The 134690-nt window shown below is 54.0% G+C and overlaps 17 protein-coding genes, 8 non-coding genes and 1 pseudogene across 26 annotated transcripts; 15 read left to right on the top strand and 11 right to left on the bottom strand.

Annotated features, from left to right (window-relative positions):
* The first annotated feature begins 21536 nt into the window (after positions 1-21536).
* On the top strand, positions 21537-25415 carry LOC115641701 (metalloproteinase inhibitor 1-like). The gene is made up of 5 exons (XM_030545031.1): positions 21537-21663; positions 22678-22778; positions 23887-23996; positions 24508-24640; positions 25194-25415. The coding sequence occupies exons 1-5, from the start codon at positions 21537-21539 to the stop codon at positions 25413-25415; spliced, it is 693 nt and encodes a 230-aa protein (XP_030400891.1).
* A 1229-nt stretch (positions 25416-26644) lies between these two features.
* On the top strand, positions 26645-29378 carry LOC115641700 (lysozyme C-like). The gene is made up of 4 exons (XM_030545030.1): positions 26645-26783; positions 27761-27919; positions 28783-28861; positions 29312-29378. The coding sequence occupies exons 1-4, from the start codon at positions 26645-26647 to the stop codon at positions 29376-29378; spliced, it is 444 nt and encodes a 147-aa protein (XP_030400890.1).
* Positions 29379-34072: 4694 nt separating this feature from the next.
* On the top strand, positions 34073-35958 carry LOC115641779 (lysozyme C, milk isozyme-like). Its single transcript, XM_030545161.1, has 4 exons — positions 34073-34214; positions 34702-34860; positions 35356-35434; positions 35892-35958. Exons 1-4 carry the CDS (start codon positions 34076-34078, stop codon positions 35956-35958), a joined length of 444 nt encoding a protein of 147 aa, XP_030401021.1. The 5' UTR covers positions 34073-34075.
* A 7459-nt stretch (positions 35959-43417) lies between these two features.
* Positions 43418-45928, bottom strand: LOC115641778. Its single transcript, XM_030545159.1, has 2 exons — positions 45326-45928; positions 43418-43755 (listed from the first exon to the last, which is right to left on the bottom strand). The coding sequence occupies exons 1-2, from the start codon at positions 45725-45727 to the stop codon at positions 43516-43518; spliced, it is 642 nt and encodes a 213-aa protein (XP_030401019.1). The 5' UTR covers positions 45728-45928; the 3' UTR covers positions 43418-43515.
* A 5521-nt stretch (positions 45929-51449) lies between these two features.
* LOC115641777 (zinc finger protein 850-like) lies at positions 51450-71759 on the top strand. The gene is made up of 2 exons (XM_030545158.1): positions 51450-53143; positions 70279-71759. The coding sequence occupies exons 1-2, from the start codon at positions 52272-52274 to the stop codon at positions 71627-71629; spliced, it is 2223 nt and encodes a 740-aa protein (XP_030401018.1). The 5' UTR covers positions 51450-52271; the 3' UTR covers positions 71630-71759.
* Positions 71760-84672: 12913 nt separating this feature from the next.
* Positions 84673-84745, bottom strand: TRNAK-UUU. Its single transcript has one exon. It is a non-coding gene; the product is annotated as a tRNA-Lys (tRNA).
* Positions 84746-86369: 1624 nt separating this feature from the next.
* On the bottom strand, positions 86370-88672 carry LOC115641790 (histone H2B 8). The gene has a single exon (XM_030545182.1). The coding sequence runs from the start codon at positions 88610-88612 to the stop codon at positions 88232-88234; it is 381 nt and encodes a 126-aa protein (XP_030401042.1). The 5' UTR covers positions 88613-88672; the 3' UTR covers positions 86370-88231.
* Positions 88673-88871: 199 nt separating this feature from the next.
* Positions 88872-91420, top strand: LOC115641793 (histone H2A.J-like). The gene has a single exon (XM_030545184.1). It carries the CDS (start codon positions 89026-89028, stop codon positions 89413-89415), a length of 390 nt encoding a protein of 129 aa, XP_030401044.1. The 5' UTR covers positions 88872-89025; the 3' UTR covers positions 89416-91420.
* Positions 91421-93717: 2297 nt separating this feature from the next.
* Positions 93718-94843, bottom strand: LOC115641734 (histone H2B 8). The gene has a single exon (XM_030545088.1). The coding sequence runs from the start codon at positions 94799-94801 to the stop codon at positions 94421-94423; it is 381 nt and encodes a 126-aa protein (XP_030400948.1). The 5' UTR covers positions 94802-94843; the 3' UTR covers positions 93718-94420.
* A 344-nt stretch (positions 94844-95187) lies between these two features.
* LOC115641732 (histone H2A.J-like) lies at positions 95188-95890 on the top strand. The gene has a single exon (XM_030545085.1). The coding sequence runs from the start codon at positions 95204-95206 to the stop codon at positions 95591-95593; it is 390 nt and encodes a 129-aa protein (XP_030400945.1). The 5' UTR covers positions 95188-95203; the 3' UTR covers positions 95594-95890.
* A 1259-nt stretch (positions 95891-97149) lies between these two features.
* LOC115641739 (histone H3-like) lies at positions 97150-104297 on the top strand. 2 transcript variants are annotated; one of them, XR_003998107.1, is made up of 3 exons: positions 102960-103310; positions 103801-103879; positions 104080-104297. XR_003998107.1 is itself a non-coding variant. In XM_030545093.1 (2 exons), exons 1-2 carry the CDS (start codon positions 97285-97287, stop codon positions 103327-103329), a joined length of 663 nt encoding a protein of 220 aa, XP_030400953.1. In that variant the 5' UTR covers positions 97150-97284; the 3' UTR covers positions 103330-103733. The 2 variants fall into 2 exon arrangements, 1 of the variants encoding a protein (XP_030400953.1); XM_030545093.1 differs by lacking the exons at positions 103801-103879; positions 104080-104297 and adding an exon at positions 97150-97635 and having other exon boundaries at positions 103018-103733.
* On the bottom strand, positions 98659-98732 carry TRNAN-GUU. The gene has a single exon. It is a non-coding gene; the product is annotated as a tRNA-Asn (tRNA).
* TRNAS-GCU lies at positions 99353-99434 on the bottom strand. Its single transcript has one exon. It is a non-coding gene; the product is annotated as a tRNA-Ser (tRNA).
* Positions 99546-99617, top strand: TRNAA-CGC. Its single transcript has one exon. It is a non-coding gene; the product is annotated as a tRNA-Ala (tRNA).
* TRNAG-UCC lies at positions 100316-100387 on the top strand. The gene has a single exon. It is a non-coding gene; the product is annotated as a tRNA-Gly (tRNA).
* TRNAM-CAU lies at positions 100781-100852 on the top strand. The gene has a single exon. It is a non-coding gene; the product is annotated as a tRNA-Met (tRNA).
* A 1322-nt stretch (positions 104298-105619) lies between the features above and the next one.
* Positions 105620-106410, bottom strand: LOC115641738 (histone H4). The gene has a single exon (XM_030545092.1). It carries the CDS (start codon positions 106277-106279, stop codon positions 105968-105970), a length of 312 nt encoding a protein of 103 aa, XP_030400952.1. The 5' UTR covers positions 106280-106410; the 3' UTR covers positions 105620-105967.
* A 660-nt stretch (positions 106411-107070) lies between these two features.
* On the bottom strand, positions 107071-115211 carry LOC115641740 (annotated as a pseudogene).
* TRNAT-AGU lies at positions 112951-113024 on the top strand. The gene has a single exon. It is a non-coding gene; the product is annotated as a tRNA-Thr (tRNA).
* On the bottom strand, positions 113400-113471 carry TRNAE-CUC. Its single transcript has one exon. It is a non-coding gene; the product is annotated as a tRNA-Glu (tRNA).
* A 2099-nt stretch (positions 115212-117310) lies between the features above and the next one.
* LOC115641731 (histone H2A type 2-C-like) lies at positions 117311-118160 on the bottom strand. The gene has a single exon (XM_030545084.1). It carries the CDS (start codon positions 118071-118073, stop codon positions 117684-117686), a length of 390 nt encoding a protein of 129 aa, XP_030400944.1. The 5' UTR covers positions 118074-118160; the 3' UTR covers positions 117311-117683.
* A 239-nt stretch (positions 118161-118399) lies between these two features.
* On the top strand, positions 118400-119414 carry LOC115641735 (histone H2B 8-like). Its single transcript, XM_030545089.1, has one exon. It carries the CDS (start codon positions 118480-118482, stop codon positions 118858-118860), a length of 381 nt encoding a protein of 126 aa, XP_030400949.1. The 5' UTR covers positions 118400-118479; the 3' UTR covers positions 118861-119414.
* Positions 119415-126246: 6832 nt separating this feature from the next.
* Positions 126247-126911, bottom strand: LOC115641733 (histone H2A.J-like). The gene has a single exon (XM_030545087.1). It carries the CDS (start codon positions 126877-126879, stop codon positions 126490-126492), a length of 390 nt encoding a protein of 129 aa, XP_030400947.1. The 5' UTR covers positions 126880-126911; the 3' UTR covers positions 126247-126489.
* Positions 126912-127232: 321 nt separating this feature from the next.
* On the top strand, positions 127233-127658 carry LOC115641736 (histone H2B 8). Its single transcript, XM_030545090.1, has one exon. The coding sequence runs from the start codon at positions 127261-127263 to the stop codon at positions 127639-127641; it is 381 nt and encodes a 126-aa protein (XP_030400950.1). The 5' UTR covers positions 127233-127260; the 3' UTR covers positions 127642-127658.
* Positions 127659-129884: 2226 nt separating this feature from the next.
* LOC115641737 (histone H4) lies at positions 129885-132393 on the top strand. Its single transcript, XM_030545091.1, has one exon. The coding sequence runs from the start codon at positions 129899-129901 to the stop codon at positions 130208-130210; it is 312 nt and encodes a 103-aa protein (XP_030400951.1). The 5' UTR covers positions 129885-129898; the 3' UTR covers positions 130211-132393.
* A 1177-nt stretch (positions 132394-133570) lies between these two features.
* Positions 133571-134358, top strand: LOC115641699 (cilia- and flagella-associated protein 251-like; the record flags this gene model as incomplete). Its single annotated transcript, XM_030545029.1, has 4 exons — positions 133571-133637; positions 133756-133948; positions 134019-134058; positions 134299-134358. Coding segments are annotated over 4 exons (360 nt in total), but the record flags the coding sequence as incomplete, so codon positions are not given.
* Positions 134359-134690: the final 332 nt, after the last annotated feature.

The following is a 134690-nucleotide window of genomic DNA, read 5'->3' as shown; positions in this document are numbered from 1 at the left end:
CACCTCCCATCGGATCCAGGAGTCAGCAGGGCCGCTTGGGGAGCTGCCCAGGACAGTGGAGAGTGGTGAGATGCGCCCACCAAGCTGGGCAAGCCGGAAAAGGCATTTCAACATTAAAGGAGGGGGGAGGCTGAGCATCATGGGAAGCGGGCCAGTCCTCGGAGGCGGAGAGGTCCCGGCTCCTCCCCTAGTGGATGAGCAGGACCTGCGTGGAGTCCTGACTTAGGTGCTGAAAGCCGCAAGAGGGGCAGGGTCACATTCTGGGGCGCCTGTCACTCCCTGCTCTCTGTAGCAGAGTCCAGGCTCCTAACTCGGGCTCTGTGGATCGCAGCGATTTTTTAAGGGGCCTAGAAGGGCAGCATCGGGTCGTTGGGGTGTGTGTCTTTCGGGGCCAGGTTGTTGTGTGGGGGGGGTCTCATAGACTCCTAGACTTTAAGGTCAGAAGGGACCATCGTGAGCATCTAGTCTGACCTCCTGCACAACGCAGGCCACAGAATCTCATCTACCCGCTCCCGCAACAAACCCCTGACCTATGTCTGAGCCACTGAAGTCCTCAAATCGTTGTTTGAAGACCTCAAGGTGCAGAGAATCCTCCAGCAAGTGACCCGTGTGTGTCCCACACTGCAGAGGAAGACGAACCCCCCCCCCCCCAGGGCCTCTGCTCATCTGCCCTGGAGGAAAATTCCTTCCCGACCCCAAATCTGGGGATCAGCTAAACCCTGAGCATATGGGCAAGACTCACCAGCCAGCACTCAGGAAAGAATCCTCTGTTGGAACTCAGATCCCATCCCATCCAACATCCCATCACAGACCACTGGGCATACTTACCTGCTGATAATCAAAGATCAATTAATTGCCAAAATTAGGCTCTCCCATCATACCATCCCCTCCATAAACTTTTCAAGCTTAGTCTTGAAGCCAGATATGTCTTTTGCCCCCACTACTCCCCTTGGGAGGCTGGCCCAGAACTTCACTCCTCTGATGGTTAGAAACCTTCGTCTAATTTCAAGACTAAACTTCCTAGTGTCCAGTTTATACCCATTTGTTCTTGTATCTACATTGGTACTAAGCTTAAATAATTCCTCTCCCTCCCTAATACTTATCCCTATGATATATTTATAGAGAGCAATCATACCCCCCTCAGCCTTTTGGATAGGCTAAACAAGCCAAGCTCTTTGAGTCTCCTTTCGTAAGACAGGTTTTCCATTCCTCGGATCATCCTAGTCGCCCTTCTCTGTACCTGTTCCAGTTTGAATTCATCCTTCTTAAACATGGGAGACCAGAACTGCACACAGGATTCCAGGTGAGGTCTCACCAGTGCCTTATATAACGGTACTAACACCTCCTTATCTTTGCTGTAAATACCTCGCCTGATTCATCCTAAAACCGCATTAGCTTTTTTAATGGCCATATCACATTGACGGCTCATTGTCATCCTGTGATCAACCAATACTCCGAGGTCCTTCTCCTCCTCTGTTACTTCCAACTGATGTGTCCCCAATTTATAACAAAAATTCTTGGTATTAATCCCTAAATGCACGGCCTTGCACTTTTCACTATTAAATTTCATCCTATTACTATTACTCCAGTTTACAAGGTCATCCAGATCTTCCTGTAGGATATCCTGGTCCTTCTCGGTGTTGGCAATACCTCCCAGCTTCGTGTCAGCTGCAAACTTTGTTAGCACATTCCTGCTTTTTGTGCCAAGGTCAGTAATAAAAAGATTAAAGTAAGTCCCTTTGGGGGTCCAGGCCTAATGTCCTGGAAAGTGCTCCATCACCCGCATTTGATACGAGTATCTCATCCTGCTTCTAGCCAAATACACTTCTAATTTATATCAGTTACTAATTTATATCAATTACTAGCTGGTATTTTTTTCCCATTTTTTAGATGTGGCTTTTTAAATGTCAAACGGATGCCTTCATTTCCCCCCCCTGAAAGAACATGGACTTTTAGTCAAGTGTCCCCACTTTCTTGATTTCTGGAATTGTGGCTTTTTGATCATCTGAGAACCTTTTCTTAGAAAACTCCCCATTTGCACTTGTATTTTACGATCTAATTTTTTCCTCCGAGGCAATTTCACTCATAATTTTTCTTTCCATTAGGAAATAAGCCTGTTCAAAGCACATAGAAAAAAATATGTTACAGGTTGGGACGTCCTGTTTGCTCATATTGAATTATTTCATAATAATAATGGGAGGTGGCACATCTCAGCGCCAGGTGAGCTATGCCCATGCGGTGTTATATGCAGTTGTTCCCCAGTTGCGCTGCCCTAGAAATGGCTGCATCTCAGTGTCGGGCGAATCATCCCCAGGCGGCGTTATGTGTGGCTGTTCCCCAGCTGTCCTGCCCCAGAGATGGCTGCATCTCAGTGCTGGGAGAGCCATCCTCCTGTGTTGGAATGAAGGAGATGGAGTCAGAGATCTTTCAACACCTTTATGACCGTTCCATGCTGCATCCAGCGCCCCATGGGCCTCAGTTCCAGTGGGCGGCTGGGTCCAGGCTGAGGGAGATGACAGGGGGTGGGGGGGCAGGGGGGGAGGTCATAGCACGCAGGGAGCTGTACCAGTCCTCGGGGGCACGAGGGGGTGGTGGAGGGTGGGGGCACGGGAACTGGCTAGGGGGAGGCGGAAGCCCTGGGGGGTAGGAGGCAGGGAAGCGGGGGAGGTGGTGGTGGTGGTGGGGGGCCAGGGTTGGGGTGTACTGGTACTGCCGGGGTGGGGGAGCAGGTACCGGCCTGACCGAGAGGCCCCGCGGGGGGCTGGGCTTCAGCAGGGCCCGTTCCTGTTTCCGCTGCTTGGCTCGGCGGTTCTGGAACCACACCTGGAAAGAGAGAAAGACGCCGTCCAGATCCAGCTGCATTACCTCACGGAGCCCCCCACCCAGGAGTGCGCCTGGCCGGGACCTCAGTGATGCCTTGCCCGGCGCTGAGTGCAGCCACCTCTGGGGCGGGGCGGCTGGGGAACAGCCACACAGAACGCCCTGCAGTGCCCAGCACTGACTGCCGGGGAGCACCCCCCGCCCCGCTGCCCTCCACCGGGTACCTGGATTCTGGCCTCGTTGAGCTGCGTGGCCTGAGCCAGCTCCTCGCGCACGTAGATGTCCGGATAGTGGTTCTTGGCGAAGGCGGCCTCCAGCTGCTCCAGCTGCTCCTGGGTGAAGCTGGTGCGATGGCGCCGGCGCGTGGGGGTAGTGAAGTTCAGGGAAGGGGAATCAGCCGGGGGTCCCCCTGCCAGGCCGGGCATCTCTAGGGCCTTCCTGAAGGCGGGGCTGATAGTGTCTGGAGATGACGGGGGGCGGTGTCAGGATCTCAGCTGATGCCCCTCACTCCCGACCTGCAGCCACCTCCTAGCCCAGCCGTGACCCCCCCAGCTCTGCCGGTGCCTCTCACTCCCAACCTGCAGCCACCTCCTAGCCCAGCTCTGACCCCCCCAGCTCTGCCGGTGCCCCTCACTCCCAACCCGCAGCCACCTCCTAGCCCAGCCGTGACCCCCCCAGCTCTGCCGGTGCCTCTCACTCCCAACTCGCAGCCACCTCCTAGCCCAGCTCTGACCCCCCCAGCTCTGCCGGTGCCTCTCACTCCCAACCCACAGCCACCTCCTAGCCCAGCTCTGACCCCCCCAGCTCTGCCGATGCCCCTCACTCCTGACCCGCAGCCCCTGCTAGCCCAGCCCTGACCCCCCCAGCTCTGCCAGTGCCCCTCACTCTTGACTCGCAGCCCCCTCCTAGCCCAGCCCTGACCCCCCCAGCTCTGCTAGTGCCCCTCACTCCTGACTCGCAGCCCTCTCCTAGCCCAGTCCTGACCCCCCCAGCTCTGCCGGGGCCCCTCACTCCCGACCCGCATCCTGTGCTAGCCCAGCCTTGACACCCGCCGGCCCTGCTAGTGCCCCTCACTCCTGACTCGCAGCCCCCTGCTAGCCCAGCCCTGTCCCCCCGTAGCCCTGCTGATGCCCCTCACTCCCGACCCGCAGCCCCTCCTAGCGTAGCCCTGGGCTCCCTGCCCCCCACCCCCTCTACTTTAAATGGGGGGATATTTCTAACCTCTGTCCCCGCGTTCGCCTGCACTGCGCAGTGCCCCTGGCGGGGTCCTGTGGCCCAGCAATGGTAAAAGCCCTAATACCTCTCCTGCGGGGAGTGCTCCCCCTGCAGCTCTGCATGGAGGTCTGCACCACTGGGGTGGCACGTCGCAGGCTGTGGGGGGAACGTCTCTACGCCCCAACAAAGTCCCTTCTCGGCAGGTCGGTGGCAGCCTCTGAGAGTCGTTCCCCCCCCCCCCCCCGCCGGGGACAGAGGCTGTTGTCATTCCCGGCTGTGATCCCCGGGATTAAGTGGGGGGAACCCGATCACCCCTCCCCACCCGGCCCACCAAACCTGAGAGCGTGAGAACGCAGCGCCCCGGGGACACAATGCTCCCGGGAGGCTAATTAGTCTGGGACTGGGGGGTGGGGGGGCAGGGAGGGAATTTGAGCCCCCGAGAGTCTGTGCCAAGCAGTTTTCTCATTAACGTCTACATGACCTGGGGCCTTGGATCTGGCTTCCAGCCCCCCCGCGCCCGCTGTAACCACTAGACCCCACTCCACCCCTCCAATCAGGGAGAGAACCCAGGAGTCCTGGCTCCCAGCCCTCACCCTGCTTCTGCATGGGGGAGGAGTAGTGGCAGGTCCCCCCTTGGACCGCACTCACGGTTCGAGCCGCCAGTCCCTGCCATGGCTCCAGAGGATGTGGGGTCAGTGCTGGGTGGTCGGGCTCAGCACCTGGGGACAGGGCGGCGTCGGAAGGAATCGCTGACGAACAGCCTTGGGGGATAAGGTAGGACCCAGGAGTCCTGGCCACCAGCTGTGCTCCCCTGCTCTAACCACTAGACCCTGCTCCCCTCCCAGAGCCAGGGAGAGAAACCAGGAGTCCTGTCTCCCAGCCCCTCTGGCTGTAGAGAGGTTCCCCCATCTCTCTTCCTGAACCCCGACCTCTCTTTCCCCTCCTCTCTCTGCCCCCTCCCTAGAAGGGACTCATCCCTGAAGGCGGGGGGGGTCCCCACTCACCGGCCATGGCGCTGACAGTTTGGGGGTACCCGTCACCTAACCCCACACCATTCCTCTTCCCTCCCTGCGCTCCCTCCTCCTCGCCCTGCGCCCCCACCCCAAACTTTTAAGTCGGCTCTGACTCCGCCCCTCCCCTCTTGAGGGGTGTCTGCATTGACCAATCAGTTCCCCCCCTCAGTGGGGACCATCCCTCCCTTCAAGGCAGGTCCTGGCAGGCGTGGGGGTCAGGGCCAGAGAGGGGCCCCAGGTGCTGCGAGCCCTAGACAACAGGGGGGCAACTGTTGGGGGTAGTTAGGGGTGTGTGTGTGTGCCCCTGTGCTCCCGCACCCCCTGCTGGAGGGGATGGGCCCCGTTCTGTGTGGGGCAGATTGTGTTGTACCTGGGAAGGGAAGGGAAGGAAGGGGTCTGCACTGAGGGGGGAGGTCACAATGGGGGGAGAGGCTGGAGTGACCCAATGGGGGTGGTCATTGTGGGGAGCTCCATGGTGGGGGTGTGGCATTTGAGAAGCTCAGGGGAGGGGGGCTCTGTGTGTGGCAGCCCCCCGCCCGCCCGCCGGGCCCAGGTCTGGGATAAGGTTCCAGTAATCAGGGCTGCCCATTGTCAGTGTAAATCCACCGAGATTGGGAACAGCAGCAGAGACAAAACCAGCCCCCTCCTCCCCTCCCCGAGCCCTGCCGGTGTCCCTCACTCCCGACCCGCAGCCCCTGCTAGTCCAGCCCTGCCCCCCACTGCTCTACTGGTGCCCCCCACTCCCAACCAGCAGCCCCTGCTAGCGCAGCCCTGAGCAGTGCCTGGCACTAGGGGGCTGGATTTGTTTTGATGACCTTTCCCTGGGGGGCCTGTAATGGGTGGGTTCGAGGTTGAGCAGCCTGCCCCCTTTCTGGCTGCCCCCAGCGTTGTAAGGCATTGAGCAACTGCCGGACAAATGGGTTTCCTGTTATCTCTGGAGCAAGCTCTGCCATGGAACCCAGGAGTCCTGGCTCCCCCCGCTCTAACCACCAGCCCCCACACCCCCCCCAGAGCCAGGGAGAGAACCCAGGAGTCCTGGCTCCCAGCCACCCCCCCGCTCTAACCACTAGACCCCATTCCCCTCCCAGAGATGGGGAGAGAACCCGTGTGTGTGTGTGTGTGTGTGTGTGTGTGTGTGTGTGTGTGTGTGTGTGTGTGCGTCCCCCTGCTGGCCCCTGCTCTGTGTGTGTTACTGCTGTGAGCTTGAAACACATACACTTGTGTTCCCTACACAGCCAAGAGCTAATAGTGATTCTTCCGTCAGCTCCAGATCTCTGCTTCTGGGACAGGAGCTGAGTTTTAGATGTGCAGCTACTGAGATGCAGCCACCTATGGGGCAGGGCAACTGGGGAACGGCTGCTCATAACACCACATGAGAATGGGTCGCCCGGCGCTGAGATGCAGCCGCCTCTGGGGCGAGGCAGCAGGGTGAGAGCTGCACAGCAGAGCCCCAAAACGGGGAATGAACTTCAGGAGTCTCTGTGTTTGGTTGACCGAGGTTCCCAAAATAGGGATTTGGCCAAGCCAGCGGAGGGCAGAGTCTGCAGTCAGTACCATTGTGAGCCTCTCGTCTGACCTCCTGGATCGCACAGGCCAGAGACCTGCCCCGAATTAATTCCTGTTTGATCTAGGGCAGGACTCAGCAAAACCGCCCGGCTGGATTTAAACCTGGTCCGTGCTGGAGACTCCACTGCACCCCGGGGAAGGGTCCCGAGGGTTCGCTGCTCTCTCGGGACAAAGGCTTCTGTCCAGCTTCAACTTCCAGCCATGGGACGGGGTTCGACCTGCCGGCGCCGGACTGACCAGCAGTGAGTTCCTTCCCCATAAGGGACTTAAAGTCGGTGATCGAAGCACTCGGTCCTGTCAGGACCCTTGGGCTAAAGAGCCGGAGATCAGAGCCAGCGCCCCCCAAAGGGGACAGGCCCCCAGCCCATTCCCCACCCCCTGAACCGGTCAGTTTCTGCTCTGAGGCTGATGAGAGCCGGGGCCCCCAGAGGGGACAGACCCTGGCCCCATTCTCCACCCCTTGAGCCAGCCAGTCCCTGCCATGTGGCCGATGGGAGCCGGCGCCCCCAGAGGGGACAGACCTCAGGCCCCATTCCCCACCCCGTGAGCCAGCCAGTCCCCACTCTGAGGCTGGATCTGGGCAGCGCCCCCTAGAGGGGACAGACCTGATGTCTCATTTTCTGCTCTCTCTCCTTGGCTCCCTGCTTTCCAATGGTCTAATGATTCTCTCTCATTTCCTTTCCAAGACCCCCAGGTTTGTTACAGCCCCTGGCCCTGGGCTCATGCACTTACAGCAGGACACAGAAAACAGCAGCCCCCTGCCAGCCCAGCCCTGGGCTGACACCCACATCTCCGACCCACAACCCCCTGCTCACCCACTCCTGTTTCCACCCCCTCCCCCAGCTCTCGGAGTGACCCCGCTTCACAGTATCAGGTATGCAGTGGGACTGTAAGCGGGGCAGTCCCCGGGTCCTAGAGACACGAGGCGAAGGAGGTAAGATCTGTTATTGGTGAGAGCGGCCGGCTTCCGAGCACCTTCTGTAGGGCTCCTAGAGGGACCTCGACAAATTGAAGAGTAGGGCCAAAAGAAACCTCGTCTGATGAGGTTCAACAGGGACCAGTGCAGAGTCCTGCACTTAGGGTGGACGAATCCCTGGCACGGTACAGGCTGGGGACCGACGGGCTAAGCAGCAGTTCTGCAGAAAAGGACCTGGGGTTACAGTGGATGAGAAGCTGGATATGAGTCAGCAGGTTGCCCTCATTGCCAAGAAGGCTAATGGCATTTGGGGCAGCATTAGTAGGAGCATTGCCAGCAGATTGAGGGACGTGATCATTCCCCTCTATTCGGCATTGGTGAGGCCACACCTGGAGTATTGCGTCCAGTTTTGGGCCCCCCACCACAGAAGGGATGTGGACAAAGTGGAGAGTCCAGTGGAGGGCAAGGAAATGATCAGGGGGCTGGAGCACATGACTGAGAAGACGCTGAGGGAACTGGGCTTGTTTAGTCTGCAGAAGAGAAGAGTGAGGGGGGATTTGATGGCTGCTTTCAGCCCCCTGAAAGGGGGTTCCAGAGAGGCTGGAGCTCGGCTGTTCTCAGTGGGGGCAGATGACAGAACAAGGAGCAATGGTTTCAGGTTGCAGTGGGGGAGGTCTAGGTTGGATATCAGGAAACACTATTTCACGAGGAGGGTGGTGAAGCACTGGAATGGGTTCCCTAGGGAGGTGGTGGAATCTCCTTCCTTAGAGGTTTTTAAGGCCCGGCTTGACAAAGCCCCGGCTGGGAGGATTTAGTTGGGGTTGGTCCTGCTTTGAGCAGGGGGTGGGAGTAGATACCTCCTGAGGTTCCTTCCAACCAGGGTGACCAGATATCACAATTTTATAGGGACAGTCCTGATTTTTTGGGGCTTTGTCTTAGGTGCCTATTACCCCCCCATCCCCTGTACGATTTTTCATACTTGCCGTCTGGTCACCCTGCTTCCAACCCGAATCTGTACGAGTTTGTGTTTCTACCATGGGCCTCTGCTCCCCTCTAGTGGCGTTTTGATTTCCCACGCTCAGAAGGCCAAGAGTAAACGTGACTTCTGCCCCCGCTCTAACCTAGCCCAGTGCTTCTCAAGCTGTCTGATGTGGGGGACCGGCAATTCCCCCCCGCCCCCATGTGCCAGGGACCGGTGCCATATTATTATCCTATTGGATGCTCTTATGAGGAAACTTGCCGCGGACCGGCAGCCGATGGCTCGTGGACCGGCACCAGTCCGTGGACCACCACTTCGAGAAGCACTGACCTAGAGGGTCTCAAACTGGGGGTGGGGGGACACGGAATGTATTAGGGGGGGACAAGCCCTGCACTCTGTATGTCCCCCCCTGCGTCCCCCGCTGGAGGGGACAATCTCTGTGCCGTGTGTGTGTGTCCTTGTGCCCCCTGCTGCAGGGGATGGGCCCTGCGCCGTGTGTGTGTGTGTGTGTGTGTGTGTGTGTGTGTGTCCCTGCGCCCCCTGCTGGAGGGGACAAGCCCTGCACTGTGTGTGTATGTGTGTGTCCCTGCACCCCCTGCTGCAGGGAATGGGCCCTGCACCGTGTGTGTGTCCCTGCGCCCCCTGCTGGAGGGGACAAGCCCTGCGCTGTGTGTGTATGTGTGTGTCCCCCTGCGCCCCCTGCTGGAGGGGACTAGTCCTGTGTGTGTCCCTGTGCCCCCTGCTGGAGGGGACAAGCCCTGCGCTGTGTGTGTATGTGTGTGTCCCCCTGCGCCCCCTGCTGGAGGGGACTAGTCCTGCACTCGTGTGTGTGTGTGTGTGTGTGTCCCTGTGCCCCCTGCTGGAGGGGACAAGCCCTGCGCTGTGTGTGTATGTGTGTGTCCCTCTGCGCCCCCTGCTGGAGGGGACTAGTCCTGCACTCGTGTGTGTGTGTGTGTGTGTGTCCCTGTGCCCCCTGCTGGAGGGGACAAGCCCTGCGCTGTGTGTGTATGTGTGTGTCCCCCTGCGCCCCCTGCGCCCCCTGCTGGAGGGGACTAGTCCTGCACTCGTGTGTGTGTGTGTGTCCCTGTGCCCCCTGCTGGAGGGGACAAGCCCTGCGCTGTGTGTGTATGTGTGTGTCCCCCTGCACCCCCTGCTGGAGGGGACTAGTCCTGCACTCGTGTGTGTGTGTGTGTGTGTGTGTGTCCGTCCCTGCGCCCCCTGCTGGAGGACGTGTGATCAAGTGGAAATTTTCATCATATTTTGAATACTATGCATGCCTCAGTTTCCCCTATGTGGCACCTGGCTAATAAGGTGGTGGGAAATGGTTGTTTGGTATGCGCAAGGACCCAGAGATCCTGGTGTGACTGACACCTGCCTGGGCCCAGACAACTGCCCAGCCATGGGTATCTAGAACTAACCCCCACGGACAGTCAACCCCTCTGCAGGAGAACGAAGAGCTAAGGAGTTGGGCCAGGTCACTGGGAAAAATTCACCCAGCTTCCCTCCAACCACTGACCCACCCATCCATACCTCCCCAAACACCCACCCATTCAAGCACCTATCCATCCCCCATCCATCCCTGTCCACCCACTCATCCGTCCCACCCACCCACACATCCCTTTCCAACCACCTATTTATGCACCCACCCACCCAACCCTGTCCACTCATCCATCCATCCCTTCGCCCAACCATCCCTACCCCCTCACCTATTTATAGATCTGTTCTGACAAAGGCCACGGAACAATGAACAAAAACTGAATTCCCAGCAGCCTTGTAAATATGTAATTAGTAGATAAGGGAACAGCAGGAAGATGGTGAACGTGTGAACAGCCGGTCACCTGTACGGGGACTGGTTCCCAGGAAGTAAGGAACTGACCACAGAGTATGCAAAGTGATGTAGAACACCATGGGCGGTGTCTGTGTGAGGATGTGTTTACTAGCTGGTGAATGAATTGTACTTTGGGTGTGTGGTTGTGACAAGTCTTTCATTTCGTTTACATCCGTTATTCAGACCAATATCTTACTTAACATTCCTAAATTTAACTCTCTGTGTTTCAGTGGTAATCGGAAAACTTTGCAAAACACTATCTTCAAATTTTTACTCTTTCTCTTTCTTCCTTCTCGTTCTCTTTTCCTCTGCTTCCTCCCTGGCTGCCTCTTTCTCTTTTTCTCTGATCTCCAGTTCTTTCAGTTGCAGTAATCTCTGGTGCCCTCTCTCCTTTTCTGCAGACCGAAGCCCCAACAGCTCCAACTTCGCCGTCGCTTCTCCACTTTCACTCATTTTCCTGCTTTCCTGTTCTTACTCCCCTTTCAGAAAATAACAAAACAGTGACCTCCTCCTGACTGTCCTTAGCCACCGCACTTCAGATTCACTTAAAATTGCAAATATCAGGGCTTAAGGGTGAACTTCACTTGGAGTAACAAGCCGTACAGACCCCCTGCTCACTGCGCCATTGTGACGTTCCCCTCTGGTGTTATCTGGACTGGTCATTTTCTAGGCCTCTCCAATCCTTGACTCTGGGAGCCAACCTTACCCTGCTGTGCTGTGAGAACCCCACTCCTGGGCTGTTCACGTGCAGCCTCTGGTGTGTCAGCTGCTCCCAGCTACTTGCAAGCAAATGACACTAGCCAATATCTCCGGTCCCAGACACAATCCTGGGAGCCTCTGTCTTGCAGTGTCCAGTTATGCCCGCTAGATGCTGCAAGCTTATATAAATTGGTCAATTTAACAAAGAAATTGATATGTACCTAAGGGGAGCCCCTCAAACACTTCAAATCAAACGCACTGCTCCAGGTAGAATAAACCAACAGATTTATTAACTATACAGATAGATTTTAAGTGATTATAAGTCAAAGCACCACAAGTCGGATTTGGTCAAATGAATGAAAAGCAAAACGCATTCTAAGCTGATTTTAACACTTTCAGTGTCCTTTCAAACTTAGGTGCTTCTCGCCGTGGCCTAGGTACTTTTCAGCCAGGCTCTCCCCTTTGATCGGCGCTTCTGTCACTTGGAGGTGGTGTCTGTAGATGGAGGTGGAAGGGAGAGGAAGACCATGGCAAACATCTCTCCCTCTTATCATGTCCTTTCTTCCCCCATGGCTCCCCCCCGCACCTTCAGAGTCAGGTGAGCATTTGTGAGTCTGTCCCGGCAGGGTTGAGCAATTCACCTGCTGTGGCCTCGTCCAGGTGAGTCATTGCATTGTACTCCTTGCGGGACAATAGCTGTTGCTGGCTTGTTTCACACCCCGCCCAGATGCTGGCTACTTTCCTTGCTGTTGCCTCTGGGAAGCAAATATCTGTCTGATTCCCACAACTTACAGCATGTTTTAGTAACAGCCACACAACACAATTCTCATAACTTCATATATATTAATGATACACATATATGGATAGAGAAATGACTTTCCTCAGATCATAGCTTTTCCCCTGATGCCTTACAAGGCCTGATTTATACGTAAGATCACGATTATATGAAAATGAGGAACATGGGGGTTACTGCACATTCCCCCACAGGTAGAGAATGTCACAGTGGTTCACCCTGGACCCACCCCCTGCATCTAAGCCTCAGCATCAGGGCCTGGATGCCAGGAGAGAAACCTCTGTGATGAGCTTGGCGTCCAGCTGAATTCTTGGGAACTGAGTGGATAAGGTCCCAACATCATCCTCCCAGCCATCCCTGTCCACTCATCCTCCCATCTATGTATCCATCCATCTGTCCATGCAACCACCCAATCATCCATCCCTGCCCCCCATACCCCGACTACCAGGGCTGGTGCAACCATTTAGGCAAACTAGGTGGCTGCCCTAGGGCGCCTAGTGGTTGGGAGTACCTAAAAGCCCCCTCAGGCGAGGAGGTGGAGGTGAGCTGGGTGGGGGGGCGCGCGGGGAGGGTTGCCTGCAATAACGGGGGGGGGGTCACAGGGGAACCGCTCCCTGCCCCAGCTCATCTCCAGTCTGCCTCCTCCGCTGAGCACAGAGCCCAGTTTTAAGTCTCCTCCAATCGGCGCCTCACGCCTGGGCGGGGAGGAGAATTAGAGCAGCGCCGGCGTGCTCAATGGGGGAGGCAGAGCCGAGGTGAGCTGGGGCAGGCTACCCTGGCAGGGTTAGCTTCCGCAGAAGGTCTCCCCAGGCAGAGGGGAGGGGAAGGGGGAAATCTCCCCAGGCAGGGTTAGCTGCCCGGGGGGGGAAGGGGGGAAGTCTCCCCAGGCAGGGTTAGCTGCCCGGGGGGGGAAGTCTCCCCAGGCAGGGTTAGCTGCCCGGGGGGGGAAGGGGGGAAGTCTCCCCAGGCAGGGTTAGCTGCCCGGGGGGGGGGAAGGGGGAAATCTCCCCAGGCAGGGTTAGCTGCCCGGCGGGGGGAAGGGGGGAAGTCTCCCCAGGCAGGGTTAGCTGCCCGGGGGGGGAAGGGGGGAAGTCTCCCCAGGCAGGGTTAGCTGCCAGGGGTAGGGGAGAAGTCTCCCCAGGCAGGGTTAGCTGCCCGGGGGGGGAAGGGGGAAATCTCCCCAGGCAGGGTTAGCTGCCCGGGGGGGGGGAAGTCTCCCCAGGCAGGGTTAGCTGCCCGGGGGGGGAAGGGGGAAATCTCCCCAGGCAGGGTTAGCTGCCAGGGGAAGGAGGGAAGTCTCCCCAGGCAGGGTTAGCTGCCCGGGGGGGGAAGGGGGAAATCTCCCCAGGCAGGGTTAGCTGCCCGGGGGGGGAAGGGGGAAATCTCCCCAGGCAGGGTTAGCTGCCCGGGGGGGGGGAAGTCTCCCCAGGCAGGGTTAGCTGCCCGGCGGGGGGAAGGGGGGAAGTCTCCCCAGGCAGGGTTAGCTGCCCGGGGGGGAAAGGGGGGAAGTCTCCCCAGGCAGGGTTAGCTGCCCGGGGGGAAAGGGGGGAAGTCTCCCCACGCAGGGTTAGCTGCTGGGGGAAGTCTCTCCAGGCAGGGTTAGCTGCAAAGGAAAGGGGGTAAATCTCCCCAGACAGGGTTAGCTGCTGGGGGAAGGGGGGAAGTCTCCCCAGGCAGGGTTAGCTGCCTGGGGACGGGGGGAAGGGGGGAAGTCTCCCCAGGCAGGGTTAGCTGCCCGGGGGGGGGAAGTCTCCCCAGGCAGGGTTAGCTGCCAGGGGAAGGGGGGAAGTCTCCCCAGGCAGGGTTAGCTGCCTGGGGGGGGAAGGGGGGAAGTCTCCCCAGGCAGGGTTAGCTGCCCGGGGGGGGGAAGGGGGGAAGTCTCCCCAGGCAGGGTTAGCTGCTGGGGTAAGGGGGGGAAGTCTCCCCAGGCAGGGTTAGTTGCCATGGGGGGACGTGGGGGAGAGGGGTTAGCTGTTGCCGGGGGGGGGGTAGCTGCTGCGGGGGGGGGCTCCCCTGGTGGGGGGCTGAGTTAGCTGCTGTGGGTGGGGCAGGGTTAGCTGGTGGGGGTGCAAGGTGGAAGTTTCGCCTAGGGCGTGAAACTTCCTTGCACCGGCCCTGCCAACTACCCATCCACCCGCCATCCATCCATTCCTGTCTCCCACCCAGCCAGATACTCCGTGGTGAACGCAATATAAAAACATCGATAGACTGGAATAGGATCATAGACGTGTCGGGCTGGAAGGGACCTCAAGAGGTCACCACATCCAGCCCCCTGTGCAAAGGCAGGACCAAGTCAACCTAGACCAGCCCTGACAGGTGTTTGTCCAACCTCTTCCTAAAGCCCTCCAATGACGGGGTCCCACAGCCCCCTTGGGAGCCAATTCCAGAACTGAATGACTCTGAGTTAAAAAGTTTCTCCCAATATCTAACCTCCATCCCCCTGGCTGCAGATTCAGCCCTTCTTGTCCTGCCTCAGCGGACACGGAGAACAATTGACCAGTGTCCTCCTTAGAACAGCCCGTGATGTAGCTAAAGACTGTTCTCAGGTCCTCACTCAATCTCCTTCTCTCCAGACCAAACGTGCCCATGTTCTTTTACCCGTCCCTCCTAGGTCAGGTTTTCTAACCCTTCAGTCCTTTTGGTTGCTCTGCTCTGGACTCTCTCCAATATGTTCTCAACTTTCCTAAGGAGTGAGGCACCCAGAGCCGGGCACAGTCGTCCCGCGGGGCCCCACCAGTGCTGATCCGGGTGGGACCAAGACTTCCCGCGACTTGCAAAAGACCCTCCTATTGACACACTCAGAATGAGATTAGCCTTTCCCACAGCTGCGTCCTGTTGTTGACTCCTATTCCATTCGGGATCCGCTCAAACCCCTAGATCCTTTTCAGCCGTGCGACCACCTAGCCAGTTACTCCCCACTTTGTAGCAGTCATCGGATTTTTTTCTTCCTCCCCCCTGCCCCTCCAGCCACATGGAGCCTCCCACACACAATCTCTTCCTCACTGCTCCAGCCCCAGCCTCTCCCAGCTGGGGGCGCTGTGGGGAGCAGGACACTGGCTGTGGGGGGCTACCCATTCTGGCACACACGGGCAGAGATGCCCTTCACTCCTGACCTGCAGCCCCTGCTAGCTCAGCCCTGGGTTCGTGCTCAAGGCAAGTAACAGTGTCCCGGCCAAAGGGGCAGGTATCACCAGAACCGGCAGATCTTGCTGCAGAACCTCATCCGCCTTGTAGCCCTGCACCCAGGTTGTACCATGAGAAAAGAACCCAGGAGTCCTGGTTCCCAGCCCTCCCCACCCCCCCATCTTTGACCCACTCAACATCCCCCCAGCTCACCGTCCTTCTCCTCCAGGGCCTGCCCATTGATGGGCTGACGTTCACCGGCCTAGTGGCCCCCACTCATTGGGTCACCATCCTGCGGGGAAGGGGAGAGATCAGCACCTGGCCCAGCCCCTTCCCACGGGCCTCTGGATCAGACCCAGTGGCCCCTCCAGCCCAATACCCCCCCAGATCAGACCCATGGGCCCCTCCAGCCCGGTATGCCACCTGCCCCACCTCGGACACTCACGTTTGCACTGATACATGTTGTAGCAGCTGCGGATATGGATATAAGTGCCCTTGCAGCGCTTCCCATCAGGGCTGCTCCCCTTGCACTCCCGCATCCGCCTCTGCTGCCCCACGATCTCCCGGCAGCTGATGCTCCCAGTGCAACCCAGCCGGGTGCAAGTGGACCACTCCCCCCACTCTGACCATTGCCCGTCCACTGTGGGGGAGAGACGGGGAGACACCCAGAGACAGCAGAGTATGACTGTGAGTCCCCCCACCCACCCACCCATCCACCCATCCACCCATCCACCCACGCAAAAACCTGCCCACCCATCATCCATCCATCCACCCATCTACCCACCATTGATACATTATCCATCAACCCACCCATTGACTCATCCATCCATTGACCCATCTAGCCCGCCGTCCATCTACCCATTGACCTATCCACCGTCTACGTGCTCACAAACCTGATCACCCATCATCCATCCATCCACTGACCCACTCATCCATCTATCCACCCACCCATTGACCCATCCATCCATCTACCCACCACCGACCCACCCAAACCTCCATCCACCCTCTGACCCCACCCATTGACTCACCCAACCATCTATCCATCCACCCACCCATTGACCCATCCATCCATCAACCCATCCATTGATCCATCCACCCATTCACTGACCAGTCCATCCATTTACCCACACTCCCATCCATCCTCCCAACTCCCACGCATCCACACTCCCTCCTCAGAACTCATTTATGTACCTACCCAGCCATTCCACCACCTGTAGATAAATCTCTGATAATTTTCATATGACTTTACATTGTGCCTCTTCATATAACCTTGTAGTGGGGTCTACCCATGTGTGACTCTGTTTTCATGAGACTTTGTATCAAAGCCTCATACAGAAACCTTGTATTGATGAGCCTTGTGTGACGGCGCTGCCCGTGAGAGCCAGCTGAGGTCACTCAATTAGGGTGAGCTGCAACAAAATGAGGCAGACAAACCCCAGAAGCTGGTGGTTATTCCAATACTTAGATTTACCAACCAGCACAGAACAGCTTCTGTAGCACCTCACTGGTTACTCAGAAGTCCAAACAACAGAGTTCCCTTAAAGTGCCCAGCCTCAGACCTCTGTCCAGTCACACCTGTCAGATATGATGATGATTCCTGAAAATCTGATCTCATCACATAAAAGAAAAGGTTCTTCCAATCCCAAAGGATCAGCCACACACCCAGGTTCAATTACAACTTAGATCTTACCCAACATACATGCTACAGCCAATTCGTATTAACTAAGGCCATGTCTACATCTACAATTTTGCAGCGCTGGTTGTTACAGCTGTATTAGTACAGCTGTATAGGGCCAGCGCTGCAGAGTGGCCACACTTACAGCAACCAGCGCTGCAAGTGGTGTTAGATGTGGCCACGCTGCAGCGCTGTTGCACACCGTGGGGCTGGAGACCTGCTTGGAGGGGGGGTCGGGGAATGCCAGAGCACACCGCGGGGCTGGATACCTGCTTGGAGGGGGGGTCGGGGAACGCCAGAGCACACCGCGGGGAAGGAGACCTGCTTGGAGGGGGGGTCGGAGAACGCCAGAGCAAACCGCGGGGAAGGAGACCTGCTTGGAGGGGGAGTCGGGGAACACCAGAGCACACCGCAGGGCTGGATACCTGCTTGGAGGGGGGGTCGGGGAACACCAGAGCACACTGCAGGGCTAGATACCTGCTTGGAGGGGGGGTCAGGGAATGCCAGAGCACACCGCGGGGAAGGAGACCTGCTTGGAGGGGGGGGGTCAGGGAATGCCAGAGCACACCGCGGGGCTGGATACCTGCTTCGAGGGGGGGTCGGGGAACGCCAGAGCACACCGCGGGGAAGGAGACCTGCTTGGAGGGGGGGTCGGGGAACGCCAGAGCACACCGCGGGGAAGGAGACCTGCTTGGAGGGGGGGTCAGGGAACGCCAGAGCACACCGCGGGGAAGGAGACCTGCTTGGAGGGGGGGTCGGGGAATGCCAGAGCACACCGCGGGGAAGGAGACCTGCTTGGAGGGGGGGTCGGGGAATGCCAGAGCACACCGCGGGGAAGGAGACCTGCTTGGAGGGGGGGTCGGGGAATGCCAGAGCACACCGCGGGGAAGGAGACCTGCTTGGAGGGCAGTGGAGTTTGCTTAATTACCGGAGAGGCTTCCTCAGGTATGCTGGGATACCTGCTTATTCCACGGAGGTCAACAAAAACGCTGGTGAGTGTCTACACCTGATGACCAGTGCTGGTGATCCAGCGCTGGATCCTCTACACCCGAGGCACGACCGGGTGTACGGCCAGCGCTGCACACAGGGAGTTGCTCACTGGTAATGCCCTGCAGGTGTGTACACCGCCTAAGTTGCAGCGCAGTAACCCCCTCACCAGCGCTGCAACTTTGTAGTGTAGACAAGGCCTAAGCTAAAATTTATTAAAAAAGAAAAGAGAAAGAGTGTTGGTTAAAAGATCAATATACAGACAGACTTGAATTCAATTCTTGCGGTTCAGACACATAGTAGTGGTGAGCTTGTAGCTGTCAAAAGACCTTTTAGAAATAGTTACAATCCAAGGTCCATATTCAGGATGGCTCCAGTCAGTGACTGGGGATCTCAATCCTTGTGGCTTAAGGTTTCCCCCTCTTGAAACCCAAAGCAGATCTGAGATGAAGAAGGATCGTGTCCCAGGCTTCTTATACATTTCCAGCAGCCTTATGGCCTGAGAAAACAATAGGCTTAACTCCTTCTCCCAAACATCCTGGCAATTAGCACAGAGTAATTTATCCATTAAACAGTTCAGATACAGGTTACCACACCCCTCAAAGAGACACATAGACAATAACACTATTTCACTTAAGTATCATTATAAATGTTAATATTCCCTTTTGTATCTTTGAATTAAAACTATAGCAATGGGCAAGACTTGTTTGCTTATATCACAAGACCTGAGCAAACATCTCCCCTGGAGATCTCTAACAATGCAGACTTACATTTCAAAGCTCTCTTCATTTACAGATCTTCCTAACCAGTCCTTAAGATTCACCCATGAGTCAGGTGAGTCTGGAAGGTAATTAACTCTTTCTGGCCCTGTCACCTTCTAACGAGATATTATATCACAATCATAACATCACACCTTGGTATATGGACACTTTGTATCACTGCCCTTGGTATAATGTTCTAGCCCCTAAGGACAGAATAAGATAGAAGAAAAATGTCTTTTTGCTCAGAGTAGAACAAGATCTCGCCCCCCTCCCCAAGTCTTTTAATCAATTGCCCTGTGGAATGACCGAGGTGTGAAGGGGGAAGGCGGGAAGGCAGCACCTCCAGACAGCTGCACCCCTTGGAGAGGGGCTGGGAGCCAGACCCAAGGACAATAAAACCTGTCAAGTGGGCTCAGGAAAGGCGAGCAGACACACTGACGGGGGTCAGAAGCCAGCACCTTCTTTTGGAAACACCCTCTGTGCAGCATTGAAACAGCCCCCCCCCCCGAAGGAAGCAGCACAAAGGCCCAGCGGCCACAGACACAGATTTTGAAGCTGGTGCAGATCTGCAGGAGAGAAGAGCTGCTATAAATGAGAGGTGTCTTGACCCCGTCTCATCTTGTCCACATGGAGCATTGATCCGGATTTGCAGAAGCCTGGCTCCACCCCACCCCCATCTAACTCACTTGGCCACTGCAGTTAGGGGGAGCAACTAGTTGGTAACAACAACAAGGTGGTGAGTGCTTGTGTGTGTGAGTGTGAGTGCATGAGTGTAATAATATCATATGTATATGATACCGTGTTAATTGATACATGAAGGCAACCTATGGCGCGGATGCCGAAGGCGGCACGCGAGCTGATTTTCAGTGGCACTCACACTGCCCGGGTCCTGGCCACCGGGCCGGGGGGCTCTGCATTTTAATTTAATTTTAAATGAAGTTTCTTAAACATTTAAAAAACCTGGTTTGCTTTACATACAACAATAGTTTAGTTCTATATCGTAGACTTACAGAAAGACCTTCTAAAAACGTTAACATGTATGACTAGCACGCGAAACCGTAAATCAGAGAGACTGGCACAGCACTGCTGAAAGGCTGCCGACCCCTGCACTAATCCATCCATCCATCCCTGCCCACCCCACACATCCCCCCTCCATCCATTTATCCATCCACTCTCTCATGACTCCATCCATCCCCCCAACCACCCTGTGCAGCACGCTGCCCCCCACCTGTCCCCTAGAGTACGGTGCCCCACTCAGCCCCCCTACCCCCAGCAGAGGCCCCCCACCCCCTGCATCATAGATCCCTGCTCTGCCCCATGCTGTCCCCCTCCCCTGGGTTTCCACCCCTCTCCTCCCCGACTTGCTGCTGGAGCTGAGTGACCAGAAATTTCCCGCACCCCCAGGGAGGGGTGCTGGGGGGTGGTGCCCCCCCTGCACAGAGCAAGAGACGTCAGAGAATAATTAACACCCCCCCCCCTCCGGCTGACATCACCTCCCTTCCTCCTGTCCAGTCTGGCAGGTGTGGGGGGGGGAGGGGAGAAGTGTGGTGTTGCTTATATAGGAGCCAGTGGGGCTGAACCTCACACCGAGATTCCAGCCTTCGCCTGCTCCATGGTCTCAGGTAGGGGAGAGGAGCCCCCCTCCCGCCCCCCTCCACTGGGCCCCTCAGACACCTCCACTGGGGCCCCCCAGCACCCCTTCCACCAGCCCCCCTGCTGCCCCCCTCCACTGGTCCCCCCAGCTCCCCTTCCACCAGCCACCCTGCTGCCCCCCTCCACTGGGCCCTCCCTGCCCCCTCCACTGGGCCCCCCCAGCTCCCCTTCCACCAGCCCCCCTGCTGCCCCCCTCCACTGGGCCCTCCCTGCCCCCTCCACTGGGCCCCCCCAGCTCCCCTTCCACCAGCCACCCTGCTGCCTCCCTCCACTGGGCCCTCCCAGCTCCCCTTCCACCAGCCCCCCTGCCGCCCCCCTCCACTGGGCCCCTCAGACACCTCCACTGGGCCCTCCCTCCCCCCTCCACTGGGCCCCCCAGCTCCCCTTCCACCAGCCCCCCTGCCGCCCCCCTCCACTGGGCCCCTCAGACACCTCCACTGGGGCCCCCCAGCACCCCTTCCACCAGCCACCCTGCTGCCTCCCTCCACTGGGCCCTCCCAGCTCCCCTTCCACCAGCCACCCTGCTGCCCCCCTCCACTGGGCCCTCCCTCCCCCCTCCACTGGGCCCCCCCAGCTCCCCTTCCACCAGCCCCCCTGCCGCCCCCCTCCACTGGGCCCCTCAGACACCTCCACTGGGGCCCCCCAGCACCCCTTCCACCAGCCCCCCTGCTGCCCCCCTCCACTGGGCCCTCCCAGCTCCCCTTCCACCAGCCCCCCTGCTGCCCCCCTCCACTGGGCCCTCCCAGCTCCCCTTCCACCAGCCCCCCTGCTGCCCCCCTCCACTGGGCCCCCCCAGCTCCCCTTCCACCAGCCCCCCTGCCGCCCCCCTCCACTGGGCCCCTCTGACACCTCCACTGGGGCCCCCCAGCACCCCTTCCACCCGCCCCCCTGCTGCCCCCCTCCACTGGGCCCTCCCAGCTCCCCTTCCACCAGCCCCCCTGCTGCCCCCCTCCACTGGGCCCTCCCTCCCCCCTCCACTGGGCCCCCCCAGCTCCCCTTCCACCAGCCACCCTGCTGCCCCCCTCCACTGGGCCCCCCCAGCTCCCCTTCCACCAGCCCCCCTGCTGCCCCCCTCCACTGGTCCCTCCAGCTCCCATGCTGCCCCCCCATCTTCTAACTTGCCCTTATTTTCTGGCAGAGAAATACCCCCCCCCACCGCTGTACTGTTGCCCCTCACTCCTGACCCACAGCTCCTGCTAGCCCTGCCCTGGGCTCCCTCTAGCCCTGACGGTGCCCCTCACTCCTGACCCGCAGCCCCTGCTATCCCAGCCCTGGGCTCCCCACCAGCTTTGCAGGTGCCCCCCACTCCCGAACTTTAGCCCCTGCTAGCCCAGGCCTGGGTTTTCCCCATCTCCAGGCCCAGTTCAGGCCGGAGAGGCAACTGCTGGGAGAGTCGGGGAGCCCCCCCATAGCACCCCCTGTTGAGAGAGGCCAGGCTAGGGTGATTCTGGGGTGTCTCCATCTCTTGGCTCCGTCCCACCCTCAGGTCCCTCGAACCCAGCGTCACCATGAGCCCTGTTACTTCGAGCTGGCTGCTGGCGGGTGCGATCCTGGTCCTGGTGCTGGGGGACCCCACAGACACCTGCAGCTGCGCCCCCCAGCACCCCCAGATGGCGTTCTGCCAGGCCGACGTCAGTGAGTGACCCCTGACCCCCTAGCACCCCTCTGAGCCCCCCCACTCTGCCCCTCAGCACCTCCAGACGGCGTTCTGCCAGGCTGACATCAGTGAGTGACCCCTGACCCCCCTCTGAGTCCCCCACCCTGCCCCTCAGCACCCCCAGATGGCGTTCTGCCAGGCCGATGTCAGTGAGTGACCCCTGACCCCCCAAGCACCCCTCTGAGCCCCCCACCCTGCCTCCCAGCACCCCAGATGGCGTTCTGCCAGGCCGATGTCGGTGAGTGACCCCTGACCCCCCAGCACCCCTCTGAGCCCCCCACCCTGCCTCCCAGCACCCCAGATGGTGTTCTACCAGGCTGATGTCAGTGAGTGACCCTTGACCTTCCCCCAGCACCCCTCTGAGCCCCCCACCCTGTCCCCCAGCACCTCCAGACGGTGTTCTGCCAGGCTGACATCGGTGAGTGACTCCTGACCCCCTCCTGCCCCACAGCACCCCTCTGAGCCCCCCACCCTGCCCCCAGCACCCCCAGATGCCGTTCTGCCAGGCTGACATAGGTGAGTGACCCTCAATGCCCCATCCCCCAGCAGAGCACCCCCTGTAATTTTTGCAACTCCCCCGAACACCCATAAATTCTTGTGTCCCTCCCCCAGAGCTATAAACCCCACCCCCCAGGTGAGACGTCCTGCCGCCCTCTCGCACCGTCAACCAGGGAGCGCTCCCCCTGTGCCCCAGCGTCAGTATAGCTATTACCCGCTGGAGAGGCCCTGAACTGACTCTGGGGTCCTGGCTCCAGCCCCGATGCCCCACAGAGTGTGTGTGTGGGGAGGAATCTTCCTCTTTCCAAGGCATGGAAGAACCCAGGAGTCCTGAATCCCAGACCCAAGGCACAGGGGGACCCCGGAGTCCGGGAGGGAAGGATTCCCGCCATTGTCTGGGTCGTATTAGAGGACTCTGGTGGTTCTAGATGCTGGGGGGCTGGTGGGGGCAGGGGGCCGCTCAGGGTGCCCTGACCCCTGTCTCTGCCGTGCAGTGATTCGGGGCAAGTTCATGGGGGTCACTCCGCTGAGCCCCACCAGCAGCAGCACCCAGGAGTTCGAGTCATGGATTCGCTACGAGATCAACATCACCAAGGTACCTGCCCCCCAAAGACCCCGCTGCTCCCCACAACCAGCCCCCACCAAGTCCCCCGCCCTGCTCCCCACGGCTGCCCCACAGCCAGCCCCCACCAACCCACCTGCCCCGCTCCCCACGGCTCCCCCCACAGCCAGCCCCCACCAACCCCCCTGCCCTGCTCCCCACGGCTCCCCCCACAGCCAGCCCCCACCAACCCCCCTGCCCTGCTCCCCACGGCTCCCCCCACAGCCAGCCCCCACCAACACCCCAGCCCCGCTCCCCACAGCCAGCCCCCACCAACCCCCCGCCCCGCTCCTGATGGCTCCCCCCACAGCCAGCCCCCACCAACCCCCCGCTCTGCTCCCCACGGCTCCCCCCACAGCCAGCCCCCACCAACCCCCCGCCCTGCTCCCCACGGCTCCCCCCACAGCCAGCCCCCACCAACACCCCCGCCCCGCTCCCAACAGCTCCCCCCACAGCCAGCCCCCACCAACCCCCCGCCCCGCTCCCGATGACTCCCCCCACAGCCAGCCCCCACCAACCCCCTGTCCCGCTCCCCACGGTGCCCCCCAGAGCCAGCCCCCACCAACCTCCCCCTGCCCTGCTCTCCATGGCTCCCCCCACAACCAGCCCCCACCAATTCCCCCCCCCCGCTCCCCACCGCGCCCCCCACAGCCAGCCCTCACCAACCCCCCTGCCCCGCTCCTGACAGCTCCCCCCACAGTCAGTCCCCACCCACCCCCCTGCCCTGCTCCCCATGGCTCCCCCCACAGCCAGCCCCCACCAACCCCCCCGCCCTGCTCCCCATGGCTCCCCCCCAGCCAGCCCCCACCAACCCCCCTGCCCTGTTCCCCACGGCTCCCCCCACAGACAGCCCCCACCAACTCCCCCACCCTGCTCCCCACGGCTTCCCCCACAGCCAGCCCCCACCAACCCCCCTGCCCTGCTCCCCATGGCTCCCCCCACAGCCAGCCCCCACCAACTCCACACCCCCCTGCCGTGCTCCCCATGGCGCCCCCTGCTGGTCCAGGATGGGACTGGCGTAGCCAGGAGCTCCCCCCACAGCCAGTCCCTCACCATGCTCCCCACAGCGCCCCCTGCTGCTCTGACGTGCGTCTCCCCGCAGACCTACAAGGGGCTCGAGTCACGGGGGGACGTGCTCTTCATAGACTCCTGGGACCAGGAGCACTTCTGTGGGTACCAGCACCCGGCGCCCCTGAATGGGGAGGAGGAGTAAGGTACCCCCAGCACCCTGACACCGGCCTGGGGCAGCCCCTCCCAGGGACTTCCCAATACCCCTCAGGGCCCCTCGACACCAGCCCCCTTCTGGGGTAATTCCCCCTGGTCCCAGATCCACAGGTCGGGTGCTCCCTGGGCCGAGCCACTCGAGTTCCCCACGTCCTGGGTCCGGCCCTCGATTGGATCCATGGGGGGGAGACGCACCCCCCCAAAGGCAGTGAAGTCCTCCCGCCAGCCGTGTGAATGCAGAGGTTCATCTGCCTGCCCTTCCTCCAAGCCTCCGCATCTACCTCTTCTGCTGAGTGCCCCCCACTCACCCTAGAGACAGCCCCCTCCCCATTCAGCCTTCCCGGGTATTGCCCCCCAAGACACAGCATTCCCTGCCCAGTGGTCCCGGGAGGGAGGGTGGTGCAGTGCTATGGGGCGCTACAGGATCTGGGGGCTCTGTGGGTCACTGTGGGGGGCTGTTGGTCACTATGGGGTGCAGTGCCAGCCACTCCCTCTGCCCTCTCCCCCCAGCCGAGCGGCAGGACAAGCGCCTGATTATCTCGTTTTGTTCCTTTGTGCGCCCCTGGGGGCACCTCCCCCCAAGCCAGCGCCGTGGGGTCAGTCAGGCCTACGGAGGGGGCTGTGCCTGTGACGTGAGTTCTTGTGGGCTGGGGCATGGGAGGCCTGGGGGGCTGGGGCTGGGAGATGGGGGGCGGGAGGCCTGGGGGGGCTGGGGCTGGGAGAAGGGGGCCTTGGAGGGCTGGAAGATGGGGGGCGGGGGCCTTGGAGAGCTGGGAGTGTCCCTAACCCCACCTCCTCCCCACCCCAGGTGATGCCCCCAGGCCTGGTGGGGGGCAGATGTGGGGCTTGGGGGCACCGGGTCTGTGGGGGAGGGATGTGCCCCAGGGTGCCCCTCTGCGGATGGGTGGGGAAATCTATGCGGGGTGGGTGTGTCTCTCTAACTCCACCCACTCCCCCCCCCCAGCCATTCCCAGCACACAAGTGGGGGGATGGGGTTCAGGGGGCAAGGCTGATGAGATGAGGGTGGGGTCTGTGGGTGGGCGTGGCTCTCTATAACTCCACCCACTCCCCCCCAGCCATTCCCAGCACACAAGTGGGGGGATGGGGTTCAGGGGGCAAGGCCGATGAGATGAGGGTGGGGTCTGTGGGTGGGTGTGGCTCTCTCTAACCCCGCCCCTTCCCCAGGTGGTGCCGTGTCACTCCCCGCCGTGCGAGCTGTCGGGCGATGCCCAGTGCCTCTGGACCGATGGGCTGCAGGACTGGCGCTGGCAGGGGCCCCAGGACCAGACCCAGGCCTGCCTGCCCTGCCCCAGCCAGGGGGGCCCCCCCAGCGCCGGCCCTTTCTGCGCCTGGGAGCCCCTTGAGGACAGCTTTGACGAGGCCACAGCCAACTCCCCCGGGCAGTGACCTCCGAAACACCCCTGACCCCCCACCCTAACCCCCAGAACTGTCACCCCCTCTCCCTTTGACCCCCCCGATCTTTGCTCCCCCACCCCAGGTCGGGCTCGGTTAAAATGGTTTTGCCGAGTTTGATTCTTGAATAAATAAATTGCTGGAAGCCAGATCTGCACCGTCGTCTGCTGGCCCAGGGCTGGGGAGGCGTGAGAACCCCTTGTACCGAACCCCAGCCCCAGCTGCCCCCTGGCACACCCCAGAGCACTCCCAGGTGCCAATCCCTGGCTGCTCCCCCATCCACTGCACCCCCCAGGAGCGGAGTTCTCTATGTACAGCTCCTGAGCTGCAGCCACCTCTGGGGCAGAGAAGCTGGCAAACAGACACACACAACGTTACATGGGGACAGCTCGCCTGGGTCCGAGATGCAGCCACCTCTGGGGCAGGGCAGCTGGCAAACAGACACACAAAACGTTACATGGGGACAGCTCGCCTGGGACCGAGATGCAGCCACCTCTGGGGTGGGGTCGCTGAAGAATGGCTGCACATCACACAAAACACCAGCCCCCTGCCAGCCCTGGCCTGGGCTCCCCACCCCAAGTGCTGCCGGTGCCCCTGAGATCCACTGCCCCTGCCAGAGAGCTGGGAGGGAACCCAGGAGTCCTGGCTCCCAGCCCCACCCCTGCTGTAGCCACTGGACCCCACTCCCCTCCCAGAGCCGGGGAGAGAACCCAGGCATCCGGCCTGTGTGCAGATGCGGGGGTTGTTGACCGACTCCAGGCTAGGGCCCGGTGTGTTGTCATAGTAGGTCTCCACGGGGATGTTCCAGAACCCGGGGCGGCTGGGAGACATCAGAGCAAGGGGCGGGTGTGCGGCTTTGGGGGCCACTGGGGGTCCGTGGTGCTGCAGGGCCTGGTAAGTGCCCCAGAGCTACTGCCCCGGGGGACCTGCTCAGCATCGCCTTCCCGCTGGGGAAACAGAGGCATGGAATGGCTTGGGCACAAGTGCCTTAGACTGGAGGTTGGGGCTGGGAGCCAGGACTCCTGGCTTCTCTGGGATGGGAGTGGGGTCTAGTGGTTAGAGCAGGGGGGGCTGGGAGCCGGGACTCCTGGGTTCTTTGCCTGCTCTATGCGGGAGGCTAGCGTCACGCTTCTTACCGCCACTCCCTCACCTCTCTCTCCCCCCGCAGGTAGCACGGAGGGTGTGGGGCCTCGAACCCGGTGCCCTCGCCCCGCTGTGTGGGCATGAGGGCTCTGACGCTGCTTCCCATCCTGGCCTGCCTGAGCGCCGGGGCCCGGGGCAAGGTACTCAGTCGCTGTGAGCTGGCCCGGCTGCTGAAGAGAGGGGGGCTGGACGGGTTCATGGGGTACCGCCTGGACAACTGTGAGTGCCCATCCCCCATGCTCCTCCTTCCTCCCCCCTCCCAGCCCTTTGCTCCCGCATCTCCGGCTCTTGCCCTTGAAATCTCCCAGCAATTCATCCGCCCCCCCCCAACTAAGGTGAATGGGGTCGAGTGGGTTAGAGCAGGGGCGGTTGGGAGCCCGACTCCTGGGTTCTCTCCCTGGCTCTGGGAGGGGAGGGGTCTAGTGATTAGAGCCGGGGGGCTGGGAGCCAGGACTCCTGGGTTCTCTTCCTGGCTCTGAGAGAGTAGTGGTGTCTAGTGGTCAGAGCAGGGGGGGGCTGGAGCCTGGACTCCTGGGTTCTCTCCCTGGCTCTAGGAGGGGAGTGGGGTCGAGTGGGTTAGCGCAGGCAGGGCTGGGAGCCGGGACTCCTGGGTTTTCTGCCCAGCTCTGGGAGAGGAGGGGTCTAGTGGTTAAAGCGGGGGGGGGGGGGGGCTGGGAGTCAGGACTCCTGGGTTCTCTCCCTGGCTGTAGGAGAGGAGTGGGGTCTAGTGGTTAGAGCAGGGGGGGCTGGGAAACAGGCTTCAGTTTGCCACTATCTGTTTCACCAGTGGCCAGCTAGAGGCAAAACCGTCTCCTGGCTCCCAGGCACCTCTCTCCTGTCTGCCCGCCCCAGGATTTCCAGAGCCCTGTTTCCCCGCTGTGGCCTGGGTTCGCTCCTGGTTGGGCTCCTTGTCCACCGGGGACCCCAAGATCCTTTCCAGGGTCCCTGCTTTGCACAACACAGTCCCCAGTTGGTCCGGCCTTCCTCCTTCCTGGGGGTAGCGCCTGGCCCTGGGCGATATGGGTTGAACAGGCCCTGCTGGCTCGGGTCAGCCCAGCCTCAGTTCTCTCTGCCTCCAGCCACCCTCCAGGCTCTCAGTTGTTGGGGGCCACGCCTGCCAGCCGGGAGGGAGGGAGACCCCCTTCTCTTGGCACTGGAGGCCAAGGGGCTGCCTGATATGTCTCCCCCTCCCCCAGGGCTCTGCCTGGCTTTCTACGCCAGCCGCTTTGACACAGGGACCGTGACGGAGAACTCGGACGGCAGCTCCGACTACGGCATCTTCCAGATCAACAGCCGACGGTGGTGCAGCGACCAGCGCAGCCGCACGCTGGACCTGTGCCAGACACGCTGCCGCGGTGCGGCCCCCCCACCCCCGGAGGAGAGGGGGTAGGGACCCCAGCCCCACATGGCCACCCAGCTGGGCAGGGGAGAGACTGGGAGAGTATGGGATAGCTAGAGGGGCTGTGGGGATAGATAGATAGATAGATAGATAGATAGAGGGGGTGGCTGGGGATAGATAGATAGATAGATAGATAGAGGGGGTGGCTGGGGATAGATAGATAGATAGATAGATGGCTGGGGACAGATAGATAGATAGATAGATAGATAGAGGGGGTGGCTGGGGATAGATAGATAGATAGAGGGGGTGGCTGGGGATAGATAGATAGATAGATAGATAGAGGGGGTGACTGGGGATAGATCGATATGGGGTGTATAAGGATAGATAGATAGATAGATGGGGTGGATAAGGGTACATAGATATGTGGTGTATGGGGATAGATAGATAGAGGGGGTGGCTGGGGATAGATAGATAGATAGAGGGGGTGGCTGGGGATGGATAGATAGATAGAGGGAGTGGCTGTGAATAGATAGATATGGGGTGTATGGGGATAGATAGATAGATAGATGGGGTAGATGGGGTAGATAGATATGGGGTGTATGGGGATAGCTAGATAGAGGGGATAGATAGGTAGGACTCAGCTTTCCCCAGCCATGTGGCCTTTTCCAGCATGACATACAACCTGCAGTCTAGTAACCCAGCTGCCCCGCCCCAGAGGTGGCTGCATCTCAGCGCTGGGTGAAGCAGCCCTGTGCAGTGTAGATTTGTCTGGGCCAGGATAGCTGGCCCCAGGGCCTGCCCGAGGGGTCTGCCCAGCTCGGGGATCGGAGTCCGCGCAGCCTGACCCCCTTCACATCTCATCTCATTCTTTCCCCACAGATTTACTGACTGCCGACCTAGTGGACGACATCAACTGTGTCAAGAAAGTCGTGATGGACTGGCAGGGGATGGGAGTCTGGTATGGGAAACAATCTATCTATCTATCCCCAGCCACCCCCTCTATCTATCTATCCCCAGCCACCCCCTCTATCTATCTATCTATCCCCAGCCACCCCCTCTATCTATCTATCCCCAGCCACCCCCTCTATCTATCTATCTATCCCCAGCCACCCCCTCTATCTATCTATCTATCTCCACTCTTAGCTCTGTCTTTTTGCAACCCTAAGAATCACTACACAAAACAACAAATGGATGGATTATGTAGCACAAGAGAACACAACACAGTGCAGTGCAACCCAAGGTGTTATATAATGTATCACCACACAAGGTAACATGAAACTGACCTTCATTGCTGGATGCCCCATCGCTGTTATGTGCAGCTGTTCCCCTGCTGCCCTGCCCTAGAGGTGGCTGCATTTCAGCATCTTCATTGCTCCTATACCCTGACCTTTCTTCTCTGCCCGGTCAGGATGCCCTGGCGCGACCATTGCAAGGGCCGGGACCTGAGTCACTGGGTGGCTTCCTGCAACCTGTGATCTGGCCAGAGGACCTCGGCGCCCATCTCCAAGGACCCAGCCGGCTTCTGCATCCGGCTCCATTGGCAGGGCTGGGCGGGGGCCCCCCACACGCAAGGGAGAGTTAGACACAATGGATGGGGAAGGGGAAAGTCAATAAACCATCCCTTCGAGGGCCAAGTTCGCTGGGCTTGTGGGGTGGCTGGGATCGGGGCTGGGGGCTGGCACTGGGCCCCGGGGTGTCTGGAACCACAAGGGGCACTGTCACTGCAGCCAGAGGGACCCGGGGGGAGTTCCAGAGGCTGGGGTGGGGGGAGAGGGGTCTGATCAGTGAGATACGTGTCCCGATGGCGAAAGCAGCCCCAAAGTGTAGACAATGTTATCCCTCTGTGTGTCCCTGCTGCCTCCTGTTGGAGGGACTGTCCCTGCAGGGTGTGTGTGTCCCTGTCACCCCCTGCTGGAGGGACTGTCCTTGCAGGGTGTGTGTGTCCCTGCTGCCCCCTGCTGGAGGGACTGTCCCTGCAGGGTGTGTGTGTCCCTGCTGCCCCCTGCTGGAGGGACTGTCCCTGCAGGGTGTGTGCATACCTGTCGCCCCCTGCTGGAGGGACTGTCACTGCAGGGTGTGTGTGTCCCTGCTGCCCCCTGCTGGAGGGACTGTCCCTGCAGGGTGTGTGTGTCCCTGATGCCCCCTGCTGGAGGGACTGTCCCTGCAGTGTGTGTGTGTCCCTGCTGCCCCCTGCTGGAGGGACTGTCCCTGCAGGGTGTGTGTGTCCCTGTCCCCCCCTGCTGGAGGGACTGTCCCTGCAGGGTGTGTGTGTCCCTGTCGCCCCCCAGCTGGAGGGACTGTCCCTGCAGGGTGTGTGTGTCCCTGCTGCCCCCTGCTGGAGGGACTGTCCCTGCAGGGTGTGTGTGTCCCTGTCCCCCCCTGCTGGAGGGACTGTCCCTGCAGGGTGTGTGTGTCCCTGTCGCCCCCTGCTGGAGGGACTGTCCCTGCAGGGTGTGTGTGTCCCTGCTGCCCCCTGCTGGAGGGACTGTCCCTGCAGGGTGTGTGTGTCCCTGCTGCCCCCTGCTGAAGGGACTGTCCCTGCAGGGTGTGTGTGTGTCCCTGCTGCCCCCTGCTGGAGGGACTGTTCCTGCAGGGTGTGTGTGTCCCTGTCCCCCCCTGCTGGAGGGACTGTCCCTGCAGGGTGTGTGTGTCCCTGTCCCCCCCCTGCTGGAGGGACTGGCCCTGCAGGGTGTGTGTGTCCCTGTCGCCCCCTGCTGGAGGGACTGTCCCTGCAGGGTGTGTGTGTCCCTGCTGCCCCCTGCTGGAGGGGACGGGCCCTGCGCTCTCCTTGTTCCTGGCTTTTCTGAGTTCAGGCCAGAAGAGCCCCGCTCACCCAGTCTGAGTTTCTGGATCTCACAGGCCACCCCCAGTGCCGACTCACCAACCCCCATGGCTGAGCGAGACCCACGTATCACAGCCCATGGGAGATGAGACTGCGCTGTGCAAGGAAAAGTGGAACCGGGGTGTACCAACGTTCGAGGCCCCCCAATGGCAGGGCAGGGATTAAGGGAGAGACACCCATATAATCCCAGCGAATCACCCACATCCCTTGCTGCAGAGGAAGGGGAACCCTCCCCTCAGTCCCTGCCAAACTGTCCTGGGGTATATCCCTTCCTGACCCCTGCCGGCGGCCAACGGGAGCCCTGAAGCATGAACATTAACGACATACGACATAACCCAGAAGGGAGCCCCAGGGCAGCTGAGCCCTGTCCCTGCTCTCACAAGCAATGCCGGCCTCTGACCACCCTCATCTGCTCGCTTTTCAAAGTAATTACGTTGTTTGCCCCCCGCCTCTCCTAGTGGGGGGCTGGTCCCGAGCCTCATCCTGCTGATGGTTAGAAACCATCTCCTAATTTCCAACCGGAATTTGTTGGTGGCACGTTTCTGCCCATCGTCCCTTAGCTTCCGTCACTCTTCTTCGGTCCTGGGGCGTAGCCCCCCAATGTAGCTATTGAGAGAAACTAGAGCGCCCTCATTTTGTTCCCCTAAACCAGCCAGCCCCCCGCAGTCTCCTCCATCCCCCTGGTCAGCCCAGCCACTCAGTCTCTGCACCTGGCCCGATTTGGCTTCCTCTGGCCAATTTCCTTCCACAACGCCCTGAGGTGTGAGCTGGAGACAGGCGGGCTCAGCAGACCTGCCATTAAGTGGCTCTGTACATGATTAAACAACCGCAAATAAAGAGTCGTTATTAATGGAAGGACGAGGTCTGGAGGGAGGTCTTGAGTGGGAACCTCCCTCAAGGAACAGCCAGACTGGGTCAGAGCAAAGGCCCATCCAGCCCAGTGTCCTGTCTTCCGACAGTGGCCAGTGCCGGGTGCCCCAGAGGGAATGAACAGACAAGGAATCGTCAAGTGTCCATCCCCTGTTGCCCATTCCCAGCTCCTGGAAAACAGAGACTAGTGACACCATCCCTGTCCAGCCTGGCTAGTAGCCATTGATGGATGTATCCTCCAGGAACTGACCTAGTTCTTTTCTGAACTCTGCTATAGTCTCGGCCTTCACACCGTCCTCCGGCGAGGAGTTCCACAGGTTGACTGTGTGTTGGGTGAAGAAATATTTCCTTGTGTTTGTGTTAAACCTGATGCCTGTTCACTTCATTGGGGAACCCCTAGTTCTTGTGTTCTGAGAGGGAGTAAATAACACATCCTGATTTACTTTCTCCACACTAGTCATGATTTTATAGACTCTATCATATCCCTCCTGAGTTGTTTCTTTTCCAAGCTGAACAGTCCCAGTCTGATTAATCTCTCCTCATACGGAAGCCGTTCCAGACCCCTAATCATTTTTTGCTGCCCTTTTCTGAACCTTTTCCAATTCCAATATATGTCTTTGCAGATGGGGTGACCACACCTGCATCAGTATTCCAGATTTGGGTGTACCGTGGATTCAGGGATGACGAGGTGGGGGGGGGCCCGGTGGTCTGGAAGGAGGTGTTGTGCCAGGGGGTCCCGGCCCCACCCCATCTCCGCACCCGGCCCCAGGGGGCACTGTGCCAGGGGGTCCCCACACTGCCCCATCACCCCACCCGGCCCCAGGGGGTGCTGTGCCAGGGGGTCCCCACACTGCCCCATCTCCCCACCTGGCCCCAGGGGGTGCTGTGCCATGGGGTCCCCACACTGCCCTATCTCCCCACCTGGCCTCAGGAGGCACTGTGCCAGGGGTCCCCACACTGCCCCATCTCCCCACCCGGCCCCAGGGGGTGCTGTGCCGGGGGGTCCTGGTCCGGAAGGGGGCCCGGCTTCCCCACCCTGTTTAGCTGGTCCACACTTGCTGGGGGGGGGGCCTAAACCTGCTCTCGGCGGCCCTGCATGGATTTATATGGAGGCAACATGATATTTTCTGCCTTATTATCTCTCCCTTTCTCAACGACTCCACCGTTCCGTTCGCTTTTTTCACTGCCGCTGTTTTCGGAGAACTTCCCACACTGACTCCAAGCTCTTTTCCTTCAGGGGCAGCAGCTAATTTAGCCCCCAGAATTTTATACGTCTCCACAGGGAAGTGTCCCGGGTCCGGTGTCATTGCTCAGCGGTAGGAGTAGAGAGCAGACGGATCCAGTCTGCAGATGATACAGAGCGAGGGGGGTTTGCGATCGAGGAGGGGGGAGTGTGTCTGTCCTTGGGGGAGGACAGAGCTAACGTTGAAAGGGATCTTGATAAATTGGAGGACTGGGCTGTAGCCAGCAAGGTGCCCCACTTAGGGGACAAATATTTAATAACGGGCTCTTCGATCTGGCAGACAAAGGTGTCAGTAGAAGCTGGTCAAATTCAGCCTGGGAAGAAGGTGGGATTTTTTTTAACACTGGGAGCAATTACCCATGGGGACATTTCCCCAAAGTGGGCGTTGAATCCTCCATCCCTGGCTGCTTTTAAATCCAGCTGGGCCGTGTTTCTGCTCTGGGAATTATTGTGGGGAAGGTCCCCTGCCTGGCAGACAGGAGGTCTGACTCAAATCCCAAAGGCCCCAGAATTTGTAGACCTGCCCGCAGAGGGCGACTGGCTCTGGGGAGCGACCTCCCCGCCCCCCCTTAGTGAGGGCTCGGGCACAGATCGGAGCTTGGGGATTCCCGTGAAATGTCCAGCTAGGGTGACCAGACGGCACGTGTGAAAAATCGGGACGAGGGTAATAGGCACCTCTATAAGACAAAGCCCCATATATCGGGACTGTCCCTATAAAATCAGGACGTCTGGTCACCCTAGGCCCAGTGCCCCCTGCCCGTCGGCACCGAGAGATCCTTGGGGCGCACTGCAGCCTGGCTCCAGCTGAAGTCACCCCGTGACTGCAGTGCGGATGGAGTTGGGAATCTGACCTCACCCCTGTCCCTGGGTCAATCCAGAGTCACTCCCTTTCACGGAACCCCGAGGGGCGGTTCTAGAACACGGGGCCTTCATGACACCACAGGGTGTTCTAGAAGGGAGGCCACGACCCCCGGCCACGAAGAGCAGGGGGGCCCCCATACAGCTCCCAGCTGCTGCCCAGCACCCCTCTGGCCAGCCCCAAACACCCCCAGCCGCTTCCCAGCCCCCCTCTGGCCAGCCCCAAACACCCCCCATCTCTCTCTCCATCGCTTTGTCTGCCCAGCGCGGCCCCGACGGTGCCGTTGGCTCGTTCCCGGCGCGCCCCATCTCAGCTCCCCTCGATCCGCAGTCCAGCTGCCCCCCCCGGCCCTGTGGGGATGGGGGTCCTGGGGCTGGTGACCCTGCTGGCCTGTCTGAGCGTGGGGGGCCGGGGGAAGATCTTCACCCGCTGTGAGCTGGCGGAGACGCTGCAGGACAGCGGGATGGACGGATACGAGGGATACAGCCTGGCCAACTGTGAGTGAGCCCTCAGGCCTGCCCCACGGACTCGTCTATGGGGCTGTAAAAGGAGCAAAGAGTCCTGTGGCACCTTATAGACTAACAGACGGGGCTGTGTGTCCCTACCACATCACTCTTCATGGGGCCTTCCTATGGGATTGTGTGCCCCTCCTGCACTGCACCCCGTGGGACCTCCCTATGGGGCTCTGTCCCTCCCGCATCACCCCCCCCGTGGGACCTCCATATGGGGCTGTGTCCCTCCTGCACCGCTCCCCCCGTGGGACCTCCTTATGGGGCTGTGTCCCTCCTGCACCGCTCCACCCGTGGGACCTCTTTATGGGGCTGTGTGCCCCTCCTGCACTGTTCCCCGTGGGACCTCCCTATGGGCTGTGTGCCCCCCCTCCCCATGGGAACTCCCTATGGGGCTGTGCCCCTCCCATACTGCTCCCCGTCTCTATGGGGCTGTGTGCCCCCCTCCCCATCTCTATGGGGCTGTGCCCCCCAGGGGTCTGCCTGGCGTTCTACACGAGCGGCTTCGACACGGCAGCCGTGGGGGCCAATGCGGATGGCAGCTCCGACTACGGGATCTTCCAGATCAACAGTGGCTGGTGGTGCCAGGATGCCCAGATCCCGTCGGAGAACCTGTGCCATGTGCGCTGCCAGGGTGAGGTGCCAGGGGGCACTGAGCTGTGGGGGGGGGGTCAGTGGGGGGCTCTGTGCTGCAGGGGGTGGGTGGGGGTCAGTGGGGGGTGCTGTGCTGCAGGGGGTGGGTGGGGGCTCAGTGAGGGGCACTGGGCTGCACGGGTCAGGCAGGGGGTCAGTGGGGGGGCTCAGCAGTGGGGCGCTGTGCTCTGGTACATTCCTGTGCGACACCCAGTCATGCTTCTAACCACTCCTGCGTCCTGCAGCCCCCCAGGATCTGGAGTATTTTCCCTGCCTGCTGAGCCACGCCGGGGGCTGTGTTATGGGGTGCGGTGAGAACACACGCCCTTCCCGTCAGCAGACACCGGGGGGCAGCAGGGATTCGGGGTGGTGGTGGATTTGGCTGGTGTGGTTGGAGCCGATCTGACCCCCTCCCCATTCATCCCAGCCGCCCCGCAACTCTGCAGCCTCCCTGAGGGGGCCCATCCCTGCCTTACCCTCCCTCCCTTGCTCCCAGATTTGCTGAACCCCGACATCAAGGATGACATCAACTGTGTGAAGAGAGTGGTGCAGGATCCTCAGGGCATGGAGGCTTGGTAAGGGGGCTCCCTGGGCAGAGGGGTATTCCCAACAGAGGAGCTCTGCATCTCGGCACTGGACGAGACCTTCGCATGCGGTGCTATGTGTGGGTGTTCGCCAGCTGCCCCGCCTCAGAGGTGGCTGCACCTCAGCAGCAGGCGAGCCATCCCATGTGGCGTTATGTGCGGCTGTTCTCCATCTGCCCCACCCCAGAAGTAGCTACATCTCAGCACTGGGCAAGCCATCCCCGTGTGGTGTTATGTGCGGCTGTTCTCCAACTGCCCCACCCCAGAAGTGGTTGCATCTCAGCACCGGGTGAGCCATCCCAGTGTAGTGTTATGTGCAGCTGTTCTCCATCTGCCCCTCCCCAGAAGTGGCTGCATCTCAGCACTGGGCAAGCCATCCCCACAGCTTCTCTCTCAGTGTTACTGTCCTGGTGACGCCTCATCTCATCTGTCACTTCCCCTCCCTCAGGGACGACTGGAAGGAACATTGCGAGAAGCAAGACCTGACTGAGTGGGTTGAGAGTTGTAATCTGTGAGGCCCGAGCGTGTTTCCCCCACGGGGGACGTCTGTCCTTCTCCCTGTGTCTGTCTGTCCGTTCACACGAATGCTCCCTGCACTGAGCAATCTCGAAGGAATTTATAAACCCCGTTGGTTGAAATCTTCTTGCTGTGTTTCTCTGGTCAGACGCCCGTGCAGGCTGCCAGGGGCCCTGAGACCCCTGTGAAGTGAAACCAGTGAAGTGAAGTCAATGAAAACCCTCCAGTGAAAACAGATCAGGCCCCAGGGCCCACCCCAGCCTGGTACCCAGAGCCAGGGCTAACAAGGTCACCTTGTCTCCTCCCGACGCACTCTTTGTTCTCCAGCCAGCGCCCCTCCATGCAGAGGGCCAGACCATTGTTGGGGGGCGGGGGGAGGGTACAGGATCTCTGGATTCTTCTGCAAAGAAAAGCCCTTTCCCTCTCCCCTGGTAAATCATGTGGTACACAGGGGAAACTGAGGCACACACCTCAGTGTGGTGGGGGTGTGGCCTGGGCAGAGACTTGGGGAGCTCCCCCTGGCAGATAAACACCTGGCACCTATGTTCTGGCCCCCGCTAGGGACGGCCTTGCCCCCTGCAAAGCAGTTGCCCTGACTGCTTGCTGTCATGGCGTCTGATCCCAGCAGCAGGGAACCTATCAGAGCAGACCCCATATTACCACCCTCCAAAGGTGGCAGGCTAAATCTGCCTCGCAGCAAAGACCCAGACACAGCTCAGGCCTGCCTCCCCGCAATGGGTCTCTTGCAGAGCGATCTCCTCGTTAGGCCCCTGACTTCAGGAGCAGCTCTAGACATTTCGCCACCCCAAGCACGCTGGCTTGCCGCGGGGGGCACTCTGCTGGTTGCCGGTCTCCGGTGGACCTCCCGCAGGCATGCCTGTGGAGGGTCCGCTGGTCCCGTGGCTCCACCGAAGCCACGGGACCAGTGGACCCTCTGCAGGCATGCCTACAGGAGGTCCACCGGAGCCGCGGGACCAGTGGACCCTCCGCAGGCATGCCTGCAGGAGGTCCACCGGAGCCGCGGGACCAGTGGACCCTCTGCAGGCATGCCGCCGAAGGCAGCCTGCCTGCCGCCCTCCTGGTGACCGGCAGAGCGCCCCCCTCCCCCCGTGGCATGCCGCCCCAAGCACGCGCTTGGCATGCTGGGGCCTGGAGCCACCACTGCTTGGGTTGCACAAACAGCAGGTGAGACAATGGCACCTCCATCCCTCCTGCTAGCACGTCCCGGTCCCATGGGGATTTGCACTTAGAGGAGTCAGCGTGGGACCCTTAGCACCATGGGACCGGCTACGGGGCAGCTCTCGGGCCACCTCCGATGACCTGCACTGAATTGGAGGATTATCTGCCGCGGGCAGATCTCTCTCTCTTTGCCTCCACTTGCTCAGGAAACGAGCTTGAGCTGAGGCAGCCGCTCTATTTCCTGTGCCCAACCCATTTCCTGTTGACTCTCGGGGAGACAGACCCACAGAGGACTTGCTAACCTGCTTTGTTTCCAACAGAGGTGGAGACTCAGGGCCCCTTGTCCTAACAGGCCCAGCTTACATGGCGGAAGCAAGACGTGCGATGGATGTTCCCTCTCTCCCCCACCGCTGTAGCCCCTGAGCTCTGGCTGGAAAGGAGGGGGGCGGGTCTCTCCTCTGCTGCAGCAGCCCCCACGCTGGGACTGGAAAGGGGGGGGGTCTCTCCCCAGCAGCCACAGCCCTGAGACGCTTTCTGTGGCCGCCGTAGCCCTGCGGTCCCAAATTCCCCCCACTCCCTCTTCTCACCCCACTGCCCCTCCCACCTACTCCCTATTCCCCCCAAGGCCACCACCCCACCTTACATGTGCATCTTCTCCAGGGTCCAGGCACCTAATTAGTGGAACCCCGCCTGTGCAGCTCCACTAATTAGATGGATGGCCCTTCATTCTCTCGTGGGCGGCCGCCCAGGGGTGCTCCTTAGAGGGAACTATCCGCGGACCACCTGAATGGAGCTCGCGGGCCACTGGTGGTCCATGGACCACAGTCTGAGAACCTCTGAGTGCTCGTTTAAAGTTGCCCAACGCTCCTTTATAGTGTTGTTTGGCAGCCGCCTGCTTTGTCCATGTGGAAATAAAGGAAGAGGGAGGCAGGCGTCAGGACCCTAATTGGGCCCTGGGTGATCACGACTTCCCACCACCCAACACAGATGTAATGAGGTTGAGTGGCGCCTGTATAAGAAAAACTAAAACTACTGATTATTTCTCAAAAAAAGTTTTGAATGACTTTCGACTTTGGCGGCACTTCAGCGGCGGGTCCTTCAGTGCTGTGGAAGACCTGGAATGAGTGAACCACCCCCCCCCCGCTGAAGTGCAGCCAAAGACCCGGACCACTGCCAGGTATTCAAATCGGGCCCCGCAGTTCCTAAAGCCGGCCCTGACGTTACCTTTCAGTTGGCCGTTTTCTGCACTGGCCAGGTATAGAGGGTCGCGAAGAGCACGTCCCTTCGGTTCAGGGGGTGTGGGTCAGGTTTCCCTTATGACCAAAACACACACACAGTCCCGTGCCTTCGTACTTTTTATCTGATCTGTCAGCCGTGTCTTAAAACAGACCGACCAATTAGGGTCAGCCAAATCTTTAATGTGGTTAACGTTGTCGTCTTGGCTGCAGAATTTATGCTTACTTATCTCCTTGTGTTTCTTTGACCGTATAATTTATACTTAGTTATTTTCTTGTAGCCAGTTGTTTTAATAGTGGGTTAGACAAGCTGTGCCTGGGGGCACAACTTATCTCATTTTATAGGAGTTAGAATGTGTTATCTGGTTGCAGCTCGTTTTGACCATAAGTCTTAGCTTACTTCTGCAAAGCTCGCCCTTTTCACCCTGCAAAGCTCGCCCTTTTCACCCTGCAAAGCTCACCCTTTTCACTTCTGCGAAGCTCGCCCTTATCACCCTGCAAAGGTCACCCTTATCACCCTGCAAAGCTCGCCCTTATCACCCTGCAAAGGTCACCCTTATCACCCTGCGAAGCTCGCCCTTTTCACCCTGCAAAGCTCGCCCTTATCACCCTGCAAAGTGGAAGTTTGAGGCCTAACCTTGACAATACCTTTGTTCATTTTAAGCTTGGCAATACTTTTGCTCAGAGATTAATCACAGTCCACTGCTTGCAGGAAGAGCAGCCCACTGGAGTGAGCTGGTGGGGGCTTGGAACCAGGGCAGGACAACAGCCCCCCATCAGCTCCCCTAAGTTCCCTGTGCCGCCCAGCAGGCTATCAATTGCTGGGCAGTTCAGCTGTTCCTGCCCCCACTGCCATGTGCTGCTCCTGCCCTCTGCCTTGGAGCTGCCTCCGGGAGCCTCCTGCTTGCTGTGCAGGTAGGGTGACCAGATGTCCCGATTTTATAGGGACAGTCCTGATTTTTGGGTCTTTTTCATATAGAGGCTCCTATTACCTCCCACCCCTGTCCTGATTTTTCACTCTTGCTGTCTGGTCACCCTATGTGCAGTGGGGTGAGGGGGAGGGAAAGGGATGCTGGTGTGACGGTGTCCCTCTGCCCCTTTCTTGCCCCCCATCTCCACAGAGCAGCATGTGTGTGTGTGGGTGGGTGGGGACGACAGGGCTCAGAATGGAGGGAGCTTGCTGGCAGCAGCTGCTGTCTCTGTGTCTCTCTCTCACACACAGGGTGTGTGTGTCTCTGTGTCTCTCTCCCATGCGGCCTCCCGCCGTCCTCCATTTGTGCTGCCCTGCAGAGCATTGTTATGTGTTAACCCTCGAGGGCTCAGCCGAGTGCTAGTTCATCGTTTAGCAGTAAGGCTCCCTGGGGACTATCCCACCCTCTGACTCCACCACCTCAACCAAGCCTCACAATCATCATAGCTGTGTACAGAATTTAATTGTTTGTTTAAAACGTATACTGTGTATATATGAGTCTTGTGTCTGGCAAAAAAAAATTCCCTGGAACCTAACCCCCCCATTTACACTAATTCTTATGGGGCAACTGGATTCACTTAACATCATTTCGCCTAACGTACCTGTCATAAAGGGATAGTTAAGAGTTAATGGAACAGAAGAACTTCATGTCTCTTTTGTCTGTAAAGGGTTAACAAGGCCAGTGAGCCTGGCTGTCACCTGACCAGAGGAGCAATCAGGGGACAGGATACTTTCAAAACTTGGGGGAGGGAAGTTTGTGTGTGTGCTGTTAGTGTTTGGTTGTTGTTCACTCTGGGGGCTCAGAGGGACCAGACGTGCAACCAGGTTTCTCTCCAATCTCTCCGATACAGGCTCTTATATGTCCAGAATAGTGAGTACTAGGTAGATAAGGCGAGTGAGGCTTATGGTTGTTTTATTTGCAAATGTGTATTTGGCTGGAAGGATTTTAATTTGTACTTGTATCCTTAGGCTGGGAGGATATTCCCAGCGTCTATAGCTGAAAGACCCTGTACCTATTCCATTTTTTAAATTTACAAAGATAATTTTCACTGTTTTTTCTCTCTTTAATTAAAAGCTTTTCTTGTTTAAGAACCCGATTGTTTTTTTATTCTGGTGTGAGACCCCAGGGGACTGGGTCTGGATCCACCAGGGAATTGGTGGGGAGAAAGGAGGGAAGGGGGAGAGAAAGCTTAATTTCTCTCTGTGTTAGGATTACTTTCTCTCTCAGGGAGAGTCTGGGAGGGGAAGAGAGAAGGAGAGAGGAAGATGCATTTTCCTCTCTGTTTCAAGATTCAAGGAGTTTGAATCACAGTGATCTTCCAGGGTAACCCAGGGAGGGGAAGCCTGGGAGAGGCAACAGTGAAGGAAAGGGTTTACTTTCCTTGTGTTAAGATACAGAGGGTCTGGGTCTTGGGGGTCCCCGGGCAAGGTTTTGTGGGGACCAGAGTGTACCAGGCACTGGAATTCCTGGTTGGTGGCAGCGCTACAGGTTCTAAGCTGGGATTGAGCTTAGAGGAATTCATGCTGGTACCCCATCTAAGGTTCAGAGTGGGGAATTATACCATGACAGTACCATTTTTCAGGAACATAACTGCAACATTAAGTGAGGAGTTACTGTATATTTTTTAAAATACTATAAAAATGTGAGGGCTCTGGGGTGGGGCTGGGGATGAGGGGTTTGGGGTGTGGGAGGGGCTCAGGGCTGGGGCAGAGGGTTGGAGTGCAGGGGATGAAGGCTCTGGGGTGGGGCTGGGGATGAGGGATTTGTGATGTGGGAGGGGCTCAGGGCTGGGGCAGAGGGTTGGGGTGCAGGGGGTGAAGGCTCTGGGGTGGGGCTGGGGATGAGGGGTTTGCAATGTGGGAGGGGCTCAGGGCTGGGGCAGAGGGTTGGAGTGCAGGGGATGAGGGCTCTGGCTGGAGGCTCTGGGGTGGGACGGGGCTGGGGATGAGGAGTTTGGGGTGCAGACAGGCTGCCCCAGGGCAAGGGCCAGGGAGGAGGACTCCCCCCAGCCCTCTCCTCCAGGCAGCAGCCAGCTCCAGGGGAGCCCCCCCGCCACTTCCTGCCCTGCATCTCACTCACCTGACACCACAGTCACTGTGTGTGCTCCCAGGGCCCCCCTCAGGTACAGGAAGCCCCCTCGCCTCCCCTGCAGCCCTGTGCTAGGCGGGGGGGCTGCCATCACATGTGCACTTCCTCCCCTGCTGCTGCCCCTCCCTGCAGCCTCACTGCCCCTTGTCTAGCGTGGGGCAGGAGTGGTGACTGCAGGCGGGGAGGGGGCCCCCTGTGCTGGTGGAGGGTCCCATTGAAAAATGAAAAGGTCTGAGGGGGAAGGGCAGGCTCAGGGTCAGTAGTGGTGGGGTGGGGGGCACTAGGACCCTGCGGTGGCAGTTGATGCAGGAGGCAGCATGGAGCTGCTCTGGGGCCCCGGGGAGATGCGGGGGGGCAGCAAGTGGGGGCAGGGGGACACTCGGGGGAGGCGCATGGGGAAAGCAGGTGGGGCTGGGGGAGAGACCCGGCCTCGAACATTGGCAGCACTGGGCCCCCGGGCCCTGAATATTGCTGGAGCCTGGGCACCATGGGCCCATACAACTCGCCGCCTATGAACACACCCGTGTCCGCGGCAATCGGACCCGCTCAGTCAGTGCACCAGGACGCTGCCCCCTCGGCTGGGGTGCCCCTCCTCTGACTTCTCCTTTAGACACTGGCACAACCAAGTTACGTATCACGCTCCGGACGCCGTCTGCTAGTTACCACTCCTCTCCTTGTGCCTGCCCGTCCTTATCTTATCCACGGGGTCGGGGTGTTGCTGGAGCACTTCTTAGCAACTAGTTTCCACAGTTACTTGAGAGATCTGTGGGGTTTCGTACCCTCCTCTGCGGTCAGGAATGTGCTTACTTGGTGTCAGATAATACCGAGTGGGTTGGTATTTGCCCATGGCCAGGCGTACTCCGGTTCCCACTGTTAGTTATGCCAAACTGAGGATTCCCTCTTCTGTTCATTCCCTCTGGGGCACCTGGCATCGGGCACTGGCAGTTGACAGGACACTGGGCTGGCTGGACCCTTGGTCTGACTGAGTCTGGCTGCTCTTATGTTCCTATGTCAAGGGCTCCCGCAAGGCCTACAATCCGGTTCATAGGCGCCAACTGCGTGGGTGCTCCAGGGCTGGATCACCCACAGAAAAAAAAGTGGGTGCCGAGCAGGGTCGTCCCTAGCCACCCCAGCCCCCACTCCCCTGAGAACTGCAGCAGGGCCAGGCCTGCACTCACCAGCGGTGGGAAGTACAGACCAGACTCTCTTCAGGATACTAAAATCAATAAGGGGCGGTCAGGGGACAGGGTAGCGGGTGGGGACCCAGGGGGCGGTTAGGGGCAGGGGTGTGGATAGGGGTGGGGCAGTAAGGAAGCAGGGAGCAGGGGGGTTTGGATAGGGGGTGGGGACCCAGGGGACAGTTAGGGGTGGGGGTGTGGATAGGGGTTGGGGCAGTAAGGAAGCAGGGAGCAGGGGGGGTTGGATAGGGGGTGGGGACCCAGGGGGCAGTTATGGGCAGGGGTGTGGATAGAGGTTGGGGCAGTTAGGAGGCAAGGGGCAGGAGGGGGTGGAGACCCAGGGGGCGGTTAGGGGCAGGGATGTGGGTAGGGGTCGGGGGGACAGTTGGGACAGGGAGAAGGGGGGTTAGATAAGGGGTGGGGTCCCGGGGGGCAGTTAGGGGACAAGGAGCAGGGGCCGGTTGGATGGGGCTGAGGTTCGGGGGGGCAGTCAAGGGACAGGGAAGAGGGTGGGTTGGATAGGTGTGGGAGTCCTGAGGGGCCTGTTAGGGGGCAGGGGTGTGGATAGGGGTCAGGGCAGTCAGGAGACAGGGAGAAGGGGGGGTTGGATAGGGAGTGGGGTCCTGGGGGGGGGTTAATGGCAGGGGTCCCAGGAGGGGGCGCTCAGGGGACAAGGAGCAAGGGGGGTTGGATGCGTCAGGAGTTCTGAGGGGGGCAACCGGGGGGCAGCCAGGGGGTGGGAAGTGGGAGGGGGCGAATAGGTGGTGGGGGCCAGGCTATTTGGGGAGGCACAGCCGTCCCTACCCGGCCCTCCATACAGTTTTGCAACCCCGAAGTGACCCTCAGTCCAAAAGGTTTGCCCACCCCTGTGCTAGCCGGTCACTCTACTCAGGGACAGTTTGACGTCAATCACATGAACGCTCTTCCTCAATAACCGCCAGAACTTTGTCCAAACAAACTGAGACATGAGGTTCCACGATGTCCTTCACTAATTTCTCCATACATTTTTGTTTTCTGGTCGAAGTATCCCTCATTTCAAATTGATCTTGCGTCTCATCGCTTTCACCGCAGTTGGAGCACCAAAGTGACCGCTTGTATATGACAAAAAGGACAGTCACCCCGAAAATGACGCCTAGACCCGCAATCTGGAGAGGAAAAAGAAAAATCAGCACATTCAGATTTGTTATTTATATTGGACTTTTTCTTCACAAATGTTTTGCGTCCCACCACCGGGGGTAGGGACAGGGTGACGTATAGTTTAAGGTCCCTGTGCACAGGTAGGCGTGAATCAAGCCTTGGAGGCTTTACTGACACAATCTAGTTATCACGAGTGTAATTTAGTAATCTGGGTCCCTTCCCTGCTCCATGCCCCGTAACACATCACATTTCAAAACAATCTGGGTTGAGGGGAGAATGTGACACTGACAGACCCTTATCCTGCCCCACTTTCCCTGCCAGAGGTGCCATCTTTCTGCTTGACCCCTGCTCTGCCCCAGACTCCTCCCTCACTCCTCCCCTTCTCCTAGACCCCCACCCCCTCTTCCTGCCCTGTTCCGCCCCCTCCGTCAAGTGCATCCAGCCCTCCAACGAACAGTGGGTGGGAGCTGCTGGGGGGGATGGGGAGGATCGGATTGGTGGGGCCCGCCAGTGGGTGCTGAGTGGGCGCCCGGGGCCGTGACTTGGTCTCTGAGGTGTTACCACGATACCATTGAATCTCAGAGTTACGAACAGACCAGTCAACCGCACATCTCCTTTGGAAGCTGGAAGTGCACAATCAGACAGCAGTAGAGACAGAAAAAAAAAATACAAGAAAGCAAATACAGAACAGTTTTGTGTTAACTGTAAACTACTAACAAATAAAGGGAAATCAGCATTTTTCTTCTGCATAGTAAAGTTTCAAAGTTGGTTTAAGTCAATGGTCAGCGTTTTGTTCACATTTACGTACATTTCAGAGTCACGAACAGCCTCCATTCCCGAGAGGTTCGTAACTCTGAGGTTCAACTGTACAAAGAAACCCAATGAATAGGGTGACCAGATAGCAAATGTGAAAAATCAGGACATGGGGTGTGTGTGTGTGGGGTAATAGGAGCCTATATAAGAAAAAGACCCCAAAATTGGGACTGTCCCTATAAAATAGGGACATCTGGTCACCTTACCTACGAATGATACCTCTTTTCCTAAGCTAGACAAAGCCAAAAAGTGAAGAAGGAAGCACACAAAACTGTGGCTGTGATCCCATATGTTTCAGTGCTGCTGAGACTCTCTTTTGACAACAGGGGTTGCTTGGAAAAATAGTGTGTAATTGTGTAATTAAAGACTGCATCATAACAAAGACAGAATTAAGGCCACACAGACAACCATAAAGCTGCATTTCCTAACTTCAGAGCATTTGACTTCCAACCTTAATATTCTTTTAAGATGATCTGTTTTACGTATGCTTTGAATTAACTCTCTATTTTGGATCTGTTTTGTGTGTTTTTATTTATTGCCTGAATGCCCCCAAGCAATACATCTCACATAGCATTTACCAGTCATTCTTATACAGCGTTAATGTCTCATGGCTGACCCAGGCTTTGGATCAAGGTACTTTTTTCAACCCTGCATTTGTAACTGTCTCATCTCTTCCAGACTGGACCAAGAATCCAAGACAGCTGAGAGCAAAATGCCAGAGAGGGTTGAGTTTCTCATGAAAGATCTGTAATGGGAGAACCTTACCTGTGATGTTACATAACAGTCACTGGGCTGTTCTGTATTGTCTGCTGTGAAGTCTTCAGATGTTTTACACAGACAATCCACATATTTTCCATCCAGGAGAAGAATGACAATCCATATAATAGAAGGCAAGACAATCCTAAAGGAAGACTCAAACCAGTGATCAAAGCTAAGGCAGCATCTCTTGAGATATTTTTGCTGAAAAGCCATGCTCATGAAAAGGAAAAGCACAGCTGGCACAACAAAATAGAGGACACTGTACCAGTTTCTTAAGGTCTTCTTTGGAGGACATTTAAATTCAACTTCCATTACATTTTCGATCCCTATCAAAATTAATAAGACAATTGAAGTAGATGCAATCCCATATTCTTTTTGCCAAGTCTCAAAAAATTTCTTAAATTTCATTTTGCCTTGCAAACCAGACTGCTGCTAACTCAGGGCCGGGGAGAGAAACGCTGAGACGTTTGGGTTATGTGGCTCCTCTCCACTTCGAGAGATAATTAAGTAGGAGTGAAAATGAAAGTGAAAATATTGCCACTGCAGGGGGAGAGTAGTCAGATTGGGTCAGCAGAGAACCCCGGACAGCCCACACTGCTCCTCGAAGGAGTCTAGGGAGCCAGCGGACGCTGCCCAGTGGCGTTCTGCCTGGATACGTGGCAACAACTGTCGCTTGGTAGCCACTAGTGAGGTGCCATCTGTGGCCGGGCAAGCAGATGAGTTCGGCAGCTCCTCGGGAGTAAGCAACTGCGGAAAGTGGGAGGTGCAAAGCTGTGCAGATCGAGGCTCGCTGACGGAGGGTCGTCCTCTCCCTGGGTAATTGGGGTCAGACCCAGGGCCTCAATCTCCTCAAAAATGGAGGAGAAGTCTCCACCCACTACCCCGGAGGGCTCTCCAGCGGCATCCGGGGCAACACTCACCCTGGTGCCGACGGGGGGCACGGATGGAAAGGGGGTGGGAGAGGCTCCAGCAGAGGGCCCCATGAGGAGGGACTCCAGAAGAGGGGCAGCAATTGCCCTTCTTTGCTGCCACGACACCCGCAGCCGGCTCCGGTGGTCGGAGCGTATCTGGGAGCAAGACAGAAGGCTCACTCCCAGCAGCCCCCTTCCCGGTCTTACAGGGGGCCTCCGCCCCCTCCACTTGCCCCGCTTCCCCCGAATGAGGACCCAGCACTCTGAGGTGTCATCGGACGGCTGTCTAGCAGGGGCAGGGCGGTGGGATGGGGTGTCGGGAGGGTAGTGGGGGGGCAGCATGAGGAAGGGAAAACTCCCCCTGGGACGGGCCCTCTCCCACACTCAGGGATAACCCCATCGTACTCTCCTCCACGGGCCCCACCAGACCATGCACCGTGGAGGTGGGGCCTTCCCACCCGGGTGTACTGGGGTGGGATTGCCCCCAGGGACCGAGTGGGAGCGGTGGTAGGCTGGGAAGGAGGAGGGGTGACTATGGATGCCAGGCCACCAGGGGTTTGGGGGTCCCGGATGCTCCTCCATGCCAGGCCAGGGGGCAGTCCCTCTGGATGTGCCCCATTTCCCAGCAGAGGTAGAATCGGGCCTCCCCTGAGGAATAACGTACCCAGATTTGGGCCCCCTAGCAGGGGACCAAAAAGGACCCTCGAGGGCCTCTCTGCCCCCAGTTGGAGCTGCACCTGCCGGCAGAACAGAGGGCGGGATCCTTACAGTGTCATTGGGGAGTGTGGTGAATACTGGGGTTCAATGTAAAAGGGGGTGCACAAGCATGGGGGGGACATGAGCACATGGAGCAGGGGGGCTAGCTGGGGAGGGGGTACCGAAGAGGGAGAAGGGTGAAGCAAATAGACTGGGGGCAGGGCAGGAAAAAGGAAAGAACTAGCTCCGGGGGCTGGGGCAGGGCAGGCAAACAAACTGAAGCTACCTGGGGCCAAACCAAAAAAAAAATTGCGGGTGGAGAAGGGCATCAAGGGACGGGCGGGGCAGGGGGCGGAACTGCTGCAGGGAGACGGGCGGGCAAGGCAGAGGACGGGGAAAGTCCACCAAGCGAAAGCAGCCAGAGATAGAAGGGCCAGTCCAAAGGGAGGCACATGCGCCCACGGGCCCTTGGGCCCTTGTTTACACAGTGCGCTGCTGGCTCCTGCCACAGGACCCGCCGGCGGAGAGCGAGGCAAGGCCAGCAGCCGAGTCCCAGAGGAAGGAGCGGAGGCAGAGGGTTGGTGGGGGCGGTTGAGGGTGGCAACAGTGGGGGTGGGTGCAGGGGGGACACATGGACCAGGGGGCAGGCTCCAGTCCATGCCACACCCCCAGTCTCCCCACAGCAACCGTGAATACTCCCAGCACAAGAGCAAAGTTGGAAAGTGACTCAGTTCTGCAGGGTTCCTGCCTGATCCCCCCCGTAGCGAAGGTCTCCGTCTTCCTCCTCGAGGCACCGGCAGGCTCCCAGGCAGCAGAGGCTGCACCAGGCAGCCTGGGAACCAGGCAGGAGGCAGCCCTCAGGTGGTATCAGCAGCAGCAGAGGCGGGGTCCCTCACTCCTCCTCCAGGAACCAGGCCAGCAGCCAAGCGCCACAAGGCCCGACAACAACAGCAAGCACAGCAGCTCCACACCCATACGAGATGGCAGATATGCCAGCCCTGCAGCAGAGGATGGGGATAGGTGACAAAGCAGGGCCAGGGAGCAGTGGGAGAGGGGAGATATATAAGCCCTAGGCTAGTTCCCTGTCGATTAGGGAGGGTGGCTGCAGGTTAATTGGAGCACCTGTAGTCAATTAAGGCCCTGTCAGGACTCTACTAAAAAACCCTGCTTCAGGCAGATTGTGTGTGAGCAGGGGTGGCTCCAGGCACCAGCACGCCAAGTGCGTGCCTGGGGCGGCAAGCTGTGGGGGTCACTCTGCCAGTTGCCACAAGGGCGGCAGGCAGGTTGCCTTCAGCGGCATGCCTGCCGAGGGTCTGCTGGTCCCGCGGCTTCGGCAGACCTCCCGCAGGTGTGCCGCCGAATCCACAGGACTGGGGACCTGCCGAAGGCAACCTGCCTTGCTTAGGGCAGCAAAATACCTAGAGACATCCTTGTGTGTGAGTGAGAGTGTGTGTGACTGACTGAGAGGCTGTGAGAAAGAGAGGAAAAAAACACCAAAACAAAACTCCCCAACAACAACCATGGAGTTGGGGGTCTGTGTCTCTGGGTATGTCTACATCTACAATTTTGCAGCGCTGGTTGTTACAGCCGTATTAGTACAGCTGTATAGGGCCAGCGTTGCAGAGTGGCCACACTTACAGCAACCAGCGCTGCAAGTGGTGTTAGATGTGGCCACACTGCAGCGCTGTTGGGCGGCTTCAAGGAGGGTTCGGGGAATGCGAGAGCAAACCGGGGAAGGAGACCAGCTTCGCCGCGGTTTGCTCTCGCGTTCCCCGAACCCCCCTGCAAACCGCAGGGAAGGAGACCTGCTTGCACGGGGGTTCGGGGAACGCAAGAGCAAACCGGGGAAGGAGACCTGCTTGATTACCAGAGAGGCTTCCTCAGGTATGCTGGGATACCTGCTTATTCCACGGAGGTCAAGAAAAGCACTGGTAAGTGTCTACACTTGATTACCAGCGCTGGATCACCAGCGCTGGATCCTCTACACCCGAGACAAAACGGGAGTACGGCCAGCGCTGCAAACAGGGAGTTGCAGCGCTGGTGATGCCCTGCAGATGTGTACACCTCCTAAGTTGCAGCACTGTAACCCCCTCACCAGCGCTGCAACTTTGTGATGTAGACAAGCCCTCAGTGTGGCTGACAATTGAATGACCCTCCCCCAGCGTTTTCCCTTCCCCAGCGTCAAGGATGGAAGAGGGTTAGAAACTTGCAGGGGTTGAGAGAGGCTGGGGCTCAGAGCGAGGAGCAAACCCAGACCCCTTTCCTCACTTCCCTCTTCTACCACCTTCCTGGGCCCCTTGCAGGGTCCTCGGCACCCCAAGAGCAGGAGCAAGGGGTCGTATCCTAGGCCCCTGCCAAGAAAAGCAGGGGACCTGTCATAGTATTCTATCCCCAATCTGAACCTTAGAGTCCAAAAAAATGGGGTACCAGCATGAATTCCTCTAAGCTTAATTACCAGCTTAGATCTGATAAGCTGCCATCACCCAAAATATATAATGTTTTGGGGCACTCTGGTCCCCCCAGAAACCTTCCCTGGGGACCCCAAGACCCAAATTCCTTGAGTCTTACAACAAAGGGGAATAAACCACTTCCCCCCTTCTCCTTTCTTCCTCCCAGATCTTTCCCTCCCTGGGTACACTAGGAGATCACCGTGATTCAAACTCCTTGAATCACAACACAGAGAAATCAGGTTTGTTTCCCCCACTTCTCTCCCCCTCCCAGGCATTCCCTCCCTGGGCTATCCTGGGGAGATAGACATATTGAAGCTCCGTTAATCTAAACAAAGAGATTTCCCCTTTCCCCCTCCCTTCTTTCTCCCTGTCTCCCACCACTTCCCTGGTAAGTACAGACTCAATTCCCTCAAGCCTCAACAAGGGGAAAAAATCAAACAGGTCTTAAAAAGCAAAACTTTTAATAAAAGGAAAGAAAAAAAGTAAAAGTTGTCTCTGTAATCTAGATGGTAAATATTACAGGGTCTTTCAGCTTATAGACACCAGAGAGAAGCCTCCCCCCAGCAAAAATACAATTTAAAATACTTCCAGCAAACTACACATTTGCAAATACAGAAAACAATCAAAAGACTATAACCGCCTTTCTACTCAATACTCACTATTCTGAATATATAAGAGACTGTAGCAGGGAGATTGGCAAGAAACCTGGTTGCACGTCTAGTCCCTTTCAGGACTCAGAGAGAACAAAGCAAAACCCAAAAACCACAAACAAAGGCTTCCCTCCACTGAGATTTGAAAGTATCTTGTTTCCTGATTGGTCCTCTGGTCAGGTGTTTTTGGTTCCCTGTTTGTTAATCCTTTACAGGTAAAAGAGACATTAATCCTTAACTATCTGTTTATGACAGGACCCACCATACCAATGTCGGCCATTTTGCCACACCTTATAAAAACATCCCCATTCTTGGTGGTTCCATTAAGTGCTGTTGTCTAGATACGAGCATTGTTCACAAACGGCACCCTATTGATTTCAGTAGGGTCTCGAGTAGTTAGGCTGGCAGACTGGAAACGATTTCCCATTTTCCACTATAGTTTATCCTCCGTGTTTCCTTGGATATGACTTTGTCAACAATAATCATTCATCTCATATGGCAGCAACACCCTAGTTAAGCTTGTAAGTGGCTTTATTTTAGCTGGATGATAAAGTTCTCCGAGCGTTTTGATTTATAACATTCAATTTGAAATGCTGACTGTAGCATTTTACATTTTCTAGGGCATTTTGGAGGGGGGGGGGAATATCCGAATTTAGTTGTCAGTTTCCAAAAAGGGCCACGTGATCACAAAATGATGCACTAAAGCGCAAAATGTTCAGACGGACCCAGTTGACTTAGGCACTTTGGAAGATTTTCTTCAGAGCCTTTCAGAAAAACGTAATCAAGCAACATGATGTGTGAAGGGACAGTGTGTTGTTTAGACTCACGTCGGTGAAAGCTCTCAGCTTGCACTTGGCTTCTCTTTGGGGGTGTAACGACGTCATGTTTTGAATGCTGATGAGAGACTTATTAACAAGTCATAAGAACTGCAAATTGTCACCGGTGGCAGAAGCCATCCTGCTGGGATGTTACACTCCCTTTGCACAGGAGTTACACAGACACAACAGAGAGTTTAATAGGCCAGATCCACAACCCAGAACGATACCAGAGCAGCAGTTCTCAGACTGCGGGTTGGGACACTAAGCATTTTTTTTAAAAGGGGTTTGAGTGGTAACCACAGCTTTAAAAACAAAAATAATTTCCCTAGTCTGTAAAGGGGGGGGCATTTAAACAAAAAACCTTGGCTAAATTGCAAGCCACTGGCTGGTGGCCACATATAAGCAGTAATGTCAAACAGATTGTAAAGAATCACCAAGTGATCCGTCTCCTGTTGCCCGTTCCCAGCTTGTGGCATACAGAGGCTGGGGACACCAGCCCTGCCCAGCCTGGCTACTAGCCATTGATGGACCTGTCCTCCATGAACTGATCTAGTTCTTTTGAACCCTTTTATAGCCTCTAAAATAGCAAATAAAAGGGCCTGGAGCTGGTTTACAACTTGATTACATTGGCCCTTTAGCAAGAGCGGCCAGGGGTAATCAGTGTTGTTTGTTCCGGGGCTCTGGTCTGATTCCTGGGTTAACTCGGTTGCAATGTAGATGCAGGAGGGATTGGGATAGCGCTGAGGCTCACGCACAGGTTTATGTCACAGTGCAAACAGACTCAGTATGTCCCAGCTTACCAGTTTCACCCCAGATCCCTGCTCCACTTAACATACAGCTCTTTGGTAAGTGTACAGGGAAACCAAGATTGAACAAAGCATGGAGGTTCAGTCGTAGGAAGTAGGAATATTGGACACAAACGGTTACAATAAAATAAAATTGTAACTCGCCTTCTAAAGGCTAGACTTAATTAACAAGACATGCATGCCTACCAATGTGTAGCTCCCCCACCATTCTCACACCATTATAGAGCCAAGGAGGCTGTGATCCCTCTCCCAATGGACAACCTGTGCTGTCAGCTGGCCTCCTCGGTGAACGATCCAGTGTGTCTCTCTTGGGCTTAGATATAGAGTTTATCCCCTCCTCTTTCTCTCCTCTGGGGAAGGGTTGCGGGTGGGGGGTGGGGGAATTCATTTCCTGATTTCTTTGATCTCTCTGGTATTTATTTTGGTTCCTTCCCCCCCTTTTCCATTCCTCTGTCGGTGGTTTTCTGTCTCCCCGGCACAGGGGGTGGCCCATATCTGGATTCTCAGCATAATACAGTCTCCAGGAGATGCAAAGGGGACGTTTTCTGTGCTTGGCCCCAGACCAAAGCCTGTGAGAGTCAGCGCAGGGCAGAGGAAAGTGTCAGGAGCTGCTCACACCTTATGAGATGTCGGAGCATCCTCACGGGCGAGAGACCCTACACATGCTCTGAGGGTGGGAAAAGCTTCAGCCAGAGCTCCTCGCTGATTAGACACCAGCAAATCCACATAGGGAAGACCCCGTTCGTGTGTGCCGAGTGCGGGAAACGCTTTAGCCAGCGCTCATCCCTGGTCACGCACCGGAGAATCCACACCAGCGAGATGCTCTACACCTGCGCCGAGTGTGGGAAAAGCTTCCGGCAGAGCTCAAACCTGATCACGCACCAGAGAATCCACACCGGCGAGACGCCCTACACCTGCGCCGAGTGTGGGAAAAGCTTCCAGCAGAGGTCAAACCTGATCACGCACCAGAGAATCCACACCGGCGAGACGCCCTACACCTGCACCAAGTGCGGGAAAAGCTTCCAGCAGAGGTCAAACCTGATCACGCACCAGAGAATCCACACCAGCGAGACGCCCTACACCTGCACCAAGTGCGGGAAAAGCTTCCGGCAGAGCTCAAACCTCCTCACACACCGGAAGATCCACACCAGGGAGATGCCCTACACCTGCGCCGGGTGCGGGAAACACTTCAGTCAGAGCTCGACCTTCATTCGTCATCAGACCATCCACACCGGCGAGACGCCCTACACCTGCGCCGAGTGTGGGAAAAGCTTCCAGCAGAGGTCAAACCTGATCACGCACCGGAGAATCCACACCAGCGAGACGCCCTACACCTGCACCAAGTGCGGGAAAAGCTTCCGGCAGAGCTCAAACCTCATCACACACTGGAAGATCCACACCAGAGAGATGCCCTACACCTGCGCCGACTGCGGGAAACACTTCAGTCAGAGCTCGAACTTCATTCGTCATCAGACCATCCACACCGGCAAGACGCCCTACACCTGCTCCAAGTGCGGGAAAAGCTTTTATTTATTTATTTATTTTTAAATACACATGCTCATTCCCACGTTGTACCCTGTCAAGCGCTTTGCACCACTACCTGAATTGTGGTTTCTCTTCTCCTGCAGGTGAGTTTCTTGCTTCTGCCATTTGCAGCTCATTTTTGGGGAGGCGAATGCCATGATGCTTTCTGTTCACTCTGTGGTCTTATGAGGAACTGGAGCTGTGTCTGTTCTGCCAGGAAGGCCCGTCCCCCTGGGTGAGGGAGATATGTTTGACCACAGCTAGCTCCGCTGAGGTGAAAACGACCTGTCCCTTGTCTCCACTCAGACTGTACGTGGAGTTTGCTGCTGAAGGGAGCTATCCTGATGTAAACACACACATATAGTTCCGGTGCAGATATAAACCTTGGGACAGAGAATGAGGTTCGCTTTCCCCTTGACCTCACCAAATCTCCATCACTTTTCCTAGCCTAGACAAGCCCTGAGCATCACATCAATTCTGGCCAAGGGAATATTCGTTACAGAGCTTCCCCATTGGCGATACGTAATGGAGGCTGATGGAGGCTAAGCCTCCCCAAACCTCATGTCACCGCAGGGCCACAGAGCAGGCGTTAATTAATCCCTGGGAGCCCGCAACCAGACTTGCTAGCTAGGTGGGAGGCGTGTGCTTGCAGCCCTCACATAATAACCTTGTGACCCCCCCGAGGGGTTGTGACCCCACCATTTGAGACCCCAGGAGCACTGACTTCCAGACCCCTCCTGTCCCTGAGTCTGCATGTGCCATAAAGAAAAGGTAAAGAACCAGCAGGGCCCCTGGAAGGTACGTCGGACTAGGACCTCTGGGGAAGGCAGAGAGGGACACCCTGCTATCCGGGAGACCTCACCCGTCTGGGATCGAATCACCTCCACTGCTGGGGCAGCTCTGAGATGCTGAGCTCTGGTGAACAGCATCCGTGCCACATGCCCAGTGTTACTTATTGGCCGGGATTCATTTGTAATGGAAGAGGTGCCGGGACTCAAGCAATTTTTTACTTTCCTAACTGATGTGCCAAGTCCAGAGGTGCCAGGGCTAGGAACGGCCAGGCCCGGAGGTGCCAGGGCTCTGAACAGCCAGGCCCGTAGGTGCCAGGGCTCTGAATGGCCAGGTCCGGAGGTGCTGGGGCTCAGAACAGCCAGGCCCAGAGGTGCCAGGGCTAGGAATGGCCAGGCCCAGAGGTGCCAGGGCCAGGAACAGCCAGGCCCAGAGGTGCCAGGGCTCTGAACAGCCAGGCCTGGAGATGCTGGGGCTTGGAACGGCCAGGCCCAGAGGTGCCAGGGCTCTGAACTGCCGGGCCCAGAGGTGCCGGGGCTTGGAACAGCCAAACCCAGAGGTCCGGGGCTAGGAACAGAGGTCATGGGGCTCTGAACAGCCAGGCCTGGAGGTGCCGGGGCTCGGAAAGGCCAGGCCCGGAGGTGCCGGGGCTCGGAAAGGCCAGGCCCGGAGGTGCCAGGGCTCTGAACAGCCAGGCCCAGAGGTGCCAGGGCTCTGAACGGCCAGGCCTAGAGGTGCCGGGGCTTGGAACAGCCAAACCCAGAGGTCCGGGGCTAGGAATGGAGGTCACGGGGCTCTGAACAGCCAGGGCCAGAGGTGCTGGGGCTTGGAACGGCCAGGCCTGGAGGTGCCAGGGCTCTGAATGGCCAGGCCCGGAGGTGCCGGGGCTCTGAACGGCCAGGTCCAGAGGTGCCAGGCACAAATGAAGCCCTGTTTACTGGTCCAGAAAAGGGCAGGAATGACTGGACAGCTTGGATGATCAGGGTATTCAGGATGAATTCAAACTGGAACAGGTTCAGAGATGGGCTACTAGGATGATCCCAGGAATGGAAAACCTGTCTTATGAAAGGAGACTCAAAGAACTTGGCTTGTTTAGCCTAGCCGAAAGAAGGCTGAGGGGGGATATGCTTGCTCTTTATAAATATATTAGAGGGATTAATATTAGGGAGGGAGAGGAATTATTTAAGCTTAGTACCAATGTGGACACAAGAACAAATGGATATAAACTGGACACTAGGAAGTTTAGACTTGAAATTAGATGAAGGTTTCTAACCATCAGAGGAGTGAAGTTCTGGACCAGCCTTCCAAGGGGAGTAGTGGGAGCAAAAGACATATCTGGCTTTAAGACTAAGATTGATAAATTTATCAAAGGGATGGTATGATGGGATAGCTTAATTTTGGCAACTGATCGTTGATTATCAGCAGATAAGTATACCCAGTGGTCTGTGATGGGATGCTGGATGGGATGGGATCTGAGTTACTGCAGAGAATTCTTTCCTGAGTGCTGGCTGGTGAGTCTTGCCCACATGCTCAGGGTTTAGCTGATCGCCATATTTGGGGTTGGGAAGGAATTTTCCTCCGGGGCAGACTGACGGAGGCCCTGGAGGTTTTTCGCCTTCCTCTGCAGCATGGGGCATGGGTCACTTGCTGGTGGATTCTCTGCAGCTTGAGGTCTTCAAACCACAGTTTGAAGACTTCAGTAACTCGGACATAGGTTAAGGGTTTGTTATAGAAGTGTATGGGTAGGGTTCTGTGGCCTGCTTTGTGCAGGGGGTCAGACTAGATGATCACATTGGTCCCTTCTGACCCTAAAGTCTATGAGTCTATGAGTCTATTCTCCTGGGAGGTGGGCAATGCATTACATGGCTATTCTCCACTGAATATCAGGATCTCTGCACCTCGACATCCCCAGCGAATCGCTAGGGCACACAGCACCAGCTCTTGTCCCGCAGCAACTGCAGTCAAAGCCACCTCCTTGCCAATGCCCATCATGGCCGCCTTTTCATAGCCTGCTTAGCCATGGTGCCTCCCTTCACAAAGCCCTCCTGAACTGCCCCACTTGGTGGTCCAAGAGGAAACCGACCAATTCCAAAGCAGAGAATTAACCCATTTTCTGCAAGCCCGGCAGACATGGAGCTGTCTGGCTCCCTGGGCACAGAAAGCCACAGGTGGGCACAGAGAGAGTTTTCAAAGTGGCAGCCGAGGTCACATAGTGGTTTGTACTCTGCGTTTGTAATCCATGTGCCTAATAGGGAGCTATCTCTTTAAGAGACCCCTTAGCAGCGGGGCAAAGGAGTAGGCGTGAGTTGTGTCTGGGTCATTGTTGCTAGGTGGATTTGTCCCTTCACCTTCGGAAGTTTCTGGAGTTTGGGTGGGGTAGTTTTGGGGTCGGCTCCCATAGGGTCCCTGTGGCTGGGGTCAGAGTAGGCAGGGTAGCTGCTTTGTAAAGGGCCGTGTGTGTCGGCTTACGAAGAAGAGCGACAAAAAACGGAGCCGCACAGACAAGCTGGGCTCAGCGAGGAACAACTGGCGGGCCACGCCGGCATCTCCTGGTTACCGGGAAGGCTCTTCGGCCAGCTCTCGTGAAAGGCCACTCTCTGGAGGCCTTGCAACAACTACGGCAGATGTTCACTGGGAAAGACCCAAAGAGCGCCCGACACAGTTCTCACTCCCTGGAGACACCCAGCTCTCAGGAGCTCCGTGCACAGAGAGGTCCCTGCTAGTGGGAAAGGACTTTGGCAGAGACTCCTCTGTCCCCAGTCGTGGCCACAGAGTGCTTAGTTCTCTGCCTAGTGTCTTCCACGGATCCAGTGGGTTTGTCCGTTTCCTCCAAAGATAGACAACAAAGCAGGAAGAGGAGACACGTTTCATGAGGCACCCTGGGAGCCGGATCCAGAATCTCCTCTTTACCCGGCAGGTCCCGTTGTCAGCTTAGCCACTCGCCACCCTCGGGGGGCTTTTCTCCTCCCTGCTCCACATCTTCCCCAACGACAATCGAAAGTGAGGTGAACTGGGAGTAATGCTCCATTTCCTGCCAGCCCTGCAGAGGTGACGCTTTCGGAATCTCCGCACGATGACATCCCCAGCAAACCGCAAGGGCACGTGGCACAGGCTCTTGTCCTGTTGCAGTCAAAGCCACCTCCTTGCCTATGCCCATCACAGCCGTCTTTTCATCAGCTCCTGGCTGGATTCTTTCCAAGGCTGCTCCACAAAGAGGTCTCTTCTTTTACAAGCCTTTGCCAGCCTGGCCAAGGGAGGGGTCTTTGGTTTCCTGGAAGGAGAAAGGAAAACGGGAGCAGAGGAGACAAAGGATGCAGAGCCAGGCACCACGGGGAGTTACACCCAGGACCTCCTGTTTACTAGGCAGGTGCTTTAGCCATGGTGCCCCTCTTCTGAAAGTCCCCCATGCTACTGTACTTGATGGTCCCAGATAATACCGGCTGAATCCAAAGCAGAGATTTAATCCAGTTCCCGCAAGACCGGCAGATGTGGAGCTGTCTGGCTTTCTCTCTCTCTCCTTTTTCTCTCTGGAGCTCTCCTTTCTTATGCCATGGCGACATGGTTTTGGCAACACTTTTGTCACTCAGGGGTGTGAACCCCCCCCGAGCGACGTAAGTTTTGCCAGCATAAACGCTTGGGTGCACAGTGCCATGTTGGCAGGAGACGCTCTCCCATCCCCACAGCTCCGCCGCTCGTGGAGCTGGGTTTATCAGGTTGAACACGGTGGCCAGAGCGACCTTACAGTGGTGTCGCTGGAAGCTTGTATGTGTAGACATGGCCTTAGTATGGGAGCAACAAACCCCTAACTTATGTCTGAGTTATTGAAGTCCTCAAATCGTGGTTTAAAGACGTCAAGGTGCAGAGAATCTTCCAGAAAGTGACCCGTGCCCCATGCTGCAGAGGAAGGCGAAGACCCCCCAGGGCTTCTGCCAATCTGCCCTGGGGGAAAATTCCTTCCCGTCCCCAAATATGGCGACCGGCTAAACCCTGAGCATGTGGGCAAGACTCACCAGCCAGCACCCAGGAAAGAATTCTCTGCAGTAACTCAACTCCCGCCCCACAAACATCCCATCACAGGCCATTGGGTATATTTACCGCTAGTAGTCAAAGACCAATTATTTGCCAAAATTAGGTTCTCCCATCATACCATCCCTTCCATAAGCTTATCAAGCTCAGTCTTGAAGCCAGATATGTTCCCTCTCCAAGGGGCAGAATTGCCCCGTGACATGCGTACCCGCAATCAGGCAGGGGAGAAACTTCTGCTTGGGGAGTTCTTGTGAGATTTCAGTTCCTTTCATTTCAAGAAAGCCCAGCCTAGGTAGGGAAAAGCCTTTGTCTTCCAGGAATCAAACACAGGCTAGAGAAACAGAGTAGCAAATCCCCACTGCTGCATCATTGGCTCTCAACCTCTCCAGATGACTGTATCCCCTTTCCAGTGTCAGAACTGTCTTACCTACCCCAGTTTCACCCCACTTAAAAACGACTTGTTTACAAAATCAGACATCGAAACACAAAAGTGCCCCAGCACCTTATGACTGGAATATGGCTGACGGTCTCATTTTTACCATATCATTGCAAAATAAATCAATTGGAATATAACTATTGTGCTTAAGAACATAAGAACATAACATAAGAACGGCCCATACTGGGTCAGACCAAAGGTCCATCCAGCCCAGTATCCTGTCTTCCGACAGTGGCCAATGCCAGCTTCCCCAAAGGGAATGAACAGAGGCTGGGGACACCATCCCTGCCCAGCCTTGCTAGTAGCCACTGATGGACCTGTCTTCCATGGACCTAGCTTCCATTTCAGAGCAGTATAAACAAGTCCTGGTCTGTATGAAATTTTAGTTTGTACTGATTTTGCTAGCACTTTTTAGGTAGCCTGTGGTTAAACTTGGCAAATGTCTAGATGAATTGATGTTACCCCCTGGAAGACTCCTGGGTACAAGAACTAGGGGTCACCAAATGAAATGAATGGGTAGCAGGTTTAAAGCAAATGAAAAGAAGTTCTTCTTCACACAGTGCACAGTCTACTTGGGGAACTCCTTGCCTGAGGAGGTTGTGAAGGCTGGGACTATAATAGGGTTTAAAAGAGAACTGGATAAATTCATGGAGGTTAAGTCCATTAACGGCTAGTAGCCAGGCTGGTAAGGAATGGTGTCCCCGGCCTCTGTTTGTCAGAGGGTGGAGATGGATGGCAGGAGAGAGATCACTTGATCATTACCTGTTAGGTTCACTCCCTCTGGGACACGGAATTGGCCACTGTTGGTAGACAGGATACTGGGCTGGATGGACCTTTGGTCTGACCCAGTCTGGCCGTTCTTATGTTCTTATGCTTCTGATTGAAAACTGCTGCACTAGACTCCCAGGAAGGAGTTGGGAATTTCATTATGCATGACACACACAACACTGAAAATTCCCATTTCTTTGTTTTTTTCCCCAGTGAGCTCGTTTCCCAGCAGAGGAAAACAAATATTTTTCTCCATTTCATGACTGAGGTTTTGTCTACACTGCGCAGCTTTTAATGATACACCGGTGCCGTGCTACAGCCAGGATGTTAAAAGATGCGTTTGTAGGCAGGAAAAAATCTTCCACCCCTAATGAGTGGCGTTTGCATTGTTGGCCGGAGCAGTTCACACCGACGCTTTCCCTCGATAAAACTTCTGTCTTTCAGGGTGTGTGTGTTTTTTCACACCTCTGAACAACAACAGTTTTGTCTTTCACTAGCCGGTGTAGACAAAGCCTCAGACAGGGGCAGGAACGGGCAGAGACAGGCACGTCCCTGCATCATCACCATCAATTTGAACCTAATGAAAAACATGAAGGTGAAACCAAGCCTTTCCTTTCCTGATGCTCTCCCTCCCTACTCACCTGCCGCCCCCCGGCCCTGGGGATGATAAAGAGCCTGAGGCTTCCTCTACACTGGAAACTGAACGACACAACTTTTCTCCTTCAGAGGTGTGTCAGCACCCCACTTCGGAGGGTGCAAATGCTGCTGATGAGTAGGCCATCACCGGCAGAAGGAGGGTCGCGCCCGGACACGGACAGCGGATTGAATTACTGTGGGGTCTGGAAGTGAATCTGAATTAAGTCGACCTAATTTTGTAGTGTAGACAAGAGTCACTTTCCTGTTCCAGGGGGGGCGTGTTCACCCTCCTGGGGCGGGATCGGGGCTAACAGGAGTCAGAACCTCTGTGTGTGTAAATACAGCGAATGTGGAGGAGGAGGAGCAGCAGAGAGGAGGGTTAGCAGTTCCCTCCAGAGAAACCCCCCTGTCCCAGGGAGTGTGTGACAGGCTGCAGCCCGGGCTGGTCTGGAAGGAGACAGGAAGGGGCTGGAATAGCTAGGAGCAGGGGGGTGCTGGCAGGAAGGAAGCTGGGAGAACAAAGAAGCAGCCCTGGGCAGCTCCCGGGCGTGGGTACTTTGGAAAGATGCAAGATGCAGCAGCTGCTGCTTCCCCGGTGGGGTCTGTGCAGTGGGAGAGCCCTTCATTAAAGGGAGGAGACTTTCTCCGGCTGGAATCAGCCCCCCGAGGGCAGCCCTGGGCTCTGCGGACACCACCCCCTGAGCTGGAGACAGCAGGTAATTGAGGGGGAGAAGGGGTGTGTGCTGGGGATGGGGAGGAAAGTGAGTCTCTGCCCTAGTGGGGTTGGGAGCCTCAGATCTGGCAGCCCCTGAGAATTTTCTCCCTTGTTCATGAGACTGGGCTGGTCGGTGCTTTGACTGAATTTGCTGCCCAAGGAGCAAAACGGGGGAGGAAAGAAAAGGGATTTTCCCTGTGTGTGTGTGGAGGGGGAGGTGGGCCAGGCGAGGCTAGGGTGCGGAAAACAAGGCAGAGAGGGAGGGGAGTCAAAGACAGTGTGAAAGGTGGTGGATCGGACTCTCTCTGTGCAGCCAGGACTCTCCAGGGGCAGACAGGTTAGGGGGCTAATGAAATCTGCCCTGGTTCTGCCACTTGTCCCTCAAATGCAGATAAAATTCTCCCTAATGATCACCTATGAATATAAAATCCCTGCAGGTCCCCCTAGCCCCCATCTCCGCTTTTCTCTCAAATTATTTGCCTCTGTCTCTAGTCTCCTCCTCTGATCTTGCCCCATTTTGTCTCTTAATTCTTCAATGTCCCTTTAAAATCTCCTCCGATGTGGGGTATTCTCCCACTCCTTTGACCTGCTGAAAATTGTCCTTGTTTAGATGGGAAATGGTGGCCCCTGAGTCACTCCCCAAAGGGGAAGGGGGTCAGCAGGTGCAGCTTGGAGGATCCCGGAGACTCGGCTGCTTCTGGGGTGGATTGGGGCAGCCATTCTCTGCCAGCAAGAAGGCATGGAAGGGGCAATGAGGGGGCTACCCAGTTCGAGGTTCCCCAGCCCCAGGTGCTGTCCCCACAACGGCCTACCAGTTACCTGCCCACCTTCCTGCCTGCCCCACAACCCATCACTTGCCCTCTTAAAGCAACATCCCAAAAGCTTCTGGAGGTGGTGGTGGGGGGACTATTCCTGTCCGCGAGTCTATTTCACTTTCCTACACCATCCCTTCTAACGTCCTGCCCCCCCTCAGTTACTTAACAGTGACACAAAACCTCGAAAGAAGAGGTAAATCTGGAACGGTGAGAGTCACTGGTGAACCTTGGAACAATTTACCACTGGTTGTGGTGGAGTCTGCATGACTGACCGTCTTTAGATTGCTCAGATCTTCTCTTCAGATCTTGGCTTTTTTTCTCTTGTATGATCAAACATTTCATTTTTTGACCTATTTTCTCCCCAATTCTCAAAGTTTGATATAAAATACCCTAACATCTCACCCTGCTTTCCCCCCCCCCGAGTCATGTTACTCACGTTGTTCTTCTTAACCTCTGAGGATAGGACAAGAAGCAACGGGCTTAAATTGCAGCCAGGGCAGTTTAGGTTGGGCATTAGGAAAAACTTCCTAGCTGTCAGGCTGGCTAAGCGCTGGAATAAATTACCTGGGGGGCTGTGGAATCTCTGCCAAGAGCAGGTTGGACAAACACTTGTCAGGGACGGTTTAGATAATACATAGTCCTGCCTTGCATGCAGGGGACTGGACTCGAGATCCCTTCCAATCCTACGATTTTATGATTCCAGTTAACATTCCCTGAGATTTCCCCATCTTTCTAATGATCAAATATGAGTCTAAAATCTCCACAGATTTGGGCCTTTCCCCAAATTCTTGACCATTGCTATAAAAGTCCAGTGCCTGTCGCCCCTTTTCTCTCCGCTTATCAAATCCTGCTACGAAATTCACTCACATTTTCCCTCTTTACCGCCTGTTGGCCCCTGGTATAAAATCCCTCCCAGGGGCCCCCTAAAACAGGAAGCTATTTTGGCATCACTGGGGCAGGTCGACAGGGCCGTCCTTACTAATTACGGTGCCCTACGCAGCCTGAGCACCTGCCTCCCCCCTGCAGCGTGGAGGGGCTGGGCTGCACTCAAGGCTCGTGGACCCTAGGGATTAGTGGGGCGGCCGGGAGCAGGAAGTGGAATGACCTGGCCCCAGCCTGTTCTGCTCCCCCTGCCCCAGCTGTGTCGCTCAGGGGAGGAGGCTTGGGGGAAGGGGGTCCGACTCCCCCCCACTCTCACCGGCAGCGGGAAGCGGAGCGACACAGTGGGAAGAGGCAGGGCAGGGGCAGAGGGAGTTGTCCTGGGCCCCACACCCCCTTAGGAACTCACGGGGGGGCAGCTGGGGGATGGGGCTGGCCGCTGCATACAAAGCAAGCAGCTGCATATGGCACCACGACATTCGGGGCAATTTGGTGCCCCCAGTGTCATGCCCTACGCAGCTGGGTATTTGTAGACGCTACCTGGTACCGAGAGGTACTGAGTCTCTTTAATTCTCTCTTCTGCCCGCTAAAGGGGGTGCTCCCAAGAGAGATGGGGAAAAGGCTCAGGCATCAAACAACCTTGTAAACTGGTGACACCCCAGATGGCATTGTGGGATTCCTCCTGGCTTTTCTTGACAAAACCGTGTCGTGCAGACATGGCCTGCCTGTTTCCCGGGGCAGCAGAGTCTTGATGGTCTGACTGTAGGGGGAAAAGCCCATGAGGGAATCAGGGAGGGAAATAGGAAAAAGCTCCGTGTGAAATCTCTCCAGTTGCTCGTCTTACCTTTACAGCTGCAGAAGAGCATTCCCGTTGCACTCCAGATCTAGGTGGCCAGGGGCCCGGTTTTCAATCAGGAAGTCTGGCCAAAATGGGGACCTAACAGTGTCCAGTCAGAGCTACTGACCGCACACCCAATGTCCGGTTACTGTGGGTAGGGGAGGTGGGGCTGCCTCTGACCGGTGTCGGGCAGCTGCAGCTCCCAGCCCCGGCTCTGCAGCCGAGTTTCTCCTGACCCGGGCGGGGAGATGGGAGGGGAAAAGCAGCCAGCGATGGGAGGAAGGAGGGAAGAGGAGTGAATGGGGGGTGACGCCTCAGAGGGAAGAGGCAGGGCAGGGGAGGGGCCTCGGGAAGAGGTGGGGCAGGGGAGGTTGCAGACAGAAGAAGAGAGGCAGTAAACGCACAGGACAACGAGAGCTGCTGGAGGTGGGAGGAGGGCAGGAAATACACAGTGGGGAGAAGGGGAGAGCGCTGGTGCGAAAAATCTGCCAGACCTAGTTTAAGGTGGGGCATAGTTTCTAGGAACAGACTCCTAGGGGTCGGGCTGTTCCCTGTTTGTGGAAGAGGAAATAACTCACCTATCCAGGGCTGGGAAAACTTCCCAGACCCCAGAGCTGGAGCCTGACTTTCCTGACCCTCTTCATTATTTGCCCCTATCCGAACTTTGTGTGGTCTGGCAATTTATTAGTGAGGATTTTATGTTTTCTGCCAGGTCACTGATAAAAATGATAAATAGTGTAGGGTCATGAATCGATCCCTGGGGGACCCCACTAGAAACACATCCGCTTGACCGTGGTTCTCCATTATTTTTGAGACCTCTCAGTTAGCCATTTTTGTATCCATTTACTGTGTGCCGTGTTAATTGTGTATTGTCCTGGTTCAGGGGTAGGCAGCCTATGGCACGCGTGCCGCAGGCGGCACGAGAGCTGATTTTCAGTGGCACTCACGCTGCCTGGGTCCTGGGCACTGGTCCGGGGGGCTCTGCATTTTAATTTAATTTTAAATGAAGCTTCTTAAACATTTAAAAACCTTATTTACTTTACATACAACAATGGTTTAGTTATGTATTATAGACTTACAGAAAGAGACCTTCTAAAAATGCTAAAATGTATGACTGGCACACGAAACCTTAAATTAGCGTGAATAAATGAAGACTCGGCACAGCACCTCTGAAAGGTTGCTGACCCCTGTCCTAGTTTAATCAAAGTATCGTGTGTACTAAGTCAAATATCTTACCAAAGTCTGCAGATCAACATTATTACCTTTATTGACCAAACATTTAATCTCAGCAAAAAAAAATATCCAATTAGTCTGATAGGATCTATTGCCCCTAAATCTATGTTGATTGGTATTAATTAATCAAATCCAATATCAGCTACTTCGTTAGCCTGCATGTTATCAATGTCAGAGTGACAGACCTATAATTACTTGGACTTTCACTCTTTCTAAGTATTGGCACAGCACTAGCGTTCCTCCAGTCTTGGAACTCCTCAGTATCCAAGACCTGCTGAAAATGGACATTATTGGTCCAGCGAGCTCCTCAGCCAGCTCTTTTAAAACTCTTGCAGACAAGTTAACTGGAGCTGCTGATTTTAAAATGTCTAACTATGGTAGCTGCTGTTTCACCTCCTCCTGAGTTACTAGTGGAATGGACAGAGTGTCTCCATCATCATATGATGTGACTGCATCATCTGTTTGTTTTTCCCCAAATACAGAACAGAAATATATATTGAATGCTTTTTGCTTTTTTGCATTATTATTGATATTTTAGCATTTCCCTCTAGTAATGGGCCCATCTCATGGTTAGGATTCTTCTTGTTTTTAAAAAAACTCCTTCATATTGTGTTTCACTATGCTGACCACAGGTGCCATATGCTGCTTGTATCCTTCTGCTTCCCTTATTAATGTTCTACAATTCCAGCCTCTGACTCATATTCTTTTCTATCAACTTCCTCTTCCTTTTATGTGTTATACAGTAGAACCTCAGAGCTATGAACCCCTCAGGAATGGAGGTTGTTCACAAGTCTGAAATGTCTAAAACATCATGGTTGTTCTCTCAAAAGTTTACAACTGATGTAACACAGCTTTGAAACATTACTATGTAGGAGAAAAATGCTGCTTTAAACTGTCTTAATTTAAACGAAAGAAGCACAGAAACAGTTTCCTCACCTTGTCAGATCTTTTTCTTTAAAAAAACTTTCCCTTTATTTTTTTAGCAGTTTACATTTAACATAGCACTTGTGTCTCTGCTTCTGCCTGATTGTGTGTGTGTGTGTGTGTATATATATATATATATATATATATATATATATATTTTTGTGTCTCTGCTTCTGCCTGATTGTGTACTTCCGGTTCGAAATGAGGTGTGTGGTTGACCGGTCAGTTCGTAACTCTGGGGTTCTACTGTCCATTGTTTTATCATTTTTTTTTAATGCAGTGGGTTTTGGGATTCCGGCTGTCCTTGGACTCTTCTGGGGGCTTTTATCTCCTGTATCAGCCTCCGGCTAGTAGATGTGTGATAAATATGAAAACCGTGCATCCTGGGGATGTGGGGGAGGGCTCTCTCTCCCCTCACCCTGTTGCCTCCTAGCTGCTCTGAGTGGATTAGGCACGGGAATCCCTCAAAAAACTTCTTGGCCCAGCTCCCCTGCGAACAGTGAGGTTGTCAGGGTGCAGGAGGTAGTGAGCGGGGTAAGGATAGTGACATCCAGAGGATCGATAACTCGATTGTGTAATTTGGGCAGGTCTCCATGTCCCCTTTCTGTTTGCTGTCCCTGGTGTCATGTTTGGACATGCACGTTTTTGGTGGTGGTGGCCGTTTTGAACGATACGGTTTTTAAATATAATCTCTCGTTCTCGGAGGGATGTAAAAATGAGGTTAATACTTTGAGCTTTAGGGTCTTGTCCTCATTCTGAGAGGAACACTTGCAGCTAGTACAATACTACATAAAGCCAGTGGTTCTCAAACTTTTGCACCGGGGACCCCTTTCACACAGCAAGCCTCTGAGTGCGACCCCCCCTTATAAATTAAAAACACCTTTTAATATATTTTACACCATTACAAACGCTGGAGGCAAAGTGGAGTTTGAGGGGGAGGCTGACAGCTTGCGACCCCCCATGTAATAACCCCATGACCCCCTGAGGGATCCTGACCCCCCAGTTTGAGAAGCCCTGTTTTAGGAAATAGGTCTATTATTTAGGGTGGCCATGAGCCCAGTTTTCGACCGGAAAGTCCGGTAGAAAAGGAGACTTGACAGTGTTTGGTCAAATCTACTGACCGGACAGCAAAAGTCTTGTTACTCCAGGCTGGAGAGATGTGGAAGCACCAGGTCATCACCCAACCCACCCCCTACTCAGCTGGAGGCTGCCTCCTACCTGCGTCGGGCAGCTGCAGCGCCCAACCCTGGCTCCGCGGGCGAGTCCCTCCAAACCTGGGCAGGGTGGAGGGAGGGGGAAAAGCAGCATGTGACAGGGAGAGGGAGGAAGAGGAGTCAAGGGGGCGGGGCTTTGGGGCAAGGGGTGGGGCAAGGGCCTGGGGCGGGGCTTCTGGGGGAAGAGGCGGGGCATAGGGAAAGGTTCTGGCACTCCTGCTGGAGGGTCCTATTTTTAAATAGTACAAAGTTGGCCACCCCAGCTATGTTATGTGCAGACTGTGGGACAGTCAGATGAGGCCCTCTCTTGACGGGAGAGTATCTGTGGTGCCAGGTGTGAAGGGAGAGCAGGGAGGAAGGCCCCCACCCCTGGGAAGTGGGCAGGGGAGGTATCACGGATCCCCAGCACCGGTGCCATGGTCACAGCTTTGGAGCAGTCCCTGGGAGGACCCCTTCTAGTGGGCCAGATCCCATAGCGGGTCCCACTCTTCCACCAGGGTCAGCCACGCGGCTTCACCACCTTGTTGGGCTGGGGCCTCTGAGCTGTTAGCACCCTGCTCCGCCTCGCGAGAGCCGTTCAAGGACTCCCACTGAGACAGACCCCCCGAGGGAGACTCGTACAGTCTTAGGGACCAATGCGCCTCTGCAGGCATTGTCAGCGGCACTTAGCCCGTGCTGGCAAACAGGAGGGTCTGTTACGGGGCAGGCAAACTTTATGGCCTGAGGACCATATTGGGTTTCCAGAATTGCCCCATATCTGACCCCGATTCTTGCCTCCTGATGGCCCCCCCGCGACTCCTGCCCCATCCAATCCCCTCTGCTCCCTGTCCCCTGACCGCCCTCAGAACCCCTGCCCCTGACTGCACCCTGCTTCCCCATCTAACCCCCCCCCTTATTCCTGACTGTCTCCCCAGGACCCCTGCCCCATCCAACCACCCCTGTTCCCTGACGCCCCCCCCGGACTCCTGCCCCATTGGCCGCCCTTCGCTCCCTGTCCCCTGACCACCTTCCAGAGCTCCCGCCCCTGACTGCCCTCTGCCGCACCATCCAACCCCTCCTCTCATTCCTGACTGCCCCCCTGGGATCCCTGCCCCATCCAACCACCCCTTCTCCCTGTCCCCTGACCGCCCCCAGAACCCCTGCTTCTGACTGCCCCCTGCTGCCCCATCCAACCCCCCTTCCTTCCTGAGTGCCCTGGGGACTCCTGACCCCCTGTTCCCTGCCCTCTGACCATCCTGACCCCCATCCACACCCTCACCCCTGAACACCCTTGCCCCCTTACCGTGCTGCCTGAAGTGCCGGTGGCTGGCGGTGCTACAGCCGCGCTGCCCAGAGCGCCAGGACAGGCAGCCACGCCACTGCTCAGCGTGGACCGCTGGGTCAGGCTGCGGATCTGCAGCTGCACTGTCCGGCAAGATCTTGCAGCCCTTGTGCCGGCGATGGGGGGAGCTGAGGCTGCGGGGGAGGGGGAACAGCAGGGGAGAGCAGGAGCTCAGGGGCCAGGTAAGAGGGTCCTGTGGGCCGGATGTGGCCCGTGAGCCAGAGTTTGCTCACCTCTGGGCTATTAGCTGACCGCAGCATGGCATAGGACGACCGGATTAGCACAGAGAAATAAACAGAGTCCATTCTAGTTAGCCAGAGCCCGTAGCTGTCTCCCTGTGTCACTCCCTCAGACCTCCTCAGTCAGGTTTCCCTCTGAGCAGCCCCCCGACTCCTCATCTCATTCCCCCGCAAGTCCTTTGCTCCCGTGCTGGGGCACATGCAGCTCTGCCCCCCACCCCCGCCGCTGAGCAGCAGGGAAGTCAGTTGCTGAGTGTCCACATCTGGGCAATTGGATCTGCCAGAGCTCAATCGACATGAGACCTAAGGACCCCGGACAGCTAAGCACTGTTCACCCCCGTGTCTTAGCCCAAACAATCCCTTTCCATCCACTAAGTAACCATGCAGCATATGAGGGAAACTGAGGCACGCATTGGCTTCCTATTCCCACTTTGTCGCAGTGGGAGAATGGAGAGACCCAGGCTGGGGAGGAGGTGGGGGCCTGACTGCTGGTGATAGGGGCTGAGAAAGCCAGAACCCCCCTCACACTCTTTTGCCCTTGGCATGGTCGGGCCCTGTGCCCGGTCGCCAGCCTCAGAGGGGAGCAGCCCACTGCCACCTCCCCAGCCAGGCTCTAGAACAGCAAACCGGAGCAGCCAGCTTCAGCCATCATGAGAAGCGGCTCCGCTACTCCCTGCCCGGGACCGGCTGCTAGGGAGAGCGGCTGAATGTGCCGGGAGGGGGGAGTGCAGGGGGAAAGGACGGAGCCCCCCTCTCAGGTAATGTGGGGCGGTGATTGCATGTCACCTGGGCTCAGGGCTGGGGAATTGCTGGGCAGAGGAGACACGGGGGGTGCTCACGTGTCCTTCCTTTGAGATTGTGCCCCCTCAGTGCCCAGGGGCTCCAGAGGAGGCTCCCCTGGCTTCAGCCATGGGGCTCCGGCTCTGGGCTTCAGCAGAGCCAGTCTTACTGGGCGCCATGGTGAAGAGGCAAGAAGTGGGGTAGAAGGGAACTCAGGGCAAATGGGGGGGAAGGAGTGGGGCCCAGGGGCATTGGGGAACCAGGGGAGGCAGTGGAGGCTAGAGGTGATGGGTAGGGGGAAGGGAGCAGGGGCCAGGGGCACCAAAATACAGCAGTACATTATTTTTATTATGGAGCCTGAAAAAAAAGAAATAAATTACAATGATTTGGACTTGTACGTATGCAAATTTATTTGTTTTTTTCTCCAAAGTTAATTAAGTATTTTAGGAAAATTTGTCTGAGCGGCCACCAGCAAGAGTTGGCCAGCAAAAAGTTTGTTCCGAGAACTCCCGAGTGTTCCCTGGACACTGACCGTTTTCACTGATCTGCTTCTTGCAAAGAAACAGTTCACTCCAGCGTCCCCGTTTCACCTCAGATCACAGCTCCCCTCTACTTACAGCACTTTGATGAGTTCAGGGCCACCCAGAGGATTCAGGGGGCCTGGGGCAAAGGAATTTTGGGGGCCCCTTCCATAAAAAAAGTTGCAATATTATAGAATACTATATTCTCCTGGGGGCCCCTGCGGGGCCCAGGGCCTGGGGCAAATTGTCCCACTTGCCTCCGCCCCTTCTGGGCAGCCCTGGAGGAGGGAGTGGAAAAAGCAAAGGGAGCCGGATTGAATCGAGCGTAGAGGTTCCGTCGCAGGAAGCCGAAGTATTGGACAGAAATGGCTACGTATACAAATAAAATCATGAACCCTTCATGAACAAGAGACCCTCATGTCTGTAGCTCACCCATTTTGGAGCCAAATAGGCTGTGATCCATCTTTCCGGGGAAAAAACTCTTACTGTCAGTTACCCTCCTTGGTGAAGAAACCAATATGTTCCTTCCTCTGAATGCAGGAGCGGGTTGTGGATCCAGATTTGATCCCCTCCCATCTCTTTCCTTTGGGGAAGGGTTTTTTTGGGGGAGGGAGATTTCAGCTCCTGTTTTCTTTGATCCATCCATCCCTTATTGCGGTTCCTTCCTCTCTTTTCCCATCCCTCTCTTGGAGGTTTTCTGTCTCCCCGGCACAGTGGGTGACCCATGTCTGGATTCTCTCTGTGTCCCAGCAGGTGATGCCGGGATGGCGAGTGAGAACAGGGAGGAGAAGCCCCAGCAGGAAGATGCTGATCCAGGAGTGCCTAGCGGGACGTTCGCAGGGAGATGCAAAAGGGACGTTTGCTGTGGTTGGCTACCGACTAAAGCCTGTGAGAGTCAGCGCAGGGCAGAGGAAAGTGTCAGGAGCTGCTCACACCTTATGAGACGTCGGAGCATCCTCACGGGCGAGAGACCCTACCCATGCTCTGAGTGTGGGAAAAGCTTCAGCCAGAGTTCCTCGCTTATTAGACACCAGCGAATCCACACAGGAGAGACCCCGTTCGCGTGTGCCGAGTGCGGGAAACGCTTTAGCCAGCGTTCATCCCTGGTCACCCACCGGAGAATCCACACCGGCGAGACGCCCTACACCTGCGCCGAGTGCGGGAAAAGCTTCCGGCGGAGCTCAAACCTGATCACGCACCAGAGAATCCACACCGGCGAGATGCCCTACACCTGCGCCGAGTGTGGGAAAAGCTTCAGGCAGAGCTCAAACCTCATCACACATTGGAGGATCCACACCGGGGAGATGCCCTACACCTGCGCCGAGTGCGGGAAATGCTTCAGTCAGAGCTCGACCTTCATTCGACATCAGACAATCCACACTGGGGAGACGCCCTATGCCTGCTCTGAGTGCGGGAAAAGTTTCAATCGGTGCTCTGCCATGATCACGCACCAGAGGATCCACACAGGAGAGACGCCCTATGCCTGCACCGAGTGCGGGAAACGCTTCAGTCTGAGCTCGACCCTCATTGCACATCGGAGGATCCACACGGGAGACATGCCCTACACCTGCGCCGAGTGTGGGAAAAGCTTCCGGCAGAGCTCAAACCTGAACACCCATCGGAGGATCCACACCGGGGAGATGCCTTATGCCTGCGCCGAGTGCGGGAAATGCTTCAGTCAGAGATCCACCTTTATTAGACATCGGCGCGTCCACACGGGGGAGACACCGTACACGTGCTCTGAGTGTGGGAAAAGCTTCAGCCAGAGCTCGACCCTCATCACACATTGGAGAATCCACATGGAAGAGGCTCCCTACGCATGCTCCGAGTGTGGGAAACGTTTTAGCCACAGTTCTGCCCTTATTAGACATCTGAGGATCCACACTGGGGAGACCCCTTACCCATGCTCCGAGTGCGGGAAACGTTTTAGCCACAGCTCTGCCTTGACCACGCACTGGAGAATCCACACGGGAGAGACGCCCTACGAATGCTCCGAGTGCGGGAAAAGCTTCCGGCGGAGCTCCGGCCTCCGCACCCATTGGAGGATCCACACCGGCGAGACACCCTACACGTGCTCCGAGTGCGGGAAAAGCTTCAGCCACAGCTCCACCCTGACCACCCACCGGAGAATCCACACCGGGGAAATGCCCTACACTTGCGCCGAGTGCGGGAAATGCTTCCGGCAGAGATCCAGTCTCATCACACACCGGAGGATTCACACTGGAGAGACGCCCTACACCTGCTCCGAGTGTGGGAAAAGCTTCCGGCAGAGCTCAAACCTTATAGCTCACCAGAGAATCCACATGGGGGAGACACGCTGAACGTGGTCTGAGTGCGAGAAAAGCTTCAGTTATGGCTCATCCTTCCTTAGACACCAGAGAATCCCCACTGGTGAGAGACCTTATATGTGCTCCGAGTGTGGGAAAATCTTCAGTCAGAACTCAAACCTTATTAGGCATCTGAGAATCCACACCGGAGAGACACCCTACAGCAGGGCTTCTCAGACTGAGGATCGGGACCCCTCAGGGGGGCACAAAGTCATTTCATGGGGGTCACGAGCTGTCAGGCTCTACCCCAAACCCTGCTTTGCCTCCAGCATTTATAATGGTGTTAAATATTTAAACAAGTGTTTTTAATGTATAAGGGGGGAGGAGGGGTCACACTCATAGGCTTGCTAAGTGAAAAGGGTCCCCAGTGCAAAAGTCTGAGAACCCCTGCCCTACACCAGTTGGTCTCAACCAGGAGTACACGTCACCCTGGGGATACACAGAGGTCTTCCAGGGGGCACATCAACTCGTCTCGATAATTGCCTAGCTTTACAACAGGCTACATAAAAAGTGCTCACGAAATCAGTACAAACTCACGTTATCAGACATCTGAGGATCCACACCGGGGAGACCCCTTACCCGTGCTCCGAGTGTGTGAAACGTTTTAGCCTTGTTATACTGTTCTCTTAAGGTGTACATTGAAATGCAAGTACAATACTTATATTCCGATGGGTTTATTTTATAATGCTACGGTAAAAATGAGAACATCAGCACATTTTTAGCACTAGGGTGGCCGGGACACTTTTGTATTTGTAGGTCTGGTTTTGTAAGCAGGTCATTTTTAAGTGAGGTGAAACTTGGGGGGATGCAAGACAAATCAGACTCCTGAAAAGGGGACAGTTGTCTGCAAAGGTTGAGAGCCGCTGCCCTACAGAGAGCTCTCACCTTATCACACATCAGAGACTCCCCGTGGGTGAGAGCCCCAACACGTGCTCTGAGTGCGGGAAAAGCTTTGGTTGAATCTCAGGCCTTGTCGCATGGGTGGGGCGTATCATGGGCTGGGGCAGGCCGTGCCTCCCCAAATAAGCCCAGTGTGGCCGCTCCCACGCGCCACCCAGAAGGCCCCCTCCTGCTTGCCCTTCCCCCTTGGCCACAGCCCAGGCAGGCTGGCTGCTCCTCTTCTGGGTAGTGTGCTGGGGCTGGGGTGGTCTGCGGCCAGGACTTGGGGCGGCTGGGGCAACACAGCACTGGGGGGGGCAGGTGCTGGGGCTGCACCCCTTGGTGCTGGGGGGGGAATGGGGCCGCCAGCACTGGGGCTGCCTATCCTGTGCTCGGGGTGGGAGCTGTGCCCCCCAACCCAGTGCACTGGGAAGGGGGCCTGGTGGCCACAGGGGCAGCAGCTTTGGGCTGTGGCAGGTGAAGGGGGGCAGGAGGGGCAGGGCCGGCCGGGTGCCAGCCTCCCCAAGCCAGTGGGTCACCTGCTGCCCATGCCCACGCACGAGTCCACACGGGAGAGGAATGCCATGAATGGTTCGACTAAGCCTTGCCAAAGATTTTTTTTCCTTTTAAATGCATTTGCTAATTCCCACACAGCACTCTGTACGGCTCTTTTCACATTGCCTGAACTGTGCAATGCCTCTCGTCTCCTGCAGGTGAGTTTCTTGCTTCTGCCTTTTGCAGCTCATTTTTTTGGGGGCAAATGCTAGGATCCTTTCTGTCCACTCTGTGGTCTTATGAGGAACTGGAGCGTGTGTCTGTCCTGCCAGGAAGGCCCGTCCCCCCGGGTGGGGGAGACAGGCTTCACCACAGCTAGCTCCTCTGAGGTGAAAACGACCTGTCCCTTGTCTCCACTCAGATTGTATGTGGAGTTTGCTGCTGAAGGGAGCTGTCCTGATGTAAACACACACATACAGCTGTGGTGCAGATATAAACCCCAGTACAGAGAATGGGGTTTGCTTTCCCCTTGACCTCACCAAATCTCCATCACTTTTCCTAGCCTAGACAAGCCCTGAGCATCACATCAGTACTGTTTCCCCATGGCCAAGGAAGTGCTAGTCACAGAGCTCTCCCTTTGGGACAGAACAGAGGCATCGATTTTCTAATGTGCTGGGTGGGGCTCAACCCCCGCTCTGCCCCAGGCCCCACCCGCATTCCTTTTCCCGAGGCCCCACCCCCGCCTCTTTCCACCCAGCCCCACCTTTTCCCGCCCCCCTCAACCCCCTTCCCACCCCTCCCCCGAGCATGCCTCCCTTGTCCCCCCACCCAGTGCCTCCTGCACGCCGTGGAACAGCTGATAGTGGCATGTGGGAAACACTGGAGGCGGGGGGCGCTGATTGAGGCAGGCTGCCAACTGGAGGCGGGGGGCGCTGATTGAGGCAGGCTGCCAGTCGGTGCTGAGTACCCACCATTTTTTTCCCGTGGGTGCTCCAGCCCCAGAGCACACACGGAGTCGGCACCTATTGTCTCATTCCCAGTTCGCGTGTTGATCAGAGTGGTAGGGGAAGATTGCACTATAACAGAAAGCAGCACAGGGGATAAACATCATTTCAGCCTCTCTTCCCCGAGGGAGATCAGGGATTCCCTCCTTCCACATCGCCATCAGGATCCCACTTCCCCAATCCCAGCCTAGCCGTCCGCATGAGCTGCCACAGTATTTATAATCCCCACTTTCTACCCGTCCAGCTCCCGCAGTGCCAAATCATGATACAACGTTCGCAGCACTCGGCGGTGAGTTATCACGCTCTGATCCTAAATTAAATTCACCGAGGCTGGAGGTGAAAGTGCTGGAGGGGGGATTTGAATGGATCCCAAATGCAGAGCATTCATTCCCTGGTTTAATCCTGGTTTCTGTTCAATGGAAAAGTTTTTTCCTGCTGAGCCGGGATTCTTTGCAAAGTGGGAATGTTGGCTGTTTTTCCCCATTACTGTGATGCTAAAACTTTTTTTTTTTTGGGTAACTAGGACTGCTGAATAATAATGAAGTGGCCCTGAGTGAAGCATGTTTGAATGCATCAGGGGAGAATACAATGTTCTGATTCTGAGTCATCAGACGTCACCTGCTCTAAAATTTCATTTTCTAGGAAATTTGAAAGTGTCTGACATGCCTTTGTGTTGTGGGGTTTCCTCTCTGTCCTGATTGGTCAAATATTGGGATATTAGTTTTGTTTGACAGCATCAGCTCAGCTTGATTGCAGGGGGGTGGGCTATGAGAGGAACGATCATTCGCTTAAATTCTGTCTATAGGGACTGTGATCCAGGCCTGTGTCGAGTCACTTGATGATTCCTTATTCTGTTCATTCCCTCTGGGGCACCCGGCATTGGCCACTGTCGGTAGACAGGACACTGGGCTGGATGGACCTTTGGTCTGACCCAGTCTGGCCGTTTTTATATTCTTATGCTGGGCTAAGCGGGACTTTTCCAAATTGTCACTGGCCTGAAAATCATCAAGGATCAAGATGAAGGGAGAAGCAGAAGTCCTTTGCCTGTCAGGTCAACACGCTCTGGAAGAGGGGGTGACTTTTCTGCACCTCCAGACTCATCCTCTCTGTGGAAGGAAGTCACAATGTCAAAGACAGGCCAGGCCAGCTTTGACTAGATTCTCTGTACCTGAAAAACCTCACAAGCCTGATGCACGGGGTCAGCTACCCCACAACCTAGGTCCCTGACGGTAGCTCCAGCTCCGACTCCAGGAGCATCTGAAGAATGGGAGAGTCGCAGAGGTCCGACCCTTTGTCATGATAGGCTGTGCAGCATGGTGGTTACCTGCTCCTGCCCTTCGGAGTGGAAAACAACCTGGGCTGATTGGGGAAAGTAGGCTCAGCTGTGGCCAAGCCCTAATCAGGCCCAGTGGGCCCCTATAAGAGGCAGTGAGCCAGGAGCCCAAATAGACTCCCTCTGCCTGTAGATGGAGATGGGCTTGGCTGCAGGGAGCTAGACACAGGGTACCTGAGTGGAGCAGGGCTGGGGAAAGGCAGAGGAGCTGGGGAGCTCCAGCCTGGAAAGCCCCAGGCTGTGGCCTAGCATTGGGCTAATAGGTACTGGAGGTTATAGGGAAAAACCCAGGGGTGGGCCAAGGCAGCAGGTCCAAACCCAACCTTGCCAGTGATGAGTGGCTGAACTGCAGTCTGCCCCAGGGCATGGGGGCTAGATAATGGCTGGCAGTAGCCGTGCACTGAGGCGAGGGGATAGTGGGTGGGGGTTTCCCGGGGAGAGGAGACTCTGAGAGAAAGGGGTTACTGCTTGGGGGCAGCACCCAAGCTAAGAGGGCACCGGGGTCCTGAGAGGGACATGGGGCCAAGAGGCAGCGGGTCACTGGCCTGCAGAGGGAGCTCCGGAGCTGGAACGAGCTAATTCCCTGAGAGACCAGCAGGAGGTGCTGCAGGGGTGAGTTCACATGTCTACAGCGCTTACTGAACATTTTCCCCTATTTTTGGTCTTTTGTTTTTGTTAACTGGGGACAGCCCGGCTTTTCTGTTATATTGGGGGGCTCAGTGTGTGCATGCGTGTAAAAGCACCTGGAAAATCCATACCAGGAATGCTATAGAAAGAATAGTTACGCAAATCTAAGGGCTTTTTCACACCCCTGAGCGACATAAATTACATTGACTTAAGCCAGAGGTCACCAAACTTTGGGGCGCACCCCACCAGAGGAACATTCTGGGGAGTACGGGTGTGTGTGTGTGGGAGGGGGGCGGGGGGGCAGGTCTAGGCCATCACCCTTGGGGTGGGGAGGGAGCATCACCCAGCCGCAGCTCTGCTCCTGGCCCCGCCCCCAGCCACTGTCCTGGCTTCTGGCCCCACCCCCAGCCATGGTCCTGGCTCCCGGCACTGTGCCTGGCCCTATCCCCAGCCTTGGCATGGCTCTGCCCCAGGCTGCGGGCCCCCATCGTGGCCCAGATGCAGCTCCACTCCCAGCCTCGGCTCCGTTCCCAGCCCCAGATGCACCCCCCAGCTGCAGCCCCAGATGCAGCCCCTATACTCCAGTCTGCGTCCCCCGCCCCAGGAATCACGGCCCTGCTCCTGGCCCCAACTCCGGGGAGGGGGCAAGGGGCATGGACAGGGGGAAGAGGGGTGTGACCCTCAACCTCTGGGGACCAGTTACTTAAGGGATTGCGTAGACAAGCCCTTAGTGGTCCCAAATCTCTGCCCTGTGAAATGACTGAAGCCTCATCTGAGAAAGCGTTCCAACGCTCTAAGTTGCTAGGTATAAACTGTATAAAATGCATAAAGTTGCTGTAAGGTCTGTATCTATACTGGCGCGTTGCTGGGGAGGCCACGGAGAAGGATCAGCAACACACTAGTGAATGCCGAGACTATGTCCACATGGCACTTCTGTTGATAGAACTTTTGTTGGCTGGGGTGTGAACCACTCTCCCGACTGACATAAGTTTTACCAACGAAAAGCCGCGGTGTGGCCAGCACTTTGACAGTGGGAGATGCTCCCCCCACGCCCCCAACAAAGCTACTGCTGCTCGTTGGAAGTGGTTTGAGAGAGCTCTCCCGCCGGCCAAGTCCGGCTACACGGGAGAACTTACAGCAGCGCGGTAAGATACTCAATGTCAACATTGCCTAAGGAAAAAACAATGAGAAGTCCTTGTGGCACCTTAGAGACCAAATTTATTTGGCCATAAGCTTTTGTGGGCTAAACCTCACTTCATCGGTTGCATGGAGTGATAAATACAGTAAGCAATATATATATCACGTGAAAAGATGGGAGTTGCCTTACCAAACGTGTGGGAGGGTCACTGCTAGCGAGGCCAATTCAATTAAGGTGGAAGTGGCCTATTTTCAACAGTTGACAAGAAGGGGTGAGTATCAGCAGAGGGAAAATTATTTTTTGTAGTGACCCAGCTGTGACGGGGCAGGGAGTGGGGACGGATTGACCTGGGGATGTTGCGTCCGTGACGGGGCAGGGAGTGGGGACGGATTGACCTAGGGATGTTGCGTCCGTGACGGGGCAGGGAGTGGGGACGGATTGACCTGGGGATGTTGCATCCGTGACGGGGCAGGGAGTGGGGACGGATAGATCTGGGGATGTTGCGTCCGTGACGGGGCAGGGAGTGGGGACGGATTGATCTGGGGATGTTGTGTCCGTGACGGGGCAGGGAGTGGGGACGGATTGACCTGGGGATATTGCGTCCGTGGTGGGGCAGGGAGTGGGGACGGATTGACCTGGGGATGTTGCATCCGTGACGGGGCAGGGAGTGGGGACGGATTGACCTGGGGATGTTGCGTCTGTGGTGGGGCAGGGAGTGGGGACGGATTGACCTGGGGATGTTGCGTCCGTGACGGGGCAGGGAGTGGTGGGGACGGATTGACCTGGGGATGTTGCGTCTGTGGTGGGGCAGGGAGTGGGGACGGATTGACCTGGGGATGTTGCGTCTGTGGTGGGGCAGGGAGTGGGGACGGATTGACCTGGGGATGTTGCGTCCGTGACGGGGCAGGGAGTGGTGGGGACGGATTGACCTGGGGATGTTGCGTCTGTGGTGGGGCAGGGAGTGGGGACGGATTGACCTGGGGATGTTGCGTCCGTGACGGGGCAGGGAGTGGGGATGGATTGACCTGGGGATGTTGCGTCCGTGACGGGGCAGGGAGTGGGGATGGATTGATCTGGGGATGTTGCATCCGTGACGGGGCAGTGAGTGGGGACGGATTGACCTGGGGATGTTGCATCTGTAGTGGGGCAGGGAGTGGAGACGGATTGACCTGGGGATGTTGCGGGGGAGTTTTATTAGTGCTGTCTGCATTGGTGATGGGATATCAGGGGGTGACTTCACTTGGGGGATGATACCTGAGTATGTAACCTGAGCCAGGAGAGGGGTTGGGGCCAGGTGACATCTTCTGCCTGGGAAACTGGACAATGGCTGGAGGAGGAGCCAGGGAGTGACTGGAGGAGATGGCTGGAGGGGGTTTCAGTTTGGAGCTGGCTGGGGAAATGGAGGGAGACTCGGGGCCAGGGTCTAAGCTCCCTGCTCCCCAATATGGACCTGACTGAGGGGTCCTATTGTCTGTACCTGCAAGACCTGTTTTGAGCCGTGTTCCTGTCATCTAATAAACCTTCTGTGTTACCGGCCGGCCGAGAGTCCTGGTGAATTGCAGGAAGCCGGGGGTGCAGGGCCCTGACTCCCCCACTCTCCGTGGCACCAGCCACTCCGTCTTTATTCAGGCCTAATGTGGTGGTGTCCAGTTTGGAAATGAATTCCAGCTCTGCAGTTTCTCATTGGAGTCTGGTTTTGAAGGTTTTGATGTTGAAGAATGGCCACTTTTAGGTCTGTTGTTGTGTCCAGGGAGATTGAAGTGCTCTCTTACTGGTTTTTGAATGATACAGTTCTTGATGTCTGATTTGTGTCTGTTTATTCTTTTGTGTAGAGAATTCTTCTGCCCAAAGAAATGTTAGTCTCTAAGGTGCCATGAGGACTCCTCGTTGTTTTTGCTGATACAGACTAACACGGGTGCCACTCTGAAACCTAACACCTAAGGAAGAAGCTTTAATTGGCTTTAAGGTGTTTTAAATGCAAGTGCTAATTTGGTCTCCATACTGAGATATTCAGCCAGCCACAGCTGGTTTGTACTGCCTAGACAGACAGCACTGATTAGAGTTTATAACTGAATACGCAAACCTGCTTTTTGGGTTTCTGTTTTAGATTTTATCAGGGTTGATCTTCTCTTGGATTAATCTGATGACTTGACTTAATTGACGGCTGGATTCCAAAGCAATCTCACCGTTCACGCTTGGATGGACTACTTAGACTTTAAACTGTGTGCCGGTGTAATTCAACCCTTCGTGCGTGGTGTCGTGTGTATGGTAGTTTAGCCGTCGTCATGTGGGCGCTTGTTCACCATTTGAATAAAATATCTAAAATGGAGAATTGAGTCCTGTTTCTTTGAATAAGCAACATGGGCCAGATCCACAGAGAATTGTCACTGTCCAAATTAACCATTTGGCACTAAGAGAGGACTAGTTGCGGGCACCTATCTCAGCTCCAACTGCACCCTGTGGGGCTCAGAGCATCAAAAGGGAAACTAAACTCCCCACCCAGGGAGTGTGGGTGGGGCCAGAGTGGTTGAGGGAGGTGATCAGAGAGAGTCTCTGAGTAGCAGAGGTGAGAGGGGGTTCTGCTTCTGTCTGGATTAGGGTCAGTGCCTGGTCAGGCCCATCTGAGGCTAGGGGCTTAGGTTTGAAGGTCTGTAAACGGAGGTGAAAAGCTTGTACATTTTATCCGCACTGGGGAGTCAGCCGAATAAATGTATTTGTGTTAACAGGAAAGTTCTGAAAGAGGGCAGAGTTAAGGTTATGTGGGAAACCTTAATGGGGTATTTCACGAACTTGAATTTGGCTGAAGCATAGGTTCTAGAAGAGCCCAGTATCCCACCAGGCAACTTGAACTCTGCACTGATGACATTTTTTGCCCTTTAATGCAAGGAGGGGAGGCACTGGCTGCCCACTAGACATTAACCAGCTAGCAGGGTGGACTCCAGGGCTAAACAATTAGCAAGAAAACAGTAACATTACCCATCAACAAGGACTCCTTTAAAGCAAACCATATAATGCCTATCTTCACCGGAGCAGCAAAGTGACTCAAAGCCATTCCCTCTGGAGAGACGTTCTCCACCTCCATCCTGGGTCTTTGCTAGACAGAAGAAGCACAAGAAAAGCCAACTGAATTCACAGGAAATCCCTTCCCCTCCAGACCTTCCTGATTTGAGGGGTGGCCACATGGTTTCAAACACTGTTGTCTCAGACAATCTCTCTCCCACAGCCTCAGGCCTGAGTCCCCATGTTACGTTCCTGCACTGCTCCAGTTCCCATCACACTCAGAGCCGTGGGGCACCAGGAACCCAGGGTGTTTTCCCCCTGGAGGGCAGTTTGCTGCAGACCATAAGGTCACAGTGTGCGGCAGGGCCCCAGGCATCTCTATGGAAGGTGTGTGGGGGGGGGGTTGCTAGGCCTGGGGGGCTAATTGAGAGCATCTCAGGGGATTACATGGACACATTCCCCTGCTTGGCAACTGGCTGAAAGCCCAGGCCTCGCTGCAAGCAGGATTTAAACCTTCACAGGAAATCCCCAGGGGATTTCAAATCCAACATCTTAATCACCCAGCCATCACCTCATAAGACCACCAGTCCTGATTTCCCCCATGCTTTGGGGGCTGGGTTTGCTAGTTGAATGCTGCATTTCAGACTCTGGGCATTGCAATTATTTCATAGAATCCTAGAAGATTAGAGTTGGAAGGGACCTCAGGAGGTATCTACTCCCATCCCCTGCTCAAAGCAGGACCAACCCCAACTAAATCCTCCCAGCCGGGGGCTTTGTCAAGCCGGGCCTTAAAAACCTCTAAGGAAGGAGATTCCACCACCTCCCTAGGGAACCCATTCCAGTGCTTCACCACCCTCCTAGTGAAATAGTGTTTCCTAATATCCAGCCTAGACCTCCCCCACCGCAACTTGAGACCATCGCTCCTTGTTCTGTCATCTGCCACCACTGAGAACAGGCTAGATCCATCCTCTTTGGAACCCCCTTTCAGGGGTTGAAAGCAGCCATCAAATCCCCCCTCACTCGTCTCTTCTGCAGACTAAACAAGCCCAGTTCCCTCAGCCATTCCCGGTAAGTCACGTGCCCCAGCCCCCTGATCATATCCTTGCCCTCTGCTGGACTCTCTCCAATTTGTCCACATCCCTTCTGTAGTGGGGGGCCCAAAACTGGTCGCAATACTCCAGGTGTGGCCTCACCAATGCCGAATAGAGGGGAATGATCACGTCCCTCGATCTGCATCCCCATCTGTGTGATGGGATCTGGTGCAGTGCAGGAACCTAAAAGGGGGACTCAGGCCTGAAGCTCTGGGAGAGAGATTGTCTGAGACACCGGTGCTGGAAACCACATGGCCACCCCCTAAATCAGGGGTCTGGTCCAGCCATGCATTTGAGCTGCTGGGATTCCCTCCCACAGAGACCCGGATCGCAGCCTGAAAATCAGCATGTGATGCTGCCACTCGTTCTCCCTGAGTCAGAGAATCACCCCTGCATGGCTGGCAGGGCATGCGGGCACCATGCAGCCCGTCTTGGCGTGAGCTCTTCTCCCAGCAGCTCTGGGCCCAGCCGAAAGCCCTGAAAGGGGCTGTGCTGCCGGGCTATTTGCACCAACACCTCGCACGTGTGGCGTGTCCAGTGGTAGCTGGGTAAAGACCCTTCACTCCCTGGCAGCCTGGGGTCCATCCTTCATTCCTGGAGAGGCCCAGGGTGCTATTCACACCAGCTAACGTTGGGTGTGCGCCGACGGAAATCAGCCCCAAGGGCCCCTTCCAGCAGCCCTGGGAATTCATTTCAGCTGCTGCCTGGAGGGAAAACACATCTGGGAACACAGGTGAGGGGTGATCACCCTGTTTTCACCGGGGCTGTGCGGACTGGGGCCTGGTGCTTTTCATGCCTGATGGCGTGGCGCCACCGTGTGGCCAGTTTCTGTCGCACCCTTTGATTAAAAATGGCTCTTTTCACAGGCCACGTCTACACTACAGCATGAAATCGAAATTATTAAAACCGGTTTTATAAAACTGGTTTTATAAAATCGATTTTACACGTCCACACTAGGGCACATTAATTCGGTGGCGTGCGTCCATGGTCCTAGGCTACCATCGATTTCCGGAGCGGTGCACTCTGGGTAGCTCAGTAAAAGAATGAGACCAATAACTTCGATTTCCGTCCACACTAACCCTAAATCGATATAGTAATATCGATTTTAGGGTTACTCCTCTCATTGGGGAGGAGTACAGAAATCGATTTTAAGAGCCCTTAAAATCGATTTAAAGTGCCTTGTAGTGTGGACGGTTACAGGGTTAAATCGATTTAACGCTGTAGTGTGGACCAGGCCACAGAAACTTTCTTTTCCTCATGGGGGCAGGCTAATCTACCCAGGATAAGTGATTCTGCGGCAGGTCTGGAGGGGGAAGGGACCATTTTCAGGGTTATTAAATTAATGTGTTGTGCCTTCTGGGCACACACACACACACACACACACCCCTTTCTCTCTCTCGCGCTAAATTTATCTATCTCCAGTAGGAGAACACTTCCACCTCTCTGGTCACTCAGTAACAGACTTAAAGTGGCAATTTTGCAACAGAAAAGCTTCAAAAACAGATGCCAACGAGAAACTGCTGAGCTTGAATTAATATGCAAACTAGATACCAATAACTTGGGCTTGAAGAGAGACTGAGAGTGGCTGGGTCTTTCCACAGATTGAATCGATTTCCCCATGTTAAGTATCCTCACACCTTTTTGTCAACTGTCTGAAATGGGCCATATTGATTATCACTACAAAAGTTTTTTTCCTCCTGTTGATAATTGCTCATCTTAATTAAGTAGCCTCTTAGAGTTGGTAATGCAACTTCTACCTTTTCATGTTCTCTGTATGTGTATATATCTTCTCACTGTATCTTCCATTCTATGCATCCGATGAAGTGGGCTGTAGCCCACGAAAGCTCATGCTGAAATAAATTTTTTAGTCTCTAAGGTCCTCCTCTTCTTTTTGCGGATACAGGCTAACACGGCTGCTACTCTGAAACCCTTGATTAGCTGAGGCAGTTTGAGAACCTCTAGATTAAGTCGAGACTTGTGGTTTTTCACGCAGGTGATGCTTGTTTGACTCCTGGTCGGGGGCGGGGAGGGGGAAGAAATGAGATTTTGCTCAGCGAGAAGCAGGCAGTGTGGCCATCAGGTCCATCTGGCCATCCACATGCCTCATTACTGACTGGCATCTGTGTGGTCAGGGCCACCTGTGGGGGGAAGACAAGTGGGGCAATTTGCCTCAGGCCCTGGGCCCTGCAGGGGCCCCCACGAGAATATAGTATTATATAGTATTGCAACTTTTTTTTTTAATGGAAAGGGTCCCCGAAATTGCTTTGCCCCAGGCCCCCTGAATCCTCTGGGCGGCCCTGTGTGTGGTCCCTGGCACAATAGGATCCCCAGGGTCTGTAAAGAAGGCCCTTGTCTTGATCATATGTGAAAATTGTGTCCTTCATCTTGAGAGGCCTTTCTGCTGCATGTGGTGCAACGGAGACCCTGGTCTCAGTCAAGGTCTGTGTTGGTTGGTTATTACCCCAACCCAGTCCAAGTGTGCAGAGGAGGGGGGGGGGGCAATAGCAGCTTCAGTGGTTAAGGGCCGCACACCACTTGTGGCCATTAACCATTCAAATTTCGATCGACCGCAGCACCCCTAGCTTTGTTGCTTTCGTGATCGTCATTGTGATTTTCCTGCTCTCTCTGGCGTAATCTTGGTCTTTTCCTTACCAAAGCATATAAAAACAAACCACCCCCCTTTTACTTTTATTCCTTACTATTCCTTTTCTTCACGTCATTGTTGGTGTCACTTAAGGAACATGCAACCACACAAACCACACCATGCAACCATTCTGGGTCCATGCAGCACCTCCCTGAACAGGATTTGTAGCGCTGCAGCCACCAACAGACACCAGAGCAGGGGCAGGCAAACTTCTTGGCCTGAGGGCCACATTGGGTTTTGGAAATTGTATGGAGGGCCGGTTAGGGGAGGGGGACATGGCCCAGCCCCCACCTCCCTCCCTGCTTCTGGCCCCCTGACAGCTCCCCCAGACTCCTGGCCCATCCAAATCCCCCTGTTCCCTGATGCCCGCCCACCCCCCAGCCCCCTGACTCCCCAGCCCAGAACCCCTGCTGCCCCATCCAACCCCCTCTCCTTCCTGACTGCCCACCCCCAGGACTCCTGACTGCCTGTTCTCTGCCCTCTGACCACCCTGCCCCCTATCCACACCCCTGCCCCCTGCCTACTCCCCCAACTCCCCTGCCCTCTATCCAACTCCACCTGCTCCCTGCCCGCTTACCGCGCTGCCTGGAGCACCAGCAGCTGGCGGCACTAGAGCTGTGCTGCCCGGCTGGAGCCGGCCACGTCACCGTGCTGCACAGAGACCGGCTCAGGCCAGGCGCTGGCAGCCCCGCAGCCCAGAGTGTCACCTCCCAGGGTAGGAGCTCAGAGGCTGGGCAGGAGGGTCCTGCAGGCCGCAATTTGCTCAGCTCTGGTTTATGGGAAAATGTGAATGGGGTAAAGCACATGAATATAAAATTAATTTTATCGCCCGAACAGGGACTTGAACCCTGGACCCTCAGATTAAAAGTCTGATGCTCTACCGACTGAGCTATCCGGGCTCTTGGTTTGCATGGGGAGGCTTTATCTTTTTAAATGTACTTCCTGCTCTCTGATTGGGCAAAAGATTAGCCAATTGGGGGAAGGGGGCGGGCACTGCCCCTGCAAACTGAAACCCTGTGCAAAAGATGTGACAACAGCCCAGGAAAGGGACCCCCCCCGGGGGTGCAAATCTCCGCTCTTGTAGCTAAAGGCAGGGGCACGAGGGTGTCATCCTGCTGCTCAGCACCTGAATTAATTACCCTTCTAGCAGCAGCCTAATTACTGAGGAGGGGGAAAGGTCTGAGTGATGCAAGGAGGTGATTTGTCCAGGATTGTCAACCCCAGATGCTCAAAACTAATGAGTTTGGCTCAGCAAAAATCACCAGCTTGACTTTAAAATCATGAGATTATGTAAAAATAAGAGACTCCAGGAGTTCATTTGTTTGTCTTCTGCTTTTGGAGCCTTTAGGGTGCCCGTGGGGCGGGGTGCAATGTTGCATTTTGAAGCTTTCTCCACAGCCACCAGGGCCAGACACTTCAGGTTTGCTTTAAGAAGGAAGGCTGAAGTCATCCCATTGCTCACCTGACTCTGGGAGCTGGGGCTTTAAGGAAAACAATAAAGATCGTTTCAGAGTGGTAGCCGTGTGAATCTGTATCAACAAAAAGAATGAGGAGTCCTTGTGGCACCTTAGAGATGGACAAATTTATTTGAGCATAAGCTTTTAGGGGCTAAAGCCCACTTCATCAGCTTTCGCCTCCGAAAGCTTATGTTCAAATAAATTTGCTCATCTCTAAGGTGCCACAAGGACTCCTCATTCTTTTTAATGATGATTGTGAGACTGGTGATGAAATGATGAGAGTTGACAGCCCTGTTTTTCCATATTGTAACAATACCCAGCAAAGGGTGTTTGCAGAGACTGTAACATAGTAGTGATGACACACTCCAGTGCCGTGGCTCTCAACCAGAGGTTTGTGTACCTCTGGGGGTACCTAGAGGCCTTCTAGGGGGTCCACCAACTCAACTAGATATTTGCCTAGTTTTACAACAGCCTACAAAAAATGCACTAGCAAAGTCAGTACAAACTCAAATTCCATACAGACAGTGACTTGTTTGTACTGCTCTATCTTCTATACACTGACATGTAAGTGCAATATTGATATTCCAATTGATTTATTTCATAATTATATGGTAAAATGAGCGTCAGCAATTTTTCAATACTAGTGTGGCTGTGACACTTGTGTTTTTTTTGTCTGATTTTGTAAGTGGGTAGTTTTTAAGTGAGGTGAACCTCGGGGGTACGCCAGAGAAATCAGACTCTTGAAAGGGTACAGTGCTCTGGAAAGGTGGAGGCACTGGGCTAGAGTCACTTAGCCCTTTGCAGAGAACCCTCATCAATGCAGCTAAAATGGTGAGTGCAAAACACTGAACTAAACATTTCACATGTTACGACTGCAGAATCAGCAAAAACTGAGGGGAGGTCGCCAGTCCAACCTATTGGGCTGAATTGTGTCCGTTTAAAAGAACTCTCCAGAAAACAAAACATGCTATTTCCTATTCTGCCCCAAGAGGAGCTACATTATTGCATCCAAAACGTTTGTATTAACACCACAAGTACTGGACTTGAAAGCACTTGGAAGAGAGAATATTTTAAATACATTTAATATTTACTTTTTGCTAAATAACCCAGCGTTTTTGGTGTGGTAGTGAGCCAGACTTCAAGACCCCTTTTTTGGGTCATTGTTTCATTTTGCGGCAGGCTGAAGGTTCATCCGCCCCCCCCCCCGGTACAATGTGTAACCCTGAAATCTGTTTCAGAGTGGTAGCAGTGTTAGTCTGTATCAGCAGAAACCTATTGCAGTGGGTTTTAGCCCATGAAAACTTATGCCCAAATAAATGTGTTAAGTTTCTAACGTGCCACAAGCCCTCCTCATTGTTTTCCCCTGATATCTGTGTAGACCCCAAACCCAAGCATCACATGCACACTTTGATCTTAGCATGGTGTGCTAAGTGTACGACCCCATATTCCAGATCACATCATTCTCCAGAACAAGCCTCAGCACCCCGTTGCTCTTCTACATCTGGGGGTCAGTTTATGATTTCAATCCCAGTGTGAATGGACTAAAAGGCAGATCTTAGGCCTGGGCAATACCCTGAACATTGCCCTGAAGCACTTCACAGAGATTGTAGTGCCTTTAAAAAAAAAAATTTACCTCCCTCCCCCCAAATAAAGAGTAACAAAAAATATAACAGATAAAAATAGCATTGTTGTTACAATACAACATATACAATCCAGTCAAGCCAAGCTAGGGTGTCCTTATCAATGGCTATTGAAGGGAGCAAGGCCACTGTAAAGCTGATTTCAGAGCAGCAGCTGTGTCAGTCTGTCTGCAAAAAGAACAGGACTTGTGGCGTCCAGTCACTGTCTGACGTCAAAGATCAAGACCGGCCGCCCCCGGCGCTTTGGTGTGAAACACTCCCTCTCCCCCCGGACAGGGGTCCCTGCAAGGCCCTAGCAAAGCGAGGGAACCTCAATGTGTCCCCGCCCCCCCCCGTCTGCTCCCAGCAGGGGACCCGCATTTAAATGTTTGCGAACCCAGCAGCGAAGTTAGACTGACCCAGCCCGCAAGGAAAAATAACCCCACAACTCACTTCACTTTGATTCCCCCCGCCCCGCCTCCTCCGTAGTTGCAAGTGAAGACGGTCCCTCGCTCAGCAGCGGAGATTTCACCGACCAGGGATTTCAGGTCGCGCCTGGGTTTCCCCATCTCCCCTTCCCGGGGTGGGAAGGTGGCAGCGAAAGTGGGTATTTGGCAAACATCGGCGCTTGTCCAGGGCGAGATTTTTGTTAGCAGAGGAGCAGAATCCTGTCACTGACTCTGGGTTATTGCGAATTATGCACCCTGACTTTTAACAAATCGTGTATGTGGGGTCATCTAAGCCCTCTACCCAGATATACAGACACTTCTCCACCTGTGTATTCTACAGCTAGTGTTAAAATTCTATTCGGTTTTAATAAGATTTTAATAAGCACTTAGTTCGTGCTGCTTCTATCCCGTACTATCTGATCATTAAATCCTACAGAAGCCACTAACGTGGCACAGGAGAAACTCCCCCAGTCTACAATATTCAAAAAGTTGCACGGCCTTTTCATGTCAGGTGCAAGCAAGCCCAGCCCAGCCCAGCGCAGCCCGATCCGGATCTACCTCCCACTTAAAGTTACTTAATAAACAGGCAATTAAAGGAAGCAAGAAGCCAATCAAGACTTGCTAAAGCCGAACACGCCCTGGCAAAGCCCCCAAACAAGCAGCAGATTGAAAAAACCAATATGCAGTTAGAATAACCAAAAAAGTCCAATATGTGCTTTGCTAAGAGCTACCTTGGCAAGACAAGTTGCTCACGCAGCGTACAGCGATTGCAACCCTCTCATGGAGACAGTGGGTGGCTCTTAAAAGAGCCTTTGTGGTTTTGAAATTGACGTCTCTTTGGGGAGGACCACGCGGCGCGGTTACTTAGAGCTAGTGTACTTGGTCACGGCCTTGGTGCCCTCCGACACGGCGTGTTTGGCCAGCTCCCCGGGCAGCAGCAGGCGCACGGCGGTCTGGATCTCCCGGGAGGTGATGGTGGAGCGCTTGTTGTAATGCGCCAGGCGAGACGCCTCCCCGGCGATGCGCTCGAAGATGTCGTTGACGAAGGAGTTCATGATGCCCATGGCCTTGGAAGAGATGCCGGTGTCGGGGTGAACCTGCTTCAGCACCTTGTAGACATAAATGGAGTAACTCTCCTTCCTGGTCTTGCGGCGCTTCTTATCCCCCTTCTTCTGGGTCTTGGTCACCGCTTTCTTGGAGCCCTTCTTGGGCGCGGGAGCAGATTTCGCCGGCTCAGGCATCTCGTTCACTAGTCACACAGCAGAAAACTGAAATAGCAACGCAATAATCCGTTCGGCGGAGAGTCCTTTATTTATAGCGCCCCTATGCAAATGAGGGTAGCCTAATTCCAACCTTCCTATTGGCTGGTTACATGGTGGGCTGCCATTTGAAGTCATCACCTAAGATGCAAATAGCCTGACTCCAAATGCTCCGCTGCTATTGGACGTCAAACGCCTCTTTCTTTCCCGATTGGCGGGATTGCGAAGCGGCTTTCCCATTGGGTGTTTTGGAGCAGAAGCATGAGGCAGCCAATCAGGAGCCGCTCGGCCTATCCCCGTGAGGGAATAAAAGGCCGGCAGCGCAGGCTTTTGACAATAGTTGTATTGTATGGGTTAGCGCGTGGGAAGTGTTCTGGTATTAGGGAAGCGGCATCATGTCTGGTCGTGGAAAGCAAGGCGGGAAAGTGCGGGCCAAGGCCAAGTCTCGTTCCTCTCGTGCTGGGCTGCAGTTCCCAGTCGGGCGGGTGCACCGGCTGCTGCGCAAAGGGAACTACGCGGAGCGCGTTGGAGCCGGGGCTCCCGTGTACCTGGCCGCGGTGATGGAATATCTGACCGCTGAGATACTGGAGCTGGCTGGTAACGCCGCCCGGGACAACAAGAAAACCCGCATCATCCCGAGGCACCTGCAGCTGGCTGTGCGCAACGACGAAGAGCTGAACAAATTATTGGGGGGAGTTACCATCGCGCAGGGTGGGGTCCTGCCCAATATCCAGGCGGTGTTGCTGCCCAAGAAAACCGAGAGCCACAAAGCCAAGGGCAAGTGAGCGCGGATACGAGTTCCCCAAAACCAAAGGCTCTTTTAAGAGCCACCCACAATTTCATAAAGAGCTGGGGATCGCTCCATGTGCTGCGGAAAGGGGAGGTGGGGGTGGCTAGGGAGAATATAACTTTGTTCTCCTTGTTATGCCCATCTAACATAATTTTGGAAACTCTGTTCTGGGCTTGCAATAATCAGATCCCAGAACTACACACGTGGGTGAGTGGTTGTAGCTGCTGTCTCCTGTATCCCTTCCATCCTAGAGTTTTCAAACAGACCAACCCACACCCAGGGCTGAAAACATTTCAAACTCCCCAAAGGTAGTGCCTGGTTCACTTGGGGTTAAACCCTTTTTTATGCTCTGCTGTGCAGTTTTATTATTTTCATCTGGGATTCCTGTGCAGTGGTGCATATAAACATCACACCCTGAAAACATTGGCCTAAACTGTGTCCTAAAAGTGCACAGAAAATATAGTCAAGCTGGGGAAGGAACCAGGCATCTGGGACTCAAGCTGGGTGTTTTAAGCCCTGGACTAAGGCTACCTGCTAAAGAAAAGGTGTAATTCACAACAGCCGTGGGTCTCCACATTGCAAGAAATTTGAATTAAATTTGTTGCAAGTTTATCTGGCTAGCTGGCATGTTACTTTTTGTGTTTTACTGGATTTTATGCATTATTTTTGTCAGTTGTAGCCAAGGTTAGCTGGGAGGGTTCTTGATACTGTCAAGATAACTAATAACGAGGGATAATTAATTGTTAGGCCAGCAACTTTTTCAAGTAGTTGTTCCACTTGTCACTACTTTCAGACTGATCAAATCACTTCTTAACGTTGTCTGTATTAAGCTGAATAGAGTGAGCTCTCTGGGTCTATCACTGGGGAGAAAAATTATGCTACTATACAGAAAGGGTGTCTAGCCACTGAATGCAGTCTAAAAGATTTGCAGTCATGTCTACATGGGAGGAAGTTTACTGTGTGGACACAGACCATTCACTCGTTCTATGGTTATTTTAGATGTAGAAATCTGATCCTAAACTCTTATGCTAGAACCTAGAACTCCAGAATTATGATGTGGAACTATCCTAAAGCAAAGACAATGAGGACCCAATTGCAGATCCTGAACTCTATCTACCCTAGGTCAGATGTGTTCCATTAAAAGTAAATGGTATGCGTATGGTGAGAGATTTCTAAGACTGCAGCAGGAAGAGAGGAACACAACCCAGAGTCCACCCAAGGAAATTAATATTCAGCAGGTTTAATACAAATAAGAGGAAGTATTGTTTCACACAACACACAGCTAACTCAGTGCCATGGGATGATGATCTGCCCAAAAGCATAACTTGGGGGTCAGAAAAGAACTGGATATGTTCAGGGAGGACAGGCCTGTTAATGCAGCGTTTCTCAAAGGCGGCCACCAGGGGCTATTTTTGCAGCCACAGCCTCCTGGGCTGAGATTGGGGATGGGGGCAAAGCAGGGGCCCATCTCCCAGTGCTGCCATCAGGGATTGAGCTCTGTTCCCCTCTGAAGACACACATGCTGAAGGTGCTGGCTGGCAGCTGTTGAATTCCCCACTTCACTTGGGGGGTGGGGGGAAGACTTCAGCTGGAGGGCTTCAGGCTCCATCCATGTGATGGCAAACTCCAGCCCCCAAGCTCACCATCCCCACCACAGTCCCTGGGCCCTGCTGCCTCCCTGCCCATCTCCCCAACCAGGGTTTAATTTGTCCCAGGGCTTGCTGGGGCTGAGTAAACTTTCTGCTGTGAAAAGTGATATTAATAAACATGCAAATATCACTTTTGACTGCTGCAGCCTTCCTAGCTAGCAAGTATTTTTTTAAAAGCATCCGAAAAAGCAAAAGAAACAACAACAAAAAACAAGACCATGCAGAATGCCTTATTTGTGTTTCTATTCTGTTTAGGCCCAGTAAAGAATAGAGACAATTGTACATTATTTTCATGACCGAGTCTGACAAAAACCCTACATGAATAAATTACAATGATTTGGACATGTGTATTTACATATTTATTTGTCTGAAGCTAATTAAGTATTTTAGGAAGAATTGTCAGCCTGGCCACCAGCAAGAGTTGGTGGCTGTACACTTTGGCCACCAAAAAAATTTGTTGGGAGAACCCCTGCACTAGTGGTTCCATGTGACCCTAACTCTCTGACTACCGGGAGCCAGGAATGGAAGCCAGGGTAGATTACTCTGTGATTACCCTGTTCTGCACACTCCCTCCTGAAGCTCTGCTATGGACCACTCTCAGGGATAGGATACTGAGCAAAATGGACCATAGTCTACCCAATATGGCAGTTCTTATGTTCTTGTTACTGTCATTCTGGGTGGTCACAGTTAAAGAGGGGAGTAAATTTTGAGAAATACAGACCCCCCCCCATTTTTGTTTTTAACAGAAGTAAGAAGAGCTATATTATAAGGTTTGGCAAAGCATGTAGTTTAGGCATGTTATGGAAAACATATTTATTTTACTGGGCTTCCATTTAAAAGGCCTAGGCTTTTTGTGGAGTACATGAATGCAAAGGGAAAAAACAAAGCAGCCCATGGAGAAATGAGTCAGGACAGCAAGTATGAAGGCACTGCAGAAAACCCCACTCAGAACCAAAACTTTGAGATGTGTTACTTTGGTTCTGAGACAACTTTAGAACCTTTTAATTTTACCTTAACTCTCTTATTTACATAACTTTGGTTTGGAGCAAATCCAGCTCTTTGCCTGCAGGCAGGGAAGGGCTTTTAGACGGAACATCTACTTTGTGAGTGTGGCTGAGGGTTCAACCCTCCCCAAACCCCCAGGTAAGGCGTGACTTTGATGTTTCAACCTATACACCACATCCATGGCCTTCAGGGTGTTTCTCTTAGCATGTTCTGTGTTGAGCACCGCACTCTGTATCATGTTTGCCAGGAAAACACTGAGCAGGCCCTGAGTTTCTTTGTGTATTAGCCCTAGAGTTGCCAACTCTGAAGTTATTTGGGGGAGACCCCCCCCCCAACATGACTGTTATTTTCTTAAAATAGCCTATTAAAATCTCCCAGATTCCTTTCAATGCTCACCTGGAGATGGATGCCAATTCCTGGAGACTCCAGGCCAAACCTGGCTAGATTGGCAACCCTAATTAGCCCTGAGATGAGCTTCACATCCCCCTGTGTGGCAAGCAAGACACCCCCAGGCTCGCAAGTATCCTAAATATTGGACGACAATCCTGACTCTCCCCACATTCAAGGCAAGCAGAAGAACCACCTACCTGTCCTTTACCTCCCCAACCCTATAAAGGTGTCGCTTCTCCGCTTCCACCAATGAGACCTCTTGCCCCACTGGCCAATCACCATACAGTCCTTAATTTTAAATTCAAATAGTAGAATTTGGCGCCTTATCTGCCCCAGAGCATGCGCAAAAGGGGGAGAAGAGAAGTAATTTTGGTATTTAAGGACTGCATTTAATCACTCAGCGTTGATTCATGGGCTGCGAATCATTTCAGGGATCTCGGAGCTGAGGCAGGGCGGAGAGAGGGAGGGGTGGGGGGCTCCGTCCGGTAACAGGGACAGCAGGTGCATAGTCCCCTGCCTAAACTCGGAAGAGATTCAAAAGGTCCCTTTGGGAGTTTGGAAATCGGTTATTTTTCCCACCAGAAAGTGTCACAGAGGTTTGGGGCTGGAGAGGTGACGGAGCACAAATGAAGCCACCCCATGGCCGTGCAAATGGGCCACTTTGTTCTTTCTGCCACGTCCTGGCAGTTCATTTCCTGACGTCTGCCCTGCCCTAAACTTTGCAGGGGAAAAACCTCCCACGACGCCACTTGAAATACAGGTTTTACATCTGCAGCCCAACGGTGGGGAGTGACTCCCACATCAGTAGGGTGGCCGGATGTGCCATTTTAAAAGGGACAGCCCCATGGGGGGGGGGTTCTTATACAGGCGACTTGTCACCCCAGCCTGTTTTTTTCACATATGCTATCTGGTCGCCCTAGCCATCAACCATTTGACTTCCATGGGCTGGGTGGGGGGGGGAAGGGGCTTATATATATTAAAAACAGAAAATTAAAATATCACTGCATGTCAGCACTGGAAAGGACAGAAAATCCTCAGTGTCTCTTTTATAGTTGTAAGGAGATTGCCACTTACACTAAAGGTGGAATTTTGTTAAAAAGCTAGAAATGTACATGACTCTTACAATGTCCCTTTCACTCACTTCTCTGCAAAGCTCGATTTGACTTGTCTATAAAAGCAGCTTCCGGTTATTTCACAGTTTTTCTATGTTAAATCTTGGTGCAAGTGAAGAATATGGGAATACTTATTCTAAGGGATTCAAAGTTTATAGCAAATGTGTATCACAGCCTAACATGAGATCTTATTTTACTCCACAAATACAACTTTCTTGCAGTTATAAAACTCGGGGGGTGAAGGAAAAGCTCTAGCTAAAAAGCAAACAAGTGTAAAACCTAGTCACTATAGTTTCCTTCATTGAAGACACTAATATCACTACCAAGAATGGATGAGTTCCCCCAGTTCCTAAATGGTGATTTTAAAGATTAACATTCATTTTCGAGTTAGAGAAATCCAGTCTGTATATTTACACTCCTAATGTCTCCAGGCCTCTCCTTCCCCAGTTGCTTTCTGAAGTACTTTGGCACCATTTCTTTTAGAGCAATGAATTACAGTCCCTCTTGTTTTCAGAAAGAATCTGCCCTTAGGTGTAGAGATGTTAAAGAGGATTACCAGGGAAAATGAACTAAATGGGTATTGTAAACTGACACTCTATTGCATAAACGGAGGTGTTTTGAATACCTTTCCTGAATAGATCTTAATGACATTTTTACAATGACTGATTTCAGAATATGAAACAAACTTATTTTTCCTATTAGATGTACAAGTTAAAGCCCTGCAAAAAGAGATGAATTCTATTGTTGACAATGAGGCACAGCTCTCTCACAGAGAAAGTGGGTGGCTCTTAAAAGAACCTTTGGGTTTTAGGTGTAACAACTTCCCGGAGAGGCACAGCCCTGTTTACTTGGAGCTGGTGTACTTGGTCACAGCCTTAGTGCCCTCCGACACGGCGTGTTTGGCCAGCTCCCCGGGCAGCAGCAGGCGCACGGCGGTCTGGATCTCCCGGGAGGTGATGGTGGAGCGCTTGTTGTAATGCGCCAGGCGAGACGCCTCCCCGGCGATGCGCTCGAAGATGTCGTTGACGAAGGAGTTCATGATGCCCATGGCCTTGGAAGAGATGCCGGTGTCGGGGTGAACCTGCTTCAGCACCTTGTAGACATAAATGGAGTAACTCTCCTTCCTGGTCTTGCGGCGCTTCTTATCCCCCTTCTTCTGGGTCTTGGTCACCGCTTTTTTGGAGCCCTTCTTGGGCGCGGGAGCAGATTTCGCCGGCTCAGGCATCTTAGACACTAGTCACACAGCAGAAAACTGAAATAACAACACAATAATCCACACAGCGGAGAATCCTATATTTATAGCGCCCCTATGCAAATGAGAGTAGCCTAATTCCAACCTTCCTATTGGCTGGTTACATATTGGTCTGCCATTTGAAGTAATCGCCTGAGATGCAAATAATCTGACTCCAAATGCTCCTCTGCTATTGGACGTCAAACGCCTCTTTCTTTCCCGATTGGCGGAATTGCGAAGCGGCTTTCCCATTGGGTGTTTTGGAACAGAAGCATGAGACAGCCAATCAGGAGCCGCTCAGCCCATCCCCATGAGAAGATAAAAAGCCGGCAGCTGGGGTGAAGCTTTTATCATGTTTTATCTGTGTTGAAGAATTTTTTAGCATCGATTTGCGAGATGTCTGGCCGCGGAAAGCAGGGAGGCAAAGTGCGGGCTAAGGCCAAGTCTCGCTCTTCCCGTGCTGGGCTGCAGTTCCCTGTGGGCCGCGTGCACCGGCTGCTGCGCAAGGGGAACTATGCGGAGCGAGTGGGAGCCGGCGCGCCCGTTTACATGGCTGCGGTGCTGGAGTACCTCACTGCTGAAATCTTGGAGCTGGCTGGCAACGCCGCCCGGGACAACAAGAAAACTCGCATCATCCCCCGGCACTTGCAGCTGGCCATCCGGAACGACGAGGAGCTGAACAAGCTGCTGGGCAAAGTCACCATCGCGCAGGGTGGGGTCCTCCCCAACATCCAGGCGGTGCTGCTGCCCAAGAAAACCGAGAGCCACAAAGCCAAGGGCAAGTGAGGCTACTGCATCCTCTGGGGGAAAAACTTACCCCACGATTACGTCTGTGTGAACCCAAAGGCTCTTTTAAGAGCCGCCCACAAATTCATAAAAAGAGCATGTCAGTCCTAGAAAAACCTACGTTATTATGGAGCTGTGGTACCGCACTGGGGTGCTTATGTTCATGGTGTAAACAGAAAACTCCCAATTCGAACAGAAGGATCCATAGAAGTGGGTAAGGATGGAGGTTTCTGAAATGGGTAGATGAAAGCTGTGAATGTTTCTCTCTGACGTTGTGAGGTCAAGGACTGCAGCAACTCTTGAGTGAGAAAGCAAAGAATTAGGAATAAACGAATGGGACAGGAGATCCCTCATTTCTGTCTCTAGTGAAACACCCTGCGCCTTTGGCCTGGTTGGGAATGAGCTGCAGCCGGGTGGCGAGAAAAGGAAGCATTTGCAAGGGTGGGGGTTTCCAAAAATCTTCAGATCCCACCCTCCTCCCCCACACATACTTCCCCGCCATTCTCACCCAGCCGCCCCAAAGCGAATTAACTCCTTAGAAAACATGTCCGTGAGTGTGTCCGTACCAGAGATGCTAGATGACATGCATAGGGTCACACATACAGTCTCTGGCATAGAATCCAGATCTAAGGACATGTTGTGCTTTAATCATTGGATCATAATTCCCCTCCCTAAACAATCACATAGATTTTGCTCCTACTGGAGCTCCCCTCTATCCCGTAGTCTAGCCCCCCTGTTGCTAGATCCTGTATCAAAGCCCCCACCCTAAATATAACATCATATAGTATGTTGCCATGGAAATTACTATGATCTTCATACGTCTGAAAATCCAGCCTTATAGTCTCCTTTCATTCAGTGTTTATGATACCGAGCAGGAAGGGCGGGAAGTGCAATCAAACGGGAGGCACCGATTAAAACCCAAGCCCGAGGTTTGTTTCTAGGTGAGGTTGCAGAGGGGACCCCCCCCCCCCCGCAATGGGACAGACAGAAATGTTCTGCACGCGTGACTCCCATTGGATTTCATATTTGGAGTCTTTGCTGCGTCTGCATGGGCAGAGGGGAGCCCGGGGCTCTTTGCAGGGCAAGAGCCGCTGACTGACTCCCCCTCCCTTGGCGCCAGCACCCCGATTTTGGCGGCAGAGAGCAAGGACCCGCCTGCCACGGCGCTGCGCCACCAGGGATCCTTGTGTCTCCTCGGGAGAGCGAGTAGGGGAAGGGGCAGGGCCACGGACACGCGTGGGCCAAACACACGCTTGGGTGTAAAATCTCCAGCTAATCCCCGTCAAGCCCGGGAAATTCAAATACTGGCCAACCAATCAGAGGAGGAGACTTGATTATAGACACTCTCCTTCCCCCCCACCTGACACCCACCCTTATAAGGAGCTAGAGGGTTTCAAGTTCCAGCCAATCCCCGTCTAGAATTCCTCCGTTGCCTCAGAGACCATTCCCCCCTCCCGCACTTCCAAAGGCGAGAAGACCTCAAACCGCAGGAGCGTCTTGCGCCCAACGGAGGGAGCAGCCCCGATAGCCAATCCCTGCTGAGCCCGGGAAATTTAAACCCCTCAACAGGCGCCAGGCCGTTCCTAGCCAATCAGGAGACAGGGTTAGGCTATAAATTGCGCACAGCAAGAGCAGGGCGCTTATTGCTCTGTGCCTGGCCTGCAGAGAGGTTGGGACGCGCAGCAGCGAGGATGGCTCGTACTAAGCAGACGGCTCGTAAGTCCACCGGCGGGAAAGCGCCCCGCAAGCAGCTCGCCACTAAGGCTGCCCGGAAAAGCGCCCCCGCCACGGGTGGGGTGAAGAAGCCCCATCGCTACCGCCCCGGAACCGTGGCCTTGCGGGAAATCCGCCGCTACCAGAAATCCACCGAGCTGCTGATCCGTAAGCTGCCCTTCCAGCGCCTGGTGCGGGAGATCGCCCAGGACTTCAAGACGGATCTGCGCTTCCAGAGCTCGGCTGTCATGGCCCTGCAAGAGGCGAGCGAGGCTTACCTGGTGGGGCTTTTCGAGGACACCAACCTGTGCGCCATCCACGCCAAGCGAGTCACCATCATGCCCAAGGACATCCAGCTGGCGCGCCGCATCCGCGGGGAGAGGGCCTAGAGCTACCCCCCGGCTCCCGACAACCACCCCAAAGGCTCTTCTAAGAGCCACCACGTGTCCACGCGAAAGAGTTGAAATCTATTTTTTGATCTGCTTTAGTAATCCGGTTTAAATTGTAGAAGTGTCTAAACAGTCAGTGCAAAGATCCTTGTTCTATAAGGACTGCAAATGTGGTTTAGTTTTGATACCTCTTAGCTCACTCTAAAAGAAAGTTACCTAAAACCTGTTCAGATCTTTATCATAACCACGTTTTCAGAGTTTTCCCCGTCTCCACTTTCTAGCCCAAGTGTTTAAACTTCCAGAAAATAGTCTAACCCAACCGAGATGAAATTGGGGTGATTGCGTTTATACTGAACTGAGGACTTGGTGGTGAAATGCAGAGTTGGTAGTGATGTGGTTGGAATGGATTTGGCCCTGTGCTGGTGCGACGGATGTTGATGCGTATAATACGGGGGGGGGGATGAAAACCACCAAAAAAAAAAAACCTTATTGAGTGACTCCGAAGTCCGTCCCCTCTGCCCGCTCTGTTCAGAAACCTGTTCCAAGGCTGGATTTCTAGGAAGCAAAATATGTCGATGAAAATAAATGCATTTAAAAAGTTGGCCGAAATGGCCACAAGATGGTGCTGTCTCCTAAGGCATGTGATGTATTTGTCTGTACTTTGGAGCTGAGACCTGACTTCTTTTTAACAACACACACATCCTTTGTTTGCTCGAGGGGGACAAATATGAAGCTAAAGTAATTCCGCCGAGATAATGATCATTCAGTCAATAAAGGGCCAAGACAGATCGGTGCCACCAGAAAGGGTCCCCAACTGCTGGAAAACCAACGGACCCGTTCAGGTGCCTGCTATTCCAAGGGCAAAGTCTGGTGTAGACACGGAACAGGCTATAAAATGAACTGTGGGTATCGGTGAGAACGTACTTAAAGGTGTTAAAAGCAACTCCTCACTTAAATAAGGATCGTCCCTGGGTGGGCTCGAACCACCAACCTTTCGGTTAACAGCCGAACGCGCTAACCGATTGCGCCACAGAGACATCTACTTTTGTTTTTAATGTACATCCTCTCCACTTCTACACGTAGTATTCTTTCTTGGCAGTTTCTGGGCCAGTGACTTGTTTCTGTTACGTGTCCTCTTTATCATACAAGCTCCACGCGGTGAAACCACAACTGAAAAGACGCAAAGACCAGTGCGGCGGGGCTGAGGGGAAGCCTCCTGTGGGAGCAGAGATCAGCAAAGAGAGGCTAGTGAGGGAAAGGGACCAGATATGGATGTGGATAGAAACATGAATCAGTGGGTCAGTTTAGTGAATAACCCCCCCCCCCCGACACACTAGGAAAAACAGAGCCACTTGGATCCAAATATTTGATTTCTTCCCTGCCTCCCCCAGTCCCAAACTCTTGCACAGACGCAAACCAGGCTTTTCAGAGGGTGCATGAAGCAGGGTCACCACTCAGTGTCTGGGACTTTGTAAAGAGGAGTTTGCCTGGCGCTCCTCTGCAGCCCCCAGCACGGACACGTTGACTTTTTGCATAGTTCACGTCGGGAAAGAACGACGTGACGCGTGTGGGAAGGAAACACAGGAAGCGCTGGAGGTGGGGGGAACCTTTGGTTGGTGCTGAGGCGTTCAGCCCAAAAAGAGAACTCAAACAAAGCCGACGAGGATGGGATTCGAACCCACGCGTGCAGAGCACAATGGATTAGCAGTCCATCGCCTTAACCACTCGGCCACCTCGTCTTGACTGACAGCAACAGGAACTAGATCTTCATGGACACCAGATCCTGGGTACTGGGCACCCCACGGATAGGCAGATGTGTTCAACGGGAAAGAGGAAATGGGTGTCCAGCAGGGGATGTAGCTCAGTGGTAGAGCGCATGCTTCGCATGTATGAGGTCCCGGGTTCAATCCCTGGCATCTCCACATACTTTTTTCCCCCCTCTAATTATGTGAGGCAGGGAAAGGAGCAGGGGCCGGACAATGATCCCACTCACCTGAGTGGCCGTGTAGCTCGTGTCTCGCAGCGGCTCTACTCCCAGAGAGGCTTTCCCGAGTGGTTGCAGCCACGTGGGACAAGAAGATCAAAATGTGAGGCGCGAGGTATAATCCGGAGTCACCGTTGAAAATAAAGCGCTTTCGGTTTTGGCGGAGGAAGGAAAAGCCGCTGAATTCTTCCCCAGCGTGCTGGAAAGCAGCGGGTGCGCGGCTGGGTTAGAAGGGCCAGCCAGGGCTTTCCACTCTGACTTCCTGCAAAGATGCAGCGTTGGCCGCCCAGGACAGCGGCTTAGCAACCCTCTGTTTGAAACCCTGTCGAGAAAAAGCAGCCACCGTCTCCCACACCCGGCTACTCCATCAGCCCGCTGAATAGCAGCAGCGTCTTTGAAGCCTGTAGCTCTGTATCACGAAGAGATTTCAATCCTTTCTCGAGTCACCAGGATTTTTCTTTTTTACAAGACTCCGCTTACGAGCAGCAAATGACAAGTAACATCGCCAGTTGCCCAGGGAGCCAGGCCGCTCAGGGCGCTCCCTGCCTGCGGTGGTTTGAACTATAGGTAAGAGAAGCCATAACACTCCAGATGTGGAGTTGCACAAGAAAAGCAGAAGCGAAGCTGCTCGCAGGAGCGTTGGTGGTATAGTGGTTAGCATAGCTGCCTTCCAAGCAGTTGACCCGGGTTCGATTCCCGGCCAACGCAAAAGTATTATTTTTAATTAACAATATGCATTTTAGTGGGGTTAATTTCCCACCTATGTTGCTCTTTATTGGCAACTAACCCTCCAAAGAGTGAAGAAAGCAAGGAGCCCCCAGCATTTCCATTGCCGACAGCAAGCCCTGAAGCGGGCTGGTCGTGCAGGCAGTGCTGGGGGAATGAAACGCAGCAATGTCACCAACCCACAGCTCTCCCAGCCGGGCTCTTTGCTGCTCTCGCTGGTGCCGGCTGTAAGTGATTGCACGTGCAATTTGCCGGCGGCCCTTCCAGTCCATTAAAAAGAAATGGTGTTAAATCCGGATTCCGTCCCCTCCATGCCACTGGCGCAAGAAGAGGAAAATGCATGACAACCATTGCTAGAGAAAGTTATGGGGCACCAGCAGAGTGGCGCAGCGGAAGCGTGCTGGGCCCATAACCCAGAGGTCGATGGATCGAAACCATCCTCTGCTAAGTCTGTTTTCTGTCCCAATAGGGCTAGAAAGTTTTTCTGGTTTCTTTTTCCACATAGCACAAAAACACACGTGCGCTGACTTTTTCCTGTTTGACAATAAGGGAAAAATGTTGCCTATATGGGAAAAAAAATTTTTTGGCATTGATTTAGTTTTTTTTCAGTCTACGCTGCCTTGTGTCCACAGACAAAAGTTGGATTTTTATTGTTTGCTGTCTTTCCTTGCTTTAGCTAATGTGCTTGAAAGAGCTATAAATCAGCTTGGCAAACGCTGTACCACTGTAAGGTGTGTTCACGCTTCGGTATTTTGGACTGATTAAATTGCTTCCGTTAGTCCACACCCGCTTTGCATTGTTTCACATCTGGATGAGCCTAGTGACATACATGTATGCCTTCCCACCTCCCTGTTTAAATGCTGACCCACACTCAAGCATCTGGCAGGTGCCTTTGGATCCAGATGCCAGGTTGAAACCTGCTTTTGTTCCACTTGGGGCTGTACAAATCCCTGGTCCTACCTTTCAGCCTCCAGGAGGTGCCCGTGGCCTGCCAGCGCCAGGTGGATCAGTTACTTTGGGGGATGGAGAATTTTACGCTAGCTTACATTAATCTTTGTGCTATTAGTCAGATCTGGGAGGACTATGTATCCCAGGTGAAGTGGGAACCCTGTCGCCTCCTGGATGCACAGCTGACTGTAAAAGCTGAGATGTGCAAGGTGGGGATGGCAGAGATGTTGTATCTGGACCACAAGGTGGAGTGCAGCTGCCTAAAGCTGGCCAAGGTGCGGGCGATCAGAGACTGGCCCGCTTCCCAGACTAAGAAACAGGCCCAGTCCTTTATCGGGATGGCAGGGCACTACCAGAGATTTGTGCCCCTCTTTAGCTCCATGTCAACTTCCATCACTGGGCTACGCAGGAAGGGGAAGCCAGACATGCCAGTGCCAGAGGGCTCTCTCCGCGCTGAAGGAGGGGCTGGTCAAGGGCCCAGTGCTGGGAAACCCATTGACAAGCCCTTTATGGCGTTCATATGGCGTCTGGCCCAGGACCCCACAAGATGGCCTTTGCTGAAAGTTACTGATTTGTGTCAACAAGCTCTGCTCTACGCTGTGTCCCTGTTGACTAATAAACCTTCTGTTATACTGGCTGGCGAGAGTCAAGTCAGAATGTAGAGTTGAGGGGCAGGGCCCGCTGGCTCCCCCAGGCCACCCCCGGTGGACTTGCTGCAGGAAGCACACACTGTGGACGTGAATGCTGAATGCTCCAAGGTCAGACTCAGAAAGGTCAAAGCTGTGGAAGCTTCTTGCCCCGGTGAGTCTGCTCAGAGAGAGGCTGCTCCCCCGAGTGCTGGCTGACTTTGTATGGAGTAGTCCCAGAACATCGCCCAGTGACTGGCTAAGTCTACACTACAGGATAAATTCGAATTAGCTTAAACCGATTTTATAAAACAGATATTATAAAGTCAATTGTGCGCGTCCATACTAGGCACATTAATTCGGTGGTGTACGTCCCTGGTCCGAGGCTAGCGTCGATTTCTGGAGCGGTGCACTGTGGGTAGCTACTGTAAAATAATGAGGCCAATAACGTCGATTTGCGTCCACACTAAACCTAATCTGATATAGTAATATCAATTTTAGCGTTACTCCTCTCGTTTTGTAGGAGTACAGAAATCGATTTAAAGAGCCCTTTAAATCGATATAAAGAGCAGTGTAGTGTGGACGGGTGCAGCGTTAAATCGATTTAACGCTGTTAAAATCAATCAATTTTTTTACATTCATCACTGATGCAGCAAGCCTAGAGGTGCCAGGACTATGAACTGCCAACCCGAACCCCAGCAAGGCCTGACACAAATTAAGCACTGCCCCGCCGTTTGGAAGCAAAAGCATCTCATCTGTTGGCAGCACCTTTCTGCGCATGATCTAAAATCAGGCCCAAGCGCCCAAATTCCCTCTTTAGCATTTAAAATAGAAGGCTAGCTCAGGATTGGCTGAGGGTGCGATGCGCTGTGTCTCATTGGTGGGAATGGAATGAACGTCAGCAGGTCCTGCTGAGAAGGGGGCGGGAGAGGGAGTTCCCGCCGGCTTCCCTCGCAGTTCTCCCTCTGGTCCGCCCACAGCCTAGTTAAGCTCTGGCTGTCGGTAGTAAAGCAGGTTTATTGTTGAGGTGGCGGTAAGATGTCTGGTCGTGGCAAGGGTGGAAAGGGGCTGGGTAAGGGAGGTGCTAAGAGGCACCGTAAGGTCTTACGAGACAATATTCAGGGCATTACCAAGCCAGCGATCCGCCGCTTGGCTCGCCGTGGTGGAGTAAAGCGCATCTCCGGGCTGATCTACGAAGAGACCCGCGGGGTGCTGAAGGTTTTCTTGGAGAACGTGATCCGCGATGCGGTGACCTACACCGAGCACGCCAAGCGGAAGACGGTGACGGCCATGGATGTGGTGTACGCCCTGAAGCGCCAGGGGCGCACCCTGTACGGTTTTGGGGGTTAAACTTTTAGCCTAGAAACCAGAGTAACTGTTGCAACGCAAAGGTCCTTTTAAGGGCCACCCACTTCTGCACAGAAAGAGCTGGGTTTGTGAGGCACAGAAATCTAAGTTTTCTACTACAAATACTTATATCTGTGCTATTGGAGTTGTATTAATGAGGTAGTTTCTGCTAACATTTGTTCTCTGGAGTCTGCTGAGCATTTTTACAGTTTAAATTAGTTTAAATTCACAACTGTAAACTGGCTGATCTATACCATTGAGTCTATATAGTATTCTACTATTCAGAGCAAGGAATTTCAATCCATTTCTGAAGAATGATAGAATAGGAGAGGTTTCAGAGTAGCAGCTGTGTTAGTCTGTATCTGCAAAAAGGAGAGCTTTTCCTGAAATAAAGAAACAGTGATTTCCCTGCGACTGAATAAGTGAGATGCTGTAGGGATGTCATGACTCCTCTGTCGTTTGATTTCTCTGAAGAATCTGTTAGGAGGAGACAGTGCTTGTGATGTGAAATCCTCCTGCAGCTGATCCTAGCTGTGGATCGTTGGATTTGCAGGTAATGTCCAGCTTTTCTTTGGGAATAAATAACTTCTTTCTCCCCTGTCCCTTTTGAAACATTTTGATGGTAGTTTGTAATAAAGCAGGTTCCTTGCATTCAGCAGGAAATTGCATTTGAGTGACAGGATATCTGGTATTTTCATAGTAACCTAAGGGTGACTAAACTGAAATACTAAAATTGTCACTTTCCTTTCTCAGAGAATGGTCCCTTCCAAGTCATTGTCTTTGGATAGGAGTCAGTATGGAAGAGTTGAAGCTGCTTAAATTTCTCTACATTTTATCTTCCAACCCCCTCATTTGTGATCAGACACATCACTTCCTTTCATCTCAGCTCTACACACCTGCTGTAAAAGCTTGTTCTGCCTGTTGCAATTGTCTTGTTCCCAACTTGTCCAAGACTGCAGATCCTGTAAGTGTGTCCCTGGTTTGTGACTAAGCAAAACAGGTGTTTACTACAGCTTGTAACTGAATGATTTTAGTTTCTTCTCGGCTATTTTTAACGGCGTTTCTTCTGCGCCAAATAGACTTCTCACTGAAAATTCAGATCTTAAGCTGTCAGACATCCCACTGCCAAAACAGACCGGTCATCAGATAGCATCATCATCAAGAGGTGTCCCTGCTGAAATGCTGCTGAAATTCTGTGGCATTTCAGCAGGTGCTCTCCTGGGGGCCAGGACGTGGGGGCATTAAGATGCCCCTGCGGGTACTGTGTTGGGGACCACTCCCTGGACACTCAGACTTATAAGTGGCCATTCTTCAACAACAAAAACAGACCTTAATGAGAAACTGCAGAACTGGAATTAATTTGCAAACTGTAACCATAAAACTGGTCCTGAATAGAGACTGGGAGTGGCTGCTGCTCCCAAAAGTCATTTTTCCTCTGCTGATTCTCAGCCCTTCTTGTGAACAATTGGAAATGGCCAACCTCCACCTTGATTGATTGCATTGGCCTCCTTAACACTACAAAATGTCCCCGCAACACTACAAAATGTCCCCGCTTGATATTCACCCTTCTTGTCAACTGTGAGAATAGGCCACTTCTACCTTAATTGAAATGGCCTCTTTAGCACTGACCCCCTTAAGGCAACTCCCATCTTTTCATGTGCTGTGATATATATACCTGCCTACTGTATTTTCAACTCCATGCATCCAGTGAAGTGGGGTTTAGCCCACAAAACCTTATGCCCAAATAAATGTTAGTCTCTAAGCTGCCACAGAACTCATTTTTTCTTCTTCTTGAACAATGCACTTTCTTAAAGAAAGTACAGCTCTTTAAGCATTACTGCTAGTTTATACTCTCTAGAGTCATCATTACTGTAACAAGAATAGGAGAACTTGTTTTATTTGAGCATAAGCTTTTGTGGGCTAAAACCCACTTCATCAGATGCATAGATTGGAACATATAATGAGGTGTGTATGTGTATGTGTGTGTGTGTATGTGTATATATATATATATATATATATATATATATATATATATATATATATATATATATATATATAAACAAACACACACACACAGAGAACATGAAAAGGTGGAAGTAGCCATATCAACTCTGAAACTAAAGCAATTATCAGGAGAAAAAAAAACTTGTGATAATCAAGATGTCTTGTCAACTGTCTGAAATGGGCCATGTGAGGATACTTCACATGGGGAAGATTCAATCTGTGTAATGACTCAGCCATTCCAAAATGGTATCTAGTTTGCATATTTATTCAAGCTCAGCAGTTTCTCGTTGGAGTGTTTTTAAAACTTTTACTGTAACAGTATCACTAACATTGTAGTAACTTAGTTGAAAACACATTTAAATTCTAATATCCATACCAGATTTAAACACCATGTTAATATCCATGTAACTTAAATGTTTTTAGTTCAAGGTCCCAGAGACACAGACAAGGTTTTCAACTTGAGCCTAAAAGACCAAAATCAAGAAAGTTGATCACAGCCTTGGATAAGCCAAAAGACTACTCACGCTTGATCTTAGCTCACAATACACAGCAAGACCAACTCGTTTTATGCAGCCGTGAGCGGCCCTTAAAAGGACCTTTGTGTTGAATGATTTCCACGTAGGGTTCGAAAGAGAGATCAGCCCCCGAAGCCGTACAAGGTGCGGCCTTGGCGTTTCAGAGCGTACACCACATCCATGGCCGTCACCGTCTTCCGCTTGGCGTGCTCGGTGTAGGTCACCGCATCGCGGATCACGTTCTCCAGGAAAACCTTCAGCACCCCGCGGGTCTCTTCATAGATCAGCCCGGAGATGCGCTTCACCCCGCCACGGCGAGCCAAGCGGCGGATCGCAGGCTTGGTAATGCCCTGGATGTTGTCTCGCAAGACCTTGCGGTGCCTCTTAGCACCGCCTTTCCCCAACCCTTTCCCTCCTTTCCCGCGTCCAGACATAGCACCGTTGATTGAACAACGCAATATAATTGTTTGCGCAGCTATCAGCGCTTAACTAGGCTGTGGACGGACCAGAGGGAAAACTACGAGGGAAACAGGCGGGAACTGTTCCCCCCGTCCCTTTTCCAGCCCTAGCTGGTGACGCGTTTGACACTCACCAATCAGACACCGAGTATCACACCCCAGCCTATTATTAGCCAGTTCTTAACTTTAAATTTGGAGCCCGGCCTTACTGTTGAGCATGCGCAGAAAGGAGCTACAAGACACGTGTGAATAAACACTTTGTCCTCCGTCTTGTAGGACCCAGGAGCCCCCACCCTACTGCAGTAAGTGGCGGGAGAGCTGCTGCGGTCGGCTCCCCAGCTGCGGCAATCCGGTGTTGGCATTAACTCAGCAGGGAGGGTGAAACTCTAAAACAGAATCTGTCATCGTGCCAAAACCTTCAATATCCCTCTCCCCCAAAAAATCGCTTCTCCCGCTGTATTGCACGCAAGGCTGAGGCTGCACGTCCCCTCTCTTCTGCCTGCACTTCCCGGGGATTTTTCGCTCCTCTTTCCTTCTGCATGTAAATGCCTAAAAGTTGTGAACTCTATTCCGAACAGGACGGGTTCAGCGAGTTTTGAGTACATGGAAATCCTTCCGAAAACTGCTCGCAGAACTAGCTACACCCTTAAGGTTTCCTTCATCTTTGCTAGGCTAGAAACTAGAGTTTCTATTCCCTTCAAATGTTTTTAGTCCCCTTACTGCAACTAACGGAGCCCATTACTACTCCTTTATAGACCACCTCACAACACAGTACCGCAACAAGCTCTTTCCGTGGAAGAGTGTGTGGCTCTTAAAAGAGCCTTTGGGTCGTATAAATGCGTTTCATGCATGAAAAAACTGAATCAGCCCCCGAAGCCGTACAGGGTACGGCCCTGGCGTTTCAGGGCGTACACCACATCCATGGCCGTCACCGTCTTCCGCTTGGCGTGCTCGGTGTAGGTCACCGCATCGCGGATCACGTTCTCCAGGAAAACCTTCAGCACCCCGCGGGTCTCTTCATAGATCAGCCCGGAGATGCGCTTCACCCCGCCGCGGCGAGCCAAGCGACGAATCGCGGGCTTCGTAATACCCTGAATATTATCCCTCAATACTTTACGGTGTCTCTTAGCACCGCCTTTCCCCAACCCTTTGCCACCTTTTCCACGACCTGACATGGCCACAAAATCACGAAGAGCAAACTATGACAACACAATACTTCCTTACAGCTGGAAGAAGGATTTATATAGCCTATTGCCCGACCGGAGTGAGAACCGAGAAGCACAACGGGGGCGCACATCTCTCCCCGCCCTCTCGCCCGCCGAAGATGACGTTTGCTTTCGCACACCAATGAGACACTTAACATCGCTCCCTGGCCAATCATTAATCAGAAATTAACTTCAAATGCAAACAGTTAGTTTGGCGCTGCATCTCCTCTCTATTCCTTCTCTCACACGATGATCAGAGAGTTGCTATACAAACAGTGCTCCGCTTTGGGAGCCTTTGGGGACAGGGAAAAGCAGGAGGGAGAATATATTTCCCACTGACCCAGATCCCTGTAGGACAGTAGTTCTCAAACGTTTGTACTGTTGACCCCTTTCACATATCAAGCCTCTTGAGTGCAACCCCCCCCCAATAAATTAAAAACACTTTTAAAACATATTTAACACCATTGTCAATGCTGGGTGCAGAGCGGGGTTTGGGGTGGAGGCTGACAGATCACGACCCCCCTGTGTAATAACCTCACGACCCCCCCCCCGGAGGGGTCCTGACCCCCGGTTTGAAAACCCCTGCTGTAGGACCTGGGAACCAGCCCTGAATGAAATGAGCCATGTGGGCAGCAGACCAAAAGGACACCGTGGTTCTGGAACAATTTGTATAGTGGGGGGTGCTGAGAGCCATTGCACCAAACTGTAAACCCTGTACATGATGGAAACCATTTCAAGCCAGAGGGGTGCAGCATCATCCTGAGTACAAGCACTTATGAAAAGACAAGAATGCCAAGATTTTTTCAGCAACTGGGAGCAACGTTTGACCTGACTCTGAACAATCGGATGATGCAGTTCTCCCACCAAAAAAGCACAGAAGGGAGTTTGCAGTCAGCCTCCAACTGAGTCTGCAGTCCAGCCAACGTGTGGATCCCATGCTACCCTTGGTGCTAGAGAGCCAGCTGGTGGGTCTGCTAATAGAGGATGCTTATCACCCTTCTATCCACTGAGGGACTTTGTTTTGCTTAATAGAATGTTCATAGAATCACAGAACTGGAAGGGACCTCGAGAGGTCATCTAGTCCAGTCCCCTGCCCTCATGGCAGGACTAAGTATTATCTAGACCATCCCTGACAGGTGTTTGTCCAACCTGCTCTTAAAAATCCCCAATGATGGAGATTTCACAACCTCCCTGGCCAATTTATTCCAGTGCTTAACCACCCTGACAGTTAGGAAGTTTTTCCCTAATGTCCAACCTTAAACTTCCCTTGCTGCAGTTGAAACTCATGTCTTCAATTTACAGCCAGGATGGTTTAGGTTGGACTTTAGGAATAGCTTCCTAATGAGGATCCAGAATGTACACGGGGTTTGGTAGGGAATGGACAGTGGGAAAACACAGCATCATCCCTGCTGCTACAGCAGCTGCTTGGCAACAAGCAACCCAGCTTCCAAAACAGCATTTCTCCAGCCCTGCTTGCCCAGGGCCTGGCCAAGCAGAGTCACTGGCTGGATGTTCTAAGCACAGCAAGGAGATCTCTAAACAGGTGCAGATGTTCACCAATACGATATGAGTCCAGCAGCAAGGCAGAAGCCCAACGGCCGTGGTGGGGGGATACCCAGAAGGTAAGACCGTTTTGACCAGATTGGTGGACCCATCTGCACTGAGATGGCCATAACAAGAGGAGGGGCTCACAGAAGGGAGTGGCTTTAAACAGAAATTTCTTGGGGTGGGGGACCAAGCCCCAAAAGGGACAACTATTAGGTCCAATTTTTGTGTGGGAATGCCAAGTGCCCAGTCATTCTCCATGGTGGACAGATGAGTGCATTTCTGGACACTGGTTCCCATATGGCTACCATCTGGATGAAAACAAATTCTTCCATCCCAGATCAGAGCAAATAATGGTGCATCCACCAGGGAGACATCAAGTACTCATAGGCCTGATGATGGCATCTTTTATTCTACTCCATATGATTCCTGCAAGCCCTTCCTCATTGTAGGGTGTGTAGGGAAGTAGACAGCTTCGCTAAAATCATTTATAAAATGTCCCTCTCATTTTCCCCAAATCTCTCTCTGCTGAGTGGCACCAGGGCCAGTAAGAGGTGAGGAGGGACCCTCCTGAGCACTGGATTCCTGGTAGAGGAAGCTAAATTTCTCAGCCCCAGCCAGGGTCTCTGGCTCCTGAGGGGAGCATCCCAGGAATGGGAAGAGGGGGGAACCTGGTGGGGGGGAAGGGATCCTGAAGTGACTGTAGGAAAGTGGCAGGGGGAATCCTGAGAGTATAGGAAAGGAAGGAGAAGATCTTGAAGGCCAGCATCTGGCAGCCCCCCCAGGTCAGGGCATTTGGAGCCACTACTGAAGGGAAAGTGCAGGATAGGCTCTTCTCCTCCTTCCTTCCCCCCCACCTCCACCCCCCCAGAATGTTTTCACCAGCTGTCTAAGTTTTCAGCTGACATTACTTCTCTGGGGCGGAGCTCAGACCAGTTTGGTTAGTGTTTGAGGGGGGGTGACGAAAGGTTTTTCACCCTCAGTAGAAAGAGGATTTTTCATGATCTTTCATTAATTGTGTAAGTATCAGGATATTCAGTCCCCCCACCATTCACAAACTGAAAATAACAAGGAGTAGACAGTAGACAGGAAGAAGTGACAGGCACTCTTCCTAACATAAACTAAATTCCCATATCAGTGTCATTATAGCATTTCAGACAAAGGAAACTTGTGGCACAAGGACTCCTCATTCTTTTTGCTGATACAGACTAACATGGCTACCACACTGAAAACTGAAAATAGTCCTGCACTCTGGCCCCCCACTCCCACCTCCCCCCCAAAAAATATTTTGGCATCCTTTGTATACCAAACACCTTTTGCTCTGGTTTGTCAGAGACCATAAATCTAGCATTGGGTATTCAGCATTAAACTATTGTAAAGATCAATTTAATGAAGGTTTTAATGAATAACTGGAAAATAAGCCACTTTGAGAGATATTTTTTTAAATGAAAAACCTTGCCCCTGGGGAAGCAGAGAGAAATCTGAGAAAGTGTCAGGGATCAGAGCCTGTGTGTGGTGTAGAGGCCACCTTAGGTGTAGTGTGACTGGCTTGAAAATGCACCTCTCTGCACAACTGTTCTGCAGACCTGCCACCCCCAAGATCTCTGTAGTCTCAGAGTGAGGTGCTCCTTTGTGAGCTGGAAACATTGTGCCTGATTCCAGCAGACAAGGAAGGTGCGATTAGCACAGCCCTACCCAGACTACAGGAAGAAATAGATACATTTACCACCGTTTGTGGTCAGACTAAGAGCTGGATCAGTGTCTTGCCTGCATCTGGAAGTGACAGGCACTCTCCCTAACATACACTAAATTCCCATATCAGTGTCATTATAGCATTTCAGACAAAGGAAATCTCATTGCCAAGAATATTCTCCCAGAAACATATGTCATTTCTATGCATTCTTAAGTTTGCTTGAGTCATGTGTGAAAGCCTGTGTGAAGCTTGAAGGACTAACAATTCTGCAAGATAATCCTTCTTACCCCACAATCATAGAATTGTAGGACTGGAAGGGACCTTGAGAGGTTGCCTAGTCCAGTTCCCTGCCCTCATGGCAGGACTAAGTATTGTCTAGACCATCCCTGACAGGTGTTTGTCTAACTCGCTCTTAAAAATCCCCAATGATGGAGATTTAACCACCTCCCTCAGCAATTTATTCCAGTGCTTAACCACCCTGACAGTCAGGAAGGTTTTCCTAATGTCCAACCTAAACCTCCCTTGCTGCAGTTTAAATCCATTGCTTCTTGTCCTATCCTCAGAGGTTAAGAACATTTTTTTTCCCTCCTCCAGTTGTAACAACCTTTAATGTACTTGAAAACTGTTATCATGTCCCCTCTCGGTCTTCTCTTCTCCAGACTAAACTCCATTTTTTTCAATCTTTCTTCCCTGTTGATTTTGCAGCAGAAAATACCAGCTGTAACAATCATCCCATATTGGTTTCCCAAGTCTATATATGCATATATCAGCTCTGTGTGTGTGTGTCTGCACGTGCACGTGAGCGCATGTTAAGAAGATGATTTCCAAGAATAGCTGGAGTTGTATAGACCTGAAGGTGCCCAAGATATACAGCATCATAGATCAAATTCCTGAATACTTGTGGTCAAGGACCAGTGTTCTGAGTCTTCAAATTCAGACACGCTCTTTGTTGAAAACAGAGATTCTAAAGAATAGTTACTATATACACGGATGAAATATGCAGAAAGAAAGAATGGAAAGGATTAATATTTACCAGCAGATGCTAACAGTGTGCGGTGGAGAAGATGGAAGAATGAGAGCTAAAAGGCAGGGCTGGGGGATGAGTAATACCTCGGTAGCGCTACCTAGCCACCATGGTGGGGATTATCCATGACAGCACTAGGGTGACCAGATGTCCTGATTTTATAGGGACAGTCCTGATTTGGGGGGCTTTTTCTTATATAGGGTCTGATTACCCCCCCCCATCCCCTGTCCTGATTTTTCACACTTGCTGTCTGATCACATTAGACTGCACAGATCCTGTGAAGGTAAATACCACAAGACATATTTCTAGAAGGCTAGACTGACAACGTATCTTCTGGCCCTTGGTTGGTCCAAGCACTCAATTTAAGCCCAGGAATGCGACAAGATGTATTCTCCCGCCAACGATGCACTGGCTGGCACTTGACCTCCTGACGCTGGCTCTGACCCTTGGCTCCAGGAGTACTAGGACAATTTGTATAGTTGGGGTGCTGAGAACCATTGAACCAAAGTGGCAACCCTGTATGTGATGGAAACCACTTCAAGACAGAGGGTGCGGCAGCCCCTGCAGTTTCAGCACCTCTTCACCCTACGCACCATTGTGCTAATCTTTGTACCAACTCTACCTTGCGAGGTGTTATTTGAAAACGGTGTGCAGCACCCTGCTACGTGAGGTTAGGCTGATGTGGGTGGCAGTCACGGGTGCAAAGCTATCCGGCCTGGAGTAGGCAAATCTGCTCAAGCAGGCCTTAAACAAAGGGCAAATTGACCCCTCTAGCCCGGTGTCATCAAAAGGGATGGGCCATCACTTATCAAAAGGCCTTTCTTTGGCAAGGGAGGGAGGGAGAAATACGGGCTCAGATACCAGTTACTGAGGGATTTAAAAGGTGCTATAGCAACAGTTCAACATGGAATAAAGTTAAAGAGGTCAGTTCTTGTGTGCCAGTGGGATTATTCCTGGAGCAGGTAAACACCTAGGAGGAATTTTATTCCCATAGTCACCAGGGGAGGATTTACAAGTGTTTCTGACTGAGAGAAGGGGCTGAGATCTCGGGCACAGTGCGAAAAGCTGCAGCCGGCGCACTCCCTTCTTGCAGCTCGCCCAGCTATTCGTAGAAATGAACAAAAGGCGGCACTGGAGCTGCTTGGCATGAAAGGGAAAATTGCAGCCCCTTTCGCAAGCCGGCGCCGTGGCTTAGTTGGTTAAAGCGCCTGTCTAGTAAACAGGAGATCCTGGGTTCGAATCCCAGCGGTGCCTTTTCATCAGCCAAACCTTTAATCGCCGCTCCCGGGTCCCTTCCGCTTTTATGGGGCCCGGCGCTGGGCAAAGAAGCCAGGCAGCGGCGCGACTGTAGGGCGGGAGGCTCCGGGTTTTTCTGCTTTGCAAGGCTTCCCCCCCCGCGGGATCCCTGGTTTGATTTGCTCCGGCGGGGGCAAAACTTGCAGCCTCCGCGGGTAGCAAACCAACCCAGCTCCGGTTCTACCTGCCTGCGGGGCTGCCACCCGGGACGCGCGCGGGGCTACAGCAATTTGCCTCCTTTGGTGGGGGTTGTGGGCGGATCCTATAGCGTGTTCTGCCCAGAACGCCGCAGGGCAAAAAGGAAAATAAATGAAAATTTAAAAGAAAAAATCCTTCCCTGACCGGGAATCGAACCCGGGCCGCGGCGGTGAGAGCGCCGAATCCTAACCACTAGACCACCAGGGAGGCGACGATTACCGCTTTCTATAACACGGTGTACAAGGGAAGAAGAGGCCCTGCCCTGCTCCGTGTGAACACACCCAGCCCAAACCGCTTCCCTCTGCTTAGCTAGCACGAATTCAGACCCCGCCCGGCTTTAGCACCGCGCCACCAGAGTAAATGCCCGGATCAAGTCATCGTAAATGCACGGATAGACCCTGACAGCAGAGAGCACCTCTCTCCCCCCCGCTGCTGGTGGGGTTGAGTTCTGGAAGAGACCCGGCCACTCCTTTCCTTCGCCCCATTCCCCTGGGGTGCTGGAGCCGGGATGCTGGCACAAGGGTAGGAGCCGTGTTTCAGGCTGTTTGGTGGGAGGTTGGGAACTGACTTTGTTTGGAAGCCTCGACACCCACTTCTCAGGGGGGTTGATTGAACTTGGGGGCACCAGTGGCGGGCAGCGGACCGGAGAGGGGCTTATTTTTTCTGAGCTGCTGTAATCAGTTGATCCCTGTTTTCCCCCCTTCCCAGTCACTTGCATATCGACCCACCCTCTAGTGAAGGAGGCGGGGCTGAATAAAATGGCTATTTAAAAAGAAAAACAAAACTTTCCGCCAAATAAAGCTGCAAATCCTGAGCCGGATCCTTGTGCTCAAACCGACTCTGAATCCTCACTGCCCGGTTTCGAAAGAGGCTTGAAAACAAGCCAGAAACATAAAACAAATTCGATCGATTCCTTTCCTCCCCCTAGAGAAACTCACTTCCCGCTTCCTTCCTCCAGCCACTCAATTACTGTATCGTCCGACTACCCGCCTTTGTTTTCTTGTTCCCGGAATACCAGGATCCCGTCTGAACGTGCTGGTTTGAGCATTGGAGAAGCTACGTTTTTAAATAGGGCATTTTAAAGTGAAAATGCTCATGTGAATACCCACATGCATCCGACGAAGTGGGTATTCACCCACGAAAGCTCGTACTCCAAAACCTCTGAGTCTATAAGGTGCCACAGGATTCTTTGCACTGAACTCCTTCGGCTACAGGGAAGGGATTTAACGCCTACGGGCATTACCTTGTAAAGTTAGTCAGGTTAAATTCAAACTTTTCCCTTCATATTGTTATAAACAAATTCGCTATTACGGAACCACCTAATTGCGAAGTTATAGGAAGCAGAATACAAATTTTGCACTGATCCGGTTCTATGTTTAGAAAAACCACTAGGGAAATTTATTCCGGATTAAAACGGACAACGGATGAATTTCAACTCTTTCGCGTGGACACGTGGTGGCTCTTAGAAGAGCCTTTGGGGTGGTTGTCGGGAGCCGGGGGGTAGCTCTAGGCCCTCTCCCCGCGGATGCGGCGCGCCAGCTGGATGTCCTTGGGCATGATGGTGACTCGCTTGGCGTGGATGGCGCACAGGTTGGTGTCCTCAAAGAGCCCCACCAGGTAAGCCTCGCTCGCCTCCTGCAGGGCCATGACGGCCGAGCTCTGGAAGCGCAGATCCGTCTTGAAGTCCTGGGCGATCTCCCGCACCAGGCGCTGGAAGGGCAGCTTGCGGATCAGCAGCTCGGTGGATTTCTGGTAGCGGCGGATTTCCCGCAAGGCCACGGTCCCGGGGCGGTAGCGATGGGGCTTCTTCACCCCACCCGTAGCGGGGGCGCTTTTCCGGGCAGCCTTAGTGGCGAGCTGCTTGCGGGGCGCTTTCCCGCCGGTGGACTTACGAGCCGTCTGCTTAGTACGAGCCATCCTCGCTGCTGCGCGTCCCAACCTCTCTCCAGGTCAGGCACAGAGCAATAAGCACCGAGCAATAAGCACCCTGCTCTTGCTGTGCGCAATTTATAGCCTAACCCTGTCTCCTGATTGGCTAGGAACGGCCCGGCGCCCGTTGAGGGGTTTAAATTTCCCGGGCTCAGCAGGGATTGGAAAGAGGTGACCGAGCCCCTCTGCTTCCACGCCCTAGAGCAAGGAGCTAAGCGCCTGGGGGGGGATGGGGAAGTGCGTTCTTAGTGCCTGGGGGGGATACATGGGGGGCTTGCCAATGCTCGGTGCCTGGGGACGTAGAGTGGCACTTGGGGGGCACAGAGGAGTCCTTGGGGGGACAGAGGGGACACTGGGAGGGGCTTTGCTCAGTGCCCAGGGGGATAGACGGGGAGTGGGGGACTTGCTTGAATACCTGGGGGACCACAGAGGGGCAGTTGGGGGGGGTGCTCAGTGTCTGGGTAGGCACAGAGGGGCAGTCGGGGGGGTTGTGGGCTCAGCGCCTGGGGGAACATAGAGGGGCAGTCTGGAGGGTTGTGGGCTCAGCGCCTGGGGGGCCATAGAGAAGTGGGGGGTTGTGGGCTCAGCGCCTGGGGGGACATAGAGGGGCAGTCGGGGGGGGTTGTGGGCTCAGCGCCTGGGGGGCCATAGAGAAGTGGGGGGTTGTGTGTTCAGCACCTGGGGGGACATAGAGGGGCAGTCGGGGGGGTTGTGGGCTCAGCGCCTGGGGGGCCATAGAGAAGTGGGGGGTTGTGGGCTCAGCGCCTGGGGGGACATAGAGGGGCAGTCGGGGGGGTTGTGGGCTCAGCACCTGGGGGGACATAGAGGGGCAGTCGGGGGGGTTGTGGGCTCAGCGCCTGGGGGGACATAGAGGGGCAGTCGGGGGGGGTTGTGGGCTCAGCGCCTGGGGGGCCATAGAGAAGTGGGGGGTTGTGTGTTCAGCACCTGGGGGAACATAAAGGGGCAGTCGGGGGGGGTTGTGGGCTCAGCGCCTGGGGGAACATAAAGGGGCAGTCGGGGGGGTTGTGGGCTCAGCACCTGGGGGGACATAGAGGGGCAGTCGGGGGGGTTGTGGGCTCAGCGCCTGGGGGGCCATAGAGAAGTGGGGGGTTGTGTGCTCAGCACCTGGGGGGACATAGAGGGGCAGTCGGGGGGGTTGTGGGCTCAGCGCCTGGGGGGACATAGAGGGGCAGTCGGGGGGGTTGTGGGCTCAGCGCCTGGGGGGACATAGAGGGGCAGTCGGGGGGTTTGTGGGCTCAGCCCCTGGGGGAACATAGAGGGGAAGTGAGGGGGTTGCTCAAGTGCCTCTGCTCTGCGCTTCCTGCGGATTTTCATTAACTCGTGGCAGCGCCAGCTGAGCTGTTTGAATTTCAGGGGCTGCGCGGGGTTGGCCGGAGATACAGCCCTCCATCGCATACGGGCGCGCTGCGAAGGGGCGTGTGCGTTCCCTGGGCCTCCTTCGCCGATGGCTGGCGCGCAGCAGTTTGTACCCTTTGCATTTGCCGGGCTTAGGTGAATTCCACTCCCAGCCCCCCGCACATATATTCCACCCCGCTTCCCTCCCGGGCCGCTCGCTGAGATTCCGCTGCGGGAGAAGGGCTGGTGGCTGAGCCATGTCCCGGGACTGGAGACAGCAGCTAATCCAGAACTCACCTCGCCTTTAAAGAGACGCACTGAACCTGTGGCTGTCGGGCCCTAGCAATCCGCACAGGAGCCCCTAGCAAAGCCTGGCCTGCTTCTGCTGTTGCTCCGTGGAAGGGGGGCGAGGAAGGGGAGCAAAAACCCTTGTGGGTTTTGAAATAAAACAAACCGCGCTTGCAAGGCACTAGCCAGTAACCTCCCCCCACAACGCGCTCTCGATTAGTCACCTCCCTCTGAGAAACCAGCAAGTCTCTGGTCCTATTTACTTGCTCTGTTCGCATTTCAGCTTATTACACCCACTTTCATTCGCTCTGCAGCACTGGACCCTGGCAGAAGACAGGACACGGGGCTAGATGGACCTTTGGTCTGACCCAGTGTAGCCATTTTCTTAGGCTGTATCAGGGCGAAGAGCAGTAACAGCCTCTACAGCCAGGGGAAATGCGCAACCCGACTCGAGAACTAAAGTTTTTCTCGCTTTATTAAAGTCACGACCTGTCCCCCCGCCCCGTATACCTAGGAAAGAGCTTATTTCTTCACATTACCAGGAGCACCGTTTCCAGTTCTCTGGAAAGGAATCAGGTTTTCTATCCGTGGGGCGTTTTCCTGGAGAAGATTTAGGCTCCTGTATATTTTAACCCCCTTTTTCTTCCGGGAAAACACTAGCAGTTTTACTGAACTGATTGTTCATTTTCCTTAGTAACACCCCCCAAAAAAACCACCTCATGGTGACAAAACAGGGATTAACAACTCTTTGCCTGACGTTGTGAGTGGCTCTGAAAAGAGCCTTTGGGGTTGAAATATTGAGGAGGAATCTCCCTCGCCTATAAGGCGGCAACAGCAGTAAACTGATCACTTGCCCTTGGCTTTGTGGCTCTCAGTTTTCTTGGGCAGCAGCACCGCCTGGATGTTGGGGAGGACCCCACCCTGAGCGATGGTAACTTTGCCCAGCAGCTTGTTCAGCTCCTCGTCGTTCCGGATGGCCAGCTGCAAGTGCCGGGGGATGATGCGAGTTTTCTTGTTGTCCCGGGCGGCGTTGCCAGCCAGCTCCAAGATTTCAGCAGTGAGATACTCCAGCACCGCAGCCATGTAAACGGGCGCGCCGGCTCCCACTCGCTCCGCATAGTTCCCCTTGCGCAGCAGCCGATGCACACGGCCCACAGGGAACTGCAGCCCAGCACGAGAAGAGCGAGACTTGGCCTTAGCCCGAGCTTTACCTCCCTGCTTGCCACGGCCAGACATCACGCAACTCTTTGGGGAATACACAAACACGGTGCGAACGAAATAAAAGGGCGCAGCGTATTCTTCGCTTTTTATCCCTTCGTCAGCGATCAGGCCAGACACTCGTGATTGGCCAAGCAAAAAAAAGCGCCTGAGAGAACCAATGGGAAACCGACTTCTCAATCTGACCAATCGGAAGACGATTCAGTTGTGGTCTCCAATAGGATTGCGAGACTTGGAGTGGCCCTTTATTTGCATACGAGTTTGTAATAGAGACCGGTAACTGAGTATTTAGTATCCAATAGGAAGGCAGGAATTAGGCTACCCTCATTTCCATAGGGGCGCTATAAATAAAGGTTTTCCTACACTCGTAGCTTATCATTCAGTGTGTCCTGTGTTTTATCAAGTGAGCTGCTTTGAAGTAACTATGCCTGATCCAGCCAAGTCCGCTCCTGCGCCCAAGAAGGGCTCCAAGAAAGCGGTGACCAAGACCCAGAAGAAGGGGGATAAGAAGCGCCGCAAGACCAGGAAGGAGAGTTACTCCATTTATGTCTACAAGGTGCTGAAGCAGGTTCACCCCGACACAGGCATCTCTTCCAAGGCCATGGGCATCATGAACTCCTTCGTCAACGACATCTTCGAGCGCATCGCCGGGGAGGCGTCTCGCCTGGCGCATTACAACAAGCGCTCCACCATCACCTCCCGGGAGATCCAGACCGCCGTGCGCCTGCTGCTGCCCGGGGAGCTGGCCAAACACGCCGTGTCGGAGGGCACCAAGGCCGTGACCAAGTACACCAGCTCCAAGTAACTGGGGAGGGTCTCTGAAAAAACACAACGGCTCTTTTAAGAGCCACCTACTTATCCATGAGAGAGCTCTGGTTACTTTAACGGATAGTGTTTAACCTCTAACTTCCAGATGTATTGAGAGAGTCTGTAACTTCTCTTGCAGTTTATCCCCAGTGTTAAATTCCACTAATCTATAACATCCTGGCAAATTACAACTCTAGTTGATATCGGGATAAGAGATGGGATTTACGTGCATAGTAAAGAGATTTACTCTTCACTTGAACGGACCTGATAATTGAGTTAATTAGAAAAATATCAGAACTTTGAAGGATTATGCAGTTTTTAATATTCTCCCTCAGCCCTGCATGCCTGGAGCAGTATTAATCAGTTTAAACAATACATTCTATTTATATTTACCTGTTATACCCCCCAAGTACATTTTCCAGACCTTTGAGAACTAGAAGCTTATCTCTCAGCAACAAAGCATTTCCTCTCCTGATGGCTTGCAGATACTAAATACTGTAGCTGATTCTTGTATCATTCCTTAAATAGATGTTAGAAGGCATAGAAAACCACACTTGTGTTATGCTGCTAAAAATAGAAAATAAAAGTAATATCTTAACTGGAAAAAAAAACCTTATTTCCGTATTTTTTTCTGAAGTCCACCTTTTCTCCAGAGACAAGGTGAGTCCAGGCATAAAATATTTGAGTCTTAAATATATTACCTTGTTTCTCTCAGTGAATTCAAGGGTATTTTGAAAAAATAGAAATATTCCTTTCTCCATTCTGTCAATTTTAAGGCATTAGAGATATTCAGCAACATTCTGTGTGGTATCAATTTCTTCCCAAAATATAAATCCAGTGTTTTTAAACAAACTTAATTTTCCTTATTTTTCAAATAAAAATATATATCTTTAAAATTGCTACACCGAGGGACAGATTACTGGTCTCTGGGGGAAAATAGCGGGGATTGCAACTCAAAGACCTAAAAGAAATTGCACTAAAATGTTTCAAAGGGATAAAAGAGCAGAGAAGGCCTGGAGACGTTTGAGGTTGTGAATGTGCAGGTTGGAGGGGTGAATGAAGGTTAATGAAAATATTTTTAATTTAGCTACAGGTGGAAACAATTCATTCGTTCTTGAAAGCTCTTGAGCTGAAAAAGCTTTAATCGGTGTTTCACACTACGTTCCATTGTTAATTTCTTCTAACTGGGACTCGTTTCATTATTGATCAGATCAATGAACAGCGGAGCGGGGCTGGCGCCAAAAGGCAACTTTTTGAATTTGAAGTTAAGCTCTGGCTAATGATTGGCCAGAATTTGCTCTGCGGTGCCTCATTGGTTGGAGCGAAGACACGTCACATTATAGGGCGAGTCTGGATCTGTAAAAGCAGCAAAAAATCCTGTGGCACCTTATAGACTAATAACAGATGTAACACTAGTCTTTCAAATGCTTAACTTTGTGCCTCAGGTATGGTATTGTATTGCACAGAACATCCTGACTGGCTGTATCCAGCTAATTCATTATTATTTAACCCTGTTATTGTAGCAGTGCTTAAGGGCCTCAGCCAGGGTGGCCTCCACAGTGCTATCATAAAATAAATGACAGTCTCTTAGGCAGTTACAGTAAGAGACTAGTTTCTAAAGGACCAGTAGAGACCATTGGGGTCTGAATTCTAGCCCAACAGAAGCCACTAGCCTTTCCCAAAATCCTGTTTGAACTAGAGCACATGCATTTAGTAGAAAAATCATCCCATCTTGATTTTATAATTGCCAGTGCTAGAGACTCCACTATAACCCTTGGTAAATTGCCCCAATGATTAATTACCTTCACTGTTCTAAATATACACCTCATTTCCAGTCTAAATTCCCCTAGCCTAAGTTCCAGATACTGGATCTTGTTAGACCTTTGTCTGCTAGAGTAATTAGCCCATTATCAAATATTTGATCCCCAAGTAGGTACAGCCGCTCCCCGGGTTATGCAAGACCCAATTTACCAAATTCGCATTTATGGGAAAAGTTCCATAAACCCAAAATAGGATTTTTGAGTTGCAGAAATTTTTGCTTAAGGTACAAGTATACGTTTCCACCTCATGTAAAATTTGAGTTACACAAGGCTTTCCAGAACAGAACGATTGCATAAGTGGGAGGGTGTCTGTACTTACAGCGCATAGGGGATAAAAGTCACCCCTTAATCTTCAGTTTGATTGAGAGAGTCAATGGCGCTGGGGCACTGGAACAATTTGTATAGTGGGGGTGCTGAGAGCCATTGAAGCGAACTGTAACTGTGTATAATGAAAACCACTTTAAGCTGGGGATGGGGGGGGAAACACCCCACACACCCTGAGTTCCAGCACCTCTCCTCTAATGCATGTTTTCTGGTCTTTTAATCATGCTTGAGGCTCTTCCCTGAACCCTCTCCAATTTGTCAACATCCTTCTTTAATTGTGGGCACCAGAGCTGGACCCGAGATTTGAGCAAAAAGAACTGGAGTACTTGTGGCACCTTAGAGACTATAAGTTTCCGGGTGATAAAACCCACTTCATCAGATACATGTAGTGGAAAATACAGTAGGAAGTTATATGTACACAGAGAACATGAAAAAAATGGGTGTTGCCATACATACTTGTCACAGAGTCACAGGGCGATGCTCTGGAACTGCTCCCCACAAAGCCAGTCAGGACTTTGGGGAGTCTCCTCTCCCTTGGAGCAGACTTGTTCAGGGCAAGAAGCTCACACGTCTTCACCTCCTGGGTCTCTCCTTGGAGCATTCAGCATTCTCAGCCCCTCCATGCGCTTCCCACAGCGAGCCCACCACAGCGGGGTCCTGGGGAAGCCCCGGGGTCCTGCACCCCCACTTTGCAGTCAGACATGACTCTCAGCCAGCCAGTAAAACAGAGGTTTATTCGATGACAGGAACAGGGTCTAAAACAGAGCTTGTAGACACAGCGAGCCGGACCCATTCTGGGGGACAGTGAGCCAGACCCCTCATGTCTGCTCTGCACTTCACTCCTCGTCCCCAGCCAGCTCCCGACTAACCATCCCCTCCAGCCCCTCCTCTCTGCTCAGCCCCTTTCCCGGGCCAGGAGGTCACCTGATCTCTTTGTCTCCAACACCTTCAGTTGGCACCTTTGCAGGGGAGGGGCCCAGGCCATCAGTTGCTAGGAGACAGAGTGTCAGGCATTTAGGTGCACTGGCCCTTTGCTCTGCCAGATACTTAAGAACTGCCATGGGGACACTGAGGGCTTGTCTACATCAGAAAGTTGCAGCGCTGGTGAGGGAGTTACAGCGCTGCAACTTTGAAGGTGTACACATCTGCAGGGCACCACCAGCGCTGCAACTCCCTGTTTGCAGCGCTGGCCGTACTCCCGTTTTGTCTCGGGTGTAGAGGATCCAGCGCTGGTGATCCAGCGCTGGTAATCCAATGTAGACAGTTACCAGCGCTTTTCTTGACCTCCGTGGAAGGAGGAAGCCTCTGGTAATCAAGCTGGTTTCCTTTCCCGGTTTGCTCTCTCGGTCCCGGGGCCACCCAGCAAACCGCAGGGAAGGAGACCTGCTTGCTCGGGGTTCCGGGACGGAGAGAGCAAACCGGGAACGCCGCGGTTTGCTCTCTCGGTCCCGGAGCCAGCCAGCAAACCGCAGGGAAGGAGACCTGCTTGCTCGGGGTTCCGGGACCGAGAGAGCAAACCGGGAAAGGAAACCAGCTTCGCCGCGGTTTGCTCTCTCGGTCCCGGAACTCCGAGCAAGCAGGTCTCCTTCCCTGCGGTTTGCTGGGTGGCTCCGGGACCGAGAGAGCAAACCGCGGCGTTCCCGGTTTGCTCTCTCGGTCCCGGAACCCCGAGCAAGCAGGTCTCCTTCCCTGCGGTTTGCTGGCTGGCTCCGGGACCGAGACAGCAAACCGCGGCGCTCCCGGTTTACTCTCTCGGTCCCGGAACCCCGAGCAAGCAGGTCTCCTTCCCTGCGGTTTGCTGGCTGGCTCCGGGACCGAGAGAGCAAACCGCGGCGTTCCCGGTTTGCTCTCTCGGTCCCGGAACCCCGAGCAAGCAGGTCTCCTTCCCTGCGGTTTGCTGGCTGGCTCCGGGACCGAGAGAGCAAACCGCGGCGTTCCCAGTTTGCTCTCTCGGTCCCGGAACCCCGAGCAAGCAGGTCTCCTTCCCTGCGGTTTGCTGGGTGGCTCCGGGACCGAGAGAGCAAACCGCGGCGAAGCTGGTTTCCTTTCCCGGTTTGCTCTCTCGTCCCGGAACCCCCCTTGAAGCCGCCCAACAGCGCTGCAGTGTGGCCACATCTAACACCACTTGCAGCGCTGGTTGCTGTAAGTGTGGCCACTCTGCAGCGCTGGCCCTATACAGCTGTACTAATACAGCTGTAACAACCAGCGCTGCAAAATTTTAGATGTAGACATGGCCTAAGGCACCAACACAGTATTCAGAGAAAACATTAAGAACATTCCTAGTTCATCACAATACTATAACAAGAGTGATCAGTTAAGGTGGTCTATTATCAGCAGGAGGGAAAAAAAACCTTTCCTAGTGCTTATCAGGATGGCCCATTTCAAACAGTTGACAAGAAGATGTGAGATAATCCTGGGGAAAACAGTTTTACTTTGTGTAATGATCCATCCACTTCCCTTTTTAACCCTGTTCTAGTCCTGGCCTTAACAACCTCCTCAGCCAAGGAGTTCCACAAGTTGACTGTGCACTGCGTGAAGAAGAACTTTCTTTTATTTGTTTTAAACCTGCTGCCCATTCATTTCATTTGGCGACCCCTAGTTCTTGTATTATGGGAACAAGTAAATAATTTTTCCTTCTTCACTTTCTCCACATCACTCATGATTTTATAGACTTCTGTCATATCCCCCCTTCATCTCTTTTCCAAGCTGAAATGTCCTAGCCTCTTTAATTTCTCCTCATATGGGACCTGTTCCAAACCCCGAATCATTTTAGTTGCCCTTCTCTGAACCTTTTCCGATGCCAGTAGATCTTTTTCAGAGATGAGACCACATCTGTATGCAGTATTCAAGATGGGGGCGTACCATGAATTTATATAAGGGCAGTAAGATATTCTCTATCTTATTTTCTATCCCATTTTTAAGGATTCCTAACATCCTGTTTGCTTTTTTGACCATCACTGCGTGGACGTCTTTAGAGAACCGTCCATCGTGATAAATCTGGATAGGAACCATTTGAAAGCACAAATACATGAGTTACACCTCACTCAACTGCCTCAAAGGGTCACTTCCAGTTTTTTTCTGTGCAACAGGGGCAGGTTAGAATTTAATGAAGTCACAGGGCGGGTCTCTGGTGCTAAAGGCAGGAGGTGCGAGTTCCCCCTGCATGGAAGAGGCTCTTTGCCCAAGGAGGGGCAGAGACTCATTCCACAGTAAATCAAAAGGATTATGGGCTGAGTTGGTGAAGGCCTTACACGCAAGTTGTCTGTAGGTCTGTCTGTAACACAGTGAAGTTGGAATCTTGCATCCAGTCAATTCCAAACGTTCAGGAAATGGAAATAGTCCAGGCATCAGCGATCAGAATGATTTTGGAGGATGGGAAGAAGTCAGAAAGCCAAACAAGAGAAACATTAAGCTCCTGCCAGGTCTTTAGCACAGGCCAAGCCTTGCCTCAAGCATTTCTGCCTTTGCCTGTACATTAAATAACTGGTTGATGGTGCCCATTAACCCCCTTCCAGTATAACCATACACACACCCCATCTTATCCCTGCTTCTTCTCCACAAACCCTCCTTTTTTACACTGGCTGAACGTCACTCCGGGCTAGAGAACAGGGTGGCATTATTCCCTCTGGGAATGGAGGCCCCAGGGTCCAGAGCGAGTGGACTCCCTGAGGGGGCCCATGGCGAGAGACAGGGGTGCTAAGGCTCAGAGAAATGTAGTTCCAGGAGGCAGAGTGATTTGACCCGAGAAGGGCTTTCACACAGCAGGGAGTTCCCCGCAAAGACCGTACGGAGCCAAGAGTGGGCATGGCCTGTGAGTCCCTGACACCGACCAGTTAACACATTGATATGGCTATGCCAAATGACTCTTCTCCCACACAAAAATGGGGCGGGAAGGGAATGTGTTGGCATTGGGAGAATGTACAGCCCCTGACACAGGAAGAGAGAATGAAGGACCCTCATATTGAGGAAAAAGGAAATGTGGCATGCAGACACCCTCACTCAGAGCCCCTGCTGGAGAAAGGAGAAATGGGGGCACACAGAACTTGTGCCACAGAAGGGAGATTGGAAGGCCCTGATATGGGAGAAGGAACAGTCAGAAAAGGGTACACCCACCCGCACAGCGAGCACTTAATTAGGGTGCCACATTTCTATGAAACATTTCAGTGTGGCCCAGAAGGAAGAGGCTCTTCCCCTCCCTTGTGTTTTCTCCATGTAAACAATCATATAAAATAAAGCAGCAGTTTTCAAACTTTTCTGCTGGTGACCACTTTCACATAGAAAACCTCAATGCAACCTCCCTTATAAATTAAAAACACGTATTTAAACACCATTATAAATACAGGAGGCAAAATGGGGCTGGGGTGGAGGCTGACAGTTCACAGCCCTCCCCCCCATGTAAGAACCTTGTGACCCCCTAAAGGGTCCCGACACCCCATCTGAGAACCCCTGATAAAGGAAATACTTCACTCAACACAATCTGTGGAACTCCTTGCCAGGGGATGTTGTGAAGGCCAAAACGATAACATTGCTCAAAAAATAATTGATAAATTCATGGACAGGTCGCCAATGGCTATTAGCCAATATGGTCCGGGATGGAACCCAGAGTGTCCCTAGCCTCTGACTGATCAAGACTGGCAGTGGACAACAAGGGGTGGATCAATCACCTGTTCTGTTGATTCAGTCTGAAATACTAGGCACCCGCTACTACTGAAAGACAGGATACTGGGCTAGACAGATGATTGGCCTGAACCAATACAGCCATTCTTACATCATCAACATCCAGGTTTGGATTTTAATCAATGTGGCTCATTGTAATGACTCACTGTTTATTTCACATATGTTCCATAACATGCTCTCAGCTTGTGAAAAAATTGTAAACAACCACTTACTTTGTGAAAGCAGGAAAACGTGGGTAATGAAAAAAAATTAGTAACCTCCCTTTTTCTGCAGAGCTGTTACTCATATCCATCCTGCTGAACCAAGAGAGACTGAGAACGCATTCATACTGAAGCAGAAATGACAGAATGGGAGCAGGAAGAAGTATTGATTCTTGCATCTAGAGTCACTTGCTAAACTCACACCAAAATACAGAATGGAGTAATTATTTAATCTTAACCATTTTCTTGAGAAATACTTGGTTTTAGGTAAGAGGCAGCAATTGTACTGCCAAATTTAAGTACAGACCATTCTCCATTTTAGCAGCTGCATGTGGAGCATGTTCATGCATTTAACTCCAAAACTGAGATCGCTCTTTTAATAGAAAAATATAAACCAGTTTGACACCAAACCTCAGCTGCCTGGTAACAATCCAGCCAGAGTAAGTTACCCATACTCTGTTACGTGCATCTCTAAAATATCTACTTGTATTTATGCTTCCCCCCAACCTCCCACTTACGTTGTGTTCAGAGATCAGCAGCTCTTTTCGAACTTGTGGGTGGCCCTTAAAAGAGCCTTTGGGTTCCATGAATTCGAATTCTGGCCACTCACTTGCCCTTGGCTTTGTGGCTCTCGGTTTTCTTGGGCAGCAGCACCGCCTGGATGTTGGGGAGGACCCCACCCTGCGCGATGGTGACTTTGCCCAGTAGCTTGTTCAGCTCCTCGTCGTTCCGGATGGCCAGCTGCAAGTGCCGGGGGATGATGCGAGTTTTCTTGTTGTCCCGGGCGGCGTTACCAGCCAACTCCAAGATTTCAGCAGTGAGGTACTCCAGCACCGCAGCCATGTAAACGGGCGCGCCGGCTCCCACTCGCTCCGCATAGTTCCCCTTGCGCAGCAGCCGGTGCACGCGGCCCACAGGGAACTGCAGCCCAGCACGGGAAGAGCGAGACTTGGCCTTGGCCCGCACTTTGCCTCCCTGCTTTCCACGGCCAGACATAACGAGACTCCACAGAACAATAACACCCCTCACAAAACTCTACAAACACATGCTTGGAATTGTACGGGTCCAACCTTTTATAGGCTCGGGCAGATGAGCCACGCGACTTCTGATTGGCTCTCCCTGTATGATCCAATGAGAAAGCTACTTCTCTTCCTGGCCAATGGGAAGTAAAGATGCTGTGACTATCCAATAGGAAGTGCAAGAATTAGAGTCCGCGTCCTGTGTTGCTGGGTTGGCCTCGGGGGTGACGTGTAACTTGCTATCAGCCAATAGGAAAGGAAAAGGTAGGCTACCATATTTACATAGTTGCAGTATAAATAGAGGGTCACCGCTGCAGATTACGGTATTGTGTTTTGTAGGTTGTTTGTAGACTTCAATATGCCTGAACCAGCGAAATCTGCTCCCGCGCCCAAGAAGGGTTCCAAGAAAGCGGTGACCAAGACCCAGAAGAAGGGGGATAAGAAGCGCCGCAAGACTAGGAAGGAGAGTTACTCCATTTATGTCTACAAGGTGCTGAAGCAGGTTCACCCTGACACCGGCATCTCTTCCAAGGCCATGGGCATCATGAACTCCTTCGTCAACGACATCTTCGAGCGCATCGCCGGGGAGGCGTCTCGCCTGGCGCATTACAACAAGCGCTCCACCATCACCTCCCGGGAGATCCAGACCGCCGTGCGCCTGCTGCTGCCCGGGGAGCTGGCCAAACACGCCGTGTCGGAGGGTACCAAGGCCGTGACCAAGTACACCAGCTCCAAGTAAACGGGGGCTGTGCCTCTCCAGGAAGTTGTTACACCTAAAACCCAAAGGCTCTTTTAAGAGCCACCTACTTTCTCAATGAGAGCTTGAGTTACTGTTTCACTCTCAGAAAGTAACTAAAGGCACCATTTTAAAACGTGTTTTGAATATCTAGGATAGCCCTAGTCCTGTGCTTTGTTTCTTGAGATTAACACCGATTCAAGCGTATCGTGTGATCATTAAGGAGGGCTTCATAATGCTGTGAATACCTTAGGTATTGTCTTGGCTACTAAGAATATGCAGTAGTTAGATAGGTAAACGCTACAGGAAATGCAAAACCCTGCACTTCTAGGGGACACGTGTTTAGGTGAATCAACATGAAATGTCTCCTTGTGTGTCCTTTTTATTTCATATAGCTCAGAAGAGCTCTCGTCTTTATTCCTTTCATGCCTGAAACCCAGTGTGTTCTATGGATGGTCTTTTACAGACAAAATAAATCAAAGGGTTTTTTGTTTGTTTTTAACACCAGATTTTATAGGGACAGGGTCAATGAATTATACCCTAAACCAACTTTTCTCAGTTTCCCCAGGAGGGGAGAGAGCTGCTATTCATTTCCCGGTATCTTCAGGTGGTTTGTTTCCCAGATGACTGTTAACAATCTCTATTAAATCTGCCTTTCTAAAACCGGATTTGGCGGCTTGGGGAGACTGGAAGGGGAGCCGCTCATTTGCGTTTGTTATAAAAACGGCGCCAAAAGCGGAGCGGGGGAGGGAGATTTCCCGTTTGCGACCATGTGACAGCCAGATGTTGGAACAACTGATGAAGCCTCATTCATCTCCGGTCGGGGGGGGAGGGAAACTCCAACCATATGCACCCCAAGGAAACCACCAGCTCTGGACTCACCCCAACAGAGAGAAATCTCAGCGAGAAGGCAAATCTTTGTGATCTCAGTCTGGCCAACCCCAACTGTTCAAAAAGCGGGAGACAGATCACGGGATGGGCTTTAAAAATCATGAGATTATGTCAAAATAATAGAATGTTTATTTGCCTTCAGCTTTTTGAGGTGTGTGTGTGTGTGTGTGTGTGTGTGTGTGTGTGTGTGAGAGAGAGAGAGAGAGAGAGAGAGAGAGAGAGAGAGACATTTTGAGGCTTCCTAGGATAATCAGTGGCTTTTAGTCAGGCTGGGCAGGGATGGTGTCACTAGCCTCTGTTTGCCAGAAGCTGGAAATGGGCGACAGGGGTTGGATCACTTGATGATTCCCTGTTCTGTTCATTCTCTCTGGGGCACCTGGCATTGGCCACTGTGGGAAGACAGGACACTGGGCTAGATAGACCTTTTGTCTGACTCAGTCTGGCCGTTCTTATGTTCCTCCACATGCAGAAAAGCTAGAAACTTATTTTTTTCCTTAAGAATGAAGGCTGAAATCATCCCATTATCCTCCTGGCTGCGGGGCGGGGGGCGCTTTAAGGAACACAGTAATTCTCACCAGACTCATGACAAAATGCTCCTGCAAGCTGGCAACACAGTGTGGCCTCTCAGAGGTGGAAATTCAGCTTCCTGCAACACCCCCGAGTCTGGAGTCGCCCAAAGACCAGGGACAAAGCTACAGTAAAATGCCCGTTTTCTAATGCACCAATAACAACGCATTTGAAAGCAGGACGTCGATCGCCCCCTTCCCAGGAGGCACACAGAGAAATCGGAGGGCACAGGAATCGGGGAGCGGTTTGTGCTTAGCAGACTGCGCCATGGACTGCATAGTCCACCTGTAAGCTGGAGCCCTGGAGAGCTGACTTGCAGGAGCCTCTCTGCGGAAGGAAATTGGACTGATGTTTATTTCCTAGTGTGCAATGGGTGAATATTCAAAAGCGGTGGGGTCTCCACAGCCACCGCAGTGCGGGGGGTTGCAGGGAGGGTGGATCACCGGCTGTGGGTGCTAGTCAATGATAAATAAACCCCTGCGTTCCATTACAGGTTTTTTGGGGTGCTTGGAGGGGGTTTATCGCCCAGCCCTGTTTGCAGTTTCCCTCTGTGCCATACTCGAGCGCCAAACTCCATTTTTTTAATTTCAAATTACCCGCGTAATGTTATGATTGGCTGAGAGGCGAAGGCTGCCTTCTCTCATTGGTGAGAACCGAAGCGTCCTTCCGTCAGGGCGAGGGGAGGGGGAGGCGCAGGCCGTGGCGGCAGTTCTCACTCAGGTCGGACTCTGTGCTATATAAACACTCGCAGGCTCTTTCATTTCTTACACAGCGGTGGTGTTGTGAGCTGATAGTGGTCGCTATGTCAGGTCGTGGTAAGGGCGGAAAGGGGCTGGGTAAGGGAGGTGCTAAGAGGCACCGCAAGGTCTTACGAGACAACATCCAGGGTATTACCAAGCCTGCGATCCGCCGCTTGGCTCGCCGTGGTGGGGTAAAGCGCATCTCCGGGCTGATCTACGAAGAGACCCGCGGGGTGCTGAAGGTTTTCCTGGAGAACGTGATCCGCGATGCGGTGACCTACACCGAGCACGCCAAGCGGAAGACGGTGACCGCCATGGATGTGGTGTACGCCCTGAAGCGCCAGGGGCGCACCCTGTACGGCTTCGGCGGCTGAATCGGCTTTTGATCCCCTACAAACTTTCTAAGGCCCTTTTAAGGGCCACCCACTGGTGCATGGAAAGAGCTGGGTTCGCTCGGCCTGGGAAGCTGAAAGGTCAGACTGTTCTGGAGCTACCGCCCTGATGCGAGGGTCCCTCGCGGTGGTGGGGTTTCTGTTTAAATTACGTGGGTTGGCTGCTATGTTGCACCCGGCTTCCAAGGAGGGTCTTCTGGGTTAATAGGTTTTTAAGTGCACCAACTCCAATGCACGTTTCAGAGCTCCCTTGCTAGTAGTTTCTTCCTGGATGCTTTTCTGAGTCTGTTGTTTAATCTTTGCACTAATTCACCCTGTTCCTGTTAAATATTAGTGCTATACTCGTGTATTAACGGCCAAGGTGATGAGAGGATCCCCACGACCATCCACTGCTTAATTTGCAAGGGTGGGTGTTGCTCTTTTTTTTTTCTTCTATAACCGATGGGGCAAGGCCAGGGGTGCTGGGGCTCTGAATTGTTACCGGTGCTTGGCTGCAAATTAAGCCCTAACATCCACTGGTACCTTTGCAATGGGGGCACAATTGTCTCTACTCAGCAGGTGCTGAAGGGTTGTAGCTGCCCTGTCCTTCCTTCCCCCCACCCCCTCCAGCAGCTCATTTGGTGTTACAGCAAAGGGGGATTGGACTAGCATCTACTACCTAGAGATCCACCTTGTGCTCACTGGGATACACAAAGCTGTTGTCACATCTGCGCAGCGGGTTCGTCTGCCAGGACCGGGGCCACCCACTGATTCTGCAGTGCTGCTGTCCCTGGCTTCGTGCGAGCTCTGGCCTTGAGGGTCAATTCCTGCCTGGCCTAGGAAATTCAGACTCTGCCTCTGGTTACATTCATGCTGCTATAAAACTTCTCAGGGCAGCTTATGGGTGGCTGGTGAGGTTTTTGCCCCAGCACCCAGGCACTTTGGCTGCTCCCAGAGCTCTCTTGGTTTTTCCAAACTCCCCTGTGAGCTGCCATGCTCTGCTTCACTCTCTCGCTCTCGTGGCTGCTCCACCAGGCGCTGGGGAAGCTCCTGGGGCCCCAGGAAGGTTGCTGAATGGTCTGGTGCAATGGAGGGGAGTCTGTGACACCTGGAAGTGTAGCACAGTGGGGATGGCCTGGGCCCCCTGCTGAGCCCCAGGCCGTATAGGCTCCCCAGGGTGAGGTTTGCACAGAAGAAGCACCATTCTTGTGTCCCATTGTTGTTTCTGTCCCTAAAACTGGGCACCCAAATTCTCAGTAGAGCCCAGGGGCAGGGGGCCAGGAGCCCAGAACTCCCAAGTCCTGCATAGGTGAGTCCTGGGTTGGTGGGGGGGTGCCAATGGCTGATACATGACAGCATCAGAAGTGCCGGTTGACCCACAGGGTTGTTAGCGTGTTCACGATTCAAATCTGCATTAGAACTTGAAGCTGGCCTGGCCCTGCCCTGATTAAAAACATGACCCCCAACTAGTGAAACAGAAAATTTATTGGCGGGGGGGGGGGCAGGAGGGGTGAAAAATCAAGTGCGGCAGGAGGAGAAATTGGGAGCCAGAAACAGGTTCCCGCCTTGGGAGCAAATCATTTCACAGGACACCAAGGAGCATTTCAACGGAGCATCCACCACGCACCATTGCGCCTTGCCATAGGGCAGGCTGCTGATTTCTAGCAAATACTCAAGGCCCTAGCAAAGTGTCATTTTCCACAAGTGCCTACAGGCAGCTGGTTGTCAGGGGACAAAGCGTTGCCCGAAAAGCATCGTTTTTGTCATTGGCAGCAGGTGCAGCAGCCAGAAAGGAACCGTGGGCATCTGATTAGCTGCAATACAGGTGTGAGGAACTGTCCTTTCGGAAGAATGGGACCAGTTCACAGACTCTGCTTTGCCCCAACATTTCCCCCCTGCCTCTAGGGCCCGGCCTAGCCTTGTCTTCGTATGGGACCCCTGCAGCACTATCGGGTGAATCCTCTGCAAGTACCATACCCCCTACACAACCTGCCGGATGCACTGGGGCACTGGCTGCTCCCCGCCCCCAACATTTAAACCCCACCGCCCCCCTCTTTCATGAACACGGTGCTAAACACCTGGCAGCAGCTAACAGCCCAGGGCTCCTGATGCGACTACCGCGAAAGGGAACAGGCTTGCAAAACTCCTGCCCCCCCACACACATACAATAGAGACTGGGTTGACAAGAGAACAGTCATGCAGCAGGGTGATGTATCGGGGATAGCGAGGGAGGGAGGATGAGATGCAGAGATGCTCCTAGAACAAGCTGCTGATTGTAGAAAATCAGGGAACAGGAGGAGATTAAATAAGCAGCCCCAGTCCCTAAACACTAATACAACACCCCCGGACCAGCCCCCCTCACCCCTAATACTGCTCCAAATTGCAGCTCTTACCCAGAAAGCCCCTGACCAGCCAGGGGGGGCCCAGTGAGGCTATGTCTATACTACAGCTACCGTTGGGGACAGATTCATTAAGAGCTCTCTCCCGCCGTCGGCTTGGAGCGGCTCCTAAAAAAGGGCCCTGCCCGCTGGGCAAAAGGGGTGAGCCAAAGTGAGCAAGACAGCGTGCAAACAGGCGCAAGCAAGGGAAAGACACAGGGCAGGGCGAGGAAAGAAAAAAGAGACATGAGCGCAGAATTCACGTCCCCCGCAGATTTTCTTCCCCCCGCCCCATAGAATAATACAAATCCAAACTGGCCCCTCTCTCGCCAGGGCTGGCCGTTCTCGCTTCTGGCACCACAGCAGCCCCTGGTGGGCGAAAGGTGTCATTGCCGCGCCTCCCCGGCAGAATTGATTATTCTACGGGGCGGGGGAAAGAAAATCTGCGGGGAACATGAATTCTGAGCTTCTGTTTCTTTTGTGGAAAAAGCCAGGGAGAACGATTCTCCCACTTGTAAAAGTGTGTGTGTGGGAGGAGGCTTCCCTGCCCTGCCTTCAGGTTCCAGCAGCGAGCATGCGGCCAGGGGAGAGACAGAGAGAGAGAGAAAGCGAGCACGGCTAGGCCAGAAAGGCAGGATGAGCAAACAGGCCGAGCAGGAGCGAGTGAAAGAATGAGCAGAGAAACAGAGCGAGCGAGCATGCAGCGATGGGGAGAGCAAAGGGGCATGCAAGGGAGAGGGTGCAACAGCAGAGAACGAGATTAAGCCAGAGCAGCAGGATGAGCAAACCAGAGCAGAGAGAGAGCCGATGGCAAGGCAAGTGAAGAGCAAGCAGAGGAGAGAGCGTGCGAGGAGCAAGCAGGGGAACAGAGCAGCAAGCAGAGGAGAAAGCGAGCGAGGAGCAAGCAGGGGAGAGAGCACATGAGGAGCAAGCAGAGAAAGCGAGCGAGGAGCAAGCAGAGGAGAGAGGGAGAGAGCAGCAAGCAGGGGAGAGAGAGAGCGAGGAGCAAGCAGAAGAGAAAGCGAGCGAAGAGCAAGCAGAGGAGAGAGCACGTGAGGAGCAAGCAGGGGAAGAGAGAGCAGCAAGCAGAGGAGAGAGCGAGCGAGGAGCAAGCAGGGGAAAGAGGGAGAGAGCAGCAAGCAGAGGAGAGAGCGAGCGAGGAGCAAGCAGGGGAGAGAGGGAGAGAGCAGCAAGCAGAGGAGAAAGCGAGCGAGGAGCAAGCAGGGGAGAGAGCGAGCGAGGAGCAAGCAGAAGAGAGAGCAGCAAGCAGAGGAGAGAGAGAGCGAGGAGCAAGCAGAAGAGAAAGCGAGCGAGGAGCAAGCAGGGGAGAGAGCGAGCGAAGAGCAAGCAGAGGAGAGAGCACGTGAGGAGCAAGCAGGGGAACAGAGCAGCAAGCAGAGGAGAGAGCGAGTGAGCAGCAAGCAGGGGAAGAGAGAGCAGCAAGCAGAGGAGAGAGCGAGCGAGGAGCAAGCAGGGGAGAGAGGGAGAGAGCAGCAAGCAGGGGAGAGAGCGAGCGAGGAGCAAGCAGGGGAGAGAGCGAGCGAGGAGCAAGCAGAGGAGAGAGGGAGAGAGCAGCAAGCAGGGGAGAGAGCGAGAGAGCAGCAAGCAGGGGAGAGAGCGAGAGAGCAGCAAGCAGGGGAGAGAGCGAGCGAGGAGCAAGCAGAGGAGAGAGGGAGAGAGCAGCAAGCAGGGGAGAGAGCGAGCGAGGAGCAAGCAGAGGAGAGAGGGAGAGAGCAGCAAGCAGGGGAGAGAGCGAGCGAGGAGCAAGCAGAGGAGAGAGGGAGAGAGCAGCAAGCAGGGGAAGAGAGAGCAGCAAGCAGAGGAGAAAGCGAGCGAGGAGCAAGCAGGGGAGAGAGGGAGAGAGCAGCAAGCAGGGGAGAGAGCGAGAGAGCAGCAAGCAGGGGAAGAGAGAGCAGCAAGCAGAGGAGAAAGCGAGCGAGGAGCAAGCAGGGGAGAGAGGGAGAGAGCAGCAAGCAGAGGAGAAAGCGAGCGAGGAGCAAGCAGGGGAGAGAGGGAGAGAGCAGCAAGCAGGGGAAGAGAGAGCAGCAAGCAGAGGAGAAAGCGAGCGAGGAGCAAGCAGAGGAGAGAGGGAGAGAGCAGCAAGC

The sequence above is a fragment of the Gopherus evgoodei genome, unplaced genomic scaffold, assembly GCF_007399415.2.
Source record: "Gopherus evgoodei ecotype Sinaloan lineage unplaced genomic scaffold, rGopEvg1_v1.p scaffold_35_arrow_ctg1, whole genome shotgun sequence".
Classification (NCBI taxonomy): Eukaryota; Metazoa; Chordata; order Testudines; family Testudinidae; genus Gopherus; species Gopherus evgoodei.
Note: the sequence above shows the minus strand (reverse complement) of the source record. Positions and strands in the feature narration are given on the sequence as shown.

Excerpts from the sequence above, each read along its gene's own strand:
- LOC115641778 (XM_030545159.1), bottom strand. The coding sequence starts at position 45,727 with ATGAAATTTAAGAAATTTTTTGAGACTTGGCAAAAAGAATATGGGATT. Across the intron at positions 43,756-45,325 it reads ACTGTTATGTAACATCACAG|ATTGCGGGTCTAGGCGTCAT; the intron begins GTAAGGTTCTCC and ends TTTCCTCTCCAG.
- LOC115641790 (XM_030545182.1), bottom strand. The coding sequence starts at position 88,612 with ATGCCTGAGCCGGCGAAATCTGCTCCCGCGCCCAAGAAGGGCTCCAAG.
- LOC115641739 (XM_030545093.1), top strand. The coding sequence starts at position 97,285 with ATGGCTCGTACTAAGCAGACGGCTCGTAAGTCCACCGGCGGGAAAGCG. Across the intron at positions 97,636-103,017 it reads GCGCCATCCACGCCAAGCGA|ATGTCTGGTCGTGGCAAGGG; the intron begins GTCACCATCATG and ends GGTGGCGGTAAG.
- LOC115641734 (XM_030545088.1), bottom strand. The coding sequence starts at position 94,801 with ATGCCTGAGCCGGCGAAATCTGCTCCCGCGCCCAAGAAGGGCTCCAAA.
- LOC115641733 (XM_030545087.1), bottom strand. The coding sequence starts at position 126,879 with ATGTCTGGCCGTGGAAAGCAGGGAGGCAAAGTGCGGGCCAAGGCCAAG.
- LOC115641735 (XM_030545089.1), top strand. The coding sequence starts at position 118,480 with ATGCCTGATCCAGCCAAGTCCGCTCCTGCGCCCAAGAAGGGCTCCAAG.
- LOC115641779 (XM_030545161.1), top strand. The coding sequence starts at position 34,076 with ATGGGGGTCCTGGGGCTGGTGACCCTGCTGGCCTGTCTGAGCGTGGGG. Across the intron at positions 34,215-34,701 it reads GGGATACAGCCTGGCCAACT|GGGTCTGCCTGGCGTTCTAC; the intron begins GTGAGTGAGCCC and ends TGTGCCCCCCAG. Across the intron at positions 34,861-35,355 it reads GTGCCATGTGCGCTGCCAGG|ATTTGCTGAACCCCGACATC; the intron begins GTGAGGTGCCAG and ends CCTTGCTCCCAG.
- LOC115641700 (XM_030545030.1), top strand. The coding sequence starts at position 26,645 with ATGAGGGCTCTGACGCTGCTTCCCATCCTGGCCTGCCTGAGCGCCGGG. Across the intron at positions 26,784-27,760 it reads GGGGTACCGCCTGGACAACT|GGCTCTGCCTGGCTTTCTAC; the intron begins GTGAGTGCCCAT and ends CCCCTCCCCCAG. Across the intron at positions 28,862-29,311 it reads TGGCAGGGGATGGGAGTCTG|GATGCCCTGGCGCGACCATT; the intron begins GTATGGGAAACA and ends CTGCCCGGTCAG.
- LOC115641777 (XM_030545158.1), top strand. The coding sequence starts at position 52,272 with ATGAGATGTCGGAGCATCCTCACGGGCGAGAGACCCTACACATGCTCT. Across the intron at positions 53,144-70,278 it reads ACCATCCACACCGGCAAGAC|ACCCTACCCATGCTCTGAGT; the intron begins GCCCTACACCTG and ends CACGGGCGAGAG.
- LOC115641732 (XM_030545085.1), top strand. The coding sequence starts at position 95,204 with ATGTCTGGCCGCGGAAAGCAGGGAGGCAAAGTGCGGGCTAAGGCCAAG.
- LOC115641737 (XM_030545091.1), top strand. The coding sequence starts at position 129,899 with ATGTCAGGTCGTGGTAAGGGCGGAAAGGGGCTGGGTAAGGGAGGTGCT.
- LOC115641793 (XM_030545184.1), top strand. The coding sequence starts at position 89,026 with ATGTCTGGTCGTGGAAAGCAAGGCGGGAAAGTGCGGGCCAAGGCCAAG.
- LOC115641701 (XM_030545031.1), top strand. The coding sequence starts at position 21,537 with ATGAGCCCTGTTACTTCGAGCTGGCTGCTGGCGGGTGCGATCCTGGTC. Across the intron at positions 23,997-24,507 it reads CTGAATGGGGAGGAGGAGTA|TCTCCCCCCAGCCGAGCGGC; the intron begins AGGTACCCCCAG and ends CTCCCTCTGCCC. Across the intron at positions 24,641-25,193 it reads GAGGGGGCTGTGCCTGTGAC|GTGGTGCCGTGTCACTCCCC; the intron begins GTGAGTTCTTGT and ends CCCCTTCCCCAG.
- LOC115641731 (XM_030545084.1), bottom strand. The coding sequence starts at position 118,073 with ATGTCTGGCCGTGGCAAGCAGGGAGGTAAAGCTCGGGCTAAGGCCAAG.
- LOC115641736 (XM_030545090.1), top strand. The coding sequence starts at position 127,261 with ATGCCTGAACCAGCGAAATCTGCTCCCGCGCCCAAGAAGGGTTCCAAG.
- LOC115641738 (XM_030545092.1), bottom strand. The coding sequence starts at position 106,279 with ATGTCTGGACGCGGGAAAGGAGGGAAAGGGTTGGGGAAAGGCGGTGCT.